Source organism: Sorex fumeus, unplaced genomic scaffold (assembly GCF_029834395.1).
Source record: "Sorex fumeus unplaced genomic scaffold, SorFum_2.1 ptg000037l, whole genome shotgun sequence".
In the NCBI taxonomy this organism is placed as follows: domain Eukaryota; kingdom Metazoa; phylum Chordata; class Mammalia; order Eulipotyphla; family Soricidae; genus Sorex; species Sorex fumeus.
Window position 1 is genome coordinate 78,191,661 of NW_026606094.1, and position 118,719 is coordinate 78,310,379.

Below are 118,719 nucleotides of genomic sequence, written 5' to 3' on the forward strand. Positions count from 1 at the left end.
ACTGCTGGGTGTGACCCAAGAACCTCCCCCCAACAACGGGAGAAAGAATCAAATAGACTCCACCAAGAATGGTTCATCAACACTCAAATTCAATAAAGAAAAAATAAAACGCTCTCTGGAAAAGTGGGAGTCTAAGTGGAAATTTTGCTTCCAAGAAGAAAAATAGGAGCTTGAGTTGCTAAGTGTGATGGTGATAATCACAACACCTTTAAAGATTAATGAATATCATTTTTCTTCAATAACTATCATTCCTTAGGGAGGCCCCACACCCCTGACGAGAAGTGAGCTCTGTTTTGGTGCAGCCAATGAAGCCATCTCCTTCTGTTGGGTCTTTGCCACAATAATCACCGGCCAAATGCACCATTAGAAATACAAAGGCATTTATGCTGTCAGGCCTTCAATTTCAGTCATGAAAGGAAGCAATATATCAAACAAGACTAGAGTCTTCATGGGGGACTTAAAGCAAGGAATCCCAACCTGGCCCTGCCAAAGCTTCATTCCTGCCTTATAATCCACTTTCTTGGGAGAAGGCCAAGTTCTCAGAAGGAAGGCGAATTAATGCTGTGGGTTCCTTGGAAGTTGTGAATAGAGGAGCCTGCTTTGGAGCGCTATTGTGAGGGCTATTTCTAAGATGTTTAGTGAAGTCCAAATATACAGGTTCACATGTAAGAAAACTGGGAATGCTTTCTTCCTTAAGATCTCTGTGTCTTTATCAGAAAAAAGAAGTTTTTCTCAGCAGTGGCCCCTTAACAATATATAGACACATCTTCAAGCAGACAAATAAAACTTATACAGGGAATTTCCCCCCTCCACCCCCCCCCAATTTCTTTTTAGTTAGTTTATTGTCATGGAATTGCTTGAATTATCTTTTAAAATCCCATTTTTAAAGGAAAAAAGTATTATACAATAGATAACTTGAATAGGCCTATGCCTATCAAAGGAATGGAAGGATAGCAAAATCTTTTCAAAATAGAATGCACCAGAACCAGATGAGATTATTAGTGAATCCTACAAAACATTTAAATAAGAGATCATACAAATTCTCTACAATTTCAAACAGAAAAATATTTTTGCCTTTTCCTTCTCTTCCTCTTTCTTTCTTTTTGGATAAAAGGACTAAGAAGATGGTTCAGAAGACTTGAGTGCATGATTTGCAAACAGAGCCCCGAGTCTGATCTCTGGTACTGTATGGTTCCAGAACCACCAATCTTTCCTCTTCTCCCCATTAAGTATCACTCCAGGAGTAAATCCCTACACCACTGAGTGTGTCCAAACAAAATTAAGGGAAGGAATCAAGGAAGGAAGGAAGGAAGAAAGGAAGGAAGGAAGGAAGGAAGGAAGGAAGGAAGGAAGGAAAGGAGGGAGGGAGGGAGGGAGGGAGGGAGGGAGGGAGGGAGGGAGGGAGGGAGGGAGGGAGAAAAGGAGGAAGGAGGGAGGGAGAAAAGGAGGAAGGAGGGAGAGAGGGAGGGAGGGAAGGAGGAAGGAAGGAAGGGAGGGAGGGAGGGAGGGAGGGAGGGAAGAAGGAAGGAAGGAGCCAAAGAAAGAAAGAAAACACCCCCCCCCCTCAGTTCCTGTGGGCAGACACTGGGACACTCCCTCTCTGCCTGTGGGAGTGTGGGAGCCTCACTGGAGACAACAGGGAGGGAAGTGGACACTCAGGGGAGAGGGTGGTGCTGGAATGTTGTATACATGGAAATCTTTCATTAGCAATATTGGAGATCATGGTTGCTCCAAACAAAGTATATACAATTTTAAAAATAATTGATAAGTTGGAATTTATTATTATTTAAAATGCTTGCTCATAAAAAGCACCGACAAGAGAGTTAAGAGCAAAGACAAGTCAGGAGAATCTACTTGCACAAGCTATATCTGTTAAAGTTCTGTTTTCCAACAGATAGGAAGAGATCTTTCAAACTCAAGAAGAAATACCGCCTGATTAAACAATGAGCAAAAGATCTTAAATCTTCAAATTAGACTTGAAGTTTCTTCAAATAAGCGCTTCACTCATGAGTTGCAGGTAAGAGGAGAGTCGGCACCTTCCAGGCTAGCAAAGCACAATCTTCAAAATGGCAGTGGAGATGAAGGGTTGCCAAGAGCAGAACAATTGTGGGTACCCCAGCTGCAAACCTAGATTTTGGGGTGAACTTCAGTGACTTGGTGGCTTTCCCGGGGCACTTACCCTGTTCTCTGCTCTTCTCCACCTCATCTTCTCAATTGAGGGTGAAGGAAAGGCGTGGTTATGTCTCCACACTTGTATCACTTGTATCATTTGTCATCCCGTTGATCTTTGATTTGCTCGAGCGGGCACCAGTAACGTCTCCATTTGTCCCTGCTGTGTGCTAGTGTAGCCCAATGGTATCTGCTCGCTCCAGGAACATGAAGAGCCTCAAACCATTTGTTCAGGGTTTTGACAAAGAATTCTGACCATCTCATAGGTGGGCGCCCCTGTGTCTTTTTTACGTCCCATGGAATCCAGTTGGTAACAACTCTAGTCCAGCGGTCGTTTCTAAATCGCATTACGTGTCCAGCACATCTGATTTTTGATGCCTTGGCAAACGAGACAGCGTCCTTGATTCTTGATTGTCCATGGAGGTTGGAACTCTGGATTCCTTCTCTCACTTGAGTGAAATGTGATATTCCAAGCATAGCTCTTTCAATTCCTCATGGGGATATCCAAATAGCGTTCTTGTCATGTTTTCATAGGGCCAGGTCTCTGAGGTGTATGTTAGTGCAGGAAGAATGGTAGAGTCGAAAAGATGTGCCTGGAGCCTGAGGTTCTTTGTCCTTTCAACAACTTCTTCGATACTCTTGAAGGCGTTCCACACCACTCTCTTCCTCCTGCACAATTCTGGCAATTCTGTTGAGTTCTTGACCCAGGTACACATAGTTGCTGCATTCGGAGATGTTCATTTCATTGAGAGCAAATGGAACATCAGGGACTAGTTCTCTTTTCGTGAACATTGTCTTGTTGAGATTCAGCTGCAGTCTGACCTTTCCACACTCATGGTCGAAGTCGGCCAGCATTTGTGCCACGTGGCTAATGTTTGGCCATTAGAATGATCTCATCAGTGAAGCAGAGGTGGTGTAGTTGCTGACTGTCTGTCTTTACTCCCATTTCTTCCCATTCCAGTTGTCGCATGATGTTCTCAGGGTGGCACTGAAGAGTTTCGGTGAAATGATATTATCCTGCCGAACCCCTCTTTTTACGTTGATGATCTTGTAGAATGGTGAGATCCTGGTAGTGAATCTGCAATACAGCTTGCGGAGGATCCTGATGTACTGAGTTTGAATGCCCTGTTTGGCTAGGGCTTTGATGACCACTTCAATTTCAACAGAATCAAAGGCCTTCTTTAAATAGATGAACGTTAGACAGAGTGGCATCTTGAACTCTCCCGAAACCTCAATGAGCTTGGTCACAGTGTGGATATGGTCGATCGTGCTGAATCTTTTGTCTCTACACAATTACGATTTTTTCTCTTGTGTTCAAATTCAGTAGAGTTTACTGTTTTGGTTTTGGGGCCACTTCCAGTGGTGCTCAGGGGCTATTTGTTGCTTGGAGGCCACAGCTGGCCAGGACAACATGCAGTTTAGGATCTGATCCAGGCCTCCTGGGGAAAAAGCTTGAGTGACAGTTCTTCAAGTCATCTCTCCTGTACCTAAATACAACACTTTTTTTAAAAAACCACTTTGCACTTCTAATAGGGTTGTTATAAGTGTTATGTATCTAACATTACACAACAGGATGCCCTTGAGTCATTCAAAATTCTGCTATCCTTTTGAAAAATACAAACAAAAGAACAAGTCTCAACCTTCCGTCAAGGGCGACAAAGCCCACAGAGATTGTTCTAAGAAGGGAACACATGTCTGCACACTTTAAATTTGGAAAAGTGGCCTTGTCTATTCTTGCTGGGAATCAAGGTCCTGGCCATATCTACATGACAAATAATGCTGAATCAACCACTTCAGCACTGATAAACCTTACATAACGACACTGATTCATTCTCAAGATTCCAAGGTGTGGCTGGGTTCAATGGGTTGTTTTTCTGTTCTTTGTAGTTTGCCTAGTCAGTCTCGCATGTTCATATAGCAGTTGGCTAAGCTGGACTGGAAGGTTCTGGAAGGTCCTTGCACCAGTGAGCTTTAATGCTGATTGTACACACGATGCCTTAGTGTATCTCCAGGTAGTCCCTCTCTCACAACAGGAGAGCCCGAGTTTCACCTCAGCATGACATGGCAGCCCTGTTTCAAGAAGGATGATTCAGGGAAGATAAGACCCAATGGAAACCTCCTTTTTTCTCACTCTAGCTAATGTCCCACTGTGGGAAACATGTCACATGACCAGGCCCAGAGCCAATTAGAGATAGAATCACACAGGAACAAGAGTGCTGGGGTTTCCATTCACCTGTGAACAGTCTGCCATATAGAGATGAGTGGCAGAGTAAATTCCTTTAGAGAACTGCATGAAAGTGCTCCTGATGGGATTCATAAATGAGCACCTGTATGCAGGAGAAGCAAAGGAAAAATAATTTCATGCCACAGTATAGAAGATAGAGCTATGCCTGTTGACACTCTTCATGGTGTCTCTGTGTCATTTTATGCTGTCCCATGCCATAATTCCCAGGGAGACAGAATCTGATTTAGAAAGTTCAAGTTTATTGTCAATAGCTGGGGTGTCATCAGTTTGGGAACATGGGAGGCTGGGTAGAGAATAACAAAGCTACTCTGGAAATCATTCCAATAGGAGGTGTGACTTTGTCACACTGCTATTCAGCACAGCATCCAGTTTGGTCCATAAAAATGTGCTGGAGTCATCATAGCTATGTTGTCCAGATGACTGTCAGCATGCCCTAGAATGAGGGGTTGGCAAGAGGGGCTTCATTCCTTATGTATCTTTCAAATATTATCCTAATTCTTAATCTAATTCCCAGGGAAGTCCCTTGCATTCTGCCCTTTTCACTCATAGCTCTAGCTCCTCTCTTTACCTTTTTATTCTAATGTGCATTGCTCTTACTGATTTAATATCTACATACTTGCTGGCCTATCAGCCTTGGGAATAGAGGAGCCATGCATCTTGTTCATTGTTGTATTTCCAGTGTCAGCACCATTGGTGTTGATGTTAAAAACCAAACACTGCTTTCCCTTCTTCCCTTCCACGACCTCTCCCTTCCCCTGGTTGCTATTCACCTTTGAAACTGCTGACTAAGAAGCAGAAGGCCACTGACCTCAGTTTCTGTGACCAAAACCCGAGGTGTCAATTCTGGGGTAAGGAGAAGCAACCGCAGGATGTAATAGAGCTAACATGCTGTGAACCTTGCCCTCTGACAGATTCTTGGAACTCCATGCCCTCACTTCCTGTCCTGTCAAATGACAATGGCAAATCCCATTCCTAGTGTGACAGATTCCCTAGACAACTTTTCCATCTTAATGGGGACTCTTTGTAGAGGTGGAAGCCATCAGAGAGCAGCAAAGAAAACAAGGTAGACCATCTGATATCTGTAGTCTTCTGATACCTGGTCTCCGAGTACTCCAACCCTGGCAGGAATTTTCACTGGTCTCTTCTGCTAGCTCCAGACTTAATTTCTTCTTGCCCTTTGCTTCTCTTCAGTCCCTTGAACTTCCTCATCTTCAATCTGAGTCATCTACTCCTCTTGCCCAACTTCTTTCTAAGTTCAAAGAGAAGTACTTTTTATCTTTTGAATACTTGCCTCCCAACTTTATTGAGGAATAATCGAACACCAGACAATACATATATCAAGTTTGCATTCTATCAGTTTTGACATACGTCCATGAAACTGGCTTTAGAAACATTTCTATTACCTTCCCCCTGCACGTTTCTTTATGTTCTTGGTTTCTGTTTGTATTTGGTCCACACCCAGTAGCCACTTCTGGGAGGCTACTCCCAGCTCTGTGTGCACATATTGCCCGACCTTGTGGTACTCAGGGGACCACGTGGTGGTGGTGGTGGTGGTGGGGGGTCAAACCTGGTTTCCGGCATGCAAAACACGCTTTCATTCCTTTGAAATGAGAGGAATCTCTTCAGCCCCACCTTGCCTCCCTTCTAATTCATCTCTTCCTCTATCCCCAGGCAATAGTCTCTCTATTATCTCTAGATGATATTTTTCTTAGAGTTTTGTAAAAACGGAATCAAAATTCTCTCTTAGTTTTCTTTCATCCAGCATGATTTGAAGGTTCTTCAATATTGCATATATTAGTAGTTTGTCTTTCGAAAAAAATTACTTTTTCTTTCTTTCTCTTTTTTTCTCTTTCTTTCTTCCTTTTTATTTTTTTTTGTTGTTGTTGTTCTGGATAGATTAGGGTTTCCAGTTTTTTTTTTCCCTTTATTTTATTTTATTTTTTTTAAAGTTGTAGATTTACAATTTTTTGTGCTTTGGTTTCAATTATACAATGATCAGATACCCATCCCTCCACCAGTGCCCATTTTCCACCACCATGGATAATATCCCTCCCACCCCCATCCCCCATCCCCCCTGTCTCTGTGGCAGGGAAATCCCCTGTGTTCTCTCTCTCCTTTTGGGTGTTGTGGTCTGCAAAAGAGGCATTGAGTGGCAAACATGTTCAGTCCATAGTCTACTTTCGACATGCATCTCCCCTCCTGGGAGGAGCCTCCAAACATCCTTTATTTGGTGCTCCCTTCTCTATCTGAACAGCCCTTTCCTCTAGGATACCCGGCTGGCCTCTAAGTTATGGAGTAATCCTCCTGGTGCTGATATCAGCTATTCTTGGGTATTAATCTCATACTTTGTTACTTTATATCCCCCAGATGAATGCAATCTTTCTATGTCTATTAGGGTTTCCAGTTTTGTGCTATAGCAAATAAAACTACTATGAACATTCACATAGAAATCTTTGGGTTTCATACTTTTGTTACTTTTTGCCAGATGCTCAAAGTGGTTGTCTTATGGCAAAAGAATGTATATTTTACTCTTAAGGAAATGATTAAACTAATTTTCAAAGTGGCTGCACAACAATCTTACAATACCACTAAACAGTATTTCACATCCTCACCAATTTTTGGTATGGTTGTTATAAATTTATCCATCTTATTTTGCTTTGATGGTATGTCTAAATGCATAACGGCTTTGCACTTCTTGGCTACATTTCTGCCAAGGGAAAAAATAAACTGAGTTTTATGGGAAATAAAAGCAGCTTGCTCTCATTGACTCAGTGTGGTCAATACTGCCTGTTCTTACCCCCGAAAGCATGCTGGTGTTCAGAGTAGAGTAAGTGATTTCTCTGCTTGCAGTCTAACTGCCCAGGCCCATCACTTCCAAGTCCTATTGAGAACCTTTGCCTAGTCTTTTCTCTCCTAAAATCATTTCCATACTATAGACAGCTTTCCCCCAAGGCCAGCAGTGCTCCAGGAGGAGAGGGGAGGCAGGAAAGGAAGCACAGGAGAGGACAGAAGAGGCAGGTCCTAAAAGGTCTGCTGACATCATCTGAAGTCCACACGCCATGCTCTTAGGAGCTAGCTAGTCCCCAAGTTTTCTTGCTGACCTTGCCCTGGAAATTTAAGGCGAAAATTAATAGAAAATTAATGAAAGAGACCTCAGAGGACACTCAGGGTCCATGGTTCAGGTGAAGCTGTGGGTGGGCAGTGGAGCCCAGCTCAGCTCCTCACCAACTGGAGCGCATGCAGTAGGCAGTGACGTCTTGAAACTCAGTGCTGGATCCAAGGCGGTTACAATGTCACGCAGCTACTTTTCTTCTACAACTGAATCCTGCGCACTCAGAATACCTGTGTACAGGTATACAGGTATAATGCGTGTGCACGTGAGTTGCGGTGCCCACACCCCAACTCCCTGCACGGTACAAGCTGGGCCAACAGTCCTGGCAATACTCAGCGGGAAAGGGGCTCACGGTGCAGTGGGCAGTGACGAAAGATCCCACGAGGGCTCGCTCGTACGCCCCCTCCCACAGCCCCAGATTTGGCTGCAGTGCGCAGCGACGACTACTCTGATGTGCCAGGGACACCAAGGAGTCCCTTATCCCGTCTCCAAAGTCTCCTAAGGGGCTCGACGCGGACTGGCAAAATCCCTGGAGCTCCGCCAGCTCGGAGCAGCTGGGTGGGCTGTCCTCGCGCAAAAATAAACGCAGGATCAGCCCCAAGTCCTGGGACCCCGCCGGGCTCGAGCACAGCGGCTTCAAGACTCCACACCGCAGCCTCTTCAGTGCTGACGTCCCATCTTTCGGTTCGCGCGGGGGGCGGGAGTCAACGGCGCCCCACCAGCCTGATCACGGGTGTCTGCTGCCCGCATTGCACCGGGCGCATCAGGGCCCCTGCCCCACCAAGGCCCCGCCCCCAGCATCCTCGGGCCCCGCCCCTCGCCAAGGCCCCGCCTCCTGGACCGAGGCCCCGCCCACCCCCGTCTCTCGCCGCCAGACCCCGCCCCGCGCCCAGGCCCCGCCCCGCGCTCGGGGTTCCGCTCTCCCGCGCCGGGACTTCTCGGGAGCCGCTGGGAGGAGGCTCCGGGCGGGCGGGGCGTGGCCGCGGACTGGCGGCAGCGCGGGCGGCGCGGCCAGGACTTTGGCTGTGACACCGACGGAGATCGGGCGCTGGGGCTGGCTTCTGGAGGCTCCGGCATCCAAGTGGAGCGCAGGACTTTTCGCTGGGGTCCACGCGACTGCGGCGACGCCAGAGTCCCGGTGCAGCCGCGGGTCTCCTGCTCCACCGCCGCCTCCGCTCGGCGCCGCAGCGGCCGCGGGCTCCCAGGGCCACTCGGAGTTTCGCTCCGGGGACAACTGGCTCGCGGTCGTGGCGGGCAGTTGGGGCCGGGACCACCCAGCGTCTGCCTGGACTCGGGAGCCGCAGGTGGGGCCGGTCCGAGAGAGGTGAGGGTCTGGGAGGGGGCCGGGGACCCACCGTGCCCGCGCGTGACGGCTGCAGCCCAGGTCACGGGAGGCCAGGGTGCAGAGGCTGCGCAGGACACCCCGAGCGAGCGGGTGCGGGACCAGGAGGGACGTGCCCGGTGCTGCGGAGTTGGGGCACGGTGCAGAAGGCGGGTCTGATGGGGGCGCAGGAGCCCGGTCTGATGGGGGCGCAGAAGCCCGCACTGATGATGGGGGCGCAGAAGCTCAGTCTGATGGGGGCACAGAAACCCGCACTGATGATGATGGGGGCGCAGAAGCCTGGCCCAATCGGGGCGCAGAAGCCCGCTCTGATGATGGGGTTACAGAAACCCTCACTGATGATGGGGGCGCAAAGCCCGGTCTGATGGGGGCGCAGAAGCCCGCTCTGAAGATGGGGACGTGGAAGCTGGGTCTGATGATGGGGGCTCAGAAGCCCGCTCTGATGGATGGGGGCTCTCCTTGCCAGAAGAAGGGGCAGTACAGCCCTTTGACCTACGTACACGTCGGTGGTCTCAGGAGGAACCCCCTGGGACCAGCCTTATTTCCCGTGCCTGTCAAGCAGCCACAGACCTCACGGGGCACCAAGGCTCCGGTGGTGGCAGAGGGCGAGGAGGGCAAACTAGCTGTTCATTTGTGTGCTCTGTCTTCCAGGTGCCCTCCGAGCCATGGAGAGCGAGTGTCTGCGGTAGCCCGCTCCCCGCACCTGCCCTGCTCACTGCATCTCCAGAAGAGCCTTCTGTGCCTTCCTGGCCCTCCTGGCTGGCCATGGGAAGCACTCTGGGCTGCCACCGCTCCATCCCCAGAGACCCCTCGGATCCGTCCCACAGCCGCAAGTTCAGCGCCGCCTGCAACTTCAGCAACATGCTGGTGAACCAGGAGCGGCTCAACATCAACACGGCCACGGAGGAGGAACTCATGACCCTGCCCGGGGTGACGCGCGCCGTGGCCCGCAGCATCGTGGAGTACCGCGAGTACATCGGGGGCTTTAAGAAGGTGGAGGACCTGGCACTGGTCAGTGGCGTGGGCGCCACCAAGCTGGAGCAGATCAAGTTTGAGATCTGCGTGAGCAGCAAGGTCAGCTCGGCCCAGCACTCGCCCAGTTCGCTGCCACCGCACCACCTGGCCACCTCTGCGCCCCTCACCCCGCGGGTCAACATCAACACTGCCACGCCAGCGCAGCTCATGAGCGTTCGAGGGGTCACGGAGAAGGTGGCGGCCAGCATTGTGGACTGCCGCCGCGAGCACGGCCCCTTCCGCAGCGTGGAGGACCTGGCGAGGCTGGGCGGCATTAGCGCCGCCCTCCTGGACAGGATCCGGCACCAGGTGTTTGCCGAGCGGTCCAGGCCCCCGTCTACCCACACCAATGGGGGCCTGACCTTCACCGCCAAGCCACACCCTAGTCCCACCTCGCTGAGTCTGCAGAGCGAGGACCTGGACCTGCCCCCAGGGGGTCCCACCCAGATCATCTCCACGAGGCCCACCGTGGAGGCCTTCGCAGGCACCCGGGATGGGCGCCCAGTGCTGAGGGCAGCCACCTGGAACCTGCAGGGCTGCTCGCTGGAGAAGGCCAGCAACCCCGGAGTGCGGGAGGTGGTATGCATGACGATCCTGGAAAACAGGTGAGTCCCCAGCGCCAAGGGCCTCATCTTCCACGGAGGGCAAGAGTGTTTATTAAGAGTTCTTGAGGCTCCCTGACCTATGTCCTGTGTCTTGAGGGTGCTGTCACTTGTCTGGGAGTTGAGAGGAGTTTGTTGTCTGGGGGTACTCAGGACTGAGTGCTATGCTAGTACTGCTTTGGAGAGTGCTGACCTACCAGACTAGATGCTCACAGAGTAGGAACTATGGAGTATTTACAAGTGACAATGAGCTTTTTGGCTCCTTTTGTTTTTGGTGGTGGTGGTGTTTGATGCTGAGGTGCTCAAAGGCTTACTTCTGACTCTGCTAACAGCTCACTCCTGGCAGTGTGGGGGCGGGGAGCATGCAAGACAAGGGCCCTAACTCCTGTAATATCTCTCTGGGAAGAAAGTCAAATTTGTGGGAAAGGATATTACTTTTAGTCCACAGAATATGCTTATTTATGTGCATGAAATCATCTTTTAAAAACCAAATAGGTATTTGCAAATGTATGTGTGTGTAGCACTGTCCCCCTGTCCTCCCATTGTTGAACTATTTGCTCATGTGGGGACCAGTAAAGTCTCTATTGTGAGACTTCTTGTTACTGTGTTTGGCATATAGAATACATCACGGGTAGCTTGCTAGGCTCTGCCGTGCGGGCATGATACTCTCCGTAGTTTGCTGGGCTCTCCGAGAGGGGCGGAGGAATCGAACCGGGGTCGGCCTGGGTCAGCCTCATGCAAGGCAAATGCCCTACTCGCTGTGCTATCGCTCCAGCCTTATTTATGTGCATGAAATCATCTTAAAAAAAATAAAAACCAAACAGGTATTTTCAAATGTATGCACTGTGTGTATTTACCAAAATCTTGTGAATGAATCACTCTTCTTTCATTTTCCTTATTTAGCCTGAAGTTGGTTTTCAGGCCTGCAATTACAGCCCCAAATATATGTAACCTCTCCTGTCCCTTAGCAAGAAAAAAAGTCCAGCTGACCTGTGGTGAGTGTTGGCCCGCCTTTCCCATTTGAAGCCCCAGGAGAATTGTAGGATGAGCTCTTATTGCAGTGTTTACGTTTTTCACAGCACTGCTCCTGCAGGCGCTTCCGCGAGCCCCCCAAAAACAAAGCAGCCTTATCCTGGCAGTGGCTCCCTGCTGTTCGTGAAGTAGCGATTCCAGATTTGAGATTCGGTATTGGCTTCAGGAAGGAAAGGAATCACTGCTTAGCCCTTGCCAGGTCCCGAAGCCTGGACCCTGCTCTCAGGTCCTGCCCTTCCCTGGCAGGGTGCTGTGTCTCTTCCACTTGCTGCTTCTTGTGAGGCTGCTGGGGGCTGGTTGCTGATGGTATGAGCTTCTGGGAGGGAGATCACCGTGCCGGTGGCAGTGCATCGGGATAGGTGCGGAAGGAGACAAGCAGGTCACTCTCCCGTTCCGTGCTATCCTATCCCATGCACGCCTGTTTCCTGAAGAGCCAGTCAGAGCACTGCAGTGGCCCATAGCCCCGGCTCTTCTGCTGGCCCCAGAACCGTCTGTGTGCCTGGGAGAACTCTGCCGTGGGAGGTGTGTGCAGGGAGGGCTCTGCAACTCCGGTGTCTGTCTGGGAAATGGGGAGCCCCCACGATTGGATTCCTGGGGCTCCCTGTGGCGAACCAACAAGCCAACTTGCTGGGGACATCCCTTCTTTCCATGTCTGCAGCAGCCCCCAATCAGAATTGGGGGTTTCTGTTTCTACATGCTCGGGGTTCCACTGAGCCTGGATGCTCGTGGCCCCTGTGCCCCATGTCTCAGCAGCTGTTCCCAGGGGCTGCTCTCACAGGTGCCTTCTCCCAGGCCAGCCCTGTCACAGGTCAGGGGTATGCACGAAGCTTTCCAGATCCTTGGCTCTCTTTGATTGCACACAGCCTGCCTTTACACTGCGTTCTTCCACCTCCCACCTGGACCCACCGCTCCTATGTCTTGACCAACTGTTACAAGCGCTGGTCCTGGATTTCTCATCCGCAGGCCGGTGTGGTTGTGGTTGTGGTTGTGGTTGTAGGCCCTTGCTGTAGTTGCTCACCTCTCGGCGTTCTTTGTGCCCGGACCTGAGGGGCTGGCTCAGCCTGGGGCATCATAGCAAACGCGGGACGGAGAGCTGGAGTGTGAGCAGGATGCAGCAGCCTTGTGGGGACTGTGTTCTGCAGCAGGTAGTGGTGGCCGGAGCATCTGAGGAAGGGGCGGACAATACGGTGCAGCAGTGCTGGGATCCCGGACTGCCATTCTCTGGATTTGCTAAGAGGGAGGCTGAGTTGTTGGCAGGCATTTAACTGCTGTGCTCGGGTTAGGGTGCTGGAGAAGCTTCTCCAGGCCAGGTGAAGGAAAAGGGGGCACCTGGGAAGGGGGCCGGCATCCATCACAGCGGCCACCACACCTTTCTGCTGTCCCCAGTTCTGCAGTGCGCTCAGCCCTTTGGGCTTCTGCAGTGCTCATTCTGTTGGGTAAACATGAGATAAGAGGCTTAGGGACCGGTGTGGGCCCCTGGCCTGTGTGTCTGTCCTGGGACGCATGCAGAGGGACAGCTGGCGTGGCCGAGGGCCTGGTGCTTTCTCACACCCTTGCACATTCCCTGAGAACTGTGTGGTTTTTTGACTCGCAAATATCTCTTGCGTTTCCCCTTCCCTCTGACTGGCGAGAGGGAACACTGGCGGCTGGAACAGGAGTGGATGTAGGTGATTCTTTTGTCTTCCTTTTCGGACCCCTCCAGCGAGAGTCCCCGGGCTCCAAGGCATGCAGTCCTCTTTTCCAGCAGCAGTTTCTCTTTCATTTCTCCCCCAAGTCTGGGACATTGGTGTACCTGCTTTTATGAATCTGTCTTCATTATTGGGCAAGAAAATGAAAAACCAGAGAAAGCAAGTGGCTCATCTGTCCCCCAGATCATTAGCCACTCAGCTGGACCCAAAGCCTCAACACGAGGCTGGGTCTCTACAAGTGTATCACCTGGTTTATCCATGTGTTCAGTTGTCCATGCCGGGCACAGTTTACTGCTGGGCACCTGTTTTGTTTTGTTTTTAACCCCTTGTAAAGACATTTTAAGGAAAAATTGGTGGAAACTTTTCATCTCTTCTGTGTCGGTGAATCCCATAAACTCTCCAAGTCTCAGTGCTCCCATCTGCTGAATGCGGGTGACACACACACACACACACACACACACACACACACACACACAACCAAAAAGGAGAACAGGAACTGGTATCTGCTGCCGGGCTCTTGCTGGCTGATGGGTTTCCGTTCAGTGAGTTTGCTTTCGCAGGGATCTGCGTATGGCAGGGAGTTGGGGTGCCCCCTTCTCCTTAGCTGCTGCTGTGTGTTTGTTGGTGGAAGTGCAGCCTGAGGTCGGAAGATAGAAAGGTCTCTGTTTCCATCACCTCCAGGACACCACCTTGGGGGACCCCGAACTCATGGGTCTCATCAGATTCCTTTGCCACATCTCAGACGTAGGCAGTGTTTTCCCTTGCCTAGTATCGATGGAGAGACTCAAAAGAGGAGTCTCTGCTAACATCCTTGCAATATTTTGGGGACAGCCTATATAAGGAATGAAGATGGCTTCTGCTTTGAGATTTTGCTGAGGTGTTCTATTTCAAAAGGCGCCTTTGGTTCCTGACAGTATAAATCCTGCCAGAGCTGACAGATAATCTTTAAGAGAAATAAGGTTTAGCAACCCACTCCACTCACCTCCCACGTGGCCTACTTCAGCAGGCCTGTTGAAGGCCTTTGCTTGACAGTGGTCTAGATCCGTTCTTGCCGCCCGTCACCTACAGGATCAGAGCAAAGGTTGGTGATGCCTGGCAGCCAGCACTGATTGTGGAAAGAGAAGGTCTGCTGGATTGAACTTGTTTGGTAGGATCAATGGGCATAGTCTGGCTTACTCAGTGGACTCTATGGATCGCAGACATTCCCATGCTCATTTCAGGGGCCAGCTTGGTGACTGGGTCATTCACTGAGTTAAATACCTACAGATAAGTGGGATGGCTCCATCTCAAGGCTGCCAGGCAAACCTCCATTTGGTATTGTATGTGGGTGTGTGTGTGTGTGTGAGAGAGAGAGAGAGAGAGAGAGAGAGAAAGAGAGAGAGAGTGAGAGAGCAAGAGTGAAAGAGAGTGAGAGTGAGAGTAAGACAGAGAGCGAGCAAGAGTGAGAGTGTGTGTGTATGTGCTGTGAGTGTGAGAAAGTGTGTATGCATGTGAGTGTGTGAGTGTGTATGTGTGTGTAAGAGAAAGAGAGAGTGAGAGAGTTAGAGTAAGAGAGAAAGACAGAGAGAAAGAGAGAGGAGAGAGAGAGAGAGAGAGAGAGAGAGAGAGAGAGAGAGAAGAGGAGAAATCCCTTTGTGTGGCTGGTTTGGTTCTTTTTTCTCACATGAGTGATTGGCTCCTCCCTGGGGATCGAGGTTGGTGGACACAGCCTGGTGGAACATTTAGCGACAAGATGCCCAGTGTTCTGCCTTGAGTAGAAAGTGTGAGATCACTTTGACATCTACGGAAACTGAGGCTCAGACAGATTCACTAGCATCCATATGGCCTTCAGAACTGTCACTGCTATGAAGCCAGGCATTTCTAGAGGTGCCTGCTCCCAATTCCTTGTCTTTCAGCTGACCCTGTGCCACCTATGTTGTCCCAGGATCTGTGGTCTCACTGACGTGGGTCAGACCTCAGGGCTGGCCAGATACCAGGCACCGAGGCAGTCCCTGATGGCTGCATTCCATTCCTGTGTTGTCTTCCCAAAGGACAGGGCTTATGTCCAGAGAGTGGCAGCCCCACTGCCGAGCAATCAGGACTGCAGCTGGGGCTCCGCTCTGGGCTGCAGGTCTGGTTTTCGGAGCCAAGGAAGGCTAGGCTGTTTGCAGACCACATCAAGAGCTGTGAAGGAGAGATGGTGTGAATGGAGCATGGGTCGCACTGCAAACCTTTATCTTTCCCTCGGGTGTTGTTTGTTTTATGTGTTTCAAGAACGTTGGGCCAGTGTGGGGCTGCTTATGTGTGGGGGGTGACACACTGGGTGCTCCCAGCCAGTATTCGTTATTTTATCTTTCATTCTGGTAGGTTCTCACTAAGCCCAGTCTGCCTCAGGCCCTGGTAGTCAAGTGAGAAGAGTCTCGCTCTTGGGGAACTTCCGAGTGAGGCGGGCTGGCGGGCTCCACATAGGCAGGTGAGGGTGACGAGCAGTGGCTGAGGCCGGGGGGCATGGCGGTCAGTGCAGGTGCTTGAGAAGCTGCTGGGGGAGAATAGGGCAGGGAGAAGAAGCTGCCTAGGGGCTAGTGGAGCAGCCCCAAGAAGGCTTGTCGGGGCCGGGAGGGCAGCATGTGGGGAGCCCTGGGGTGGCCAGCTCTGGGCAGAGCTGAGGAGTGAGAGGCTCCTGGGCTCTCCAGGCAGCCTGAGGCTGCGTGCAGTGGGTCCAGAGTTTTGGGGCTGTGCAGAGTGCAGGTGGGGAGAGAGTGACTGGCAGGAAGGCAGGGTTCTTGGGGTGGCAGGATCTGGAAAGCCTTGCCTCTTTGAACAGTGAGAGGGTTCACTGTTGGTGGATGCCCAGAAACAGGCTCCGAGGCATCTCAGAGACCCCGGGCTGGTTCTTGTGCCTCATCGTGAGCTTCACGTGACCCTCCTGTGACCTCCACATGACCTCTGTGCAACCTCTATGTGACCTCTGCTTGATTCAGCTTGTTGGCCTCAGCCTCACCTCTTCTGCTGCCTCCCTGGGATCCTGGTCCCAAGGGTACTGGGTGCCTGGGGCAGGGAGAGAAGCCCTTGTGGGTGCTCTCCTGAGGGCCCCTGAGGGGGCCTCTTTTGCTCCTAGGAACCCACTAAGGTAGATCGGGCATATGGGGGTCTATCAGTGCCCCGTGCTCACTCCATCAAGCCCTGTGAGGGCCCTGAGCTGGCTGGGACACTGGCCCAGCGCCAGTGTGCAGTGCTCAGATGGGAACAGAGCAGTCTGACCAGCCAGAAAGCAGGCGTCCCTTTGGAAGAAGAAAGGTGACAGCTACAGCCGGTTATGTTTGACATCAGCACACCCTGCCTGAAGGCCCTGGCCATAGACCCCGGGCAGAGCACACGCCATCCATATGCAAGGTCCCAGCTTTGATCCTCGGAACTGCCCAGTGTTGCTGTGGTTTCCCCTGAACACTGCCAGGGTGGGTGTGGGCCCTGTAAGAAGAATCAAGCACCCCGCCTTCAGAAGGATTTTGTTCCGGGATTCCTCGGCAATTCTTTCCCAATCGCAGGTGCAATGTGCGTTCCTCTGAAGTGTGGTGTGTGCTGAGGTACCACTGAGCAGAAATGCCACACCAGTGATTGATCGGGCATAGCTGGGAGACACCGTCAAAGTACCCTGCGCAGACTTCCAGTCTGCTCAGGACCCCCGGCAGCTCCCCGGGTGGCTCCCCCAAAGCAGGGAAGGCTGTAGTGTGGACGGCTCCTCCACAGCTGGCGCCCGGGGCCAGGCCCAGGACAAGTCTGTCCTACAGCAGAACTTGGAACCCTCATACCGTCTTGCACGAAGAAGATGCAGGCTGGCTTCCTGCGTCTAGTTCCCCAGCTCTGCTGTTTGTTTTCCATAAACCCTGTTTCCTGCGAAAGCTATTTTGGTCCGGCCATTACCTGATTAAGCTATTAGGCTGGGCCATCAATTGTTTTACCTCGCAGACACTGTAGACTCCTGAAATGCAGAGCATCAGCCGAGAGAACGTTGCTCACTTCGCCACATGTGAGGTTGCTGTGTTTAGGCTGCAGTTCTGCGATGCTGTAGGGCTGGGGCCCTGATTTGCCCAACCAGAACTAGAAAGTGAATTAGGCACTTTGTTTTTCTTTTTTTTCTTTCCCCCCTCTATTTGGGGCCACGCCAGGAAGTGTTCAGGGCTTACTCCTGGCTCTGTGATCAGGGATCATTCTTGGCAGGACTTGGGGGGCCATATATGGTGCTGGGGGTAGAACCCAGGTCAGTTGCATTCAAGGCAGGCTCCTTACCTGCTGCACTATCTCTCCAGCCCTAAAGATTCATTTCGGGACTCTGGAGGCAGCATCTGGAGTTTGAGTGTAGGAGCGCCTCTGCCATCACTGATGCTTCTCTACAGTCTCTGGGCTAGACTAGAAGCCCACTTTCCCCAGTGTGGCTTGTGTTCATGAGAGCCTCATTTTCACCAGTACATTGATATATGTAGTAAGTACATACATAGTATATATGATAGTCTATATATTAATATGCAACATGATATGTAATATATATCTCCACATCTAGTATTCATTTCTTCAAAGAGGTGAAAAGTTTTTTGCAAGGCAGTCTGGGTACTGGGTGCTGTGTCCTTATTCCTTCCCAGCCTCTCATATTTGTCTCACCCACACCTATTTAGCAGCTGTTTCTTTAGACAACTTTTTCATGAGTGTCTTCTTATGCTCTCTCTCTTACTTTGTCTGTGGTGGCAATTGTCAAGCCCACAGTGCTATAGCAAGCTGGCATTCTGCATGGGCACAGGCCCAGCTGACTCCAGGCAAGCACGTGTGTGTGTGTGTGTGTGTGTGTGTGTGTGTTTGCAGGCTCTTGGTGTGGCCAGGAGCATCAATGCCTTGGAAATTGGTCCCTTGGCATATCTCAGGCGGGGAATGGAATGGTCTGCCGGGGCGTCAGCTGGAGTCTGGTAGGAGAACGTTTATTTTGTGTGTGTGTTCTGATGCTAGTGGCTGTGCCTCAGGATTATTCATCTGGGCCTAGACAGTACTTGCTGCGTGTATTAAGTGTTGTGGATATTGATGTACCGTTATGTTCTCATAAGATTGGTGCAAACGTACCGTGCAGTCATAAGGGTCATATGGTCAAGAGTTTGTTGTGTGAGTCTACCTCACACCCCTGTCCCCCAGAGAGCTTTTAGCAAATTCTAGAAATGAAAAGGATAAATAGGGGCTTGAGTTCAAAGCTTTGCATGTGTGAGGCCCCGAGTATAATCCCTGGTACAGCATTCTCCCCTTCCTTCACCCCCAACACTGGCTGTTGTGCTCTGTCCTTTGAGCACCAACTGGCTGAGCAGCTCTGTGTCATTTGACTGAGCTTTGAGTACCAGGAGTCACCCGAGCCCCTGAGCGCTGCTGGGGAGCCCTCCTACTCCCTACTCCCCCCATATTTCAAATTTGATAAGAAAGATAAGAGGTAATGAGATTTCAAAGAGTCACGAGCTGGACCAGTGGACCAGCGGACCAGCCAACATTTTCTTTCTTTTTTTTTTCTTAATTTTTATTAGTGAAACACCATGAGATACAGTTGTAGACTTACAAATTTTTGTGCTTGGGTTTCAGTTATACAATTATCGAATACCCATCCCTCCACCAGTGCTCATTCTCCACCACCACTGATCCCAGTATCCCTCCCACCACCCATCCCCCCCATCCCACCCTGCCTCTGTGGCAGGGCATTCCCTTTTGTCCTCTCTCTCTTTTTGGGTGCTGTGGTTTGCAATAGAGGCATTGAGTGGTAATCATGTTCGGTCTATAGTCTACGTTCAGCATGCATCTCCCATCCTGGGCGGATCTTCTCAACACCCTTTATTTGGTGCTCCCTTCTCTATCTGAGCTGCCTTTACCCCTAGAGTGTGTGTCTGGCCTCCAAGCCATGGAGTAAATCTTCTCAGCCAGCATTTTCTTTGGTGGCCTGCTTTCGAAGGCCATGACTGGCATGTGAAGCAGACTGATGCCTTTTCACAATCTCCCCTGGCATTGGGCCTGTACCGCCTTTCTGAAGAACAGATGTGAGTTGAGTTTTTGGGTTTGGTCTTTGAAACGCACCTGTGACCAGACCACGTGCAGAATCAGTGACCGCAGGCAGGTCAGTGACCACGTGGTGTTTGTTCTGCGGCAGCGAGCATTCACGAGAGAAGCCGATGCAGGAGCCAGGGTGGTGCTGGGCTTCAGCTCTGCAGGACTCTGGGCCACATCCAGCTGCCCCTGCTCTCTGCCCATTTCTCTCCCACAGATCCCAGCCGACTCCCGAAATGCCTGGTCGCTGGCGCCGTCCCTTGCCAAGGCAGTGGTTCCCCTTCACCGAGGCCCTTCTTTGCCCTTGACTATGGGCACTGCATACCCAAACGTGTCTGCCCTCTAAATCCTGGGCTGCTGCCAAAGGGGACAGGCCAGGGCCAGCTGTCCCTAGTAGCACGTCCTCTTCCTTGTCCTTCCCTGGAGCTGGTCATCGCCCCCGGACCATGAGCTGCCTATACCCGTGTCGTGGTCACACTCCTGGTTGCAGCGCTCACATACTGGGTCTGGCCAAGCTGCCGGGGTGCCTGTAACCCCTGGCTGGTGGGGCATTCTCTCCCTCTCACGGCCCGTGACCCAGGCAACCAGCTGCGTTGACAGATGGCTCTGCATGTACAGGTGGCACCTTGGGCAACCCTGGGCTCAGGTTCTCAATGCAGGTGTTTAGGGGCCCCTGAATTGAAGCCATTTGTGCAGGGTGGGGTGGCCTGGCAGTGCTTCAGGGTTAGTCCTAGTGCTGTGCTCAGGAATGAATGCTGGTGATGCTGGGGGCCTCCATATAGGGTCAGGGAAAGAACTGGGGTTGACCAGCACCTTACCCCCTATACTAGTTCTCCACACTCCGACCACTGTGTCCACCCTCCCAGTGGGGGGCTCATCTGTAGGCAGCTCCCTTTCCAGGAACAGCCTCTCTGCAGTAGGTGCTGGGGTGCGGCCCTGACACCCATAGACACCCCAGCACGCAGGAGTTGCAGGAAGGAAAAATGACCGCTGCCATCGATCAACTGTTTACTTTGCCCCACGCGTGCTTGCTCAGCCCTGTACACTCATTAACCAGCTTAATCATGGACCCTCCGGGAGAGGCAGGCAGAATGTCCGCACCTTACACAGAGGGGTCCTTATCTTTGGGAATTTAAGTAAACCCGACTCAGCTCCCACGGCTGGAGCATGGCACAGGAGTGCACAGGCAGGCACGGTCACTCGGGGCAGAGCAGGGGAGCCCGGAACGGGGCTGGCACATGGCCTTTCTAGCCTGGCATATCTAGAATGTGCACAGACAGATTTTGTTGTGGAGGAAGGTGCCCCGCCTTCTTGGGGGTGCTCCCTGGAATTACGCTTAGCAGTCCTGTAGGAAATCACTCATTTCTGTGTCCGGTGAGGTCAAGAACATGGAACTTTGGGCTTGCTCTCTTGAGCCCATGTTCTGTCCTGGGCATGTAGCTCTCACTGCTTTTTTCACTCTGGAAAAGCCCGTGTTCTCTCGAACATGTCTCTCCCCCCACAGCTTTCTAAGCACATTTTATTCAATATAAAGTATCTTTATTCACCCCCCCCCACACACACACACAGAATATTGGCTTTGAGGGAAGTCTTTGGACTCCTGTGGGACTTTGGATTCTTTGAAAAATTAAGACATAATTTCCCTGCCATGTAAACAGCTCACCCCTTTGGAACGCCTCATTCAATGGCCTTTAGTATGCTCACAGAATTACTTGTGTGTGTGTGTGTGTGTGTGTGTGTGTGTGTGTGTGTGTGTGTAGCAAGAAAATTTTAATGGAAGCTTATTTAGGGAGACCTGAGGGGAGAGAAGGGGAGAAGATCCTATTCAAGAGAGAACACAGGCTTCTCCAGAGTGGAGATAGACGAGCAAAGAGACAAGCCAGTGAGAACACAAGCTTGAAGAGCAAACCTGCTCACAGAATTCCAGAAGCATCCCCTCTCCTTCGTTCCCATGGCCCCATGGGGAAGCTCCCTGCCTGCTAGCACTGGACAGCCACGATTCATTGACGTTTCCTTGAGACAGCCCACAGTGTGTCCTGTTGTATCTGCTGCTGTGACTTAGCTTCATGGTTTGAGGCTTATCCGTGTTAGAGAATGTACATTCCTCTCCCTCCCTCTTTTTTTTTTCTGGTGCCAGGTAAAGCCACACAAGAAAGACAAATGCCTTAGCCCTTTGCATATTCCCAGTGCTTAGTTGTTGTATAATATTCCAATATTTAGATATAGCACATCATCTTTATCCAGTCATCTGTTTGGCTATTATGAATCATGGCACTGAACATTTGTGTACTGATGTTGTGTGGATATGTGTTTTCCTTTCCCATGGGTTACCCCGTGGAGGGTCGGTGGGTAATTCTGTTTGAGGGTTTGAGGTGTGCCAGACATGTTCAGCAAGACTATGTGATTGCCCATCCCCCCAGCAGTGAATGGGGGCTCCTGTCTCCCCAGATTCTCTCCAGGTCTTGCTACTATTTACCTTTTTATCATAACCAGCTGGTGGGCTGGTGGGCTTGAAGCAGAAGTCGACTGGGGTCTCAAATCGTGTTTCTCCGATGAATAATTAAATAGAACATCTAAGTTTGCCGGCCACGTGTATAAACATCTGCAGTCTTGGGTGGGCTGCCGTCAGCCTGGTTTCCAGGACATCTGTGTGCTCACTCCTCGCTCTTCCTTGCCCCTTGCTCAGGAGTCATTGTACCCGATCAGAGCAATTGCTTAGTAATAGGACAGAGGAAATGTGCCCCTGCATCCTACAGGCACAGAAGCGCCACTGGCAGGATTCCTTTGATGCTCTTTGTGGTTCAGTCTAAGTGGCAGAATTGTCGCTCTGTCCCTGGCACGTACCTGTGTTCTCTGGCTTAATTTCTTGTTGTGGAGGGAAGTGTTTCACTTCTTGTCTAAACCAAAGGTAGCGTACAGACTCTGAGATTTGCAAAGATACCATCTGACATCCCTTCTAGTAGCTGCCCCTCCGTAGGCCTTGACCGGGAACTGGCCTTGATGACGCCTCTGCAGGCCTGTCTGTGTGCTCCCAGACTGGCCACCGTTGTGGAGTTTGTGGCCTGATTCTCTGATGCTGCAGCTTGAGTCATTCCATGCTTCCCTTTTTTGCGTTCCGTGTCAGTCTGTGCAGGGTCTCCTGCTTTCTCACTTTTCTTCAACAAAGTCTTGTGCACCCCATCCTCTTAGGACCCCCAGACTTTGGGTGCAGCGTGTTAAAGAGGTCCTCAGCCAGAGCCTGGGAAAACAGGGTTTGAAACCGATGAGAAAACACATCTTTATGCTTCCCACTTGTTTCTGGGCTTCGGCCACTGCTCTCGGTCACTGACCGAGGAGCAGGTGGCGTGGCCTGGTCAGCTCCATTCCTGCCAGCACCCTTCATGGTCACTTCGGCCTCTCTGCTTTTGCAGCCAGGCTGCAGTTCCAGGTCACTTTGGGTTCCCCTTAGAGACTAGCTTTGCCCATTCTGTAAATATTCTGTGCTTTCATCAAGTGAAAGACAACCCAAATTAGGCTTTCGCTCTCAGTTTCCCTGACATGTGTCTGCCTCCTTCCAGTTCTAAGAAATCTCGGTTTCTTTGTGGCTTTTTTTTAATGTTCCCTGCCCTTTGTCGTGACTGCCGTGGTTGTGAAGGCTGAGGGCAGTACTCATGACTGTTCCCATGGTGGCACCCTGTTAACTGCAGCATTCACACACATGCCCTGTGGTGCTGTGGCCTGGCTTACAGTTTCCTGCAAGACTGGAGTGGCACATGGGGCATCCCTGGGCCCCAGCCTGTCACCTCATACTTTTGCAAAGTCGCGTTCCAAGACACAGAGCTTTTGCTCTGGGCCTCGACACTTCAAGATCTTCACTGCCCTGAAGTTTATTTTTGCATCTGTATGAGTGAGAGTGCAACTCCCCTGGCCTCCAGCCTTCCCCATTACTGTCCAATGAACTCCTGCCTTTGTCTTGCACATCCCTTGAGTTTAGTGGTCTGTCTGTGTGCTTCTGTCCAGTCCTGTACACCAGGACAGGGTCTGCTTGGTTACATTTTCTTTGTCCATCTCCTTTAGGATTTCCCAAGAGTGGCCAGGCATGGGGCTTACATGATAGAGCACATGCCTGACATGTAGGAGACTGATCTCTGTGCCCTCCCCCCCCCCCCGCCCCCCCCCCCCCGACCCTCTGAGCATCACAGGGAAAAGGAACCTTGTGTTTGGACTCCACAGCAATAAAATAGAACTTTCCTGGGGTCAGAGACATAGGACAGCTGATGGGGCTCCTGCCTAGCACTCTTGGCCCATGTTCCATGCCCGACACCCCATATGTTCTCTCAAGCCCAGCCAGGGGAGACCCATGAGCACAGAGCCAGGAGTAAGCCCCAAGCACAGCTGGGTGTGCTCACAACAATAAAAACAAATAAACAAAAGATAGAACTTTCTAATTGTTCTATTTCTATCAGATTTTCTGGTCAGTTTTACTCTCTTAGAGCATAGTGTTGGAATTTGATTTGCAATTGCCATTGACTTTCTGGGTGAAGTTTGAGAACATTGTTTGTTCTGTTTTGGGGGGGATACCCAGGGGTGCTGAGGGGCGATTCCCAGGTTTGCTCTGGGATCACAGCTGACAGTGCTGGAAAACAGAACATCTTTGATGCGCCCGGTGGCCTTACTGTGAACTTCCATATTTCTTCATTTATTTACATATTCTTTTGATTTATGTTTTGTTTTGTTTTTCACTTTGGGGCCACTATTGGCTGTCCTCAGGGCTTACTCCTGGTTCTCCGTTGAGGGATCACTCTTGGCTGGGGTCAGAGGACCATAATTTGATAATAGGGATGGAACCGGCCTCATGCAAGGCAAACACCCTTCCCGCTCTCTATCTTTCCAGCCCCTTTAGTATTTGAGGTGTGTGTGTGTGGGGGGGGGGGGGGGGAATCTTTTGTCAGAACTCAGCATATTTTAAAATATGCTTTCTGATGAGGACCCAGTGCACTTTTTTCATTTAGTAAATCTTAGCTGCTTTGATTCACGTTTTTAAAATCTTTGAAGGATGAAGTTCCAGGCTTTGGCTCTGTTCCTCACTCAGCTGCTTCAATGTCCTGGCTGGTCCTGACTTTGCCGCCACTTGCTGACACTCTGTCCTTTGTAGTGAGGCTCTGGCTTTAAGCATTCAGATCAAACAGACACACAACAAACCTGGTTTTAGTCTTAGGTGCACAACGTAATGGAATGATTGGCATTTGTACCCACTGCAAGATGATCTCCACAATAAGGCAGAGTAGCATTCCTCACCCTATAAAGTTTTCTTTTTCTTTGATGAAAACTTTAACATAGGCCCATATTTCTGAGTCTTTTCTAGCAGGAGTGAAAGCCTGGAGACCTCAATTCAATTTCGTTTCCTTCTGCCTTATATTCCTGCCCTGAATCTTTCAGTTCATCTCATCTTTCTCTGTGATTCGCATTCTTTTGAATAGAAATCAATGGTCTGGCTGCTCGTACAGCACACTTTGCTCTTTTCTGTCAGAATAGGTTTACAAAGTTGAGCACCGCTTGAGGATAAGTCATGATTTATGTCAGTGGCTTAAGACAAACAATCTCTCCCTGATGCAGAGAGGCTAAATTATGACTATTTCAATTAAAACTTAATTTTATTGGTGGAGAAAGAGTCTAGTGGTGAATCAGGCGTTTTCATAGGTTAAGTTTGAGATCACAGGCCTCGGAATGATCTTTGGTAGCACAAATGGCCTCTACTGGGTCTTGTCTTGCTCAGTCTCAGCCTCTCACACGTTGCCGGGTTCCCACGTGTGTGACCAGAGACATTTGCCTGTACTCACCTCCGCCCACGGAGTGTCTGGGGCCCTGCGAGTTCTAAATATACCCATCGTTTAAAATAGATCTTTATCGTTTGTGGTAATGACTTCTTTGCTGCCTCCACTTTTTCGGTGTCTAAGTGGAGTTGGAGAGAGCGGACCCTGCTCTGTCCTTTGCCTCCTGCCTAATTATCTGCAAGTGCTCCCCATCCTAAGTTTCAGCCCAGCCCAAGAGCGCCCGCCTGACACCTGATTTCATTTCAGAGCAACTCAGGCAAAAACAAAAAATTTCTTTTTCTTATACAAGTCAGTTTCAGATGGCCTGGTCATGGCTAACATCACCTAGGCCCTGTGCGGACTTGTCTCCTTTGTGTGGTTCAAGGCCACTCTTTGGCATCCCTGGTGAGCCTCTTGTTTCTTAAGCTGAAACATGTGGGCATTGCGCTGATCCCTAGATCTTCTGGCCCCTGCTGGTCCGTGCTGAGACTGCTGAGAGCCGAGCGCTGGGTGCCTTAGTCGCGCCTTCCCCGCCGTGACCTAGCCGGGAGCTGCTCACTTTCCTGATACCCTCACCTCAGCGGGAGAGCCGGGCTCCCCAGTGAATGTCCCTCCTGGTTTCTGACCGGGAACATCCTATGCCGGCCGCTCAGGGCTGTGGAACACCTACTCCATCCTGCAGGCGCTTTTCACAGGATGCTCCTTTGGGGGCAACAGTGCAGCTAGTGTCAGCGAGAGGGACTGGACTGTCCTTCCTGATGGACATGCCCTGGGCCCTTCGTAGCATTTCAGTGAAGCACTTATCTTGCCTACGTCAGCCGCAGTGGGTCTATGTCTAGCAGTGAGAAGCCATGGATGGCCTAGTCTGTCCTGGATCAGTGGTTTGAAAACTCCTCTCTGGGCCAAAGAGATGGCTTGAGGCCTGGCGCCACATGGTCCCCCAAGCCCTGAGTCAGGGGTAACCCCTGAGAACTCCTGGTTTAACATCTGTACATGTGTGTGTGTCAAATACATGTGTTCACTGGGCCTTCCCTAAACACAGTCTCATGCAGAAACACAGCTGTGCAGCTAGTGCAAGGAAAGGTGCATTGGGCTAGGTTGCAGGGAAGTACTACAGAACCCCTTGGGCAGGCACACGGCTGGCCCTGAGCCGTCGCTGCCAGCAGCTGGGGTAAGCAGAGGGCTGTGCTACTTGGGGCCTCTCTGTCCACTCCTCAGAGACCCTGGCCTTCTCCTTTCCTCTCCCTGCTCTCCTCGGCTGCCTGGTCCATGTGCAGATGCCCGTGGGAATGCCCGGCTTGGGACATTTTCAAAGTGTCTATGAGAGTCTACAACAAAACCTAACTCTGGGGGGTGAGGGGAGGGGGTTCCGGGGCTCCTTCTGGCAAGTTGCTTGGGTTTTGATCCCAAGCCCAGGGCTTCAGCGTGGAAAGCTGCCACTCAGGCATCTCCCCAGTACCCTCCATCCATTTCCCTCCTTTTTAAAATTTGTTTTGGGGCTGTACCTGGAGGTTCCCAGAGTTCTGTGCTCCTGGTACTCGAGGATCATTTCTGGTGGAGCTTGAAGGATTTTGTGGGATGCCAGGGATAATTCTGGGTCATCCACATGCAAAACAAGTACTTTAACTGCTGTATTATCTCTCCAGCCCCCCCCCCCCCCAGTCTGTTTTGAAGGTGAAAAGGGTAGCAGTAATCCGTTAAGTCTGAACTTTACCTCTCATGTTAGGAAGGAGGTGTTACTAAGGCATGTCTCTCGACCTTAGAATTTGACTTGTAAAACCCATTTTCCTTTTGAGATTATTATAGACCCTCTTTCTGCTTACGTTGGGGGCTGATAATTCTGGCTCTATGCTGGAAGACGTTCCATTGCATCCTTTGTTGACTGCTCACTGTGTGCCAAGAGTGCCCCTCATTCCAGACAGAACTGCCAGGAATGTCTCTGTCCAGCTCTGAGTGAGTTTTGGAACCCAACTGTCACCTGTTGGAAGTGACTTCTCTGGAGCTTTCGATAAGAACAGCACAAAGAGCAGGGGGACGGGCCCGACTGGTGGGAAGAAGTAGGGGCTGGAGCCCTGAGAGGCAGGACTATCTCCTGAGACTGAGAAGGATGGCTGACCCCTAGAGCAGAAAACCTGGGTCTGCAGTGCATCCAACCTGGGCTGGACAGCCTAGGCAGGACGTGTGACATGAGTGATGACTTGAAGCCCAGGGACTCCTCGGCACCCCCATTCCTTGCTGGGAGCAGTGGGTTGAAGGGGAACTTGGGAACCCAAAGTGATTTTAGCTCCCCATTGAGAAGGTGGGCACTGAAGGGTGAGAGGGGAAGCCAAGGCCCATGAAGGGAGGAAGAAACTTCCAGAAGAGTTAATCTGAACAGAAGGCTGCAGCAGCACTTGGGGAACAGCCTGCAGGGATCCCATCTCTCGCTGCCCTGAGCAGGGGGAGCATCTGAAGGGACAGAGGTGGTAGAGCGACTTGCCCTCATCCCTGGCCTCATTCCCACACAGAAACACATCATGTGGCTCCTCTCTAAGCATCTCCAGGCAGCCTGCTGAAGCTTGAATAAAGGCATTTCCATCCAGCTGCTGGAGGCGCTGGTACGTTGCTGCAGAGGGGTGGGCAGGAGGCTGGCAGTCTGGAGACACTCCACTGAGGCTGCTCGCACACCTGCGGGGGCTGTCTGGCCTCCACGGTGACCCTTACAATGAAACCAAATGTTCTGTGCAAGTGACATCTCAAATGAAGGACCCTGTACTTGACTTCAGATCCTGTGAACTTGATACAGGTGTAATTCCATTAAAAATCTGATTATATATATATATATATATATATATATATATATATATATATATTCCAAGCAGCAGAAGAAATCATTGTCAGCAAGGAAAAAGAGGTGGGAGGGAAATAGCATATGGGATGAAGTTGTACAACCTAAAAATAAAAATGCCTGTTTCCTCCCAAGTAACAGGTACTTTGGGTAGCTTCAGTAGAAGGAGAATTAATATGTACAGAAATGGTTCAGTATGTCCTGGCTGGAAATCCCACGGAAATTGTCAGAGCTAGAGAGCAGGTCAGCTGCCGGAGCCAGGGTAGGCCAGAGCCGGGACAGACGGACTTGTGCAGCCCCTGGGCGAACCTTAAAGTGCTGGAATCTATGGGTTGAGGCACAGAATCCCGCACAGCCTAAGATTCACTAAAAACCAGGGATTTGTATGCTTGCGAACAGTTTTTTTTTTGGGGGGGCGGGCTTGGGGGGTTTGTGAGGACCATGCCCACTGGTGCTCAAAGGTTGTTCCTCCCTCTGTGCTCAGGGAACTGTGAAGTGCCGGGATTTGAACCAGGGCCGCAAACTTTGCAACCACATGCAAGGCAGGGGCTTCCTTCCTGCACAGTCTCTCTGGCCCACAGGGAGGGTTCTAAGGGGTGTAAACCTTATGCACTAAGGCAGTCAGATGGCATCTTGCTTGCTCTACAGTTTTGCTGTTTCTTTGTCTCCCCAGCCCTTTCGCCCAGGGTCTGGCATAAGTCATTCAGACTTCTTGTCTCTCCTGGAAAGTACGCCCTGGCTGTTGGAGAAGTGATTGAAGTCGGTCACTGCAAAGCACTTACCCTGGTTCCTAAGGCTGCAGCTATGATCGGCCACACTGTCGCTTGTTGGCTTGTTGTTCGTTTTGCTTTGCTTGAGGGCCACACCCAGAGGTGCTCAAGGGCATCACATGGTGCCAGGAATGAGCCCAGGGCTCCTGCATGCAAAGCTCTCTCTCCAGCCCTCCATGCCGTCACGTGTGGCCTGGCTGTGTCCTCTCTCTGGGCTAGGCCTTTCTCAGCTCACACAGCTCTGTACAGAACCCCTGTGCCCCCTCCCTGAACTCTAGTGTGATATTCAAAATGAGAGTTTAGGTTCAAGCTTACGGCATTGATGTACAGAGTCACTGCACCCACCTCTACCCCATGCTCCTAACCCTCCACCATGGTCCCTGGGTCACCTCTGGCCTGGTCTTCATTCCCTCTCTCTAGTCTGTTTGGTAGTATCAGGTCAAGGGTTTGCCATTATTCGGTATTACCTTTTATCTCGTTCTGTTTCGTCTATGTGCACAGAGGAGTGAGAACATTGGTAGTTGCTTTCCCACTGACTAATTTTGCTTCATATGATGCGCTCCAGCTCTGAGCATATTGCAAGGAACTGCATAATTTTATCTTTTCTTACAGCTGCATAGTATTCCATTATATATATATATATATATATATTTCATACTTCTTTTTTATCTGCCAATCATTAAGTTGGAACCAGATGACATTCCCAAGGACAGTGGCTGAGGGTTTCTTACCAACTCCCTGCAGATTGTTCCTCCCCCCCTTTTTTTTATATTATGCCATTTCCCTGATGTGAGATGATAATATACCATTTTGATTTGCACTTCCCTGATAATAAATGACAATAGAAACTTTCTCATATTCTTGTAGCTCACCCATAGGTCTTCTTTGGGGAAGGATCTATTCATCTCCTCTCCTATTTTTGGATTTTTTTTTTTGGTTTTTTTGAACTTCACGAATGCTTTATCTCTCTTGGATATTAGCCCTTTATCTGAAGTATAGTGTGCAAATATTTTTATCCTATGGAGTAGCTTACCTTTTAGTTTTAGCCCAAGTTTCTTTTGTCGCATCAACCATTTTTATTTGATGTATTCCCTTCACTGTCCAGCCCCCGCCCCACCCCGCCCCCAGTCCTGCTTGGTGCCTCAGGTCCGTTGGCAAAGCCTGAGGGTTTGTTTCCCTTGGCCTTTGTCTCTTCCTTGCTTTGTTTCCACACACTGCTCTTGAGTGAGACCATCCGCCGTTTGTCCTTCTGACTCCTGTGGCTTAACCCTCTGGTTCTCTCCAAGCTCTAACAAGAGGCAAGATTTCCTCTGTTCCCACAGTTGAGTAGGGCCCTGACTTTCTGAGGAGCTCCATGCGGTTCCCAGGCTAGAGCCCGGGTCCCCTCTGGGAGTGTGGAGGCACTGTGCCCCCTTCTTTGTCTCCAGACCCCTGGCTCTCCAGCCTTGCACCCCTCCGCCATGAGCCCCTAGACTCCCAGAAGACCCCAGTTACCATCATTACTGGCACCCTCAGTGCTCCAGGGCAGGGCATGTCCTTCTACTCTTCCAGCCTGTTCCACAGACACCAGCTGTGGCAGGACTGTGGCGAGTGGCAGGGAGAACAGGTTCTTCGTGGAAAGCCTCAGGTCTCAAACCCTTGCCTCGTTCTCTGTCCAGAGAAGGTGCCTATTGTCTTCCCCTAGCAGAGCAGAAACGAGCCTGCTGATGATATGAGGAGGAACAGTGGCACCAGCCAGCTTTGATAGCTCTGAGGCAAAGCTCTTCTTTCTTCTGCATGGAGCCAACAGGTTAACCCTTTCACCATCTTTTCAGGCCACCAGCTCGGCCCCGTAGAGGCCCTCTGGACTCTCTCTGCTCCTGTGTTCTGGAGAGGTCTTTCAGCTAAGTGATGCTCCACATTCCGTTCAGGAGCGGCCCCTCTTCAGTTCATGTGCCTTTCCTCCTGCCTTGCGCTGTCTCAGCTGTCTCGTAGTGCGCACTTTGCTGTGAAAACCACTGCTCATGGAATGTGTCAGTAAGTCATATGTACATGGGTCCATAGGCATGTGGGGGGACTGTAAGCAGAGGTTACATGGTGCTGTAAGGGTGACTGAGGTGGACCCGTGTTCTTAGAGTCAGCAACAGAGTCATAATGATACAATGCTGCCCAGGGCTGCCTCCCGCGGTTCACTCCTGCCCAGCTGAGAGCCCCTCCTGGAATGGCTTTATTCTTTTTTTTAAAAAAAAAATTATTATTTATTTATTTATCTTTAAAAAAAGTTTATTAGTGAAACACCATGAGGTACAGTTGTAGACTGACAAATTTTCATGCTTGATTTCAGTTACACAATGATCGAGTACCCATCCCTCCACCAGTGCCCATTCTCCACCACCACTCATCCCAGTATCCCTCCCACCCCCCACCCCCCATCCACCTTGCCTCTGTGGCAGGGCACTCCCTTTTGTTCTCTCTCTCCTTTTGGGTGCTGTGGTTTGTGAAAGAGGCACTGAGTGGCAATCATGTTTGGTCTATAGTCTACTTTCAGCATGCTTCTCCCATCCTGGAAGGATCCTCCCAACACCCTTTATTTGGTGCTCCCTTCTCTATCTGAGCTGCCTTTTCCCCTAGCATGTACGGCTCTATTCTTGATCGCCCTGAGGGGTGCAGTGTCCCCATGGAAGACACAGAGACGCAGAGAGCTCAGTACAGTCCCTGTCACGCAGCTGGCACAGGCCCAGGGCGGCTTTCCTGCTGTCAGGAGCTGGCCCACTTCTGTGGCTGCGGATTCTTCTGTGGAGGAGCTGCCTGTGCCTGGTCTTTCCTCCTGGCACAGCAGGTGGAGCCGCCCCAGGGGAGCTTCTGCCACAGACTTCACCCTCGGCCTGGGTGCTTCAAACACAGATTGATTTTCTGCTATTGGCTGTTATCTGAATGACTCCAGTATTGGCCATTGCTTGGATTATTCTGGTATTGGCCATTGCCTGGATTATTCTGGTATTGACTGTTGCCTAGATTATCCCAGTATTGGCCATATTCTAGATGATTCTGATCTTGACTGTTGCGTTGACCTTGACTCTTCAGTCTTTGTGTAGATTGGAAGTGTCATTCCATTTTAACCAGATTATTTCTTACCCTCTTTTAAAAATTATATTATGTCGTTTATGATAGATTCTCAACTCATTGGTCTATACTGTAATAAGGCTGAATGTAACGAAGAAAAAAGCTTGTGTCCTGGAGTCTTCTACCCCTCACCCAATGAGTTTTTATTGTTTTGTTTTTAAACATTTCTCAAGTACAGGGTCAGCAAGTTTTCCCCACAAAAGGTCAGATAGTACATTTTTTAGGCCTTTTGGGCCTCGTACTCCACGGTTACTTCTTTCACTGTTGTTGAGAAACCGACACTGGCAACCATCAATGAATGAGGGTTTTTTTGTCCCACTAAACCCGTGGGGACTGGTATTTGCCTTTCCTCTCATTTCCTCTTATTATAAAATCTCATTCTTCTTTTGATATTTTTCAACCTGTAGGGAAAAAAGTGTCAAAAGCTTTCTTCATTAGGGCACAGTGAAACAGACCTTGGCTGACGTCTGCTCAGAGGCGGGTCTGGTCTGGGCTCAGAGGCTCTGATCTCTCTAGGGTGCTCTGTGTAGTTGGCCGATCTCTGTGCTGAGTGTGTGACAGTCGCAAAGCCAGGATTCGTGGGAACCTAGGGGATGCCAGGCCTGGGGCTGCGCCACACTGCCCTGGGAGCTTGACTAGCGCCAGGGCCATGCTCAGGGGACTACAGAGACGGGACATGCAGCCTTCCCTTGTCCCTGTCTTCTCCTCAGCAGCAGCCCCAGTTGGGGTGCAGAGGAGGGATTCTCCTGCTTCTTGATCACGTGCTTTATATTTGCAGACATTTGTTTCTTGTTCATTAGTTTCATTCATAGAAACAGAACTTAGTTTCTTTGGTTTGGATTTGATTTGGGGACCGTACCTGGGAGGTTTTTGCAGGGGTTACTCTAAGATCAGTGCTCAGGGGTTGGGGAGGGAACTGGAGTCTCCTATATGCCAGGCAGGTGCTCATCGTGTTGAGAATCTCCCACGCCCCACAATTCAGCTTTAATAGTGGTCAAAGAAGTTTAATTTTCAGTCTCCGACATTACTACCTATGTGTGTATTTATTGCTCTGTGCAATATGGCAGCTATGGCTGGGTCATAGTACTGGGTCTTCCCAATGTAGAAGGAGAGGCTTTTGGCGACTTTGAATCCAGGTTTGCTCACAGTGAGTAAAACCTGCAACTTTAGGGCTCCAGAGAGATGGTACAGTGGGTAGGGTGCTTGCCTTGTGCACGGCCAACCTGGCTTTGATCCCCAGCACCAGTATGGTCCCCTGAGCCCACCAGGAGTAAGCCCTGAACACTGCTGACTGTGGCTCCCTAACTAAAGCAACCAGCAAAGGCACCTGCAAGTTCAGGGCCAGAAACATCATATAGGGTTGAAGGCACTGGCCGGCACGTGGCCGACCTGGCATGGACCCTAGCACTGCGTGTAGTCCCTCAAGCACTTCTAGGACATCCCTGAGCACAGCCCAGGGTGGCCCAAACCAAAAAGAAAATGATAAATTGAGTTCTTGTTAGTTTGCTTGTTTTTTTTTTTTTAGTTTTGGGGTCACACCCAGCAGTACTCAGGGCTTACTCCTGACTTTGCACTCACATCACTCCTGGTGGGCTAGAGGGCCATAATAGGATGCTGGGGATTGAACAAGGCAAGCATCCTACCTGTACTGTCACTCCTGCTCAGAAAACATTCAAGTTCTACACTTCTGATTTCTTTCTTTTTTGTTTCTTTTTGTCTTGTTTTTATTTGGGGGCCACACCTGGCAATACTCAGTGTTACTCTGGGATCTGCACTCAGGAATCACTACTGGCAGTGCTCACAGGACTATATGGGATCTTGGGAATCAAACCGGGGTCTGCTGCATGCAAGGCAAACGCCCTCCCTGCTGTACTATAATTCTTGCCCCTGCACTTGTGATTTCCATCCTTCTTAGTATGAACACAGAGATCTGGACTCCAGTTATGAAGGGAAGGCAGGAGTGGCAAACATGGTGAAGAGCGTTGCTTGGATGCCACCGGAAAGGGCAGTGCCTGCTAGCCCCACTCAGCTAGCCTCAGGTGCCTGCCCTGAGGCCACCGGGCTTCCCTCCACACGAGAGTCCATGCTGGCGGCCGCCCCTGCACTTTCCTCCTGGTTCAAAATGGTCTGTGGTTTGTGTTTTTACACAATACAGCTGAGTTGGCTGTGGGCACGTCATACGACACACTGCTCCCACTGGTTAGATGAACTAACCTCTGCCACGCACTGCTCTCACACTCCCTGTTTAGTAGTGGCCAGCGCCCCTGGACATCTGTGTAGGTCTCCCAGCCTGTGCAGGATGTGAAAGAGGCACTTTGGCTTGTGGGTCCTCCAGCCCATTCCTCCAAAACCTGCCCAGTGAGCACCAAGGACTGGGGACCAGGGTGCCAGGCAGCCACCAGGCCTGGGGCCCTGGACCCCACCAGAAAAGCTGCCATCTCTGGATATGAGTCGCCTGGGTCAGCTCACTGCAGTGTACACAGAAGCAGCAAAACCCCTCTGAGCCGCAAAGTGAGATGCGTGTATGCAAAGCCCACTGCACACACGTGTGCTCACGGCATACACATGTGCTCAGAGCCCACAGCACACACATGTGCTCAGAGCCCACGGCACATACATCTGTTCAGAGCCTACAGCACACGCGTGTGCTCAGAGTCCATGGCACACACATGTGCTCACGGCATACACATGTGCTCAGAGCCCACAGCCAGAGCCCACAGCACACGCATGTGCTCAGAGCCCAAGGCACGCGCTGTGCCTGACTGCCATTAGGCCCTTCTGAGCAGGTGCTGGACGCAGCACGAATCTGCCTGAGAGCTCCCATCTGCTGGCTCGAGGGCCAGGCCCCTCGCTGGGAGAGAGGATGGGCACCTCGTCACCCCGTGCCAAGGCCTGAGCCTCCCCCACAGCCGGCCAGGGCAGAGCCGGGCACACACACACACACACACACACACACACACACACACACACACACACACACACACACCGGCTGGCCTGGTTCTGTGACTGTCCCTGTTCTCAGAGACAGGTTGCAATTTTAGGACAAGTCACTAAGTTGCCCAAGATGATGAGACAAAAACCAGTTCTCCCTGGTGGCTGTTCCCTTGACAGGAACCACGGGTACCTTGACCTCTGATGCCACCGTGGTCGTTGCCCAGCACCCTCTGTGTCCTCACTGCTTGGCTGGGAGCAGGAAACACAAGTGCCTGAGTACAAGTAAGTGTGGGCTCAGGTGTTTGCTCACGGACCCGAAGGCCTGTTTCTGGAGAAGCGGTCACTTCCCCGGGATGAATTCAGGGTCCCCATACGGAAGCTGAGGCTCAGGTGTGGAGCGTGGTCACAGGGCCAGTCGGTGGGACAGCTGGGGCAGGAAGCATCAGTACTTTTATGACAGACCCACTGCCCTCCAAGAGGACCCGGGCATGAACCCTCATGCTCCCATGTTCGAGAACAGGCTCTTCCCGAGGACCTGAATATGTGGGGTCTTGCTGCACCCTCAGAGGAGGATAATAGTCTCACACAGCCACAGGGCCTGGTGGGAGCTGCCAGAGCCCCCACTTCAGAACCAGGAGGCCACCGGGTCCTGGCCTGAGTCCAGGCCCAGGCCTAAGGGTGGCACGTACAGGCTTTGGGAATGCCAACTGGCAGGAGCGGCTGCATGTTCGGGGCTCTGCCCTGGGCCTGGGGAGTGGGGGGCACACACAGGTACGAGAGGGCACTGAGGCAGGAGCACTGCTGTGAACTGTGTGGTTTCCTGGCTGAAGGAGCAACTCCAGCACTTCCCACCAGAGACGGGTGGGAAACCGTGGCAGAAAGGCAGGCAACCTGCTTATTAACAGGAAGCAAGTCTCTTTGTAGGTCTCAGTGTCCTGGAGAGAAATGCCTGCCACTGAGAGGGCGGGGCAGAGGCGCTCCCTCCCCTGGGCCCTGTGGCCCCTGTACCACTCTTGCCCAGGGTGGGGGCAGGGAAGCTCTGACTCACAGAGCCTGAGTGGGACAGAACCTGGTCAGCAGCATGACGTCAAGTCAGCCCTCAGTGACAACTATTTCTGTCCATGGAAGCTAAAGAAATATCTTCTATATACAAAAATAGCTGTGAATGTGACAGATGGCAGTACATCTGCATATAAACAAGCTGCTAAATATGATGCCAGAGTATATATGTATATCTGTGAGGAGTACACAGAACACTTTTAAATAGACTCACACTATTAGAGTAAGGGGAAGGAAGAATTACTCCATTGATCTTTGGGTCCATACCTCATACCATCACTTAATCATACCAAATTATTTTGTACATTATGTTAGCCTCTGAGTACAGAATTACTTTTGAATGATGGAAATTTTAATTCCACCTTAGTGCCCCTTTTTTCTTGTTTCTTAAAATGTCCCCTATACTTTATATGATACTAGTTGATTTTTTTTTTATCATAGTGGCTCTATACTAGATCGGAGATGATTAGTTCTTCCTAAATTGTTAAGTTTGCAACCTAAGTCAATATTGATTTTATTGAAGGCTCTCTTAGCTTATAATCATGTAAATGTATAATTGCTCTATTAGTGATGAATTATGTGTTCAGATTCTTTGCTATGATGAAACTCACTCTATCTTGATTTATGTAGAGATGAGTTTCACATTAGTTCAAAAGCAACAGGATATAATTTTATTTGTATTGGCTGTGAATATTAATTTAAAACTTCTATGTTTTTACATTGTTACCAAGAATGAGCTTAAAATTAAAAAAAAAAAAAAGAAATCTGCCTTGAAAAGTTAAGCACTGTAAGTACTGTCCTCCCATTGTTCATCGATTTGCTTGAGTAGGCCCAGTAACGTCTCCATTGTGAGACTTGTTACTGTGTTTGGCACATTGAATACCTCAGGGGTAGCTTGCCAGGCTTTGCTGTGAGGGCAAGATACTCTCGGTAGCTTGCCAGGCTCTCCGAGAGGGGCAGAGGAATAGAACCTGGCTTGGCTGGGCTGGCCGCGCGCAAGGCAAACGCCCTACCGCTGTGCAGCAGGTGGTTCAGGTTAGATCCCTGGCATCCCATATGTCCCTCCCAAGCACCATCAGGTTCAGTTCCTGAGAGCAGAGTAAGGAGTAACTACTAAGCATCACTGGATGTGGCCCCCAAAAGAGAACATTAAAAATAATAATAAAAAATTAAATTGCTGTGGTTAGCCATTTACATAGTTTGTTTTGTGTGTGTGTGTTTTGTGGCCACAGTCAGCAACACTCAGGTCTCCCTCCTGGAGGGCCTCTGGGACCATACAGGGTGTCTGAGACGGAACCCAAATCAGCTGCGTGCAAGGCAAGCACTTTCCTCTCTGAACTATCCTCCATCCCCTAGAGCTCAATTTAAAAAAAAAAAATGAAAACTACTTATTTTAGGAGACTGCTAGGAACCAGGGCAAAAGAAAAAAAACAAACCACTCCACTTGTTGGGAATCTCATAAGCCTTTGAAATTGCTGGGTCTTCCCGCCCTGCAGGGGCCAGATGCAGCCACTGGCCTGCCCATCTCTGTGGCAGTCACGTCTCCCGCTGTTGCATTCTGCCTCTCAACAGAGTGTCTCGAAAACAAAAGCCATGCCCACACCATCCAGACTGATCTCTGTGCAGGACTGATAGGTGCCAGGCACCCGAAACAGTGACATCAGTGCAACCCAAAGTCAGGAGGACAAAGTGCCTCTCCTACTTGCTTCTGGCCTTGCCATCAGATGCAATCATTATTACTCTAGTGATTACAAGGCAAGTACATGCTCTAAAACCCCTGCAGTGAAAATGAGTCAAAAGAAAGAAATGGGCCACTTAAGGCAGATACAAATTTGTGTCTAGAGAATGCATACAGAAAGTAACAATTAAATTTTTGTGAATGCCAGCAATTAAAAACAAGTTTTCTCCTAGGTAATAGAAAATCAGAACTTGAGGGACTGGGCCAGCTGTCTGGACAGCAATGTTTATTCCCAGCAGCATATTTGCAAATAGCCAGAGACAATTCATGTGTCTATGAGCAGATGAACAAAATGTAGCAGGCACAGAAAGGAATATTATCTGGCCTTGAAACGTGGGGAAATTCTGGGCCTGGAGAGATAGTACAGCACTAGGGTGCTTGCCTTGCACATGGCTAACCTGGGTTTGATCTTCAGTATCCCATATAGTTTGCCAAGCCCTTCCGCAGTGATACTTGAGCACAGAGCCAGGAGTAAGACCCGAGCACCACCAGTTGTGACCCAAAAGCCAATTTTAAAAATAACTAAGCAAATTTAGACACATACTGCAACATGCATGAACCCAGAGGATGTTATGCTAAGAAACCCAGTAACAAAAAAAAAAAAAAAAAAAAAACAATGAAGACCATAGGACTCCACCTCGCTGCAGAGGAGAAGCAGAGATGTAAGGTGAATTCTGAGATGGTGGTGGTGAGCTTGGTCTAATAGTGAATATGTAGTTCATGCTGCTGAACGTGGAATGGTTCAGATGCTGGCTTTGGAGCCAGCATAATCATCTGGGGGAAAGGCACTTGCCTTGCATATGGTAAACTCAGTTCAATCCCCTACACCCCATGTGGTCTCCGCCAGGAGTGATCCCCGAGCACAGAATCAGGAGTAAACCTTGAGCACAGTCTGGTATGGCCCCAAACAAAAACTAAACCTCAAACAAAAAACATGAACAAATAAAAATGGCAAATTTTATGCCCTATATTTCACGGTTTGGGGAGTTCCCCACGTTGCGCTCAGGAGGCCCAGGGCCATGCTGGTGACTCTCGGCCAACCGGGAGGTTCAGTGGAAGGGTCCGAGGTTGCTTGGTGGGGCCTTGCAGTCGGGGTACTGCAGAGCCATGTGGGGCCTGGAGTGACACTTGGGCAGGTGCCCTACCTGCTACACCCTCACCCAACTCTCCTGCTTTTCAACGAAAAAGAAAGTAAGACCTCATTCTAAATTCTAAGCATTTAGGAAAAATTCTAAATAGTCAGACTGACCAGGAGGTAGGGGCAGAGGTACATGTGCTGGTCTCGTTGCACAGTGCAGACAGTTGGTGAGACCACACCAAGCCACTTCTGGAACACTGCAGACCCTGAGATGAGCCAAGAGCATGGAGGGAGAGTCCAGCCTTCCTCTCTGACTGGGTTTGTGCATGGTTGCGAACTCTTGAGGGGCTGGGAGCACTCAGCTTCCTGCTTATTGATCCCCTTCCATGCTTCACACCCAGCACGGCGTCCGAGCAGCGTGCGTGGCAGCGTGTGTTGCGGCAAGCAGCCGGCAGCCACTGTCCCCGGCAATGCTGGGGAATGGTTTCGTGCCACACTTTCACCAGTCTGAGTTTGCAGAGACCCAAATGACCACCGGGACTGCCCACATCTCCACCCACACTTGTGCATTCTTTTTCTTTGTTCTTGTGTTTGTTTTTGTTTTGCTTCACTTTGGGGTAACACCTTAGACTGCTCAGGGGCTACTCCTGGCTCTGTGCTGGGGTTCTGTGCTCTGGGCAGTGGCTCCTTATCAGTGGGAATGATAAGTGATGCCATGGTGCTCACACCCAGGCCCTCTGTGTGCACAGCATGCACTTAACCTGTCGAATTGTCCCGCCCTCCCCTCCCCCCTTGGGTTCTTCCCTGTACTTTTACTGCAAATCCCTCTTAATTGAGTCATTCTATTCCCCTGGGGTCACTGGAAATTTTGATTTCATCGTGTGGAGAAAATCAGCAGTTCCTGGACGCTGTGTCTGTATGTTCACACTGTTAGGATCTACCGAGAAGGGTACATGGGTGGCTGGGAGGCAGGGGGTGTCCTTGTCCCCACGTAGACTCCCACTGAAGGTCTGAGGTCTCCAAGTACCACTTGGAACCCGGGCTGATCCCATGTAGAATAAGTTTCTGGCTCCAGAAGAGCCAAGTGGCCATTCTTGGCCTTCACTGTGACCCCCGAAGAAGTAAAGCACTGGTAGATATTGGGGGGATAGGAGGGTAGTGGACAGGTGGAAGGAAGCAGGAGACACCAGGGCAATGCAAGGCCCAGCCTGTGCTGCAGTGAGGTCTTCAGAGTCAGCAGACACCAGGAAAAGCCAGAGTGAGAGGCTGCTTGTTCTCAACAACTGTCAGGAAGAAACCCGGCTACCATGCAGAAGCAGAAATGCAAGAAAGTGAAGGTAAATACGCCTCAAGTATCTTTGAAATGTCATGGGCGGTTAGACTTGTGCCTGTGGTCGAAAGTGGTCTCATGGGCAGGAGCAGGCTGATCTCTGCTATGCTCTTAGGCCAAGGGAAAGGCTTTCCATGGAGCTTAGAAGGAACCTGATAGGGGACATCTGAGCCCTGCAGAGCCTAACAACACACCAAACAAACATGGCCACAACACAAAGGGTCTGAGTGGAGCATTGAGGCTGCTTAGAAACACAAACAGACACACAGCACCTTCTCCCGCATGGGCCCCACCTCCAAACCAGGGGGTGTGCATTGTCGTGGTGACTTGCAGCAACATCCTGCATCCTCACTGCATCACCCCGAGGATCTCACTGCATCGTCTTGGGGACCTCACTGAATCATCATGAGGGCCTCGCTGCATCCTCCCGGGGGGCCTCACTGTACCGTCCTGGGGGCCTCACTGCATCATCCTGGGGACCTCACTGCATTGTCCTGGGAACCTCACTGCACCATCCTGGGGACCTCACTGCATCATCTTGGGGACCTCACTGCATTGTCCTGGGAACCTCACTGCATCCTCCCGGGGACCTCACTGCATCATCCTGGGGAACTCACTACATCATCCTGTGGGCCTCACTGCATCGCCCTGGGAACCTTATTGCATCATCATGAGGGCCTCACTGCATCCTCCTTGGGACCTTGCTGCATCCTCCTGGGGACCTCACTGCATCCTCCTGGGGACCTCACTGTACGATCCTGGGGACCTCACTGCACTGGCCCTGTGACCTTGCTGAGCTGGAAAGGAAGTAGAGAGCTGCTTGATGGGCCCAGCCTGGGTATCGTGTTTAGCATAGGGCAGGGAGGCAAATGTGATCACGTCATAGAATGTATTAGCCGTTCCTCCTTGACTCTACTCCCCAAACAAATTGTTCCCCACGGGTACCATGATACAGAAAGGATATTGTTGCAGGAAACAAAAACCTGGAAGTAATCTAAATGTTCATTCACAGCAAAAAAAAAAAAGTCAGTCATAGCATGCTCTCGGGATGGAATTAAGAAATGGCAGAGCAACAGAATACACATCAGAGTTTTGCACCCCAGTGTGGGCCAACGTCAGGGACAGGGGCTGAGTGGAATAGAAATGGAGAAAAACGTGGCTTGTCTCTCCAGTTCTATGAAGCGCAACAAAACATCTGTGTAGGGGACACAAATGTAGTGAAAAAGTCCTCCAGATGGGCCAGAGAGCTAGTACAGCTGTAGGGTGCTTGCCTTGCATGCAGCCAACCCAGTTCGATCCCCAGCACCCCATATGGTCTCCTTTGTACCACCAAGAATGATCCCTGAGTGCACAGCCAGGATTAAGCCCTGAGCACCACTGGGTGTTGCCCCCAAGCCAAAATAAAAAACAGAACCTTCCAGAGAGGCAAGGAAATGATGAACACCAAGTCAGCCGTCACCTGCGCATTCTGGTGGGGCTCCCTCTTTGCTCCTGCTGTGTGGTAGGTGGCTGGCTGCTCATCGCATAATTTGCATTTCACACAGAGAGTGTGAGAGGTTTGATAAGTAACGCTTTTAATAAAAATGACATTTTTAGAGATATTTATCCACCAAGAAGAAGAACACAATTCTGCCATCTGTGGCAACGTGGGGAGGGACCTTTAAGGACATTATACTACGTGAAATAGCCGGAAAGACAAGGAAAGGGGGCTGAGATTTCTTTTCTATATGGAAGCAATAGCAAAATGAGCTCATGGGTAAAAAAACAGACTGGTGTTACCAGAGGTGGGTGCTGAGGAGACGACAGAGGGTCGGGAAAATGAGTGAAGCCAGCACACAGACCCCAGCTATTAAAGAACCGGGGTGTGACGTGTTGCATAGATGTGTGTCGATGGGATTGGGCTTGTTGTCAACATTCACTGGTGCTTTATATATCTTGATCTGAGCCCTTTGTCGGGTAAGCTGTGGGCGAATATCCTCTCCCCATCTGTGGGGTGTCTTTTGTGGAGCAGAAGCTTCTTTGTCTGGTTTTTAGGCCGCACCAAATGGTGCTCAGGGGTCACTCTTGGCTCTGTGCTCAGGGGTCATTCCTAGCAGAGTTCGAGGGAACATATGGGGTCCCAGGCATGGAACCCGGGCCAGCTGCATGCCAGGCCAGCCAGTGCCATCCCCGCTGTCCTGTCTCTGAGCCCCTGAGCATGGAAGCAGGGTCTCCCTAAGCCCAGGGTCCTTTCTGAGTCTGAAGGAGGCCGGCCTGGACCCACCCAGAGGTGGGTGTCCTGTGTACTGGGCCTACCCAGGAGAAGCCACTGCAGCGTCCCAGCCCAGCTCTGTGCTGCTGGACCCGTGACAGGTGGGGCCCAGGGCCCAGGGCTGGGTTTGGGCTGGCGGCTGACTTGTGCCTTCCCAGGGCTGCTGGCCGATGCACACCGTGGCCAGATAGCCAAGCCCATGGCTGGGTCCGGCCCGAGTCTGCTGGGCTGCACCTGGACAGGAAGGATGCAGGCAAGCTCTGTGGTGTGGCTGTCAGGTCCCCATTCTGCGGTCACTTCCGCTCCTTGTCCTTCCCCGCCTAACAGGTGAGCAGAGCAGAAAGCCCTGAACTGGGCTGGAGTGATAGTACAGCAGGTAGGGTGTTTGCCTTGCACGTGGCCGACCCAGGTTTGATCCCCAGCATCCCATATGGTCCCCTGAGCACTGCCAGGAGTGATTACTGAGTGCATGAGCCAGGAGTAACCCCTGAGCATCGCCGGGTGTGACCCAAAAGCCAAAAAAAAGAAAGCCCCAAACTCTGAGTCCATTTGCCCCAGCCCCTTTGGTTCACCCTTCCCACAGCTCGCCATCCTTAAAGCTGCTGGGCCAGCGTGCTAGGACAGGGCACAGGTTCAATGTTAGTTAAGGTCCCCTGCACCCCGTCAGGGTCATTCCTGCACAGAAAAGCCAGGACTAGCCCTGAGCACCACCAGGTGTGGCCCCAAAGCAAAACAAAGCAAAGGGCCAGAGACAGCACAGGAACGGAGGCACCGCCTTGCACACAGCTGACCTGGGTCCAGTCCCTGGTACTGCATCTGATCCCTGGAGCCCCACCAGGATGGGTCCATGAGCACAGAGCCAGTGTTTAAGTCCTGAATGCTGCCTGGTGTGGCTTATAAGCCAAACAAGAAAGCAACAAAGCTGGTTCTCTGAGGCGCACTGAGAAGCTGTGTGGTAATTAGCCATTCTAGAGAGACTGTATCATCACTCTTGAAAGCCTCCTCAGGGGAGTGATCATTATCTGCAGTGGGGTGGGAGGGTAGCAAAAATAGACTAGGACCCCCGCACGCAGGAGCGAACAGAAACCAGCCAGTTAGCAACGGGGTAATTAGGCCACGGGCCAAAAGTGGCTACTTCTTCACTTTTTAATTAGGAAAAAGGGTCATTAAAAAAAATAAAAGAGTACGTAGAGCTGTGATAATTTAGAGTCAGAAAAGCAAAAATAACTAAGAAAAATCATCCTTCATACAGTTGGAAACAACTGCTCTTAATCGCCGGATAAATTGCATTTGCAACCTGCGTTTCCTCTGCGCATGAGTGTTTGTCCTTCTTGTCATCAGACTGTTGCATAGTTTTATAAGATACTATTTTTTTTAATTAAGGCACCCTGATTTACAGTTATTCATGATTGAGTTTCAGGCCTGCAGTGTCCCTTCACCAGTGTCCACTCCCCCCCAGCCTGCCGCTGTAGGAAGCAGACCCCAGGGAGGTAGGGGTAGGGGAGTGTGGGCCCCTGGGATAGCGGTGGCAGGCGGTGGACAGGCTGGGGGATGGCGTGCAGCTGGACTGTGTTAGGCATGAAGCTGTGCCCTAGCTGTGTCCAGGGAAACAGATGAGCCCCACCTCCCCTTGCCACGCAGTTGTGTGTCGCCTCCTCCATCTCTCAGTGCCTCTTGGGCGGTGGAATGGATGCCCAGATCAGGGTGTTGTCTTCACTGGAATCAGGGAGCGTGACCATGACTAGCTGTCTGTGTAGGGCAGGGGCTGCCGGGTACCGTTCTAGCCTTCCCACCCCAATCTGCAGTCCACATAGCCAGGGAGACAGCTCCCGCAGTTCCTGTAGTTTCACACTCAAGTTTACCCTTCTCCTCCTTTCCTTTATTTATTTTCACTGTTATGGGCCACACCCTGTGGAGGGGGAGGGGGAGTCACATGCCATGCAGGACTTGGACTCAGACCTTGCATTCATGTAAGAAAAAAAGACATATGTTCTTCCACTTGTCTTTTTCATTAAAAAAAATAGGGACCAGGAAGATAGCTCAGGGGTCAGGAGCATAGACTACGCAAGCACAAGGTTGTGATGTGACCCCTGGCACTATATACGTACAGCCACGTGTGGTCCTGCTGGCCCTCAGACACTGCCCTGATGGCCCTGGATCCCCCCACCATGGCTGGCCTGAGCAGTGTCCCATGGTGGAGCCAAAGCATTGAATTTTCCAGTCAGTTAGCTAAGAGTGGTCTCTGGCTTGGGAGCACTGTCTGGAGATCACAGCTTGAGAAAGTCCCTGTGAGCCCATTTCCTGTGCGTGCCCCACCACCCCTGCTGCTGCGGTGGTAATGAATCTGCAAATCTTCAAGCTTCAGTGCAAGTTCCCGACTGTCCTGGGGCATGTTTCCATCCTCAGTCCTCTCTCCTGAGGCAGGAACTCCAGGCTGGAACTGAGAGGCAGTGACCGGCCAGAGCTGACAGGATGTCACAGTGGGGCCAGCAGTCGGGGAGGAAGCAAGTCTGGCCTTGGGTCCTGGGTCCTTCCAGAACCCAAGTCACTTGCTTGGCCCTTCCCAGCCCTTCTGTGTTGTTGGTTGGCCTCGTTTCTCGACTAGTGTCTCCCAGCTAGAATGAAAATTTCTTGTATGTTGGTCCATTTTGGTGTCTCATGGTTGTTCATTCATGGGGAGTACTGATGCTTTTTAGCTGCCTGCTGACTGTGTTGGTCAACACTTATGGGTGGATTTTATGAATGACCAAAGTAGATTTTGGAGGGACTACAAGCTGATGATCCGGGGCCCAGAGCTGAAGCGAGTAGGCCCTTGTGGAAGGTGCAGTGATGTGTGTGATGCCAACCCCTTGCTCTTTGCAGCTGTTGGGGTCCTGAGCCTGGCAAGCATTTGGGGACCCGCCTGGGATCCCCCTATGTTCTGGGTGCCTCCCAGAGTCCTGAGGTAGTTGGAAATGACTGGGTGGCACTAGTTCAAGAACAGTCGTCCCTGGAATAGTCCCCCAGTGTCTAGGGACTAGCCTGGTGCCAGATTCTATGTGGACGCAGGAGGTGGAAGGGGTCGGGCAGCCCCTCGGAAACTGGGTCCCTGTTGTGAGACAGGCTCAAGGTCAGCCTGGACACTGCCATTCCCGCCCCTCTCTCTCTCTTTTTAAATTTTATTGAATCACTGTGAGATAGTTACAAGCTTTCATGTTTGGGTTACAATCACACAATGATCAAACACCCACCCCTCCACCAGTGCACATTCTCCACCATCAGTATCCCCAATATACCCCCACTTTCCCACCCTCCCCCTGCTTGCATGGCAGACAATATTCCCCATACTCTCTCTCTACTTTTGGGCATTATGGTTTGCAATACAGACACTGAGAGGTTATCATGTTTGGTTCATTATCTACTTTCAGCACACATCTCCCATCCCGACCGGTTCCTCAAGCCATCATTTTCTTAGTGATCCCGTCTCTATTCCAGCTGCCTTCTCCCCTTTGCTCATGAGGCAGGCTTCCAGCTATGGAGCAATCTTCCTGTCCCATGTATTTACTATCTTTAGGTGTCAGCCTCATGTTGTGTTGTTTTATACTCCATAAATGAGTCCAGTCCTATGTCTGTCCCTTTCTTTCTGACTCATTTCACTTAGCATGATACTCTCCGTGTCTATCCATTTATAATCAAAGTTCATCACTTCATCTCTCCTAACAGCTGAATAGTATTCCATTGTGTAGATGCAAAGTTTCTTTAACCAGTCATCTGTTCTAGGGCCCTTGGGTTGTTTCCAGATTTTGGCTATTGTGAACAGTGCTGCAATGAACATATAGGTATAGATATCATTTCTACTGTGCTTTTTTGCCTCCTCTGGATATATTCCCAGAAGTGGTTTGCGCATTCCCACCCCTCTCAACCACTGGGTACTCAGGGCAGCTGGGGATCTCTGACCCTGGGGGCCTAGTGCGGGATTGGGAGGTGGGAAGAGAACTGGTGACCTAGCAGACACGCAGACATGCATCTCACATTCCTCAGGAGCAAGGGAGCAAAAGCTGAGTCTAGCAGTGCGGTACAATTTCTGTCCCTCAGGTGTGTGTGTGTGTGTGTGTGTGAGTGTGTGTGTGTAGGCGCCAGGCATCTCTGCCATTTAGAAAGCTGAGAAGAAGCTCCATATCTGAATGTAGTGCTGAGTGTTTGTCTCCAATCTCTCCCAGCTTCCTCGCCTTTCACATCCCTAAGTCACCCCCCCACCCCCCACCACCACATATGTCTGTAGGCAGGAAGATTTGCCTGTTTCTACATAGGAGCAGAGAGAGTGGCTGCAGTATATTTCTGATCTCTCTTGAACTTGGAGATGGGTTTTTATTTTGTTTGCTTGGGCTGGAGCAATCGCACAGTGAGTGGGTAGGGCGTTTGCCTTGCGACCCACCTGGGTTCAATTCCTCTACCCCTCTCAGAGAGACCGGCAAGCTACAGAGAGTATCCCGCCCCCACAGCAGAGCCTGGAAAGCTCCCTGTGGCATATTCGATATGCCAAAAACAGTAACAAGTCTCACAATGGAGACATTACTGGTGCCCGCTCGAGCAAATCGATGAACAACGGGAGGACAGTGCTACAAGACAGTGCTACAGTTTGTTTGTTTGGGATCACACCTGGTGGTGCTCAGAACTTACACCTGACTCTCCACTCAGAAATCACTTCTGGAAGGGCTCAGGAAGCCATATGGGGTACCGGGGATCAGTCCCAGGTCAGCAGCCTGCAAGGCAAACATCTTAACCCTTGTACCATCTCTTCAGTCCCCTGGGAAAGGGTTTTCCAACTTCATTGCCAAAGCAGCCCTCCCATTCTCCCCCTCCCCACCCCCTAGGCTATCTGGGGGCCAGAGGGAATGGTACATGTTTGTCACGAGTGTGCATGAGAAAATGTAAGTCTAGCTGAAGAGCATGAGGTGGGATTCTTTGCCCCCAAATGAAGCAGTATTTATTTGTGAATTGTCTGCTGAACCTTTAGGCATGGTGCTGAATTCCTAAAGGAGCATCCAGGTCTGGGCTAGTCCTGAAGGCTTAGTGGGGTCTGCCCAGAGGCTAGCGCTGCAAGGGAGGCGCCAAGGGTAGCAGCGCGACAGAGACGACACTCGAGAAACTCTCACTGACTCTGGAGTCACGTGCTACTGACCTGGGTCAGGTAGGAAAGTGCCCCGTAAAGCACCCCAAGCACAGGACAGGCCACAGCACCTGGGAAAGGGTTTTCCAACTTCACATTGGCCAGCTAGACTCTCTGCATTCTCCCCCACGGGTGCTGCACTCCAAAGGCTGGCTGTAGGAGTCACAGGGCAGTTCCCCACACAGATCCACTCCCTCAGGACCAGAACCACAGCAGAAGAACCCCCGGCCATGAGCAGGCCCACCAGACGCCCTTGAGAGAGAGAGTTCTGGGTTGACTGACTAGCATGCTGTTGTCCATTGGAGATAACACGAAGCCCACATAGACCATTTTTGAAAGCTCCAGGGACACAAGTTAAAACAGGAGGGGAAAACCGATGGCGTGAACTCTGCCATTTCCTTTAACACAACGTCTAAAACCTATCAATGTTGAGTGATGTGTATGTGCATGATCACTATTAAGTTGCTAGTGAAGTGTTTTGCATTCTCTCGTGTGTTCTCTGAGCTCAGATATGAGTTTTGCCCTCGGCACGGCGTTTCAGTCCCACCCCATCACGTTTCCCAAGCCCACAGCCCTGAGAGACTCGTGGCTGCTGAGCTGCAGACCCCGATTCTAGAAACGGATGGTTCACCACGGTGACAGGTGGCAGCCTCCACGGGGCTGACCGTGGGAACACTTTTCTGCCACGAGAGGAACACTGCAGGTGGGCCCTGCCACCTAGAGAATGCTATCTCTCCCTTTCCGTGACTACAGCACGTTCTCTCTGTGGGGCGCTGCCCCTTCAGCAGACAAGGGGCTCTGCTCCATGGGTGCCAGATGGAGCTCAGGTCCTCGTGGCATGAGAGGCACGGGACAGACGCTTTAATGTAGCCTGAGAGGCTGGGAGGAGTGGGAAGGGCAGGAAGCGACATGACTGTATGCGTGGGGCTTTGGGATCAGAACCCCTGGCCCTTGTGTGCCCCCACAGCCAGCAGGGAGCACTCCTGCCTGAGCCCTGCCATGCCGTGAAGGCCCGGAGCCCATCTTCATCTGGGCATGGTGGAAGGGACAGCTGGGAGGGATATGGGCGTGTGGCGGGGGCTGAGCGTGACCCTAGCTGTAGGTCCCTTCCTTTCCTGCCCGCGTGGTGTTGATTAGAAGGCACCCTGCCCCGTGCTGTCCCACTGCCTGCTGTGTCCTGCTCAGCTGTGCACATCACGCACTGATGGAGGTGTCAGTGGGGATTCTTGGGGTCTGGTGAAGGGACCGCAGAGAGGACAGGTCGTTTGAGCCCAGGCTGGAGCCCAAATGGGCCATGCCCCAGCGTGAACACCAGGTCCCCTACACTCAGCACTTTTATTTCTATCCCATCAGCGTGTTCCTCCTTTGACAGCATGAATCCCAGTGACCCAAAAGTGCTGTCCGCCTGGGCCCGGGCCAGCAGGACCAGGTCACTCCTGTTCACAGGGGCCCTACCGCCAGGAACTGCAGGGCTGCGGGTCCCTGTGACAGGGGTGGGCTAGTCTCAGTCCGGCCAAGGAACAGAAGTGGCTTCCAGTCTGTCAAACTGGGGAAACTTTGACTGAAAGTAACACCTGCTCACCCACTCTTCTCACCCCCACCTCTTCACACACGCCCCTCATTCCCTTCAGAACTGCCTTTATAAAGAGAAGCAACGCTTACAGGATTCAGGTGCTGACCCTTGGAAACACCAGGCCCAAGGGCCGGAGCGATGGTACAGTGCAAGTTGGGCATTTTCCTTGTGTGCAGCTAACCCAGGGTTGATCCATGGTATCCCACATAGTCCCCTGAAGCTACTGGGACCAAGTTCTGAGCACAGAGACAGGAGAAACTCCTGAGCATCACTAGGTGTAGCCCCCAAACAGATAAACCAACAAACCCCAAGTGTCAGACCGAGGGCTCACATGTCTCATTGTAGACCAAGTTCAGCCCAGGTGTGAAGACGTTGCTGTAAGGACATCGTCGTCGTGGGCTCCAGACCTGATGCTGGGCATCGGGGCTGCGTGTACTTTCCTTGCCCGCCCTGGCCCTGAGTGGCCCAGCTCTTGGGCAGAGGAGGTGGCAGTATCAGAAGCAAGAGTCACATGGCAGCTGCAGTGACCTGCATGAGCAGTGGCAGCAGCTGTACGTGCCCTTCTCCACAGCAGCATGGCTCATAGCCCTGTATGAGTGTGGATTGCATAAGCTGTGTGAACAGACAGCCATGTATGATGATAGAGCTACATGACCATATGATCATCTATGACTGTATAACCATGCATGACCATACAAGACCATTTGACCATATCTGACCATATAAGACAACTATATGATCATACATAAATATATGACTATGTAAATATATGACTATAGAACTATGTGACTGTGATCATATATGATATATAACTATGTAACTATATGACCGTGTGATCATATAGGACTATATAACCATGCATACATGATTCTATGGCCAGGTATAACCATCTGTGTCGATATGACCATTTATAACTATATGATCACATGTAACTATATGACTGTAGAACTACATGGCCATATAATCTGCAACAGTGTGGATCCTGTGACAGGAACTTCTCTGGCTCTCCAAAGTTTACCAACTTTGACCCCGGGTCTGTTCAATGTGAAGTTGTTATTCATTTTGTGATTAAACTACCTGGCCCTTACAACCCAATCCATTTCCCCATGAAGGCAGCATGTCCAGCAATACCCAGGCTGTTTGGATACCAGACACCTCAGGAGCATCATCCCCAGGGCCAGCTCGGAACAAGAGAGGGATTTCATTTCTTTTCGTCCTTACTGAGGTACTAAGATTTGCAGTTCTGTCCCTGACGTGCTGGTGCACAGTGTCCTAACAGCACAGACACACGAGTGCCCACTTCCCTACAGCAGTGCCCTGGGACCCATTCCACCCACCACCCTGCCTGGATCAGCTCAGTTCTGTAGAACAAGTCGCCAGTAGGAGAAGGATTCTAATGCTAAGCCCAGGCTTTGCAGCCAGCACTGTGACTGACGCGTGTCCTGTGTTATCTGCTGCTGCTGGCGGCCATCGGTTCCTTCAGTGTGTGCTTGTGATTGTTCCTGCTGCTGGGGACGGGGGTTCTGAAGGGTCACTCAGAGGACCCTCTGGGCTGCTGGTGCTCAGTGCAGACGACCAAGGGCAGCGTTGGTGTGTGTGTCATACCTGGGCCCAAAGTGTATGTGCCCCTTGTTCTGTGTGCCCTCTCTCGGGAGTTATGGGTGCTGTGCCTGCAGGAAGGGCTGGCTGAGGGGCAGGAAGGGCTGGCTGAGGGTGTGGGCTGAGAGTCCTGCCATAGAGTTTTCTGTCTCATCACGACCAGCTGCACCTGATCAGGAGCAATACAAATGAAGGCTCCAGTGCCCCAGGCATCAGTTTCCAGCAGGTTGCCCTCACCCCCACCCACTAAGGCTGGCACTCTAAGAACATCAGCGGACACATCCTGCAGCTGCATTTCCATGCGAATCCTCCAGAGCTTCAGCGGGAACGGGCCAGGTCGGCTTAAAGAGGCTCTTTCCTTTCTCTCCGTTTGTCCTTCACTGGCGAGCAGCACTGCCAGGTCAGCCCTCCTCTCTGTCTCCCCCGGTGGGTGTCCTGCTACCGATCCGTGTATGCAGGACTCTGTTCTGGAGAAGGTAGCCTTTGGGGTTCCAGATTAAGGGTTAAAGGAACCTGAACTGGCAAAGGCATGATGGCTTTGCTTCCCCTGAGTCTAGCCACATACACTAGAGAGTTCGGATTTTGGGGTCATACCCAGAGGTGCTCAGGGCTCACTCCTGGCTCTGTGCTCAGGAATCACTTGTGGCTGGATTCTGGGACCATATGTGGGTCAAGTCCTTGTTGCTCTTATCAGTAGGTCTGTTGTGATAGATTTTTACCAACCTGTAGTCACCTCATACTGTCATTCTCAGCACACGCTTTTGTTTTGTTTTGTCATCGGGGGACTTGGGGATCATACCTGGTGGTGTTCTGACTTAATCCTGGCTCTGAGCTCAGGGATTACTCCTGAAAGTGCTCTTAGTGTTGCTGATAGAACCCGGTTTGCCTGCATGCTAGACAAGTACCTTATCCCTGTACTATGTCACCAGCCCCAGAAAATAAAGTTTTAATTAATTAATTAGTTTTGATTTGGGGTCATACCCAGAGGTGCTCAGGGCTCACTCCTGGCTAGGTTCTGGGGACATTTGTGCATCGAGTGCCTTACCCACTGCACCATGTCTTCTGGGCCTGTCTCCAGACCTTCTGATTGTCACTAGTGCCACAATGAGTAGAGTGCACCTACAAGTTCCTGAGTTCGAATTTCTGTGTTCCTTGAATAGACAGAAGTAGAATTGCTGCATCATATGTGAGTTCTACCTAAAAATGTTGGAGAAATTTCTGTACTTTGATCCATAGAGGTTGAACCAGTTCGCATTCCCACTGGCCGTGGATGAAGTTTCCCTTTTCTCTGCACTAGCACTTCTGGGTTCTCGGGCTTTGATACAGGCCATTCTCACTGGTGCGAGGTGATATTTCGTGATGGTTTTATTTACGTCCGCCTGATGAGCAATAACATGAGAACTCTCTTTCATTGACACAATGACACAAAAAAAAACTGTTTCTTGAGGAGGAGCCTGTTCAGCAACTTCATTTTTTCATATTATTGGGGTTGTCTTGTGTGTGGCTTATAGACCTTGGTGATTAGCTTTGTCAGTTGCAGGGTATGTGAATAGTTTCTCCCATTAACTAGGGTTCTGTTTCTGTTAGTGGTAGTATCTTCCTTAGCACAGAGGTTTTCTCTGTATGTGATACAATCTCAAATGTGTTTGGTTCTATTTCCTTCTCAATATAGTTGATCATTAAAGACGTCACTCGAGCTAATATCATGGAGTATTTTGCCAGCTTTTCCTCGGAATTATTCTATGGATTCAGGCTAACATCTGGGCCATTAGTCCATTTCAGTTAACCTTGGTGCATGGTATGAGATATTGGTCTAATTTCATTCTTTTACATCTGACTATTCAGTTTTTCCAGTTCTATTTGCTGAAGAGGCTTTTCTTCTCTGTTTTACAGTCTGCTCCTTTGTTATACATTAACTATCCTTTTATATTTATTTAGGAATCTCAATTCTGTTCCGGGCTGGAGTGATAGCACAGTGGCTATTTTTTAATTTTTTTATTTATTTTTTTATTTTATAATTCTGTTCCATTGGTTTGAATATCTGCTTTGATTCTCATACCCCACAGTTCTGATTATATTAGCTTTATTATTATAGGGTAAAGTAAGGAAGTAAATGCCTCCCATCTTCTTTTACCTATCAGTGCTTTGGTTATTCTGGGAGTTTTCTGTATGTTCCATACAAACATCAGCAGTATTTGTTCTAAGTTCTTGCAAACTATCAATGGAATTTTGATGAGGATTGCATTGAATCTATAGGATGATTCTCATGATTACTTTAATATAAATGATGCTACTAATCCATGGACATAGAATATTTTTTCACTTTTCCTATATCATTTTTTCTTTTTTTAGTAATTTTTTTGCAATTTTATATATTTTATTTTCATAATAGTAGTTCATAGTAGTTCATTACAGATAATAGTTAAATACCAATCCATAAGAGGGAAGTGTGTGAAGGTTGTTGTATTTCATTCTGGAGCCATTTAAGCCCATATATAAGAGAATACAGGCAAGTATGTTAAAACCAAACAGATGTGTGCTACTTTTAGTACGAAAGTGGGCTAGAGTATAAGAGGTTGCATAGCCTCAAATTTGGCTGTGCACTCCAGGAAATTCTGTGTCGCTCTCAATCGGGAGCTTTAGTTTATAGTCTCTGGATCTTGGCCATTGATGAGATTACATGGCACAGGGGGCAGCTTGTGGGTGTGACTGCCAAGCAACTGGAAAACTGGGGAGCTGGGGGTAGGAGGCCCAGTCCTGATCTGAGTGGGCCTGGAGATCTCAGTCACGGGTCCCACGTGCCTGAGTTTTTCTGCCAGTTCCCTCTTCGGTGAGGCTCATCCGAGCATGTGAAGAGTGGCCTTGAGCATGGCGGCAGTTGGGTTCTGGAGGTTTTCGGCTGCCGGCCTCTGCTTGGGGTGGGGAGGGAAACGCAACCCAGCCCCTCCGAAATGATCTGGTGAAGGCAGCCTGAGGTGGTGTCAGGACATTCTGCCTAGAGTTTTCAATGAGAAGTCTCTTACGTCCTTTGTTAAATTGGTTCCATACCACTTGATACTTGGGACACAATTGTCAATGTCCTTTTTTAAAAAAGAAAAATTCTTTTTTCTTCTAGTTCATTATTTTCACATAAAAGTGCATTTTTATATAATTACGTTGTATCTTGCCACTTTATTGGTTTGTTTCCAATATTTTTTATGGTGGACTCTTAAGTTTCAATGCATATTATGAGTGATCATGCAAGGCAAACAGTAGGAGGGTGTTTGCTTTTGTATACAACAAACCCAGGTTTGATCCACAGCATCCCATATGGTCCCGTAAGCACCACTGGAGTAATTCCCAAGTGCAGAGCCAGGAATAAGCCCTGAGCATTGCTGGGTGTGACACAAAAACAAATAAACAAAAAGAGTGATCTTTTAAAAAACATATCAGGTCTCATCTAATTCTGTTAGCCTGTCACTCTTAGGATAAAATTTCTATTATTTCCCAGAACCTTCAGTCTGGTAACTGGCCTCCCATACCTCATCCCATGTTCTTTCTCACTGTAATGGTGACATTGGTCTTTTGTCTGCCAAGAAAACTCTGAGCCCTGCTCACCTTCGCATTCTGCTGCTCTGCAGAGAGCCTGCTGCTTTCTGGCCTAAATTCCCATTTGAGTCCTGTTCTTACACTCCAGTCTCTCCTCCAGGGGCATCTCCTCAGAGAGGACTTCCCTGGGCCCCTAATTTCCTGTCATTTCCTCACCTCTGCTCTGATCAGATCTACACGGCTTAGACCCACAGTGTTTGTGTTCATGTTAAGTTGGTCATCATTTTAATCATGTGTGAAATGGAAATATTAGTAGGAACATTTCCACTGTGGGGAGGAGTGGTTGCACCTTGCTCTTGACAGGAAAAGAATTACGTGATAGAACTGGGCATTCGAGCTGCTTTTATTTTTCCAACAACTTTGATGTTCCAATGGGAGAAACCAAGATTATTTGCTCAGACGCTGCTAGTCTTCTCACAATGACAGCCCAATGGCCTTGGCAACTGTTGGTGTGGCGTTGGATGTGTGGATGATGGAGGGATTTGGCTTGGCCTCTTGTCCTAGGGGATGAGTGAAGAAAAACTGCTGGCAGGTAAGTCATGGCTCAGTTTCCTTCCCTGTGTGTTGGGACGGGGCCTGTGGAGAAGAGGTGACCCAGAAGAGACTCATCCTTCCACTTCTGGAAGCAAGCACCACCATGAGCAGCTGTAGGTGTGCCTCCAGGGGCCCTGACACAGACGCCCAACAAATGACAAGAGATAATAAAGTACACGAAGGATGATTCTATAATAAAACACTGACAGAGTTATCATGCCTGAGTCATGGATGACTGAGAGGATTGACATGAAGTGCCTGTGAGCGCCCGGAGCACAGAATAAGAACACACGTTGCCACTTTATGCTCCATCCCCATCTCGGGCAAGAAGGCCGCCAGTCGCTCTGCCTGGTTCATCACTGTCTTCAGTGCCTGCCCTGTGCCTGCAGCATGAGGGACTTGGTAAATACTTGTTGAGTGACGACATGAAAGCAGGTCGACATTATAATTAAAGTAACAATTGAGTCGGTTTGAGTAGAGATACGAATTAAAGGAACCAAGTCGCATCTCCAAAGCTAGCCCCCAGAATTATGAGAATTTAATAAATGACCACAGAGGATTACAAGTCATTAGGCAGAAGGGATGGATAATTAAGGAAATGACCTATGTGAAATCCTTATATCCCCTCTTTACGATATATTCTAATCAAAGCTTCCATTCAAACAATAAAAAAAATAAAAAAATTTATGGGAGGATTTTCTTTTCTAGGGGAAATGAAAAGGTTTTCTAAGCACAAACACAGTAAAACTAGAAAAATAAAAAGCAGTTAATAAATAAACTTATTTATTAATAAGTTACTAAATGAAGTCCCATATCCATGGCTCCCAGAGGTTCATTTTTTCTTTGAGAACTGAGCCCCTGGGAGCCAGGTATGAGGTTCAGTGATGAGAGGGTGTCTTATGTATATGAGACCTTCAATGTCACCCCTCTCGGCCCTAGCATCACACAAAAAAATAATAAATGATAACTAACTCATAAGTCACAGTCATTAGAAACAAAATTTAAAGTCAGTATAGGAAAATCAACATATGTACTAGGAAGAAATCTAAAGTCTAATATGTATGTTACATAAATTGGGAGGAAAAAGCATCAATATCTCAATAGGAAAATGTAGTCAAAGTGAATATATAAATCATGCTTTGAAGAAAGGTAAAGATCCACAGCAAGCCCTAGTGTCCACATCTGATGGCAGGATCTAAATAGGACACACAACGCATGCACACACATGAGCAAGTGTCACTATGTGCCAGAGGCTCTTTCCTTTGTCTTTTCATGTTTTCATATGATGAAACGCATATTTAATCAGCAGAGAAAAAAATTATACCTGAAATTAAGATATGGGCCAGAGAGACTCAGCACAGCAGATAGATTGCTTGCTTTGTGTGAAGCCAACCTTAGGTTAATCTCAGCACCCCTTACGGTGCCCTGAGCACTGAGAGGGGTGACCCTTCAGTACAAAGTCAGGAATAAGCCCTGAGCCCTGCCGGGTATGGCCCAACAACAAACAGAAACAGAAATAAACCTCCCCCCCCAAAAAAAAACCCAGAAAACAGGGATGTGGGTTTGGAGAGTGGGGCAGGAGACAGATGGGTGAGTAGGGTCAAGGGGTACTGGTCTCTTTAAGTGCTGCATAAGTGGGTTCAAGAATAAGGTACTGGAGATATAGCAGGTAGGGTGTATACCTTGCATGTGGCAGACTCTTATTTGATTCCCCGCATCCCATATGGTCTCCTGAACCCTGCCAGGAGTGATCCCTGAGCCAGCCGTAAGCCCTGAGCACTGCTGGGTATGGCCAAACCCTGCTCTCCCCAACAGAAAAGAATAATCTCACACTTTGGTTGGATGGTGTTCAGATGGATGGAAGGATGTAGAACAGATGTGTTGCGAGATCTCATTTATATCAGTACCCCTTGACCCTACCCATATGTTGCCTATTAGATTCCTGTGAAGTATTAGAGTTAGAAACCAGCCCATCAGAAAAATTCTGAGCTGGACAGACGTGGAGGCTGGTGACTTTTGAATCATGTAGTGATCATTGTGAGACAGAAACAGATTGGACCCTATATTTGCCAGTCCTTAAGGCTCAAGCAAAAGAAGTGCGAGTCAGTTCTGTTGCAGACCTTTGCTTGTGAGTGGTACCTCCCAGTGCCTTCCCTGCTTACCCCAGACTGGACCAGCACCCTTCCCTACCTCCATCATATGCAGCCCCAGCCCCCGCTGTTCGAATGTTGCACTGGATACAATCAATTTGTGCAACTAGTTGATGGGTAAGATACCTGCTTGAGACAAGGTGGGGTCTGTCTTGTCTGTGGGTGGTTGTGAATCACTGTTGTCCCACCCAGTGCTTCGCAAGAGTTCCCTGGATTTCTCAGGAGGGTGAGTAAATTAACAGCCTGTAGCAAACCAGCAGCCGGGGAGGAGGCTGAGCCAAGGAGGATTCGGGAAAAGGTGCTGGCTTCCCCAGAGTTGGAGCAGATGAGCTGGGAAAGAGAATAGGCAGCCGTGCCTGCCAGTCAGGGCTGGAATCTAGGGCTAAACCAAGAGAGCAGCCAGAAAGCGGCAGCAGGCGGGGGGAGATGGAGTGGGATGCAGTTTCCAGGCCCAGCGTGTGGGGCTCCAGGGAGAGGGGTCGGGAGAAGCTGGGAGAGATACTTCAGGAGCAAACTGGGTATCAAGTTTGCCTCAGTGCCGAGTGGTGGCCTGAACACTCGCTGGGGTGGCATACTCCTCCTAAGAGAGCCCATGCCCGCTTGCCTTGCAGGGGCGCTCGCTCATCCAGGGCTGGCCTTGCTGTGGGACTGACCCCTGGCATTGGGACTGTTTCTAGGAGGAGGCCAGAACAGGTGAGTTGAGCCCATCCGTGCTCTGGACTCCCCTTCCCTTTGGGGAATGGGGCGTCCCTGCAGACTGCAGACCTGTGTTTGGTGGGATTCAATTCTTTTGCGTTTTGGGCCCCTCACAGGTGAATCTCCCTCCGCTGCCATGAATGTGCAGGAAGAGCCCTCTGGATCAAGTTTGCCCATTTATCTGAGCCAGTGGCCAGAGCTTTCTGAATACCCTGTGTCCCCTCTCCAGAGAAAGGATCAGCTGCTCTTCTTCCAGGAGATGAACTCCCATGTAATGCTTTGGGAATAACATATGGAAAATGGTTATTTTTCAAGAATATTTGAGTCTAGGACTGGAGAGGTGCAGTGGGTAGGGTGCTGGACTTGCAGCTATGGCCCTCGCTACCAGACATGGTTCCTTGAACCCTTCCAGGACATCATCTCGCTCAGGGCGCTGATGAGAGCAAAATTGAAAACAGTCAATAAAATAGTTTCTCTACTTCCAGTGAAGCAGAAGGGGAGTGTCTTTGCCAAATTTTGGGTTAGGGATATTTGGAAATTTCACTAGTGCAAAGCAGGAGATATACAAGGACTGATGGAAATTTAAATCGGGGGCTGGAGAGATGGTACAGTGGGTCAGGCACTTGCCTTGCACACAGCAGATCTGGGTTGTGATACCACATATGTTCCTCTGAACCTGCCAGGAGTCACCCCTGAGCACAGAGCCAGGAGCAAGGCCTGAGCATCTCTAGCAGTGGCTCAAAAGCAAGCAGAGAAAAGGAAATCCAAATCTGCAAAGCAGTTTTGCAAAAGTTATTTAAAATCTTAATGAAGTTACTCAGGAGACGGTTCATTTTTTATAGTGATATTCAGATTAGTAAAGAAACGAATAACCTCAATGAGGATTATTATTACAGCATGTAGATATGCTTATATATCTTCATTAAAATTATGTCAGATTATCTTAATGGCTTGGAATCATCAATAAAGAGTCTGAAAACAATCTATAATGATGGCAATTTAAAACACTAGATAGATGTACAATATGATCCTAATTTTGTAAAACATTGACTTTCAATTAAAAAGTCTTGAAGAATAAAAAATATTGCTAGTGATTCTTAGGTAGTAGGATTATGGTTAGTGTTTCTTTTATTTCTCTATTTAGTGTAGATTTTCTATATTTTCTGCAAAAACTGTGTCCTTCAAAATAACTTCTTCAGGGAAATAAAAAAGATCCCTGTGAAATGTGCTCTTGCGATCATGGTTGCTTTAAACAACTGCCATGCCAGAGCTTCTCCCTGGTTGGTTTGCCTTACCAGGAGGGAAGAAAGTTTGCTTTTTGCTGATTAACGAGGCCACTGCTTTTGACAAAACCCAGAGGTGAATGTCATCTGGCCTAAAAGGAAGTGAAGCTTTGCTAAGAGGTGAAAGGTCAGCATTGAAAGCCAGATGAGGAATTTTGGCTAGATATTTCAGTTGGAACCATCACAGACCCTGTATTGTATGAGGTAAACGTCTGGTTTCTAGTCTCTTCAGAAAATGGACGTTGTTTTCCTCCAGTATGTTCAATGAAGTGCTCTCTCACTCTTTCCCAGGAAAAGAAAATAAGTAGCTAAGTTCCTCAGGTGCTGGCAATGAATTTTTGAGGTGTACCCAGAGGAATTATTTACAGCAAGTATGGTGATGAAACATCCCCCAATGGGAGATCGTGTGAAGTTGCGCTATATGCATTCAGTGATGGGCTTGGAACAGAAATATCAGGGGTGGAAATATTCGAGGTGATTATATCCGAGTAGAGCGGGGTCCTCAAAAGAGCCTGGGAGATGGTGGGAGGAAATATGAAAGACAGCACACTGTGGGAGCAGGGCCAAACTCAGAGAAGTTCGGAATCAGGCCTTTGTGTTAACAAATGAAATCAGGAAGCTACAACTGACTTTGAGATGTTTGCCCACTGCCCTGTCCCTACTAAAATGAAGTGAAATAGTGACTGGCCAGAAGGAAGATATAGAATAAAGCAAATAAAATGCAATGATAATAATTACACAGTTCTCCTGGCTTTCTTTAAGGTTTAAAAAATGTCATGAATAAAAGCAGGGGGATCAAAAATAGCAACTGGATGACAAAACCTAAGCTCGTGGGTGTGTCCACAAGTATGTACTCAGAAGTACCTCTCACCCCAATGAACCCTAAGCATCAATTGGTAGCGACTACAAAAGCTAAAAGGTCTGCCCTATCTGCCTCTTCAGGGGTGCCCCAGGGGTCCCCAGGACACCCACCGTCATTTCCCACTGAGCATGGAACCGCTACACTAAGCGACAATGGGCACAGCTCCAAGCCACTGAGCCCCACTGGGGAGGCCCCTATATGAAAGAAAATCTATGCAGTCATGAAAAATGAAGTGTTAGCAAGCAGAAGGTGTTGTGAGTGGAGAGGCAAGAGGCTGTGTCCAGAGGTTGTGCAGACTCCTCTCCAGTGGGGGTGCAGAAGAAACTAGCCATGGTGGAGCAGAAAAACTGCTTTCTTCTTGAAGGGAAACTCCAAGCAGGTGCCGATCACCCAGTTTCTGATGATACTGGGCAGAGGGCTCCTTTCTGGGTGAAGACTTACTGAAAACAATTGAAGGAGGAGATAGGTTGTAAGAGGTCTCTAGCTCTCCTGGGTCAGGGTGAACATTACTGTCAGAGAACCCCAGGTGAGGACAGCGGGGCCTGATTATGGTCACAGAAATGGCCACAAGAATCTCATGGAACTGAGCCTTTACCTCTTCCCTGTCCAGTGGGATGGCAGGAAGGAAATTTGGGGAAATTAAGAGTCAAGCTTCAACTAATGGTATCTTCAAAGATGTCACGCAACTGGCCAAGCAAGTGAAAACAGAGATAGACAAATGGGACTATATTAAACTAAGATGCTTCTGCACCTCAAAAGAAACAGTGACCAAAATACAAAGACATTCTACAGAATGGGAAAGGATATTCACCAAATACACATCTGATAATGGGTTGATATCAAGGATATACAAAGTACTGGTTGAACTCCACAAGAAGAAAACTTCCAACCCTATCAAAAAATGGGGCGACGAAATGAACAGAAACTTTCTCAAAGAAGAAATCCGAATGGCTAACAGGCACATGAGAAAATGCTCTACATCATTAATCATCAGGTAGATGCAGATCAAGACCACAATGAGATATCATTTCAGACTACAGAGACTGGTCCACATCCAAAAGAATAAAAGCAACCGGTGCTGGCGCGGATGTGGCGAGAAAGGGACCCTCCTTCACTGCTGGTGGGAATGCCAACTGGTTCAGCCCTTTTGGAAAACAGTATGGACGATTCTCAAAAAATTAGAAATTGAGCTCCCATTTGACCCAGCAATACCACTTCTGGGAATATATCCCAGAGAGACAAAAAAGTATAGTCAAAGTGACATCTGCACTTGTTTGTTCATTGCAGCATTCTTTACAATAGACAGAATCTGGAAAAAACCTGAGTGCCCAAGAACAGATGACTGGTTAAAGAAACTTTGGTACATTTACACAATGGAATACTATGTAGCTGTTAGAAAAGATGAAATTTACATACAAGTGGTACTACATGGAAAGTATCATATTAAGCATAATGAGTCAGAAAGAGAGGGATAGGCATAGAAAGATTGCATTCATCTGGGGAACATAAAGTAACAAAATAGGAGACTAACACCCAAGAGTGGCTGAGATTAGTACCAGGAATTTTGCTCCATGGCTTGGAGGCCAGCCGCACATGCTAGGGGAAAGGGGAGCTCAGATAGAAAAGGGAGCACCAAATAAAAGGGTGTTGGGAGGATCCTCCCAGGATGGGAGAAGCATGCTGAAAGTAGACTATAGACCAAACATGATTGCCACTCAATGCCTCTCTTGCAAACCACAACACACAAAAGGGGAGAGAGAAAAAAAGGGAATGCCCTGCCACAGAGGCAGGATGGAATGGGGGGATGGGGGGTGGGAGGGATACCGGGACCCGTGGTGGTGGAAAATGGGCACTGGTGGAGGGATGGGTACTTGATCATTGTATAACTGAAACCCAAGCACAAAAATTTTTAAGTCTGCAACTGTACCTCATGGTGTTTCACTAATAAAATGTTTTTAAATTTTTTTAAAAAGTCAAGTTTCAAGCCCAGATTTGATATCTTTTTATTTTATTTTATACTTTGCTTCTGGTCTATGCCCAGCAGTGCTCAGGGCTTATGTCTAGCTCTGTGCCCAGGGATCACTCCTGAAGGGGCTTGGAGGACCATCTGTGATGGGATTGGCATGCAAGGCAATTATCTTATCCTCTGCACTGTGTCTCCAGCTTTTGGCCCCAAATTTGAATGGTGCCTTTGCTCTTGCTGTGGAATATAACTGCACTATGTCTGGGTCCGAGAGCTAATAATGTGATGATGTTGAGCAGAGAAAATCAGAATGTCTGCCTGGGTCGAGAGAAAGCATTTTCTCCTCCTTTTGACCTGCTGTAATAATGAACCTCTCTCAATATCTAAATTCTTACAGAAATTGTAAAAGTCGCAGATACTTTTTCTCAGTTTGAGGAAAGCGCTTCATTCTTTCATTTAAAATAGCCTGATACTTCACTGTCACTGTCCTCCCGTTTTTCATCGATTTGCTCGAGTGGGCCCAGTAACGTCTCCATCATGAGACTTGTTACTGTGTTTGGCATATTGAATGTGTCAATTTATGCCAAACACATATTGCAGCTTGCCAGGCTTTGCTGTGCGGGCGAGATACTCTCAATAGCTTGCCGGGCTCTCCGAGAGGGGCGGGGGAATCGAACTTGGGTCAGCCATGTTGGCTGCGTGCGAGACAAATGCCCTACCCACTGTGCTATTGCTCCAGCCCAGCCTGATACTTAATTTTCAATATATACAACCTCATCTGTGAGGATTTCTATCCTTATACTTTGGTAATGGGACTTGAATTTTGAGTAAACGTTATAGCTTTGACCTTATCTAAGAACCAGTTATGTAGTATATCTTGTACTTATTCTAGTATATTTTGCTTTCAGTTTTAAAGGATGAGGGAGAACAGAATAGTGTTGGCTGTTCAACACCAGAAACATTATAATAGTCTGTGTAGTGACTTGAGGGAGTGTTTAATTTGATCAAATTATTCATTATTTGATTGGAATATTGTTAAGTCCCAACTTCACTGTTAATAGAACTGACATCAGAAAATCTGAGTTCAGTTACTCTACTGTTACAGAAACATTTTAAAACCTCTGATTAGTCATTTAGAATGTGGCTGAAAGACAAATTTGGTTTTTAGGAATAAAATAGAATAAAAATATAGAGCTTATTCTTAAATAAAAGTTCTATATTATTTTCTTTTGGGTGGGGAGCCACACCCAGTGGTTCTGAGTACTTACTCCCAGTTCTGCACTTAGGGATCTCTCCTGGTCTCCTGGTGGGGTTCGATGGACCATATGGGGTGCCAGGGACCTAACCCAGATTGACCACATGCAAGGCAAGTACCATACCTGCTCTACTATCTCTGTGACCCGCCCCCCAACTTTATATTCTCTGTTTCTAAGAAAAGAAATTATGCAGTAAGGTATATTCAATCAATTTAGATAAAGCCCAATTACTCTTTTTTACTGATGAACTAGTATATACTAGAAACAGTATCTTACGGGAAGTGCCATTGTATGGGATTTTCACAATAACCTTATTAACTAAAATCATGAGCTTGGTTATCGTGTGGATATGGTCGATGGTGCTGAATCCCTTGCAGAACCCGGATTGCTCGCATGGTTGACCGTCATCTAGTGTTCTGCCAATCCTATTTAGGATGACTCGAGTGAACAACTTGTAGATGACAGACAATAGGCAGATCGGGCGATAGTTGCCAATGTCATGGATGTCTCCCTTCTTGAACAGTAGTACGGTCCTGCTGGTTTTCCATTGGGACGGAATCTTGCATTCAGACAGGTAGTGTGTGAAGAGCCGAGCCAGTGTATTGATGAGTACTGATGGCAGGTTCTTCAGGTGTTCAGGTCTGACCTTGTCTGGGCCGGGTGCTCTTCGTTTCTTTACTGATGAAATGGCATGTCGGATTTTGGAAGGGAGAATGTTGGGAACGACATATCCATCCTGTGGAATTTGGTATGTTGGCAAGTGGACATGGCTATCGAAGAGATTTGAGTAGAAGTCATGGATAATCTTCTCCATTGCCGTTCTGGAGGATGTGATAGATCCATCAGGATGTCGGAGGGCAGTCATCTTGGCCTTGTAGTTGGCGAAGGACAGGTGGGCATTACGAATACTTTTCCCGGCTTCTGCCGCTTCTACCAGCACTTCTGCTTTTCTCTCTTTGAGGTCTTCTTTGATTGCATCTCTGCACTGCTTTGCGAGCTCGAACGTTAGCTTGTGGTTGCCTGAGGCATGCGCCAAACCACGTTGGCGAATAAGCTCAAGAGTTTTCGAAGACAGGCTTTTTTTGTGGCTATCTCTCTCTTGGCGTTCCTCGCACAATCATGGAGGTGCTGAACCAATCAATCGTATTCCTCGTCAATGTTGTCAACAATGGCATCTTGCCATGTTGCCAAAATAGTGCCAAAGAGCTCCCAGTTGGTGGTGGTTCTGGGAGTTCTCTTTTTAAACTTTGCAGCCCTTTCTCCCCGCTCTGTGAAGTAGAATTTTGCATGAAGGAGACGGTGGTCCGATCCCGTTTGGAATTTTGGGACAACAGCGACATCGGTCAGGCAAAACCCTCAATTGAATATGATGTGGTCTATTTCGTTGTGGAATCGTCCACCGGGAGACTCCCATGTCCAACGTTTAGATTCTGCCTTCTGGAACTGTGAGTTACCATGGATGGTCTTGGTCGACATGATGAACTCAGACAGTCTCTCACCCTGTTCGTTCCATTCTAGGCCATGGGTCCCGATGTGAAGTTCTTCAGCTGATCTTCTCGGTCCTATCTTGGCATTAAAATCACCCACAATGATCTTGTAGAAGGTGTGGTCTTCTTTATAGAACTTCTCCAGCTCCATGTAGAACTTCTCAATTTCTCTTTCATCATAATGAGATGCCACTCTGTCTAATGTTCATTGATTTAAAGAAGGCATTTGATTCTGTTGAGACGGAAGCGGTCATTGAAGCCCTAGCCAATCAGGGCATTCAAGCCCAATATATCAAGATCCTCCGTGAGCTGTATTGCGGATTCACTACTAGGATCTCACCATTCTACAAAGAAGTAATCATTGATGTCAAGAGAGGGGTTCGGCAGGGTGATACCATTTCACCGAAACTCTTCAGTGCCACCCTCGAGAACATCATGCGACGACTGGAATGGGAAGGAATGGGAGTGAAGATAGATGGTCGGCAACTACACCACCTCCGCTTTGCTGATGACATTGTTTTAATAACACCAAACATCAGCCAAGCGGCACAAATGCTGGCCGACTTTGACCGTGAGTGTGGAAAGGTAGGACTACAGCTGAATCTTACGAAGACAATGTTTATGAGAAACAGCCTCATTCCTGATGCCCCATTCGCTCTCAACGGAACGACCATCTCCGAATGCAATAGCCATGTGTACCTAGGTCGAGAAGTCAACATGACAAATGACCTGGCACCCGAGCTGCGCAGGAGGAAGAGAGCGGCTTGGAACGCCTTCAAGAACGTCGAAGAAATAGCTAAGAGGACGAAGAACCTCCGGCTCCGGGCACATCTCTTTGATTCCACTGTTCTTCCTGCATTAACATATGCCTCAGAGACCTGGAGTTTAGGCAAACAGGATGATAATGCTATTCAGCTCTCCCAAAGAAGAATTGAAAGAACTGTGCTTGGAATATCACGTTTCACTCAAATGAGAGAAAGAATCCGGAGTTCCGACATCCGTCGATAATCAAGAATCAGGGATGCTGTCTCGTTTGCCAAGGTGTCAAAAATCAGATGGGCTGGTCACGTAATGAGATTTAAAGACGACCACTGGACTAGAGCTGTTACCGACTGGATTCCACGGGATGTCAAAAGACCGCGTGGCCGCCCACCTACCAGATGGTCAGACTTCTTCGTGAAGATCATGAACGATCGGTTTGAGGCTCTTCATGTTCCTAGAGCGAACAGACGCCATTGGGCTACACTAGCACACGACAGGGACAAATGGAGGCGTTACTGGCGCCCGCTCAAGCAAATCGACGATTAACGAGACGTTAAGTGATTAAGTGATTAACTGAACTAAAATCATAATCCTGATTTTATATATTTGGACAACTTTTGAGTTAAGTCCTCCCCAACTTTTCCATGTTACACTTGCCACTCATGTGTACATGTGTGTGCATGTACAACACACACACACACACACACACACACACATACACCCCACACCACTCCTGCTCGCTCTTTTTTCCTGTTTTAATATGTGTACACTCATTACCTCTAAAAACATCAAATAGCTATATCTATTCTAATTATTGTCTGCCTATCACTGACCGTATATACAATTTATAACCTATATGTTAGAAAATTGCATGTTATGTATCCACCATTATGTATCCACCACACCATTTCATCTGACTGAGCTGTTACAGACATCTACTCCCAGTATGGTGCTCGAGCTTGTATCAAATGGGTCACAAGTACCAGAGCCCGATCTTTTCTGTCTGGGTGGCATGAGGGGGTTTTCACACCAGGGATATCAGTAAGTGCTCCAACTCCTCTCAGAAATATGCTGTCTGACCTCTGCTCCCTCCCTGTGCTTAGTTGCATCAAAAGAAAGGTTTTGTTTGGTCCCTTTCTCTCCCTGGTTCTTGGCACATAGCAAATGCTCAGTAAATATTTGTTGAATGAATATAAAGTGGTAAGTACTTTTAAGTCACAGATTAGGCGCAATCCTTGTCTTGCATGAGCTTTGCATAAGCGGCTTAATATCCTGGGAGCTGTACAGTCAGAGTTTAAATTCTGCTAGGTCAATGAGGCTAAAATGTCTCTAAGTCAGGGCTAAAGAAAATGAAAACTGCAAGATACAAATCATAAACAAGATACAAACCAAAATCCTGAATGCTTAGTTCTCGTTTGGAACCTGCTTTGAGATGTAAGTGGCATAATAAGGACTGGGCAGTGAGCAGCGGCCCCATACCCCGGCATTCCCTGTTATTCCCTTATAGCATGGTGAGAGGGTGACCTCCCCATACCCGCCTACTTCAGGAAGCCCCGGCAGCCACACCCATGTCCCACCACTACCGCCATGGAAGCTGTACCACTGGCCTTGTTCCAGAGACTCATAAATAAATCTCGAAAGAGATCAACTAGCTGCAAAAAGTTCTCTAATATCCTATCCCAGCTGAGACCTCTAGGGCAATCTGAGGAGGGGCGTGGGCCAGCACCCGCCCTACCGGAGCCCTCGAAGCCACACTCATGCCCCAAAGCTGCCTGCATGACTCCACCCAGCCCACCCAGTTAAATATTCCGGATTTTTTTGAGAGATATCTCCAAATCCCATAGCAATCACATCCCAGTAGGAGCACACCGGATTGATTCTATGGAAACATTAACATAGAAGCCAACCAATCTTGGCTAACAAAAGCATTAACACAGACATTTAAGTTGGAACAATAGCTTAGTACACCCTCAGACAAGAACTGAATGTCCCCATGGTGAGATGCAAGAATTTTCACAAATTTTCTTCTACAAAAATATTTTTTGATTATTCCATTAATTAGTAGTAACAAACAATGCAAAACAAATTATTGTGAGCCTGCTACAGAGGCAGGCTTGAGGGTGACTGGGAAAATGGAGATGATGATGAAGGGCAGGTGACAGTGGTGGTGGATTGGGCTGGAATATTGAATGCCTGTAACAAATAAGCATGAACAACTATGTAAACCACGATGTTTAAATAAAGTGGGGAGTGGGGGGGGAACAAATCCAGCTGAATCCTAATAGTGGTTTCCACACATTTTCATTCTGCATGCCTCTTGTTCATTTTGGGCTGATCTCCATAAAAATAATTCTCAAATTAAAAAAATAATAATAATAAGTAAACCTTCCCAGGGGACCACTGTTCCTGAGGATGGGTGTTCTTGACCTCTCAGGGGGTCTTCTCAGCTGGTTTCTGATTCATCCCACATTCCAGAGATGTAAGTGTCAGGATCACAGGAGTGATGGGGTGTGCACTCCCTGGGATGGAAAGAATCCCCCGCCCAAGATTAGATCCAGGATGGCTTCTTGTCTCATACCCTGAGATGTTGGAATGAGTCAGCCCCCAGTGACCCTGAATTAAATAAGGGGGTGGAAAATATATGACTGGGGTATTTATTTAGAAGATTGGTATGTTTGTTTTAGGAGGAAGCAGAAATGTACAATAACAGCTTGAATCTTGTTGGTATCAGTTAGTTTATGGGCACATTCATTTCACAGTAGGCTGTTTTATTTAGTAGTAAGTGCTTACAACTCACTACTAAGCTTGGCTACAGCTTGGATTTCAGAAAACCAACTCAGCGCCCTTTCCTTTACACCAATATAAAATATTAAAGGCACCTCCTGGGAGATGCCAAAATCAAATGCTGCATCCACCCAAATGCAGGACTAAAGGAGCAGAACTCACAAAATTGACCGAAGAAAGTATAATAGATTTTTTTTTCTTAAATCGTGAAATGTACAGGTAACTTCTCTGCCCACAGAGTGCTGGAATCATTGGAAGTTCCAATTCATGACATGAAAGTCTCAGTGACTACGGAGAGGTGCTGAGCCGCATGGGGAGCAGCTTGGGGACACCCAGCAAAGGTCTGATCCCCAATCACATGGAGCCAGGTGGCTCTGCTGCCACCTCCACGGCCCAGAGCCACGGGCGAACAGGGCCCCCGGCACAACACAGCCAGCACCTACTGCACACCGCACCCACAGCGTACACAGCATACAGCACCCAGAGTACACACAGCACATAGCACACAAAGCACACACAACACACACAGCACACATAGCACATAGCACACAAAGCACACACAGCACGCGCTGCACAAAGCGCACACAGCACACAGCACACATAGCACATAGCACACACAGCACACAGCACGCGCTGTACATAGCACACACAGCACACACAACACACACACCACATAGCACACACAGCACACAGCACACAGTACGCAGCACACGCAATACACAGTACATGCATACACAATATAAACATCACGCACAGCACTACAGCACACACAATACACACAGAACACACAGTAACACAGCATATACAGCACACACAGCCTGGCAATGAAGTTCAAGTAATTGTGGACACCCAAACCTGGAACTGTCAACATAAAATTTGAAACAAAAGCAAACATTTGCTTAGAGGATACAATAAATCACTTATAAAAATTCAATTAAAGATGGTGTTAGTGAAATAAATGTTAGTGAAATAAATGTTGGCCTTAATCAATTAGAAGACAATTGTTAAGTTGGTGCTCATTATTTTTTCAGGAGACTGACAAAATAGAACAATTCCTCACAAACCAAATATTTCTAAATGAAACTGTGTGAAAGTGGAGAATGTGGGAAGGAGCGCCCGCCAGAACACTCTGGCAGACTAGGTGTGGCGTCCTGCTGCAGGAAGCTTCCTGGAGGTGGGGGGGACAACAGCCTGCTCACCCTTGCTCTGAGCTCTCCTGAGCACTCTGCAGTTGTGAGAGCAGAGTACCTACAACTGCCAGCCTTCGACCTTCCTCACTCCCCAAAGTCGACAACATTCCGTGTTCATTCAGAATCTGTAGCTCTTGGTCGCTTTATCCTGCACTACGGTGGTTTAGATGTAGAATATTTGCAGATAGGGAGGGGAGCCAAGGGAGCAGACAATGTTAGCAGTGTTTGAGCCTCTTCTCTAGCCTGCTGTGTGATCCATGAGCCGAAGCTGGACTTTATGACGATGGAGAGGGAAGGAATGAGATACTATTAAAAAGTTCCTCCTGTCTAAATATTTTCCAATGGTTATTTCAGAAGCAGTTCAAGTTTCTGAAACCTGAGCTGCAATTGGAAACTCCCAACTTAGCATCTCGGCGGTTGGAGTCTGGATTCCGATGTTGGAGATCAGAATGTGCTGAGGGGCGGCCAATGACCCTGCCGGGTCTGCAGCACGTCCTGTGAAAGGTGGTGAATCAACCCTGGGGATGCCAGAATAATGAGTGGGAACCAGTGAGACCCTGTGACTGCAGGGGCAGAGGAATCATGTGGGTGTTTTTTTTGTTTCTTTCCTAAAAAGGAGGTGCTAGGCCAGGTAATTCCAAGACCCCCTGGGCTACTGCAGGCCTGTCCACAGATGGGCGCAGCCAACCTGCTGATAGTCCTTGCTGGGACGCATGTGGGAGTGTAGGTCTGCAGAGGCCCCCAAGGCTTCCTTGAGGGCTTTCCACGTGCCTCTCATTGTAGGGAAAAGCCCCTAGCCTGGCCCCTTACAATGCCTTTGAGACATGTGAAAGCACCCCAAGCCCAAAATTAAGGTACCAGCAAACATGCTGCTGAAAACGGAGTGTGGGAGGCAGGCACGCTGCTCAGAGGAGCCACACGAGGGCGCACTAGCGCGGGGGGTGGGGGGTGTCCCTGGGGCGGGGATCTGGTGAGAACCTGCCTTTTCAGCAGATCTGAGTGTTGGGGTAAAATCCCAAATAATAATGGTGGGTCTGGTGTCGAAACATTGAATGTAATCAAAGTAGAGAGAGAGAGTAATGTGGAAATCATCTGTCCCACAGGTGGGGGTGGGGGGGTATACTGGGGATTTTGGTAGTGGAAAATGGCCACTGGTGAAGGGACGGGTGTTTCATCGTTGTATGACCGAGACTTAAACCCAAAAGCTTTGTAACTGCTCTCATGGTGATTCAATAAATAAATTTATTAAAGGGGGGGAAAAAAGTAATGTGGAGTTCATGCCCAATTCAATCAGCCTAATCAATGGCCAAATAAATAGCAACACAGTAACAACAAAGTCTCCAATGGAGACGTTACTGGGCCCGCTCGAGCAAATCGATGAACAACGGGAGGACAGACAGTGACAGTGACTCCTACATTAAAAAGAAGAAAGGGGGGGGGGGGAGAACAACCGTGAGAGCAGGCATAGCCAGAGACTAAAGGAAGTCCCTGTGGTCAGGGTGGAGTGGTCAGCCCGTGTCCTTTAGCTCCTCTGGACACCAACTGGCAGCGTCAGCAGTGTCTCTTAAGCCTTTAAAATGCTGATTGTGGGGCTGGAGAGATAGTACAGAGGGAAGGGGGCTTGCCTTGCACATGGCCAAGCAGGGTTCCATCCCCGACACCCAGAATGGACCCCTGAGCCTTGACATGCGTGATCCGTGAGCAAAGAGCCAGGGGAAGCTCTAAGCATTGCCGGGTGTGGCCCACAACCAAACACAAATACAGGAAATACTCCTGGAGGTTCAGTGAAGACTCTTGTTTTGGGCTGGACGGTGTTTGCTTGGCTGTGCAGAGAGGGTGGTGGGTACTGTAAGGGGCAGCCTGTCCTGCACAGGAGGAAGCATATGCTGTGGAAGGGCCTATTTCTGCAGGCTGGCCTGGCCCCCCTCTGCTGCCCAGTCCAGCCTCAGCAGCTTCGACTGTGTCCCAGACACTCCCAAGAGCCCTGCGGCTGGAAGGCCCGAGACCCGGGTGCCCCTCGCCTCTCTCAGCTCTGCCCTGCGTCGCTGCCTCCAGACTGGGTCTTGCTCTTTCTGGGGAGCGTGGGGTACACACCCCAGGATGCTCAGGGTTTGTCCCAGCTCTGCACTCAGGAATCACTCCTCGTGGTGCTTGGGGACCATACGGAATGCCTGGGATTGAACTGGGATTCAGCCGCCTGCCAGGCAAGCACCCTTCCTGCTGTGCTATCGCTCCGGGCCTGGATCTTGTTCTGAAGCCAGAGGGGCCATGCTGGACCCACCTTTCCTTCTCCCAGGCTTCCTCACTTTCTCAGTGGGCCACAGGGATGACCCTCCTTAGCGCTCCCAACACAGGGCAGACGCGTCTGCTCAGTGAGCTCCTGGGTCCTGCGTCCTTGGCTCCCAGCATCCAGGTGGGGAGGGGGGGGGCGCGCAGCAGAGCAGCCACCTGAGATCTTCTGCCATCACCACGGTGACGGCCAGGAAAGAATCCTTCCTTTTCTCTGGCTAATATGTGTTTCTTCCATGCAGCAGCTGCCAGCCGCTTGGTGCGTTTATACGTGGAACACTTACTCTGGCAGCAAACATACGGTTTTTTGACATGTCACCACACAGGTCAAGACACTGAGAATAGCCACATGGTAGGCAGCCTTCAGCTCTCTCTATGCCCACGCTCTTCCTCGTCAGAGTAGCCCTGCCTCCACCTCTACTTTTTGTCCATTTCACTCTGACCATGCCAGGGGCCACATGGACTTGGGGTCAGACAATCCCCACAGCGGGGTCTGCTTTCCTTCATTTAGCATCATACAAAGATTCATGTTGGTTTGTTTGTTTGTGGACCACACCCAGCAGTGCTCAAGGTTTACCCCTGGCTCTGTGCTCAGGGACCATTGCTGGTGGGGTCCATGTGGGATACCAGGGATGGTAACCCAGGTCAGCCATGTGCAAGGCAAGCGCTCCACCACTGTATCGTCTCTCTGGCCCCGTGTCCTGCCATCTTAAAGCACAGGTCAGTACTGGCTTCTTTGACGCGTGAGCAGTATTCCACCATATCTGGGTCTTGCATTTATTTGTTCACCTATTGTGGAAATTCCCGACTCTTACAAATCTGTTGCTGTGGACACAGATCTCTCCGGTTTCAGACTCGTGGGGGGGTCCACCCAGAAGCAGAATTGCGGAGCCTGTGGGAAATCAGATGTGTGATTTAGGACAGTCGTTATCGTTCTGAAAGGCTCATTTCACATCCAAGCCCAGAGAAGGGAGGTGACAGATACAGGCTCAAATTTCGGACTTCTTGTTCTTGTTCTGGTGACCTGAAGCGAGTGGTTTTCAAGTGTGGTTTTAATTTTCTTTTTCTTTCAGCATCAAGCTTCTAGCTGTGCAAGAACTACTTGACCGAGAGGCCCTGGAAAAGGTAAACATTTTGTCTTTCCTAGCCCACATTTGCAAAGAGCGCAAAGTGCCACACAGGAAAAATTCCATTTCCTGTCGCCCCAAACAGCACTCCATGCCCTGTGGGTTTGTGGTTGTGTGTTCTGAGTGGTGGTGGTTCCGATCACAGCGCCTGTGCTGGTCCAGTGGGTCAGCACCTATCAAGTTCCTTCTGCCTGGCTTCCTCATGGTAGTTTGAAGGCACCGGCGACCCCTGCTGTATGCTGTTCTCTCTGCGCCTCAAAACACTGGCCTGAGAGAGGACCCCAAGAAAGGCATTTGCCTTCACACAGACCCGGTTCCATCCCGGCACCCCATATGGTCCCCCGAGCCCAGCAGAGTGATCCCTAAACATAGAGCCAGGAGTAAGTCCTGAGCACTGTGGGTGTGGCTCCAACACCAAAACAAAACAAGACAACCCCCTACCCCCAAGCCTCCTGTGCCTGCCACCCCCCCAACCCCTGCCCGCCGCACCCTGCCCTGTGCCTGGTGGCATTGGTCTTTTCGCTCCTCCTCTGCACTGAGAGGCAGCTGGACGGTAGAACTGGGTCCAGCAGGGTCACGTGACTGGAGGGAAAATTGAAGTGGATGGGAAGTGAGGACTTGAAGCCTGCATGCATTTCTGGGACCAGCGCTTTCTCTGTTGAAATAAACAAGCCCATGAGCTTGCTCCCCCGTGGGAAACAGGGCCTCCCAGGTGGGGTTCAGGAGGCCCTCCTGCTGATTCCTGATCAACTGGACATGCTTGTTCCACTCGAGGGCCCAGGCTGTGGTGCTCAGGTGCTCCAAGCTGCACCAGCAGTGCAGGGATTAAACGGGGTCGGTCGTGTGCACAGCAAGGCCCTTAGTCCTCAGCCTCTCTCCCCGACCTCTGGTGCCTTTAGGCTCCTTCAAAGGACAGAAAAGTTCCTCACTCAAATCAGTGAACCACTGGGCCCCGAGAGGGTCTGTCCTGCTGCGAACCACTCAGAGCCGGGCCCCTGCAGCCGTGTGCCCCTGCAGCCTGTGGCCCAGCTGCTGCCCAGAAGCTCCCCTGACAGCCGTCAGTGAATCAACACCTACTTTCTTTCTTTCTTTCTTTCTTTCTTTCTTTCTTTCTTTCTTTCTTTCTTTCTTTATTTCTATTAGTGAGACACCATGAAGTACAGTTGTAGACTTACAAATTTTGTGCTTGGGTTTCAATTATACAATGGTCAAATACCCATCCCTCCACCAGTGCCCATTTCCCACCACCACGGATCCCAGTATCCCTCCCATCCCCCAGCCCCCCACCCCGACCCTGCCTCTGTGCCAGGGCATTCCCCTCTATTCTCTCTCTCCTAGAGACTGGCCCACATCCACAAGATCAACACCTACTTTAAAGGCAGCATGCTCGAGAGGCTAACACCAAAGGAGAGTGCTTCAGTCATAGGGCTTGAGTGTTTGGAAGAGTCTACTAAAATTTCAGCACTTAGACAAGTAAATTATTTAAAAGAGAGCATGGGAGGCAGATGGGGTGGACATGTGTGCCTTGCATGGGGCCAACTCAGTCCCCACCCCCACGGAGCCCTGCATCCACAGACCCTGCTGACCAGAGGCTTCTGGGAGATGCACACCAGATTCTCTGAGCACTGCTGCTTCCTTCTCCACCAAAATTAAATAAAATAGAACACCAGCGGGTGGAGTGAGCACTGTCCCACCTCACTTCCCCTCTCAGGGTCACACTGACCGCCTAACCTTGAGGTCCAGCTTGAGAACCAATTCAGACAGGATAGCGGAAGGGCTCTCCAAGGCCAAAGCACTCGGCAGCTATGAATTCCTGACTACTTTTATTAATTCTTCATCCACATCCAGCTACTCTGAGTCACTAGGTCCAGCCCCAACGGGTGTCAGGTGAAGGCTGGTTCCGAGTATGGATCGTAGAGAAAGTATTCCATCAGTATTGACTTTGCCTGAAGTCACTGAGTGACTTTGCATGCGAGAAAGTGGCCTTGTCCTTAGCAATTCTGAAGTGCTGCCGGCAGGCGTGCATGGGTGTGATGATTTCTTTCACCAGGACTTAGGAATCCAGGCAGTAAGTCCTTGAGGAAGGTCAAGGTTCTTGGAACCTGCATCTCTGGTAAACTCGGGAGAGGACCTTTCATCTCACTGAAGCAGGAAAGCGCTGGCTTCCCGGAGCCATGACTCTGCTTGTGTGGATGGAGCAAAGGAAAGACAAGACGGGCGGGGAGGGGGGAGAACGGAGGGGGGGGGAAGCAGACGTGGATTTTCGACTGTTCTTAAACCTTGCTCAGAGCGACCCCTCCCAAAGCATTTCTGGGAGTTCCTGTGGCCCCTGCAGGTCCATGTGGCATCCTTCTTAGGACTGAAGCCACACCCGGGTACATCCCTATAATGGAAACACAGGCACCGGGAACATCACTGGGGTCTTGGGGGACGTGGTACTGTCTGACGTGCAGGGGACACACTTGGGGTGACCTGACTGTGTGGAATCCAGCAGAGGAGGCATAGGGCGCTGGCTGAGGGGGATGCTGAGGCTGCTGCTGCATTGGGTGTGAATGGGGTCCACCTGCCCCGCCTAAGATGGTCTTGCTAGCTCATCCTCCCTGTTGCAGCATTTATCAGTCAATAAACGCAAATCTATTCACAGGGATTTGTAGATGAAGTCACCCACCCTTTCCCAGCCAGGAGCCTTGTGCCTCCCCCCACAGGTCCCCAGGATATTCCAAGGGGCCACAGGTGAAAATCACATAAATGGGGGTGGGGAGAGTCAGGGCATGACAGGAGGACTCAGCCAGTAGACTGGGGGCACAGGAAAGAAGCAGGGCTGGAAGGAGCCACACTCAGGGGAAATCAGAGGAACATTGAAGCAGAGTCAGTGTGAAGGACTCAGTGCAGTTCCTTGCTCTCCGTAACCCCGGGAACTACCAATGCTCTTTTTTTTTTAAAGGTTTTTATTAGTGAAACACCATGAGGTACAGTTGTAGATTTACAAATTTTTGTGCTTGGGTTTCAGTTATACAATGATCAAGTACCCATCCCTCCACCAGTGCCCATTCTCCACCACCACTGATCCCAGCATCCCTCCCCTCCCCCCCCCCATTCCACTCTGCCTCTGTAGCAGGGCATTCCCCTTTGTTCTCTCTCTCCTTTTGGGTGCTGTAGCTGTTAGAAAAGATGAAGTCATGAAACTTATATACAAGTGGTACTACATGGAAAGTAGCATGCTAAGTGAAATGAGTCAGAAAGATAGGGCCAGACATAGAAAAATTGCAGTCATCTGGGGAACATAAAGTAACAAAATAGGAGACTAACTACCGATGTTCTTATTATTCCTCCTTCCTTCCCCTCCTCCTCCCTAAGGCTGAGATGGTCCTTCTGTTCCTCTCTCCCGTCAAAGCCAGCAGCTGGCTTTCCTGAGTTCATACTCCCTGGAAACAGCCAGGAGCCATGCCTCCATGTTACTCCTTTGCTCATTCTACTCGTGTGTGAGGCATCCGTGTCCCAGGAAAGCAATAGGCCAGTCCGGGGCAGTGTCCAGGCCCTCTGTTTCCCTGAACTTGGTGGCCAATGACATTTTGCATCTCCCCAGAGGCTTCTTCCTTGTGGTGGTTTTTCTGCAGCGAGACTGGCCAGTTTGTACGGCAGAGTTCGTTCCTTTTCCAGCAGGCCCCCGACTCCCCGATTCTTCTCCTCCTGTACAGATAATCAGAGAGCAGGAGTCCAGACACAAGCACGCATTTCCTTGCCGACTCTCAGCCCTGCTGGACTGCGGGATCTCAAGTCTCCCCCACCCACTGGCTCCATCTGCGTTTCACAGGCCCCAGGGACTGAGTGCATCAGGCCAGGATCCCAGAGGTTGACTGTGCCAAGCCTGAGACCCCAGTTCAGTTCCCGGTCCCTCAGGGCACCCTGAACACTGCCGGCGAAAGCCCAGGTCCCACTGGCCCCATGTAACAGTACAGTCTGGGACCTCACGTTGGACCATTCAGCCAAGTCTGCTGAGTGCTGGAAACAGCCATTCCCCAGCAGCGCCCGAGGTGCCACCCCACTAAAGGAGAGAGTTCCATGCTGATCACTAGCCGTCACATGGTTCCTGCCAGTGGTGTCTCCAGGGCAAACTGTGGCAGCAAAATGCCTGGTGTCGGCTTGCTGCTTTTGTGGCCAATTCGATTCCTTGGTTATTCCTTCCTCATCGCATAGAAGTCTACAAGAGAAGCTGCCTTAATGGAGGGGGCCTTAGGGCTGGGCTTTCCAAACTTTCCTTTGGAAACACCTGGGACCCCCACGTTGCTGGGGTTGATTCCCAGTGCATTCTGGGCTGCTGTGAGTTCAGAAACCTTTCTCTGTGGTCGGATTTTCTCATTCCCCTTGGGGGCCATTCTCACAGTTGAAGCTTCGAGAATAAGCCCATACACTTGGCCTCCTCATCCTAATAAAGGCAGCTTTGGGGTCTCAATTGCACCTTAAGTAGCAGCCGCATGCCTGGCTGGGGGCCATTGTGTACGTGGACAGTTTTGTTTGCTGCATGCGGGCCAGCCGTGCCCCGTATGCTAGCCACCTGCTCAGGGATCCTTCTCAAAGTTTCGGCCCCGACTTGTTTTCTTTCTTTCTTTCTCTTTTTTTTTTCTTTTTTTTTTTTTTGCTTTTTGGGTCCCACCCGGCGATGCTCAGGGCTGACTCCTGACTCTACACTCAGGAATCCCTCCTGGCAGTGCTCAGGAGACCATATGGGATGCTGGAAATCGAACCCAGGTTGGTCCACGTGCAAGGCAAACGCCCTACCCACTGTGCTATCACTCCAGCCCCTGGACTTGTTTTCTTTTCTTGTTTTTTGGGCCGCACTCAAATGTGCTCAGAGCTTACTCCTGGCTCTGCACTCGGGGGTTACTTCTGGCTGTGCTTGGAGACCCTCTGGGACCCTGGGGATTGAACCCTGGTCGACTACCTGCTTTGCCAGCTCCCTCCCCACTGTCCATGGCTCCTGGCTCCTCTGTGGCCTGTTCTGCTCTCGTGCTCCTCCAGCCTGAGGCACGGGCATGTCCCTGTTTTCTGGCTTGTCTCCGTGTCCCAGCTCCTTGGGTGCGGGGGTCTCCAGGGTTTCTTTCTCTTCTCCCTCACAGCAAGTGTCCACAAAGATGGGAGGGTGAGCGCAGGCCAGGCCCCCTCCGGCCATCAGAAGCTCCCAGGTTTGATTCCATGTTACAGATGGGGGGCAGGGGTGAGGGCCCTCATGGCCAGTTCTCTGAGCTTCACCACTAACATCAGGCACGTGACTGACTTGTTGCTTCAAAAGTCATCTCTGAAGCCTGGGCTGGTTGTCTAGCTTCTTTCACTGCAACTCTCAGGTAAAGCCATGGCCAGAATCGTGAGCAGAGTCTGTGATTGGCGTCAGCTTCAGAACATGACCCAATGCTACAAGGATTTTCTGGGCTTGGATGTGCTTTGGGCTCCAGTCGCTCTGGGCCAGCAGGAAGGGGCAGGCCTTAGACGGTTTCCCGCCTCAGCTCGCAGGCTGTCTGTGGCGAGGCTGGGACGCTTCTGATTTTCAGCACCTAAGTCACACAGCTTGTTTCCCAGGCTTGAAAAGCAAACCCGTAAAATGCCTTTAGATGTGGCATTCATGAAAGGAAATGAAAATGTTGGTGCAGCTTGATTTAGAAAGATCATTTTTCAATGACCCTTTCAAACGGCTTCCTGCAAAGCTGCAAACAATCACTTGGCTGTCTGGTCCGGGAGGCCTTGGTCTCCACAGGGGCCCAGTAAAACCCCAGCTCACCCCACCAGAGGCCCAGGCTTCCCCCGAAGCTGCCCATGTGAGCAGACCCGGCCCTCACACAGCTCTTTGGTGCCTTGTTCCCAGCTCTGAGCCTCAGGGCCAGCACGCATGGGCGGCTCAAGGCCCCTCTGTCCTGTGGCAGCCAAGGAGCCTCTGGTGCAAATCACTCACCACCTGAGCTTCTTTTTATTGGTTTGTTTTCTGGGACTGCACATCCAAGCAGTGCTCAGAGGCTACTCCTCTCTCCGTGCTCAGGGGTAGCTCTGAGTGGTGCGTGGGGGAACCACTCACCCCACGCACCACTCAGAGCTACCCCTGAGCACGGAGTGCTGGGAATTGAACCCGGGCCTCTCACATGTGGAGCCTGCATTCAGCCCACTCAGGCCTCTCTCAGGTCCCTTATTTCTTTCTAACATGGGTGAGGGAGTCACAATTATGCCTACCTCCCTGGGGTTTTAATGACAGTCAGGCGAGGTAACAATAGGAGATGAAAGAATATGTGACTAGTGAGCACAGGACGATGGAAGCTAATATCCCGCCACTGCACTCATGGTCATCCCCACTGACTTGTCTTCACCATCACCATCTTCTTCACTCTTACCATCTTCCTCTTCATCATCATTTTCCTCCTTCTTGAGAAGTTCAATGTGAGATGGTTCTTTTGGCATGAAAGGATGTTAAAGCAAGGTATTGTCCATCGCCACCCACCAGCCAGGTTGGCAAGAATGAAATGCCTGCTGGGTTCTATCCACTGTTGCTCTGAGTGAGCTCTCAGTCTGCTTTTCCTACCCCAGAGTCTGAAGAGGCCCCCAGAATGGCCTGGTGTGAGGTGGAGCACGCACACATTTCACCAGTCTGCACGGAGATCACAGAAGTAGCCGAGTAACTAAAGGTCGCTGGGTCTCTTCTGGTGATGGTGTCGTCTGAACACACACACACACACACACACACACACACACACACACACGTGCATCTCGAGCTTTGTTATTACTGGCGTTAGCATGTTCTGCACTATGATCTGTCTTGCTTCCTTTGTTTATGTGCCTCTAGGCTGAAGTTGCACTATATGCCAAAGACTTTTGAATGGCAAATGTGGAGTGCCAGAATGTTGGAGCTGAGGGAAACGTTCTAAACAATCTCATGCTACCTGGTCGTTTCCTGCCAGCATGCAGTACCAGGGCAGGGAGTTGGGTGTGGGCCCATCCTGGGAGTCCCTCCTGTCATCCCCATGTCCCGGGGAGGAGAGAGGCCCATGGGCTCTGTCCCTGACTCACAAGCTGGAGAACAGGTGACAAGCCCTCAAACAGTGGAACTGGTAGCAGAACAGACACAGGCATGTGGTGGCTGATAGACCCCAGGAGAAGCAGGGGACCGGAGACTGAAGAAGAGACCAGGGTGGGGTGCAGCACTCCACATGTGGAGATAGTTGGGGGCACTCTAGACTGTGGGTGGTGGCGCTGCATGGGAGCCCCAGGAATGCATGAGGGGGACGCTACCCCCTCACTACCCCGAGTCAGTCCCTGAGCACCCTGGGAGGGAACCCTGCATACCGAGACCCCAAAGAGTACATGTATGCATATGCATACACATGTGTGCATGTACATAGGTGCATATACACACACTTACACACATGTGTTCATGTACACATGCATGCTCATACACATGTGCCCATGTACACATATACACATATCTATGCACGTGTATATATACACATATACATGCACGTGTATATATACACATATACACATATAAACACATACATAGATACATATACACATGTACAAACTTTTTTTACTTAAAGAATGGCCTTCTGTATTCATTACTATTTGAATTCTGTCTCATGGTCATGGTGAGACTGTGGCACGCACCCCTTGATTACCTTGCCCCATGCATGCGCCTTCAGGTAGACTAGTCAGTCATGTGGCTGTTGGATTTTTTTCCCTAGCAGCCTGACTCAGATCTGTGTGTAATTGTGATGAATCGCATCATAACTTGTTGCCCACCTGCACCTGTCAGCAGAAGCTCTCTGCCTTCCTCAGACAGGCAATAAGCAGAGTAAGGCTCCTTTTGGAGCCCAACACTCTGGCAGGGCTCTGGGCTGGGGCCCCAGAAAGTGGAGCGTCTTGCAATGACTTGGGAGCCAGCTCACTTAGTTTGTTTTCTCGAAGATGATGAATTTTCTTCTTATTCCTTTCAGATTGCCATGAGATAGCATGTATATTTAGGGGTTCCCTCACCCGTCTGTTTATGAAAAGCTTTAATTTGAAGTGAGCACAAACTCAGTCCCCAAATAGGGGACTTAGCTTTGCCCTTAGCTTTGCCGACTGTCAAAGAGAAACAGATCCCTGTGGGGTCTGTTTGGATTGGTGGCACTAGCAGCGGATTGGAAATGCTCCTGGTCGTGCTGGAGCCAAGATATCGTCTGTGCTCCCACTCCTGGTGGAGGGATGCCCAGGAGCTGTGCTCTGTAGCTCGGGCAGCGGGGCCCTTGGCCGGGACACTCCTCCAGAGATCCCATTCCTGAGAGTGTGCCTTAAGAAAACAGTCCAATCCAGTGGGAGAATAATACGCATGTCAGAGCAAGCTTTGTTTTGGTTTTTGTTATCATCATTTTTCTTGTTTGGATTTTAGGTTGTAGCCCGCAGAGCTCAGGATTTATTCTTTAGACAGCCAGACCACCCTGAACCTGAGAGGGTCTGACACTCACAGAAATGTTCCACTTTGCTCTTGCTGCTGTCCTGATTTTCTTTTTTTCTTTGGACTGATTGTTTTCTTGCAAGTAAATTCTTACCCTGCAGGCAACGTCCTTCCCTCCCTGCTCACCTAGTCCATAGGAGCCTGGTCCCTGGCCCAGTTAGTCTGATAAATCATAGCTTCTCTTCTCCAACTTGCAGTTTCACCCAAAATGTTTCTGTTTAAGAAAAAAAATCTTGAAGCTTTGGTCTCTAATCAGTTTCAGCTCTAGAACTGTATCAGTATTTAAATGAAATTTAAATTAAAAAAATTATTTGTTCTTTGGGCTGGAGCGATAGCACAGTGCGTAGGGCGTTTGCCTTGCAAGCGGCCAACATGGCCAACCCGAGTTCGATTCCTCCACCCCTCTCGGAGAGCCCAGCAAGCTACCAAGAGTATCTCGCCCACATGACAGAGCCTGGCAAGCTGCCCGTGATGTATTCGATATGCCAAACACAGTAACAATGGTCACAATGGAGACGTTACTGGGCCCACTCGAGAAAATCGATGAACAATGGTAGGACAGTGATTTGTTCTTTATAATCAAAAGTTATTCTGGAGGAATTTTGTATAACATTTTTGTTGTTGGGTTTTTGCTTATTTTTTATTTGGTTTTGATTTGGGGCCACACCTGGTAGTGCTCAGGACTTACTCTTGGCTCTGTGCTCATGGATCACTCCTGGTGGACTCAGAGGGCCATGTGGGGTGTCAAGGATCAAACCCAGATCAGACATATGCAAGGGAAATGCCTTGCCCACTCTATTATCACTCCGGTCCGACATTTTTAAATAGAGTATGCAATTGCTGTCTTTTTTATAAATGTAGAATGATTTTATATAGAAATTATATATTCTAAATTGTGAAGTAATTTAGGAGCCAGAGTGATAGCACAGGAATAGGCACTTGACTTTATGCCCTCAACCCAGGTAGAATCCCCAACACCATACAAGGCCCCTGAGCCCTATCAGGAGTGACCTCTGAGCACAGAACCACGTGTGTCCCCAAAAGAAAAAGATGGTGATGTCATTGAGAGACAGAGATGCACAGTGAGAGTGTGGTCAGAGCTCACCTTGTAGGGGTGCACCGTGTGCTCTGCAGGGTTCTGTCCCCAGCTCACCCTCTCCTTAATGACCCTGTTATGTCATCTTCATGCACTGTGACTTTCACTTCTTCTCAGCTTAATTGATTGTAGATGTATAGATAAAAAGGGGAGAAATATTTTAAAATTCACTTGAGTGTGAGCTCGGGGCTGAGAGATACCCCTACACGCTTTAAGGCCAAGAGACCTGAGCAAACCAGAGATGTCCAGTGACAGAGTTCTGCTCCCAGGGACTGCAGAGCTGCATGGCCACTCTGCCAGCTCCCAAAGGATGGTCTGGTTTTGGGAATGGTCAGCTCATAGCTAAGCCTCTGTGCCCATGTGGCTCCTTTTCCTGTGCTGACAGCCAACCCCATGCTTCCAGCTCCAGCTCTATCAGAATGGCATCCACGAGGGTAACAGTCATCAACTCCGAAGACGTGAGAGGCAAAACTAGGTGACACAGGAGCTGTCTATCTTTCAAAGGGAGCAGTGCTGGGTGAGGCTGGTGGAAACCCTGCCCCCCACCCACAAGTCTGAGAGGGCTCATGGTACTCCACACTGGACTCTGCCATGTCATGGGTGTTTTAATCCTACAGGTCAATATAAAGGCTTCTCACTTGTTGAGATGGTCAAAGAACTTTGGTCTCACTGATATCCTTCATTATATTTTTAATCCTTTATTTTACTTAGCTTGCTCAGTTGCTCTTATTTCTTTCACTTTAATCTCATTTGCTCTCCTTTTCCACTGTCTTGTGGAGAAAGTGCAGATTATTGATGTGAACTCTTTATTCTTTCCTGATGGAAACATTTCTATTAGTAAATATCGCCTTGCTGAATCCCAGAAGTCTTTGCATGTTAAATCTCTCTGCTCATTTCAAAGCATTCATAGACTTCCTTTTTGACCAGTGGGTTATTGTATGATTTCATCTTCTCCCAGATGTGGATTTCCCCCAAATTCTTCCTGCTGCTGAGTTCTAACTTCATTCCTTTTCACTGAGCTTAGAGAATACACTTTGCTTGAGTTCAGTTAAAGTGCATTGAGGTTCACTTTATGGTTTGCTGGGTGGACTCTTCTGAAACATGCTCCACGTGCATTCAGAAAGTGTGTCTGCTGGAGCTGGAGAGATGGTACGGCATGCAGGGCACTTTCCTTGCATACGACTGACCCATGTTCAATCCCTAGCATCCCACATGGTCCCCCAAGCACCACCAGGAGAAGCCCCTAAACATTGCCTGGTGTGGCCCCAGTTAGTCAATCAATAATAGTGTGTTTGCCATTGTTGGTCAGCATGTTCTGTGGCATCTGTAGGTCTGTTTGGGACATATATTCACTGACACTGAGCCTTATTTCCTGTCAATTATCTATCTTGTTCTGTCTCTTCTTGAAAGTGGAGTTTTGAAATCCTCAAGTATTGTTGAATTGCCTAGTTCTCAGTTAAGCTTTGTCAGATTTGCTGACAGGACTATCAGTTCTGTCATGTATCTGAGGCTCTGGGCTGAGGGTGTGACTCAGTGTTAGAGAACATGCCTTGCCTCTGTGCAGCCCTGGGTTCCATCCCTGATGCTTCAAAAAGAAAAAAAAAACAACAACAACAAAAACCAGCATTAATCTTCATGTTTGGACACCATATGAATACATGTATAACGGGGGGAGGGGGCATCCCATGGGCCTCCTCCTGGACTCAGGGGTTTCTGGTGATATTTGGCCCAACACGCTGGCCCTGATGGACAGAGGCCCAGCACTGTACTGCTCAGACTGGGCAGTACCCTTTGAGAGTCACTGTTCATGGTGAATTTGAACTCCAACTCCTGGGAAAATGTTTTGGAGATTTTTCTGTCTTTGTAGAAATAAACCTGACATCCCATGTGAGCATCTGGGCCTGGACTTGCCTTCCCTGCACCTGGTGCAGCCATTCCCGCCCTCCTCTGCCCTGATTCACCCCACTAACTCTGGTCTGTGTTATAAATACAGACTCATTTCAACTAGCAGAATATGACTTGGATTGGAAACCAGGTTGCCAGAGAAAACAAAGCAGCGCCCAGTCTGAGTTACTTTAAAATGACCTGCTCTTAAGCAATATGAAATAACTTTGTTATTTGCCTACCAAGGAGCAGGCTGGGGGTAGGAGGGAACATGGGGACTCTGGAGAAGGGAAGGCCACACTGGTGGCGACACTGCTGTTGGAACATGGTATGCCTGAAACAACCCTATTATGAACAACTTTGTAAATCATGGTGTCTTAATACAAATGAATAAAATGACCTGCTCTTGGACTGACAAGGCAGTACAGGGGTTAAATGCTTGCCTTTTTGATCCCTAATACCACATATGGTCCTCTGAGCCCCACCAGGGTCACTCCTGCATCAGAACCAGGAATAAGCCCAGAGCACTACCAGCTCTGATCCTCACTCTCTTCCCCCCGCAAAGTATAAAGTATCTGCTCTCCCAGAGATAAACCATCAGAGAACATTCCATCTATGACAGAGGAGGTGGGCACATGCAGGGGATGGAGCAAGGAAAGCCTCCTATAGATGGTGGTGGGAAAACTAGGTAGCCACAGGCAGAACAGGGAAACTGGATCCACTACCCAAATCACACACAAAGGTTAATTCACAGTGGACTGAAGACCTTGAGATTAGCCCCAAATCCGTAAAATACATCAAGGAAGACATAAAGCAGAACACTCCAGGGTATAGAACTGAGAGATATCATCAGTGATTTGACTCCATTGGCAAAGAAAATAAAAACAAAAACAAACAAATAGGACTACATCAACTAAAAGGTTTTGTATAGCAAGCTAAAATAAAAAGACACCTATTAGATGGGAGAACATATTTGAACACCATATGTCAGATAAAGAGCTAATATCCCACATATGTAAAGTACTCACAAAGCATGACAACAAAAACAAAAATAAACAAGAACCCCACCTAAAATGGGGAGGAAATGAATAGACACTTTTCTGAAGAAGACATGTACATGGGCATCCAGTAGGCATGTGAACGAATGTCCATCCTCACTTATTATCAGACTAATGCAAATCCAAGAACATTGAGATACCATCTTGCACCCAGGAGAATGGCATATGTCATTTCAAAGAGACCACTGGTGCAGATGTGATGAAGAACCCCTTCATCCCTATTGGAATGTTGTTTGGTTCAGTCTTCGTGAAAATAGTATGGAGAAATCTCAACAGTGAGAACGGAGGTTCTCTGTGACCCAGCCATTCTACTTCTTGGCATCTACCCCAAGAGCACAAAAATATTTATTCAAAAAGATACACACACACACACACACACACACACACACACACACACACACTAAAGTGTGTTCATTGCAGCACTTACTAGAATACCCAAACATGGGAGGAAAACTCAAATGTCCAACAGTAAATGCACACACACAGAGAAAAAAATGATGAAAGTTTGTAGTTTGCTGTTTGGATGAAAGCAGAAGTGTCGTTAGTGAAGTGTTTAGTGAAATAAGCCAGAGAGAGAAGAGCCAATACTGGGTGATCTCACTCATCTGTGGCACATGGAGTTTGCTTAATCAAGCACACCAAGTCTGAAGGCAAAAAAGCAAGATTTATTAGTATGGATGAAATTGTAACTAAGCAACCCGCTGAAGCTGCAGCAGGGAGCAGGAACACAGGAGATTTGTAAAGGAAGATTCCTAGCAGCACAGCAGAACTGTGGGATAGAGAGAAGGATAAAACAATGGTGTCACGACTGGTCGCGCCCAGCGCTGATTCCAAGCCAGACCACAACACGGGAGCCCTGTGAGAGCTTGTTGTGGGAATGCGGTTGGTGCACTCCTCGCTCTATGGACACTCACTGACCTTTCTGTGGCCACGTCCTGCTCCTTTCCAGGCAGCCAGGTCTGTCTGACTCTTTTGCTCTGCCCTAGTCATATTTGTGATCGATGGCCTGTTCACTCTGCCCAACTCCCAGACCGGGTCACTCCGAGGGCCTTCCTCTCAAGGGTGCATGGCTGCCTCCTGACGCCCCTAACTGCCCCACGACACTCGCACGGTGGTGGTCTCAGATCAACAGTACATCAAGATAAGGCATTTCTCAGGTCAGAAGAATTTTGCTAGTGCGGGGAGATTCACGGAGAGTTCACAACAAATCCAAAAGCAGGTGTGGAGAGCAACACTGCAAACTAAACTTTGCACATCACAACATAGAGAGAACAAGGGAATAGAGAGTTTCTGGTGATGGCAACTCTTTGGCCTTGGTTACAGCTGAGGCTACCAAAGTGTGTGTGTTGGGGCGGGGGTGGGGGATTAGAAGTGCCGTAAGGATTGGTGATCGTGATGGGGCAATAACAGTACATGAAACCTGAGAGTCAACCAACACAGTCTAAACCATGTTACTAAATTACAAGAATGATTTTTTAAAACTTTTATTAGTGAAACACCATGAGGTACAGTTGTAGACTTACACATTTTTGTTCTTGGGTTTCAATTATACAATGTTCGAGTACCCATCCCTCCACCAGTGCCCATTTTCCACATCCCCCCATCCCACCCTGCCTCTGTGGCAGGGCATTCCCTTTTGTTCTCTCTCTCTTTTGGGGTGCTGTGGTTTGCAAAAGAGGCATTGAGTGGAAATCATGTTCGTTCTATAGTCTACTTTCAGCATGCATCTCCCATGCTGGGATGATCCTCCAAACACCCTTTATTTGGTGCTCCCTTCTCTGTCTGAGCTGCCTTTTCCCCTAGCGTGTGCAGCTGGCCTCCAAGCTATAGAGTGAACCTCCTGGTACTTATCTCAGCTACAATAATGATTTTTTTTTTTGCTTTTTGGGTCACACCTGGCGATGCACAGGGGTTACTCCTGGCTCTGCACTCAGGAGTTACTCCTGGCAGTGCTCAGAGAACCATATGGGATGCTGGGAATTTAACCTGGGTTGGCCACGTGCAAGGCAAACACCCTATCTGCTGTGCTATCTTTCCAGCCCTACAATAATGATATTTTAAAAAATATTAAGTACAAAGGTAAATATTAAGTACAGTGGGTAAAGCATTTGCCTTGCATGCGGCCTATCCAGGTTTAATCCCCGGCATTCCATATGGTCCCCTGAGCCCCGACAGGAGTGATTCTTGAGTGCAGAGCCAGGAGCAGCCCCTGAGCACTGCCGGGTGTAGTCAAACACCACCCTCCATTAAAAATTTTTTTAATTAAAAATATAAAATACTTATTGATCAAAGGATCTGTACAACAGGAAGAAGTTACAATAATAAATGTATATGCACCTAATGAGAGACCAGCAAAATACTTAAAACAACTACTCATAGATTTGGAAAAAGACATCAATAGCAACACAATACTAGTGGGAGACTTCAACACTGCTTTGTCACCTCTTGATAGATCAACCAGACTCAAGCTTAGCAAGGACATACTTCATCTGAGGGAAACAATGGAAGAAAGGGACTTAGTAGATATATACAGGATATATACAGGACACTTCATCCTCAAAAAGCTTAATACACATTCTTCTCAAGCTGGAGCGATAGCACAGTGGTAGGGCATTTGCCTTGCACGCAGCCAACATGGCTGACCCAAGTTCGATTCCTCCGCCCCCCTTGGAGAGCCCGGCAAGCTACCGAGAGTATCTCGCCAGCACGGCAGAGCCTGGCAAGCTCCCCGTGACGTATTCGATATGCCAAACACAGTAACAACAAAGTCTCCAATGGAGACGTTACTGGGCCCGCTCGAGCAAATCGATGAACAACGGGAGGGCCTTTACTTTACTTACTTTACTCATGCGTACATGGAACATTCTCCAAGATAGACCACATGCTGAGCCACAAAACATGCCTCCATAAAATTAAGAAGATAGAGATTGTATCAACAATCTTTTCAGACCATAATGCGCTGAAATTAGAAGTAAATTACACACAAAAACAGAAAATTAAATCAAACACCTGGAAATTAAACAGTGCGCTATTGAATAACGAGTGGCTTAGAAAGGAAATCAAAGAAGAAATCAAAAGATTCCTAGAAATGAATGAAAATGAGAACACGAGTTACCAAAACTTATGGGACACAGCAAAAGCTGTATTAAGAGGAAAGTTTATAGCTCTACAAGCATTCCTCAGGAAGGAGGAGCGAGCACACATAAATAACCTAACCTCACAGCTTAAGAGCTTGGAGAAGGACCAACAAAAGGAGCACAACCCGAACAGGAGACAGGAAATAATAAAACTCAGAGCAGAGATTAATGAGATGGAAACCCAAAAAACAATCCGAAAGATCAATGAAACCAAGAGCTGGTTCTTCGAGAAAATTAACAAGATCAATAAGCCTCTAGCAAAACTCACAAAGAAAGGGAGAGAGAAAACCCTAATAAACCGAATCAGAAATGAAAAGGGGGTCATTACAACAGAAACTACAGAAATTCAAAGGATCCTCAGGGAGTACTTTGAGAAGCTTTATGCCACAGAACATCAAAACCTCGAGGAAATGGATAAATTCCTAGACTCCTACAGACTCCCAAGGCTGAACCAAGAAGACCTGGAATACCTGAACAAACCTATCACCATCAAGGAAATTGAAATGGTAATAAAAAGTCTCCCCAAGCACAAAAGTCCTGGCCCGGATGGATTCACTAGTGAATTCTTCCAAATCTTTAAAGAGGACTTACTCCCAATCCTCTTTAAGCTTTTCCACGAAATTGAAATATCAAAAACACTTCCAAACAGTTTCTACGAAGCAAATATCACACTGATACCAAAAGCAGACAGAGATACCACAAAGAAAGAGAATTACAGGCCGATATCCCTGATGAACACAGATGCAAAGATCCTCAACAAACTACTAGCAAATAGAATCCAACTACTCATCAAAAAGATCATACACCATGACCAAGTTGGATTCATCCCAGGGATGCAAGGATGGTTCAACATTCAGAAATCAATCAACATAATCCATCATATCAACAAAAGAAAAGATAAAAAGCATATGATTATATCAATAGATGCAGAGAAAGCATTTGACAAGATCCAGCATCCCTTTATGATGAAAACCCTAGCCAAAATGGGTATAGAAGGGACCTTCCTCAACATAATTAAAGCCATCTACCACAAGCCTACAGCAAGCATCATCCTCAATGGGGAAAAACTGAGAGCCTTCCCTCTAAGATCAGGGACGAGACAAGGATGCCCACTCTCTCCACTGCTGTTTAATATAGTACTGGAAGTACTTGCAATAGCGATTAGGCAAGAAAAAGATATTAAGGGCATACAGGTAGGAAAGGAAGAAATCAAGCTCTCACTATTCGCAGATGATATGATACTCTACTTAGAGAACCCAATAACCTCCACCAAAAAACTCCTAGAAACAATAGACTCGTATAGTAAAGTTGCAGGCTATAAAATCAATACCCAAAAGTCCATGGCTTTCCTATATGCAAACAGTGAGACAGAAGAAAGCAACATGAAAAAAACAATCCCGTTCACAATTGTTCCCCAGAAAATCAAGTACTTAGGAATCAGCTTAACTAAGGAAGTAAAGGACCTGTCCAAAGAAAACTACAAAACGCTATTTCAGGAAACAAAAGAGGACATGAGGAAATGGAAAGATATCCCCTGCTCATGGGTTGGGAGACTTAACATTGTCAAAATGGCAATACTACCGAAAGCATTGTATAAATTCAATGCAATCCCTATAAGGATAGCCATGACATTCTTCCAAGAAATGGAGCAAACACTCCTGAAATTTATATGGAACAATAAGCCCCCACGAATACCTAAAGCAATTCTTGGGAAAATGAAAATGGGAGGAATCAACCTCCCTAACTTCAAACTCTGCTACAAAGCAGTAATAATTAAAACAGCATGGTACTGGAACAAAGGCAGAACTGCAGACCAGTGGAACAGGGTTGAATACACTGACATCTCCCCTCAATCATATGATCATCTAATCTTTGATAAAGGTGCAAGTAATGTGAAGTGGAGTAAGGAAAGCCTCTTTAATAAATTGTGTTGGCATCACTGGACAGCTACATGCAAAAAAAATGGGCTCAGAACTCTGCCTAACACCATGTACAAAAGTAAGATCAAAATGGATTAAAGACCTCAACATCAGACCAGAAACCATAAGGTACATTGAAGACAAAGTTGGCAAAACCCTCCATGACACTGAAGCTAATGGTATCTTCAAAGATGTCATGTCATTGGCTGAGCAAGTGAAAACAGAGATAGATAAATGGGACTATCTTAAACTAAGAAGCTTCTGCACCTCAAAAGAAACAGTGATCAAAATACAAAGACACTCTACAGAATGGAAAAGGATATTCGCTGAATACACATCTGACAACGGGTTGATATTGAGGATATACAAAATACTGGTTGAACTCCACAAGAAGAAAACATCCAACCCCATCAAAAAATGGGGCAATGAATTGAACAGAAACTTTCTCAAAGAAGAAATCCGAATGGCAAAAAAACACATGAGAAAATGCTCTACATCATTAATCATCAGGGAGATGCAGATCAAAACCACAATGAGATACCATCTCACACCTCAGAGACTGGCCCACATTCAAAAGAACAAAAGCAACCGATGCTGGCACGGATGTGGCAAGAAAGGGACACTCCTTCACTGTTGGTGGGAATGTCGACTGGTTCAGCCCTTCTGGAAAACAGTATGGACGATTCTCAAAAAATTAGAAATTGAGCTCCCATTTGACCCAGCAATACCACTCCTGGGAATATATCCCAGAGAGGCAAAAATGTATAGTCGAAGTGACATCTGCACTTGTTTATTCATTGCAGCACTCTTTACAATAGCCAGAAACTGGAAGAAACCTGAATGGCCAAGAACAGATGACTGGTTAAAGAAACTTTGGTACATCTACACAATGGAGTACTATGTAGTTGTTAGAAAAGATGAAGTCATGAAACTTACATAAAGTGGTACAACATGGAAAGTATCATGCTAAGCGAAATGAGTCAGAAAGAGAGGGATAGACATAGAAAGATTGCATTCATATGGGGGATATAAAGTAACAAAGTATGAGATTAATACCCAAGAATAGCTGAGATCAGCACCAGTAGGATTACTCCATAGCTTAGAGGCCAGCCGGGCATTCTAGGGGAAAGGGCAGCTCAGATAGAGAAGGGAGCACCAAATAAAGGGTGTATGGAGGATCCTCCCAGGACGGGAGATGCATGTCGAAAGTAGACTATGGACTGAACATGTTTGCCACTCAATGCCTCTTTTGCAGACCACAACACCCAAAAGAAGAGAGAGAACACAAGGGATTGCTGTGCCACAGAGGCAGGGTGGGATGGGGGGGATGGGGGTGGGGGAGATATTATCCATGGTGGTGGAAAATGGGCACTGGTGGAGGGATGGGTATTTGACCATTGTATAATCGAAACCCAAGCACAAAAAATTGTAAATCTACAACTCTACCTCATGGTGTTTCACTAATTATATATATATATATATATATATATATATATATATATATATACTAAAGTCATTAAATGACCTCTCTGTTGCTTTTCTGCCAGCGACTTAGCTTGTAAACAGCCATCCCAAGATTTATTTAGCTCCACAGAAGCCCATTTCAGTCACAGCTGGAGTGCCCAAAAGCAAGATCCTCAGCATTTCCAAGCTGAAGGGGCTTAACAGTGACTAAGTAAAGGGTTTGCCTGAGCCTCCACATTGCACAGTTCCCGAGGGAGCAGTATGCACCCCCTCTCCTTAGTTACTGGTTCCAGATCATTACCTTCCTCCAGACTAGCTGCTCCTTCCCCCTTTCCCTCCGCCTGGGTACAGCCTCAGCCGAAATTGATCATCCCTTCAGTTTGCTAACACACAAGCCTTGTGCTCTGCACTGAGTTGGCTGTGGTGTAATGTACTTTTAGCATCTTTCAGGATGTGGCAGGGACATTTCCTTATGTTGTTTTGGTGCTTGGTTAGGACCATGCCATCCGTATTTTTCAATGAATATATGGGATATGTTTGTGTCCACATATATGTATTTCTTTCGGGGGGGGTGGTGTTGATCCATTTAATTGTCATTTAAAGTGTGGTTTGAAAGCAAATAGAACGCAGAGCGAAACTGCTCTCTGATCTCTGAGTTTGGTTCCTTTTGGCCCTGGTGTAGGGTGTAATCAGCGGGGCCTTTCCAGAGCACTCCTTGGATCTGTTTGCGAAGATGCTTTGTGGGGAGCAGTTGGGGGGAGGAATCTGGGGTATCATGGAACCATCGGATAGACGTAGATTCTATAGGACCCGACCTGGCCCCTTGCCTTTCAGACACTTCACCCCTGTAAGCCCCGTGCACCTCGTTTCTCCAGTCAGGAGCCTTGGTGTGGCCTGGGCCCTGTGGAGCGAGTGACATGCTGGAGGTGTTGGCCTGGGCTGAGCATCTCGGGCCTGAGTGCTTGGGAATGAAGAACTGCCCTGTAGACAGATGGAAGCATCCGCGCCTCCTCCCTCACACCACAGGCCCACTGGTGGCCTTGCACACGAGCCTTCCCAAGTTCCTTTGTGCCTGGTTCCCTGAAGGTTGCAGACAGCAGGACACATGTGTGAGAGGAGCACCAGGCAGGGGGCAATCAAGGCAAGTAGAGGAGGGTTGGGGGCGTCTCACATCTCTCTAAGTCTCTCCCAGCAGTGGACTTGGGTCAGGACACTGCCGGGGACACACTGGTCTGTCCACTGCCACCGCCCTGTCCTGCTCACAGCTGGAAGTGGCCGGGCCACCAGTGGATGTCTCTCCCTCCTGCCTCTGCAGCCACGTCTCTGTGGTCTGCTCTGCGGCCATAGACTTGAAGACCAGGGACGTGGCCTCATGCAAATTTAAAATGGAAAAGGCCAGAGTCAGCCATGCTCCCCTCAGCTTTCTGAAGAACCCCTGGGAGAGTCGGCAGCACCCTCCCCACAAGCCCCAGAGAAGAGCTGTAAGGAGAAGGGCAGCCCCGGCATTTCCCTGAGGGTCCGAAAGTATGAGTTCTGTTTCAATCTGGGTGACTGGGCCCTTCAGTTACCCCAGGACTCAGTTCTGCGCGGGAACTTCTGAACTCTGCAGCTGGTGGGCTGGAGCGGAACCCACTGAGAAGGGAACCCCAAGGGCTGCAGACGGGACAGGGTGACAGTCCCGAACTGGCACGGACTTTGTTCTCTCCTGAGTTGTTTTCTTACATTTTAAGTAGCTAATATTCTTGCCTACCCAGGCATGTTTTTCTTTTTCGTTCTTGTTTTTTGTTTTCTTTTGTTTTTGAGTCATACCCTTTGGTGCGCAGGAATCACTCCTGGCAGGGCTTTGGGACCATATGGGGTGCTGGGGATCGAATTCCCATCAGCGGTGTGCAAGGTGAGTGCCCTGCCCGCTCTGCTATTGCTCGGCCCCAGGTGTGTTTTCCTTCTCTCTTCTGTTTCTTTCTGCCACACATCTGAAACCTCAGAGGTGAAAAAATGCTGACTGGGACCTTTGTGATGTGTAGGGCCTTTGCGATGCATTTAGCTAACCTGGGTTCAATCCTTGGAATCCCATGATCCCCTGAGCCCTGCCAGGAGTTATTCCTGAGTGCAGAGCCAGGAGTAAGCCCCAGTCATTACCAGGTGTGGTCCAGAAACAAAACAAAACAGAATGTTCTGGCTAATAAATTATACTGATCAGGATGGCTGGTTGGGATTTAGCTGTGCTGTTCCCATCTATTTTATCTTACTCATTTGGAGGTGGGGGGGTGTCTGTCTACCTGAAGACCTCAGCGAGGGAAGGAGACTAAGAGAGAATTGCATGTGGATAACTCAGCCTGGTCTGTCCAGGAACTGTTGGTCAATGGGTATCCATCCCAGTGCCTGTACAGAGACAGGGAGGCACTCCTGGTGGCTGTCAGGGCACCCCATCAGCAGGAGACTGCTAAGGAAGTCGCCCCATCAATCTTCTGTTTGCTCCTGTCTGCAAGACGTCGAACCCTCCATCTGTGTGGGAAGGTGGAGCTGGGGAAATCACGCGGCCCTGCTCTGATGGGCTCCCTGAGTCCTCTGCAGCTCCCGCCCTCTCCTAAAGAGAGTTCCCTGCACCCTCACAATCATCTGGCTATCCGCAGACGTGCTTCCATTCCCAACGACTGTTCCAACCACTGCTCACAGCTCAGTGCCCCATCGGGCTGGGGGTGCTGTGTGCCTGGACACTGGCTGGGTTGAGCGGCAGAGTCTGTATTTCAACAATTTCTGGGCTCCGTTCTTGTCTCCTGTCTGGGTACTCAGGGCAGCTCTTGCCCAGAATAGCACCTGGTTGTTGAGTAGCAAGAGAGGTCCCTTTGCTCCTCGTGAAACTTCAGACTCATTAACCTATTGGCATAAAATGTATATACTACAGAATTAATGTTCAGATCATCGATCCTTCAACTAGCACCCACATTTCCTTGTATTGATACTTTTATTATTAAAACCTAGACATGTGTGGGACTGGAGTGATAGCACAGAGGTAGGGCATTCACCTTGCAAGCGGCCAACATGGCTGACCCGAGTTCGGTTCCTCCGCCCCTGTTGGAGAGCCTGGCAAGCTACCAAGAGTATCTTGCCCGCTTGGCAAAGCCTAGCAAACTACCCGTGACGTATTTGATATGCCAAACACAGTAACTGTCACAATGGAGATGTTACTGGGCCCGCTCGAGCAAATCAATGAACAACGGGAGGACAGTGACAGTGACAGACATATGTGAAAATCATTATAGAATGAACATCTAGTAAGAATTTGTAGGGTCCACTCTAAAGTGGCCCATTCCGTGACTTTAGTACATTCTCAGTAAGGAGCAACCATCAACTCCTGGTCCCAAAACTCTTCCTCATCCAAAAACACAGGACTGCCCTCTCTCCTGCCCCCAGCTTGCTTTCTGCCTCTATGAATTCGCGTCTTCCGATGTTTCCTGGGTTGGCGGAAATCATGCAGTTGGCGGCCTTTTGCGGTGACTTTTCCACTCGGAGTGTTTTCCTGTGTGGCCCACAGCTGCTGACACACCCCATCCTCGTGTTCATGCTCCAGTGGACAGTTGGGCCGCCCCGCCCTCCAGGAAGGCTGTCCGACAGCCGAGCCCCACTCTCCACTGTATGGGGTCTGTGCGGGGAAGTGTCTGAGCATGCGCAGATCCCCAGGTACCCACCCGCCCGAGCAGGGAGAGCAGTGTTCCCCTCCCACGTGCCCGAGCCCACTGGCCTGTCCGAGGTCTTTGAAGCCCAGTTCCCCACTTTACTGCTGATGACCAGTCGGTCCTTCTCTCTCTTGCCCAGCCTGTGCTCAGCACCGTGGCCCCAAGGCCTGTCCACAGCCCACAGCTGTCCTTTGTGCCCTGTGGATGTGGAACAAACCCCTCTGGGCCCCAAGCCCTGCGTGCCAGCCTGACTTTCCCTGAGCCATCTCCTGTCTGGGCCCCACAAGCACCACATTTGCTCCAACCACAGGCCCTTTTCACCTGCTGTTTCTATGGCCTGGGATGTTCTCCAGCCTCTTTGCCCAATTAACTCCTTTTGTCCTCTTTGTCTGCTGAATTCATCACCTCTTTGGAGAACTCCCCCCTACTACCCCAGTCCCTTCTCCCTGCCATCGATGTCACCAGCCCTGCTACCCTCTCCTGCAGCACGCAGTGGAGCTGCACGTCAATGTGTCCCTTCGACAGAGCCAGGAGCACGTGGACCTGGAGCTTCCCCGGTGCCACTGCCGCCCTGGCCTGGCCAGGTCCCGGATTCCCCGCTACTCCGTCTCCTCTCCCGGAGAGTCAGGTCGGGGCAGGCCAGGGTGAGGAAGAGGTGGGTGCATGGTCGCTGCCTGCACCAGTCCTCTCTCATGCAGACCTCAGGCCTGCCGTGTTTCCAGAGACTGTAGTGTCCACCCCTCATCCCTCACCCTGGACCGTGTGGGGAGCCAGCACAGCCCAGAGCTGCTCCGAGCCCTGCACAGCTGATGCCGGGGAGTCTGCTCAGGGTTGGGTCTTACAGGCTGGGAATTGGACACTAGACCTCTCACAGGTCCTTCTTGAGCCCCATCTGTGGCCCCTGCTTGTTGATTATATGAATTATTTGGCAGGGAGGGCAGGGTTTAGTCACACCCAGCAGTACTTAGGGTCACTCTGGCTCTGCACTCAGGGATCACTCCTGGCAGTGCTTGGGGCACCATACGGGATGCCAGGGACTGAACCCGGGCCAGCCATGTGCAAGGCAAGCGCCTCTCAGCTGTAGTTTCACTCCAGCCGCTCATTATTATGGTTTTCTACAGAGTCTGCCTGCAGACGAGCTGTGGGGAGCCAAGGGGCGAGCCCCACCCCCTGACAGTCAGGGTGGGCTGCCCGTGCTTCGGGGCCTTGCAGGACAGACTCCACTGAGCCTCACCAAGGCCAGGCAGGGACTGTCACTCTGGATCCCTCTCCTGCTCTCTGGCCCATCTCCCCAGAGGCTGCTGACCCTGTCAGCCACCCCTCCCCACCTGCCCTGTCCCTCCCCATCTGTCCTGTCCTGGTCCCTCCCCACCACTCCTGCCCCTCCCCCTCCCTTCCCCCCTCCCTGCAGTGCCTGCTTCTGGCACTGCCTGGCTGCAGTGTGTCCCCTCTCTGCTCCCACGCCCAGCCCTGCCCATGCCTCAGTTGTGTGACTTAGGAATCTCACTGCCCCGGTGGACGCTTGGGGCTGGGTCCCATGTGTCCATGAATACCTGTGCTCGGGGTCCCCCAATACCCAGTCCATGGGGTTGACTCGTCTCCAGCCCGTCCTTCCAGGTGAGGAAACTGAGGCATGGGATGGTGGCCCTATACCCAAGTCCTGGCGCCCGTCAGTGGGGTCAAGGTTTGGGTTGTGGCGTGACTGGGCCCCAGTGGGTGTGCGCATGTCCCAGAAGACCCTCCACTGCCTGTCTGTCCTCTAAGCTGGCGAGTCACTTTTATTATGAGCTGATTATGTCTCTGGTATGTGGGCGAGGCAGAGAATCTGGGAACCAACTGTTCTAAGGAAAACAATTTTCAGATGGTTCCCATCAAGGCTGGGGAGCTTTTGTCTCCCTGCGAGATGTCTGGGAGAGCAGAGTTCAGAGGCAGGACAGGTGGTCTGCCCCAGGCCTGCCCAGCCACAGTGGGCACAGGAGCTGCACCATCTCACTGAAGCTGCGTTTGGGCCCGGCCTTCCCACTGGCCTCCGCGGGCCATCCCCCTTCACCGCCTGGGAATATGCTGTCCTTGGGCCGTGGGCACACACTGTGGGGGCATCTGTGTGCCCCTGGGGCCTATGGAGGTATGGGTCTGGGTGGACTATACATGTTTTCCGGCCTTGCTGGTGGATCTTGTGCTCCTTGCCTTGACCATAGCTGCCGCCCGAGCTGGCTTTTATACCCACACGTGCTCGCTGCCCGAGACGCAGAGGGAGACGCCGGGTTTTCTGCTGACTGACCTCACTCCTGGGGATGCAGAGAGGCACCAGGCAGGATGAGGCCCAGCAGTGAGAGAGGCACGAGCTGGAGGCCTGAGCCTAGGAGGAGGCTGTCACAGGTGGCGGAGAGGACAGGTCAGGGAAGGGACCCCTGTGATGATGCTAGTGAGAAGTGGTCACTGCAGACCTGGACTGGGTGCTGGGTGGAGGGAAAGTAACGTGCATTTAGCCCTACTTGTAGTGACTCTTGTAAACCACAGTGCCTGAGGGGCAGGAAGGAAAAGATAAAGAAAAAAAAAAGCCTAAAGGCAGACTGGGGAGTAGGGAGGGAACAAGGGTGGAGAGAAGTGGACACTGGTGAAAAGACCCATGATGGAAAATGTATGCCTGAAACTCAACCGTGAATCACTTTGTAATTCTTCGTGATTAAATGTTAAAACAAGGCAAACACTCCTCCCCAGAAATTTGGACCCTTCAATGTCTGTAGAGGGCTGGAGCAATAGTACAGCGGGTAGGGCGGTTGCCTTGCACATGGCCAACCCGGGTTCGATTCCTCCGCCCCTCTTGGAGAGCCCGGCAAGCTACCGAGAGTATCCCATCTGCACGGCAGAGCCTGACAAGCTACCCATGATGTATTCGATATGCCAAGCACAGTAACAACAAGTCTCACAATGGAGACGTTACTGGTGCCTGCTCAAGCAAATTAATGAACAATGGGAGGACAGCGCTACAGTGCTACAAGGTCCGTGGATGCCATCTCCCAGCTGACAGAGTGAGGTGCTGTGCCAGTGTTAACGTGCAGCCCTGATGACCCAGAACCGCAGCCCGAGGCCTTCTCCCAGAACAGGGACCGTCATCTGAAAAGGCCATATCAGAACCATCCTCAGCAGCAAACATGGCACATGGGTGGGGCCTGCAGTAGCTGAGGGAACCCATTAGGGCCCCACAGATGAGGCTGAGAGGAAAGGGGGTGTGCGTGGGTTTGGGGGATCTCACTCCTGGGTAGAGAGGGGCCTGAGATGTGTAAGACTAAAGGCCGACAGGCCCTAATCATGGAAACGGTACCAATGAACATGATGGAACCCAGAGAGCAGAGGGCGTCCTGGGAGGTGCCCACTGCCTCCCATCAGCCCTCCTGCTGAGGGTGGACAGGCCCCCGGACCAGACTGGACATCTGCAGTCACTCGGCTCTGTGCATTCAGAGACTCCCAGCCCCGGGTCTCTGGGGGTTAGTGTAAGGGAAACGCGTTAAAAACTCTCCTCCGTCCTGTGATGCCACCTGGAACCTGGGTCCACACCACAGGCAGGGGCCAGACCCGGCCTCAAGCGTCATCGGGTCGGGAAGCCTGGGAGTCTGTTGGGCTGTTTTCCCTCTTGAAGGAAGTTTTCTTTGGTTGTTTGTTTGGGGGCTACCCCTGACAGTGCTCAGAGCTGACTCCTGACCCTGTGCTCAAGGATCACCACATAGGGTGCTGGGAATCAAACCAGACTGGCCACACGCAAGGAAAGAACCATCCCTGCCCCAGCTGACAAGCCCGTGTTCCTTACAGGCCTTCGCAGTGGACACTACATGGCTCCCGTGGCCACCAGGACCCTGCCATCTTATCCAGGGCAGTGTGATTGTGCCCGTGCTCTTGTGGGCTTATGCACGGTCACTGAGTGACCACAGACTGGACACGAGGCATGAGGCCGCCTCTGGGAGGGGAAGACCCAGCACAGCACCCAGCCCAGGCACTGTGGAATGTGCCCCGTGCGGTAGCCCCAGAGACCGTCCAAGGGTGGCAGGGGGAGGCCCATGAGGCCTAGCACTGAGGCTCTTGCTGAAAGGGCTTTTCACAGACGCCTTCCTGGGTACAGGGGGAGACTTGGGGCTCCACAAAGGACATAGTGATGCTGTGGGCACAGACAAGCCGCCTCAGGACTTCGAGATACTGCCTCGGGGCGCTTTCCAGGGGGCTTCTGGTTCTGACAACCCACTGACTCTGCTGCAGAGTTCATCCGCGTGAACAGAGGCCTCCGTGATAACCTGGGTGTACCCAACAGTGCTCTGGAGTCACACCTGACAATGCTCAGGAGCAGTCACACCTGATAGTACTCAGGAGTCATACCCAACAGTGCTTGGGAGACACATCTGACAGTTCTTAGGAGTCACACCCAATAGTGCTCAGGAGTCACACCTGACAGGCCTTGGACTCATCCCCAACAGTGCTCTGGAGCCCTGCAGTACCAGCCAGTGAGCCCCCCACCACTAGCCCTTGGTTTTCTCTTAATGTGTGATGCTCGTTTAGTGCCTGGGTCTTCTCCCACGCTGATTTGGGGGTCATGGGGGTGCAGACAAGGCTGGCGAGTCCTGATCCAGCCGCTTTCCAGCTCTCAGAGGTGCCAGGACCAGCCTGAAGGGGCCGCACACCCACTGACTCTCCTTCCGTCTCCAGTTCTGTGCAGAGCTGAACCAGCCCATCCTGCCCAACATCCGCAAGTGGAAGGGCCCGCGGGGTAGCTGGAAGGCCGTGGTAGCCGAGACACCGTCCTGCCAGCTGCAGAAGGTGGGTGCTTGCCCCCGCTCCCATCTGTGCCTCATTCTGGTCCCTGTCCGTGGGTGTTCTGTGGGGACCACACCCTGGCGCAGAGGCTTAGCGTGTCAGTGTGCAGGAGAAATCCTGCCCTTGGTCCCATTCCCAGAGCCCCAGAGAGCCCTGCAGAGTCAGTCCCTGTCGCATTCGCAGGACTAGACCCAGAGTCCCTTCGAACAGCTTCAGGTGCTGGGACAGGTCACTCAGGCACCTGCAGCTGTGGCTTCCTATATTTTCCCTGTTTGGGTGCCCTGTTCTGCCCCCATGGCAGAGTAGACCCCTGACGACTTACCATGCTGAAGCAGCCTCACTGCATCATTTTTCAGAAAATTCAGACGTTGCGTTTTTATGTCTGTTATGCCTCTGGGAGTATAGAGGCATCTGTGAGCTGGCCTGAGCTGAGGGCTTCTCCTGCACCCATGCCAGCTGCCAGTGTTCGAGGCCCTAAGTGGCACCCCGCTCCCTTCCGCTGCTGCAAGTTTCCGGGAGTGTGACTCCCACAGGGCCCCATCAGCTGGATTGAGATGAAGGCAAAGTGAGCATGTCCCCTGCCCCCACTGTCAGGGGCCTGCCCCTCAGCCCTCAGGCAGCACTGTGTGATGCCCTTCTCCCCACCCTCCCTCCCTCCTGTCTCTCTGTGTGTGTCTATATCTGTGTCTGTGTATCTCTGTATATCTCTATGTGCCTCTGTGTGTCTGTGGTGTGTGTGTCTGTGTGTGTGATGTGTGTCCGTGTGTCCATGTATCTGTGTGTCTGTGTGTTGTGTGTGCCTGTGTGTGGTGTGTGTCCGTGTGTCTGTGTATCTGTCTGTGTTGTGTATGTGTGCGGTATGTCTGTGTGCGTGTGTGTGTGTGTGTGTGTGTGTGTGTGTGTGTGTGTGTGTGTGTAGTGTCAGACCTGAGGCTTCCTGGGGAATCATGAGATATGGGGTTCAAACCCGGGCCCCCCTGCATGCACAAATGCAGCCTATGCTCCCTTGCCCCGCAGCCCTTCCTGCTGACCGGGTGCAGCTCCATGAGGCCCCAGGGACCATCGGGCGGGGCGTCATGCAGTGCTCATTCATTCCACATTGGCTGCCCAGCTGGCCCAGCCTGCTCCTTGGGCGCCTGGCCCCTCCCTCAGGGCACCTCAGCTGTCCGGGTGACCAGACTGGACATCCAGCTCTGGGCCCGCCAATGCACCCAGCACACAGTGCCTGTTTGCAAGGAGAGCCAGCTTCCCACCGCTGTCAGCTCTGAGCCTCAGTTTCCCCAGTCCAGTCTCCTGCAAGACATGTCTGTAAGCTGCACCCCCCAGGGCCCCCACCCAGCTCAGAGCCCGGGCCAGCGGAGGGGCCCATCGCTGTCCCTCGCTGACGCCCTCGCTCCGCAGGGGGGTGCCTTCTCCTTCTCAGGATTCCTGTGGGACGCTGCGGCCGGGGTGGAGCTGCGGGACGCCGCCCTGCAGGAGAGCTCGCCAGGCAACGGGCACGGGCGTGCCGAGGGCTGCAGCCCCTACCTGGCCCGCTTCAAGGTACTGCCCGCTACCTGTCCTTCCCCGCCCCCACCGCTGCGCCCCGGATGGGCCCCTGGAGGGTGGCTGGTGGGGGGCACCTGCCTCAGTGACCAGCTCCCACGGGCATCTGCTCCTGGCCTGCCCTGACCGAGGCTCAGGCGTGACCATCCCCCAACGCGCTCCAGGGACCCGATGTTGCAGGGCTGGGGACGCCCCTGACGGTCCCCGGGTCCCACAGAGCTCCCTGGGGGACGCCCCTGAGGTTCCTCGGGTCCACGGCAGCTCGCTCGCCGCTCCGGGGTCCCGTGGCCCCTCTCTCGGTGCTCAGCCCTGCGGCGGCCCGCGGGAGTCCCAGGGCAGGGAGACGGCGGGTCAGGCGGCCCGGCCGTGTGCAGGGGACAGCCGGGGCTGCCTCGCGCCCTCCTGCCGCCGGGTGCCCGCGCAGCCCCGTCCCCAGGTCTGCCCGCTCCCGCCCTGGCCACCGGCCGCGCCCACCGCACCCACGGAGGGGCAGGACACGCTGACGCCGGGCCAGCCGGGACACGCCTGACCCTCTGCTTGCTGCCGAGCCAGGTGGGGAGCAACGACGTGACGCTGGTGAACCTGCACCTGCTGGCCCCCGCCTCCGCGGGCAGCGACAACCCGGGCAGGAGCCACAGCGAGGGCGCCCGCCTGGCGAGCCTCGCGCAGGCTTTGCAGGAGACGCTGAAAGGTGAGACCCACGGCGCCCCCTGCCGGCGGCCGCGCACCGTCCCGGTGTCTCTCAGGGCCGGGCCCACCGCGCCTCCTGGTGGCGGCCGTGCACCGTCCCCTCCCCTGCTGGCGGCGGCCACATACCGTCCTGGTGTCTCTCAGGGCCCGGCCCACAGCACCTCTCGTCCAGTGCCTGTCCCCGGGGTCAGCCCTCCCACTCCGAGCTGTGTGTATGCACAGCACATCACAGCTCTCTAGGCAACAGCTGTGCCTCTGGGAGCGTAGCATGAGCGCTCTGACAGGAGCCCGGGGGTCTTGCCACCTCTGATGGGGAGCAGAGCTGACCCGCCGTGAGAGCTGCAGCAGCTCAGGGCCTGCTGCGGCTGCGGGAGCCACTTCCGCAGGGAACAGAAGTCGGCCGGGCCTGGAGAGCTCCCGGGAGGGCAGGCTGCAGCCCCTGAAGCCACAGCAGCCCCACCCTGGGTGACTCTGCAGGGACCCCAGGCTCTGGCAGGGCTCCGAAGAGGAGCCCACGTGGTGAGTTGACTTGGCAGAGCCCGGAGACCCCGAGTGAGCACTGAGTCCCGGACTCCGCAGGGCAGTGACGTTGGCACCCTCTCTGCACACGGGCTTCTCCATTCAGTTTTTCGGCACTGACTCTGGGTGAGGCTGCAGGCGCTGGGGTTCTCCTCCATATTCTGAGCTCTGGATCAGTATTCTTGAGCTTTCCAAGCCTTTTTCCTTGTTAAACCACAGCCTGTACATCTCAAAAGATTTTGTGTTATAGCAAAAAATGCATAATGTAAATTTTCCAATATCCCATTTTAAACGTGCAGCTCATAGTTTTGTTTGCATTAACATTGTTGTTTTATTCCCGTCATTCGTCTTCAGAGCATTTTTCTCATCCCAAACTGTAAACTTTTGCCAGCCCCCCATCCTCCCCCGCTCCTGCCCTTGCAGTCACCATTCTGTGTTCTGCCTCTGCAGACTTGGCCATTCTAGAACATTCTAAAACATAAGCCTCGTATAGGTGGAATCACCCTTGTCCTTCTGTCTGGCTTATGTCACTTACATTATGCTTCATGGTTCACATCATAAAATATGTCAGAATTTCTTTCCTTTTAAGGGAAAATGCTATTTCATTATGTTTACACACAGAGAGGGACCATCCATTTTGTGCATCCATTCATCAGACTGAGAGACACTTCTTTTGTCTCCCTCTTTCAGCTCTTGTGAGTAATGCTGCTGTACCAGCTGATTTCTTTGTTTTCTAAAAAAAATTTTTTTGAATCACCATGAGATACACAGTTCTTACAGAGTTGCTCATGTGTTCAGTCAGCCCGCTGATTTCTTAAAGCAGGGCTTGCTACAACCAACATTTCATTACATGAACATACTTCAGGGTTTAAAACAGTCGCGGGGTGCTTATGTAGAGCGCTCCTTCCCAGAGCGGCTGGATGGAAACATTTGCCCTCGGTCTCTGGCTGCTGGACAGGAAGACATCACAGCTTTTAAAGTCTGTGGCCATTTCGATTGTTCTCTTTCTTAGCTTTTCCTGAACATGCAAACAGAAAGGGAAAGTGCCCATTCATAACTTCTTTAATAGCCTTAGCCTTAACAGAACTGTTTTTCTTATCTGATATCCAGGGAGTGGACAGGTTTTGTTCCAGCTGGCGATGATCTCAGCTCAGTTCCACTTTGACCTGTGCAGATATGGACGGTGACTCACACTTGCTGTGTCCCTGCTTAGAACGAATGACCAGTCCAGAGGCCCAGTTCAGCTGGCAGTAGGGTTAGACCAGTTAGCAGGGGTAGATCTGTTCAAGCCACAGGCTTGGTCTGCGTGTGGCCAGGCCTGGCCAGCCCAGGCTCACATGGGCAGGTGGCCTGTGGGTATCTGGGGCCATTTTTCTCCCCCAGGCCTCCAGGGCATGTGTGGGAGGGGAGCTTATCTGGGGAGGGTGAGGCAGAATGCATAGTGCCCTTGGCCTGGGGGATGGGTGTGAGGGCATTTGCAAATCTAAGGATCCATTCTTACAAAAAAAAAATTTACAAATCAGTAACTGGGAAAGCAAGAGTGTGGGTCAGCCCCCAGTAATTAAAGTGACGCCCAGATCCAGGGGCCTGTGTTGCTGGTATCTGGTCTGCGCAGGGGCGGGGCCAGCATGATGCGGGCGGGTAGTGCGGACAGGGCTGGCAGCAGAGAAGCGGTCCTGGGCCCACCTCAGACGCAGCCTCCTGCTACCCATCTGAAGAGTGGCTCCCGAGTGCTGGGACCCTTCCCCAGGGTCCACAGACGGTCGCACGCCCCCAGATATGGGGCTGCCACTCGCATCTCGGGACTCCCCCTCAACTTTGGCAGCTTGTCTCTTTTACAGTTTTGTTTCAGGGGCTGGAGAGATAGTACGGCGGGGAGGGAGCTTGCCTTGCATGTGGCCGATCCGGGTTCAATCTCAGGTACCACACAAGGTCCCTGGAGCCCCTCCAGGAGGAATCTCCGAGCTCAGAGCACTGGGTGTTGCTCAATCCCCCCAACGTTTCTTCTTTTGTATCTCCATCCCCTCCCTCTCATGCTCGCACACCCTTGTCTTCTTATTGTCTTTCGCCCACGCCCTCCTCCTCTGGTCCTGGCATTCTGCTCTCAGGAGCCACTGCTCTCTCTGTCCTGTCCATTCATCACTTTTTATCTTTTGCATGTACCAGAAATCACCCAGCCCCTGCGGCTGACCTCACCTTGCCTAATTCCCTTGTGCTCCTTCCATTCTGCTGCACTTGGAAACATGTTTTTTCTTTTTTTGTAGCTGGCCAGCACTCCATCTTACACCTATACCTCTCTCCAGTGCTCTGCAGCCTTTCAGCCACCGGAATAATGTGTCCTTAGCCTCTTTGCTCCAGACACCACGCTGACAGGCTGTTCTTGCCCGGGTTTCCCATGGCCATGCGGACCCCGCCTCTTCATGCAGCCTTTACAGCTCGACTGGGCGCTGCTTCCTGCCGGGCTGCCCTCTAACCTCCGGTCCCTGTGCTGCTCTTGTGTCTGTGCCCGTCTGTGCCCTGTTGCTCTAGTCTTGTCCAAATCCCAGGCACGCAGCACTGGACAGGCACGCCAGTGAATGTCTGTTGATATTTCAGAAGATACCTGAGCCATACCTTTCTTTCGGTCTTTTCCATTCTAATGCAAACTGAAATGGTGGGTCTAATGTCACCCAGTGTGGGGGTCACCAAGAAGGGCCCCTGAACACACAGTGACCAGAAACAGATTCGGACCCACCTTGTCAGGAGAGATATTACGGCACCTCTGTCCGGGAGGTGCTTGTGGAAGCTCTTCCCCGATTGCATTTCTCAGGAGAAATGGGGTGGCTCGTGGCAAAGCTGCTGTGTGCAGACTGCACCCCTAGAGCTGAACTGCTGTTCCACTCTATACACCCCACCAAAACCCACCTCAAGTCTGGCCCGGTGGGTGACGGGGAACTGAGGGATTAGGGGAACGGGAGCTGGAGGTCCGAGGGGCAGACCTGGTCTCAGGCCCTGCCTCAGTGTACAGACCGTGGCCTCTGCTGCCACATCTCTGAACCCAGTTTTCTTTTCTTCGCTTCCAGGAGAAAAGGATGTGATTGTTCTGGGGGACTTTGGGCAGGGGCCGGACAGCAGCGACCATGACATCCTAAGAAAAGAGAAGTGCCAGCCGCTGGTGCCCGCACACACCTTCACCAACATCAGCACCAAGAACCCACAAGGCTCAAGGTCTCTGGACAACATCTGGATCAGTAAAAGCTTGAAGAAGGTTTTCACAGGTGATGAAGCTCTCCTTGCCCTTTCTCCTGCTCTGCATCTGAGTAGAAGAAGCTGCAGGAGCTGGGGGTTCCCAGCGGTCGGGAGCGATCCTAGGCTCCCTGTGGGCACCCACGGGTGTCCATCCTGTCCATGGGAATTTCTCACTCTCCCCAGAAAGTGGCCACTGTATAGTGGGAAGCGTGGTGGAAATAACTGAAAGACGTTCACAGATCCATAGCACAGGCAATCTGAGATGCTGTGGGCAGGCTGAGAGTGTGTGAGCAGACCTGGACAGGGCTGCAGGCTGCAGAGATGCGTGTCCGGGAGTCACTCAGCAAACACTGCTCCAACCCTGTCCCTTCCAGTGGGGACACGAGGTTTACCCAGCAGAGCAGCCTCGGGGAGCAGCAGTCAGGGGTGAAGGGACACGTCCCTGAGGGCCACTAGCACAGGGACTGTCTTTTCTTCAGCTCTGTCTCACTTGTGCTACCTGAGGGTGCTCAGGGGCCACTCCCAGCTTTTTCTCAGGGGCAGCACCTGGTGGGGAGGTACTTATGTGTTGCCCAGGCTCAAACAAGGGCCCCTTACTTGCATGGTCCACTGCAGCTGAGCTCCCCCTGCCTCCCCTAGGGCCCGGAGCAGACCCCACTCACACTGCCACCTGAGGGGGTACTTTAGACAGGACTCGAGTGTGGGCTAGAGCCATCGAAGGTGGGTACACAGTGGCCCGGCTTCCACCCCCTCCCCTGAGAAGGAGCAGGAGGAAGCCCTGAGCGCTGCCAGGCACATACCCCGTCCTAAATAAATACCTTCTAGAAAGAAGAGACATGAACACGACCACAGACTCGGGGCGGGGTGTGTCCCAGAGAGCCTGCCCGGTCACTCAGAGGGGTGCTTGGAAAGAGGGCAGAGCTCATCGGGCGAGTCAGCTGCAAGGTGACCCCCGTCCACGCCGCTGACCGCTGTCCTCCCCGGCCTGCAGGTCACTGGGCGGTGGTGAGAGAAGGACTCACGAACCCCTGGATCCCCGACAGCTGGTCGTGGGGCGGCGTGGCGTCAGAGCACTGCCCCGTGCTGGCCGAGTTCTACAGCGACAAGGACTGGAGCAGGAAGGAGGGTCCACGCGGCAGCGTCACGGTGGAGCGGCCCGAGGCGCACGGCCGGCAGGAGCGGTGACCACGGGGCAGCGCGGCCCGACCCCGCCGCTGGCCCCTCTGCCTCGGGAAGAGCCGAGGGCTGCAGAGACCCCCGCGCCTGGACGCTGCAGGGCGAGACCGGTGCTTCTGGAACGGTCCCAGCTGGGGTGTCTGGTCTTGTTTGGAGGAAATAAACGGATGCACCTGGCCGGCTGCAGCAGCTGTCGTGGAAGTAGGGGGCGAGGTGCCCAGCGCGGGGCAGATTGTATGGGGGCTCTGCAGAATCTCTTCTGTGTCCCAGCCTGCTTCCTACACGGTCTGTTGTACCAGATTCTGTCAGGACAGTCCCGTGCTCCTGCCGCTGTCACACACACACAGCTGTCGGCCGAGAGCCCGGTCCCATCATTCCAGAAAATCCCATGATGGGGGACCCAGCCTGGGCCAGTGTGTGTGTGTGTGTGTGTGTGTGGTGGGGGTCCTTTGCAGAATGGCCTCTCCCTCGGACCGCAAGGCCACATGCAGCTGCAGAGACCAGACTTGGGAAGGGCCCCTGAGATGCTCCACACATGTTGGACAGAGACCACGTGAGCCACACTGCCTGGTGCCTTTCACTCTCCAGCAGGGCTGGGGGTCAGTCCGCCCTCCATACAGATATCCCCTGTGGCCTGTGTGTGCTAGGGTGGGCAGGCCAGGGTGTGGAGAGGCTCTGAAGGCTGGACTTGGGCACCGACCCCCACCCCGGACAGAGCCCTCCCCTGTGCTCACCTGGGCCGCTGAGCCGATGGACCCTGGGGCCAAGGGAGAGCTTCCCGGCCAGCGTATTCAGCAGCTGATGCCCCTGACCTTCCCACCAAGGCTGCCCTGCTCGCGGGGGGTGGGGGGGTTGCGGGGGGGGGGGGTCAGGCAGAGGGGCGGCCCCTGTTTTCCGGTCACTCTGGGAGGACAGGGGCTTCTGAGGAGACAGCAGGTCTGCACTCCAGGCTGGTGACCCTCCCCTCTCCCTCCAACACTGACCTGTCCTCTCCTGCTGAGCACCCTCTCCCCGATGACCCATCCTCTCCCCACTGACCTGTCATCTCCCCACTGACCTGTTCTCCCCCTACTGACTGTCCCCACACTCCTGACCCGTCCTCTCCTCGCTGGCTTGGCCTGCCCTGTCCGTAGCCCCAGAGCTCACTGTGCTTCTGTTGTCTTCACTGTGTGGACAGTCACAGGCGGTTACTTCACAAATGACCCAGAGGGACCAGAGCCATAGTACAGCAGGTTTGCCTTGCATGAGGTTGACCCAGTTTGATCCCCAGCACAGCACCCCATATGGTCCCTGAGCCGGTCAGGAGTCAGCCCTGAGCACCGCTGGGTGAAGCTCCAGAAAACAGAATGTATGACAGGCAGAGACAGGCTGGGGAGGTCTCAGTTCACGTGGTAGTGAGTCAGACAAAGCGTTTGGGCCAGGCTGGAGCAGCAGGAAGGCGCTTAACTTGCATGTGGCCGACCTGGGTTCTGTCCCCAGGTCAGGGACGGAATACGTTCCCCTGAGCACCACCAGGAGCGATTTCTGAGTGCCAAGAGTCTCAGAGTCAGCCCTGAGCACTTCAAGTGTGACCCCAAAATAAAACCAAAAATCAAAGCCTTTAGGCTGGCCCTTGGCCCAGAGTGTTTCTCTGGCTGCTCCCAACCTGCCTGGCCTCCCAGGCACCCTTGAGAGGCCCTCGGCCTGGGGCAGCCTGGGCCAGATCTTCCAGACCCCACAGCTCACTGAGGTTGAAGAAAGGCCCAGTGCTGGGAAGGGCACGGGCAGGCCAGACATAGGGGTGGGGCAGCGCTGGGGGCTCCCACACATCCTCACACCATTTCTCTCCCTACTGAACATCCACACCTCTTCTCACCCCCATGGGGGCCTAGGAGGGGAGCACCGGGGCCAGCGTGAGGGAACTGTGCTGGTCAGAGCAGCTCTTCCCAGGGGAGGGTGGATCCTGCATTTGGCAGGAACAGAAGCTGAGGCTGGGAGGACAGCATCAGGCCCAGGACTGGAGGCCAGGACCACGCCCGGCCTGCAGGGAGCCTGGCATGGCATGGTCACAGGGAGGTGTTGGCAAAATCGCTTTGGGGGGGGGGTGTCAGCATTCAGGGGTGGGGTCTTTCTGGGGAAAAGCGGCACTTGTGGTGTGCCGGGGAGACCAGTGGAGCCCAAGGCCAAATCCAAGAAAGCAGCAGAGTCTGGGGAACAGAGGCAGGATCGAGAGCAAATGTGCAGGGTCAGACCCAGGGCACACAGCAGCTGCTGGGGGCAAAGTGCAGGAAGCAGGAATGGGGGGTGGGGGGTCAGTAACCATCCTGCCTCTGTTCCCTCGGCCAGTACTGCCGGACAGAGGGTGGGAACAGGGTGGAGAGACCAGGGGCCTGAGAAGGACTCGGGTTCGTGTGGGTACAGGAGAGAGGCCTACCAGCTGCGCCCTGCTGCTCAATGTCCCTGAAGTGCTGATCATTTGACCCAGCTCAGACCTTATGGGCCCAGAGCAGCTTTGACCTCTGACCCCGTTTCCATCCAAGGGTAACTTTGCGGTGTTCAGGAGAGAGGGAAGAGTAGGAGATCCTGGGGTTGACCAGATGACTCATCAGTTCCCATATCGGCTCCTCCCAAAGCCCCCCATACCCCCATGTTTCTGCAGTAGCAGCCTTGGGGGCAGGCCCCAGATTGAAAACTGATGGATGTGTTTGCCTGCCATCATCATTGCCGTCCCAGGTGTCCGAGTTGCACCCCTTCTAGGGAGGACACGACATGAGGCTGCAGGTGGATGGAAGGCTTTGGGGAGGTCCCAAGGACACCTCGTGGCATTGGTTGCAGGATGGCAGGGGGTGTGACACCAAGAAATGACCGTTATCCTGGCTGGGGTGGGGTTGGGGGGCGACATTCCCCAGCCCAGCAGCAGGGGGCACTGTGTGAGCCCACCCTGTGACCATGGACAATGCCTCAAATGCCAGAGCTCAGGGGTGGCAGGAGAGCCCGCAGAGAATCAGGCCTGGCTCTGCATGTGGGCTAACGGTGGAGGGGTGGGGATTGAGGGGGGGGGCTGTGCGTCAGACTGGGGGCCGCAGAGCCAGCCCTTCCCAGCAGTTGTCTACGGGACAATACAGCAGCCAGGAGCCAGGCCAGCATCCATGGCAATTGGTGTGGCGGCGAGGAGCATGGAGGCTGGATTCTCTATGCCGGGCTGCGGGGTTCTCCTGTCAGGGCTACCCACGGGAGGATGAGGGAACAAAGGCCGACAGGGCTAGTGCCAAAGACAGGCCTGGCATTGCCTGCCATGTCCCTCCTCTGGAAACAAGCATAGAGCCAGGACAGCTGACGGCAGCCAGCCCGGGTGGCCAGACCCGGGGCCCTGTGGGCAGGCGCGCTGCAGTGGAAGCAGAGGAGAAGCTGATTGGCCTTCCTGGCCCGGGTACCCCTGCATCCTGAGATTCAGCTGCCCCTTCACTCCTGGGGCGTGAGAGGGGCCCTGGCTCGCATCCCCCAGGCTGGTACTGTGGAAAATGCAGGTGTACAGAAGGGGGCAGCTGGGAGCAGCGGCTTTGTCTCCCAGAGCCCATCACCAGCCTGGATTCTCCTCCTGCAGCCTGGGCAGGAGGGAGATAGCAATGGTGCTGAACTTGTGCTCCACAGAGCAGGCCTCCCTCGGTGCTGGCTTGGGCTTGCTTTGGTGTGACCTTCACCAGCTGAGCACCAGTCCACAGCATCTGCTTCATGCCAGCTGTGTCACCCAGAGGGGGCGCTGGGAGGGCAGCAGGAAGGTCTGGGTCTGCTGCCACTGGCCTGCCACTGAGACCAGCCGCGTGGACAGAGGCTAGGCTCCAGCTGCTCCATGGCCCAGGGCAGGGCTCAGGAAGTTTGTGAGTAAGAGATGCCCCAAAGAGGCACCATGAGACTGGAGGCCGGCAAAGGCCCCTTGGCCAACAGGCACCACCCCTGCTCTGTGCTTCCTGGAGTCTGCAGGCTCGAGGAGGGAAGTTGGGGCACTCCAGGAGGCTTGCAGGGCGCTGCTGGGCAGGATCTCCCTGACCCTGCCTTCTGCCTGCAGCATCATTGCTGATGACCCTGGCAATGGAATGTAGGGCCTGGCCCCTGGGAGCTTTCTGGCACACAGCTTTGAACCCTAACACAGACCCGCAGGGCCGTGCCCATGCCCACCCAGACAGACCACAGGGCCGTGTCTGTGCCCATCCAAACAGATCCTCAGGGCCATTTTCGTGCCCACCTGGACCGAAACCTGCGTCCTGAGATTCCTGCTCTGACAAATATGGGTGTGGAGGGCCTTGGCTGGCCCTTGGACCCTGGCAGGAAGCGCTGCAGGAACAGTATGGAGAGGACATGGAGGCGGCACCTAGAGAAAAGTGGCCGTTTCTTTGAGTTGGAGTTCAGCTTTCACTACGAGAGGGACTAGGTGTGGGGAAAGAGTAAACTGTGAGGACTCTGGCTGGAGGGTCCCATGGCCACTGTGCATGGCCCTCCCCTGTGGCCCATTCATCTGCGGGTGGCCTACCTGAAAGAACACAGAGCGAGGAAATTTCACACAGGTCTGCAGCTCAGATACCAGTGTCTGCCTGCGTCTGGACCGGAATGCATGCCCTGAGCCCGGGTTCTCTGGCCTCTGCGCAGACCCAAAATCCATCACCAACCTTCCAGTCTCAGACCCAAGGACCTGCTCAGCCCCTGTTCACTCAAGGCAGTCTCCTAATAGCCTTCTCTCAGACGCTCTTGGTTGCTGCCCTGGCAGATCCAACCAACCAAAAACTGTTTCACCAGATGCAAGGCCCTGTTCAATGCTGATGTGAAATAAATTCCTTTTATTTATTGGATTGGGGGCCACACCTGACTGTGCTAGGGCTTTCTCCTGGCTCTGCACTCAGGGGGCTCTGCACTCTGACAGACTTGGGGGACCGTATGGGATGCCAGGAATATCCAGGTGAGCCACATGCAAGGTGAGTGCTCTACCTGCTGTACTATTGCTCCAGCCCCAGAGTAAATTCTTAGTACAGATACAATAAGCAACAAGTTCTGGGGATGTTTCTGAACTTTTGAGTTCTTTTCTGCACACAATTCTTCACCGTTTCCTTATCCAAGTCGAAATGACCAGGAGCAATTGCAAGTCGTATCGTTGGTCTTTGACTCCTTGTGGAATCAGACACCTGTGAATGGGCTGGTATGGCCAGGTCCCAGGTTGGTGCTGAGACAAAAGGTGATGGACTTGGCTGTGCACCAGGAAGTGACTGGGTGGGACAGGTAGACCGTTCACAGGACACTTCCATATGGACCCTGATTCTCCTCATCATCGTGCTCATGGACTCAAAGCCTAGAATGACCCCTGAGAGAGCAGTTACACGCCTGTCCCTAAACACCTGAAATGTTTGCCTAATGACCCTGAGAGTCCCAGTTTAGGGGAGGCCTATTTTCCAGGGAGTGGGAGCAGAGGACAGAGGTCACCATGTAATTTCCAGGGTTTTATTTGCCAACAGCCAAGAAGCTTAAAGGATTGGAAGGCTGCCTGTGTCCAGGTTTCTTGGGTCTGAGATAAGAGACCTGAAGGTCCCCCAGAACTCTTGTGTGTCCAAGCAAGATGGGGCTTGAGATCAGAGATGAAGAATTTACCATCTCTCCCTGGGGTCCAAAAACAGTGGACAAGCAGTGGCAAGCCAACTTGGGGCCACTCTTGGCTGCAGAACTGAGGCCTCTTTGGCTGCAGGATCTGGTCTTTTTCTTCACTGGCTCCTTCTCTTCACTTCTCTTAAAGAAACACAAAGGCCACAGAGATAGTACAGTGAGTTTTGCCTTTGTTTTATAAGCAGCCAACCCGAGTTCGATCCCCACCATCCCGTATGGCGCCCTTAGCCACACCAGGAGTGATTCCTGAGCATAGAGCTAGGAGTAACCCCTGAGCATCACTGGGTGTGACTCACCCGCCCAAAAAAAAGAAATGCAGGTTTTACTGAGAAAAATGATGTCTCTGTTAAGAGTAACCCCTGCATTTCAAATTGCCTACATCCAAAAATCGCAGGTTTCAAGAAGACATAGTGAAATGCTATTGGAACATGTCAAGACCATCTAATAATAGCTCACTGCATCATATACTCTATGTTTATACACAGTACACCACTGTCACCCTGAGAAATTTTAATGGCAAACTGGTCAGTGAGAGGCTTAGAATGAAGAAGAAACGGAAACTGGGAATAGGAAGTTCTCCTCTCTTTGAAGTGATATTAAGAAACCTTTCCTAAAAGATTCATACTTAAAATGAGATTTTAGGCTTGGATTTAGCTCTCAGAGTGAACAGACCAGACTAATCATTGCTATGGCTTTGTCTTTTTTTAAAAATTTTTATTAGTGAAACCATATGAGGTACAGTTGTAGACTTACAAGTTTTTGTGCTTGGGTTTCAGTTATACAGTGATCGAGTACCCATCCCTCTACCAGTGCCCATTCTCCACCACCACTGATCCCAGTATCCCTTCCACCCCCCATCCCCCCATCCCACCCTGCCTCTGTGGCAGGGCATTTCCTTTTGTTCTCTCTTTTTGGGTGCTGTGGTTTGCAAAAGAGGCATTGAGTGACGACGGAGGGCGGATACAGATGGGAAGGAAGGGGCAGAGAGCCGGTGAGCCCTCTAGTGGAGACCTAGAACGTGGCACCCACAAGCAAGACCTTCCCAGGTGCTCGCCATGAAGAAGACAAAGTTGAAAACCCAGAAAAATCAGCCTACCTTAGATCCAAGCCACCTAGTTTCCTTGGAGATAACACCAAATTAAAACCCTTTTTATGAAGAAACCACCCAAATATCCTTAACGTGTTTATATAGTATATGCACCCATGTTTATTGCATATTCACAGAACCAAGCTCTGGAAACAACCCAAGGGCCCGTCTGTGGAGGAAGGATAAAGGTGCCACAGTCAAACCTCCCATAATGGCACAGTGGATTCTACGTGACTAAATCAGATGATTTCATCATTGTGTGGACCGCTAAGAGTGTAACTAGATTCAAGTGTTGATGCAGTTGCCCACAGAACTTGCAGGCTACACGCTACAGACACTGCCACATGTGCACGAGTGTCCGTCCATCACTGACCAGAACACGGGTCTGTACGTCCACAGTGGAGCAGTAAAGAGAGGGCAGGAGAGTACAGAAGAAAGGCACTTCCCAGCATGCAGCTGTGGCCACACACACCTGGTTTGAGTCCTGAGCACTGTCAGGTGTGGTCCTGAGCACTGCTGAGTGTACTCAGCAAAACAAAACAAACAAAAAATTTAAATGATGAACATTTTTACCATATGGGATTATATGAAAAAAACCCTATAAGATTTTTTCATGCAAGTCAGATGGACAAAGACCAAGAGTATACCGCAACAGTGCCTTTTTTTCAAGAAAGATTATAAAAAAGAATAAGCTCTTAGATTATAAGAACAAATTAGTTATGAAAAGAAGAGAGTTGAAGGATGTCAATTGGAAACTAGACTTTTAGAAGTGATCATAAGATGTTGAAATCTAATGCTATATGTCTAAAACATATAACAATGCCACTAATGAAAATTTTAATTTAAATTAATAACAAACAAAATTAAAAGTAGAAATGAAATATTATCTCCAAGCTATATACCAGAGAACAAAACAAAGCACATGAAGATTTTTGTGGAAATCTATCATTTGTGCTAAAATAACAGTATCCTGCATATCAGTTCTGATGCCTGCACCATATACGGGAGAAGTAGGGCGTGGTTGAGTGACAGGTAGTGTGGGGCGATGGTTTGAGGGACTAACACAGGATTATCACAGGGTGCTTAGTGAGCACCTCCATCGCCTCAGTTACCATTTTCTTCATATGGCGAGAGCATTTAAGGTTCATTCTCAGCAAGTCTTAACCTGGTGCCATCCTCTAGATCTTCCAGAAGGAACTAGAAGCTTGTTCCCTTGGGCCAGCCCATCCCCACACCCCTCCTCCCTGGCAGCTCTACACAGTTTCTATGTCTGGCTATGTCCGATCCCACATATGTGTACAATCACACAGCATTTGTCTTTCTCCAGCTGCCTTCCTAGTTCCCTTGAGGTCCATCCTGTTGTCACAACGCCCGTCTCCTCCTCCCTCGAACCAATAGTGCTGTCTGCACATCTTCTTCTCCACTCTTCTCACCAATGACTTGGCTGTGTCTATACTTGGCCTCTGTGAGGGTTGTGACGAGAGCAGGTGCACGTGTCCTTTTGAGATCCGTGAGCACACAGACCTCTGTCTTCCAAACATCAGCAGCCCCAAGCCCCTGCTCACCACACTTCACAGTACCATCATTTTCCCTTGTCTTGAACAATCTCTTTGGGGTGTCTGTCACGACCCCTGAACATTTAGTATCTGACACTGATGGTCCCACTTGGGGCATCAATGATGAGGGATGAGAACAACTAAAAGTGAACACGAGCTGGGCCAAGGCTGTGGTTCAAGTGCTGAAGCACAGACTCACTTCTGCGAGGCCCAGAGTTCCATTCCCGGCCACAGCGCTCAGGTGTGGGTGGCCCCCAAGCACTGCGGGGTGGAAGCACCACATCACTGGGCATTGATTCATCAGGCCTGTGCTGAGCAGCCCAGGTTGCTGAATTGCCAGGGCTCCTGAGCACTGCTGGAATGGCCCCTGTAAGAAAGAATCTGAATGGCCAAAATCCTGCCATGAAACTTTATATACTGAGCAATGCATTTAATTCTTAGTGATATTTTTAGTTTGAAAAAACAATTTTCATTCTATTGCATTTTAACACATCAAGTGTCAAGTGGAAAAATAAAGATATGATGCCTACATACAGGGGAAAAAAGAAAAGCGATCAAACATTACAAAAGAGAATCTGGAGTTGGGGAGACAGCTGCAACAAGGCATGTGCAGAGACCTCAGTTGGACCCCGGCATTGCATGCTCCCCCCCGAATGCCACTAGGTATAGATCTGGAGCCCCCTGAACACTGTGGGTTTGACCAGGCCTGCACTTAGACCCATGGTGGTCTCCAGGACCCCTGAACATAGGTGGGAGGCAAATAAAATCTAAGTAGAATCTCAGAAGGGGAAAGTGCCTGCCACAGAGGCAGGCTGGGGTGGGAAGGGAGGTGGGAACGCTGCAGAGGGGCGTATTGGAACATTGTACACCTGAAACTCATGGATATTTCTGTAATTCATGGCAATTCAATTAAAAGAAGGAAAAGTAGTGGGCCAGAGCGATAGTACAGCAGATAGGGCATTTGTTTTGCATGCAGCCGACCTGGGTTCAATCCCTGGCATCCCATTAGGTCCTTCAAGCACCACCAGGAGTCATTCTTGAGTGCAGAGCCAGGAGTAACCTCTGAGCATCGCTGGGTGTGACCCAAAAAGAAAAAAAAAAGTAGAATGCTAGAATGCTAGTGATAGCCACTGATGCCTAGAGTCATGCCCTGAAACTCCACAGTTGCTTATTTGAATGAGAACAAGTAATAGGTGCTGCAGGAACTGCTTCCCTTGGAAGTAATCAAGTGACCAAAAGTTCAAGGTCTGTATTTGTATCGGAGACATGTCAGATAACCAGGGATGAGGACTAGGCATGGGGTGCATCACCCTAAGCCCAAAAAGCATTAAATTTGTCTTGTTAGAAAGACTGGGCTGGACTGTCCTGTTGGGATCAGGATAGCTCCGGGTGCTGGGAATCATCCGAGCATGGTACTTGTCACAGAATATCTCTAAGCTCTGGTGAAGAACCAGAAAAGTGTTGGGAGCTCGTGAAGCTGATTCTAGAGTGAAAATTCCTGCAGAGCAAACCTTCAATGTGGAAGAAACGCCCCTCTTCTGGAGACACATCTGAGAGGACTTTCATCGAGCAGGTGTGTGGTTGAGGTGGCAAGATACTTTTGCCCTGGGATGCTTCTTGAGGTGGTCTGGAGGGACTGAGAACTGGGGTCATTGGAGCTGGAACAGGACTCAGTAAAGAGGCCAGAGAACAAGAAATCGTCAGGGGCAAAAACCCAAATCAGATTTACAAGGATGGGCTTAGGTAGAAGGTTTCTGAACATTTCAACACGCCCCTTGAAATGAAAAGCTTGGAAACCTGAAGTCTGATACCAAAATGATTTCACTAATACAGACAAAGTGTTTGGGGTGTGTTATGTGTTTACAAGCAAATCTACAATTAAAGCAGACACAGAACACAAACCTATCAAATGGCCACAGACCCGTCTCTGAAGGACACCTCTGCACAGTCAGAAGGTGACATCATAATAGGAGGTGACAGTCCTGCCAATTCCTACCCCTGATCCCCTCTGTGAGATGAGAACCGGAAATGAGAAAGTGACATGACTGATCCGGCCTGAGAGGTAGAGCTGTTGCGTGCGTGTCTGTATTTGCTTAATTTTCCTTTGGTTGATGTTGCTTTTATGCCACACCTGGTGCTGCTCAGGGATCACTCCTAGTTTTGTGTTCAGAGATCACTGCTGGTGGGTTTAGGGGACCATATGCGGTGCCAGGGATCAGCCCAGGTCAACTGCATGCAAGAAAGCAAATTCCCTCCCCACCTCCACCCCTGGTTTGTCTTCATTTTAACAATAACGGCAGCAACAACAAAAGTTTTAAAGTAAAAAAAGTTCAACTTTTTTTAAATGGCAGAAAGCTTATAAGGTGGTCTGGAGGGACTGAGAACTGGGGTCATTGGAGCTGGAATAGGAACTCAGTTGGCCATATGCAAGGCATATACCTTCACCCCTGTTCTACCCTTCTGGCCCCTCACATAGCTTGTTAACAAATACTCAAGGTTTTGCTATCTATACTTTCATCTCATCTGCAAATAATGATCATTTGGCTTCTTTCCCCATCTGGATTCCTTTTATTTCTTGTTATCAGAATATTCAGTTAAGAACTCTAATACAAAAATTACAGAGGTATGGTGGTAGGGACAGTCTTGCTCCTATCTTACCAGGCTTCATCATCGTGCATATTTGCTCTAGGTAAATGGCCTTTATTAGACTGGGAAGTTCCTTCCATCCTTGTTTTTCTGAGTGGGTGCTAAAACTTGTCAAATGCTTTCTTTGCATCTTTTTTTTTTCATTTTTTATATGTTGTGACTGTAGAAATTTATCTTTCAATTTCCTGAGGTTTATGTAAAGATTTTGGAACTGTCTCAGATAGAGAAGGGAGCACCAAATAAAGGGTGTTTGGAGGATCCTCCCAGGAGGAAAGATGCATGTTGAAAGTAGACTATGGACTGAACATGTTTGCCACTCAATGCCTCTTTTGCAGACCACAACACCCAAAACGAGAGAGAGAACACAGGGGATTGCCCTGCCACAGAGGCAGGGGGGGATGGGGGGATGGGGGTGGGGGGGATATTATCCATGGTGATGGAAAATGGGCACTGGTGGAGGGTATCTGATCATTGTATGACCAAAACCCAAGCACAAAGATTTGTAAATCTACAACTGTACCCCATGGTGCTTCACTAAAAAAAAAAAAAATAGATTTTGGAACTGTCATAGTCTATGCTGCTAACACTTTACATACAAAAACTAACTTTTTACTTCCTCCATTTTAGCATTTTTGTGACAATTTATCTTTCTATTTCAGCTATTAATTTGGGGGGTTCTTTTTTCTTCTTGCCTTTTTCTATGAAGCACTACCTTTTTCT

General features: G+C 50.3%; 1 protein-coding gene across 1 annotated transcript; it reads left to right on the top strand.

Moving 5' to 3' along the window:
- Window positions 1–9,550: 9,550 nt before the first annotated feature.
- Window positions 9,551–107,173, top strand: EEPD1 (endonuclease/exonuclease/phosphatase family domain containing 1). Its single transcript, XM_056118402.1, has 7 exons — window positions 9,551–10,487; window positions 72,366–72,417; window positions 99,820–99,930; window positions 101,329–101,469; window positions 102,025–102,163; window positions 105,744–105,938; window positions 106,901–107,173. The coding sequence occupies exons 1-7, from the start codon at window positions 9,634–9,636 to the stop codon at window positions 107,092–107,094; spliced, it is 1,686 nt and encodes a 561-aa protein (XP_055974377.1). The 5' UTR covers window positions 9,551–9,633; the 3' UTR covers window positions 107,095–107,173.
- Window positions 107,174–118,719: the final 11,546 nt, after the last annotated feature.

Coding starts and splice junctions, on each gene's coding strand:
- EEPD1 (XM_056118402.1), top strand. CDS start 9,634: ATGGGAAGCACTCTGGGCTGCCACCGCTCCATCCCCAGAGACCCCTCG. Junction 72,418..99,819: donor ACCGAGAGGCCCTGGAAAAG/GTAAACATTTTG, acceptor TTCCGTCTCCAG/TTCTGTGCAGAGCTGAACCA. Junction 102,164..105,743: donor TTTGCAGGAGACGCTGAAAG/GTGAGACCCACG, acceptor CTTCGCTTCCAG/GAGAAAAGGATGTGATTGTT.